We start from the raw sequence: 144,179 nt of genomic DNA, 5'->3' as shown, positions 1-144,179 counted from the left end.
CTCTAGGCTGCCGCGGCTGCGGTCAACCCAGAGCTCTTTAACCCACCCCCCCGCCAGCGGCTCCGGCGGCTGCACGGGGGCCGGATTTAAAGGGTGCTGTGCTGCTGCGGCTGCGGTCAGCTCAGAGCCCTTTAACACACACATACTCCCACTGCCGCGGCTCCGGCGGTCAGGCTGGGGCTGGATTTAAAGGGCTCTGGCCTGCTGCGGCTGCAGGAGCCCAGAGCCCTTTAAATCCTGCCCGAGGCTCCAGTGGCTGGAATTGCAGTGGGGATTTAAAGGGTCCAGAGCTCTGCGGCAGCCGAAGCCCTGGGCTCTTTAATTTGCCCCTGAGCCCCGGGGCTCCCAGCCACCTCTGCAGCTGGGAGCCCCAGGTTGACTTAAAGGCCCTGAAGCTCCAAGCCAGGGCCGGTGCAACCATTTAGGCGAACTAGGCAGTTGCCTAGGGCGCCAAGATTTGAGGGTGCCAAAAAGCGGCACCCCCAAAAATTTTTGTAAATGGTTGCAGCCGCTGCTGCTGGAGAGGCAGTCTGAGCTGCCCATGGCAGCAGCTGCCGGCAGCCCAGGGCGCCCCTGGGCTCAGTGCACTGCCGCGTGGCAGCCCAGCAGCCTGGGGCGCCCCCGGGGTCAGGGCGCAGCCGCGGCAGCCCGGGGCACCCTCTGGGTCAGCGCGCCGCCGCGCGACAGCTCAGCAGACCGGGGCGCCCCCGGGTCAGCGCGCCGCCGTGGCAGCCCAGCAGCCCAGGGCGCCCCCAGGGTCAGGGTGGCAGCCCGGCAGCCCAGGTCGCCCCCAAGGTCAGGGAGCCACTGAGGCAGCCCGGCAGCCCAGGGCGCCCCCGGAGTCAGGGAGCCGCCGTTGCAGCCCAGAGGTTCGGGCTGACCGCGGCTGTGCTGAACCAGGGGAATCCCTGGGCTGCAGGCAGAGGCTCAGAATCCCTCTCCCTCCCAGAGCGGGGGCTCCAGCCTCTGCAATTTTTCTCGTTGCCCGGCGGGGGCGCCGGCGGCTGGGCAGAGCTGCACAGCTCTACTTAGGGCACGTGGCAGGGGCCCTGCGACAGCGGCGCAACACCAGGGCTTCGCTTCTGGAGGAAAGCCTCGACTGCTCCCTGGCTCAGCCTCCACGTCAGCCCCAGCGAGGGGGACGGAGAAGAGAAGAGCCTCAGCAGTGGTCTGGTGGAGCGGAGGAAGAAAGAGGACCCTAGCGCTCATGAATTGGGCAAGGTAAGCAAGTGCCTCCCCACAGGTCGGCCTCAGGTGCCTGTTGTCCTGTCCCCTTGGTCCTTAGCTGGTCCCTGCTCCTGCTCCCCTTGTGCCTGGACGGCTGGAGAGAACAGCAGCCTGCAGAGCTGAGCTGCCCCAGTGCCCCCAGGCACCCACCTGACCCCTCAGCTCCGAGCCTAGTCCTTCTGAGCTGGAAACCCCCTCGACCCCATCCCCCCCACAACCCTGACCCCCAGCTCCGAGCCCAGTCCCTTTGAGCTGGAAACCCCCTGACCCCATCCCCCCAACAGCCCTGACCCCCAGCTCTGAGCCCAGCCCCTGTGAGCTGGGCACCCCTGAACCCAGAGCCCAGCTCCCCACCCAGCCGTGGGCAACAACAGCACCACCCCCAGGCAACGACAGCCCGTTGGTACCAACAATCACAATCACCCAGCAACTGCCCATTATGTAATTGCAATTGTATACATACCATTACAGCTTTTAATGTTTTTAAATAATGTATTTAGTTTATTTTCAAATTATTACAAATTAATTTTTGAATGTATTTCACTAGTTATTTTTTACATTTCCTAATACATGTTACTATAGTATTGCAAATGTTTTATGGAAGGGGCCCCCGATTTTGCTTTGCCCAAGGCCCTCTGAGTCCTCTGGGCGGCCTTGTCTGAGTTTTAAGCCCTGCTGCTGTGTTTTGCCTGCAACAGGCAGGCCTAAGCCTGTGAGTGACCCCCATAGCAGCTGCCTGAAGAAGTGCTTGGGGGAATCATGCAGAAGGAGCGTGATATTTGTTTGAGTTCTCTCCTCATGTGCTCCACTTGGTGCAAGACAGCAGTCTCAGCAGGACTCTGGGCCCAGCACCTTGCCTCAGTTTGTAGATTTGTAGTGCACCCATCACCGGGCTCAGTCTGGCACCGCTACCCCTCACCAGTGCCCAAGAAGCAGTCAAAAAAGTTGGATGGACTGGTTAGGTTAGTTGTCATGCTGTTGCTTGGCCAGTGTAGAGACCACTGAATGCATAGTATTCCTCTATGATAGTCTGTCCTGAGCACAATTGGCATGTTATGAGGTAGTGCCTGTGAGGGACAGGTGTCTGTTTATGTATCCAGCCATCATGTCTTAGGTCTTCTGCGGGGGGAGCTTCTCCATCCTGCTTTCATTGGTGACATCTGTGATGCTCTGGTAGACATCTATGAAGACAATACTCTGACAGGATCATCTGGCAATACATCACGAGTTGATGCAAGGCTCTTACAAAAGCCATTTCTAGTTTCAAGTTTCTTGTTTCTCTTGTTTTGTGGTATGACATATTGTTTGAGATCAACATAACTAGCAAACAACTACAGGCAAAAGAATTTGATATATGTGATGCCATTAATCAACTTGGAGAAACCAAGAAGTTTCTTGTGGGCCACAGAAGTGACGCAGCCTTTGAGAAGATATTGGTAGATGCAGGTGAACTTGCGGAGGAGTTGGATGTACCGGCACTTTTTGAACCAGATCCAATCCGTATTAGAAAGAAGAGGAAGCAGTTCACATATGAAGCAGATGATGAACCTATTTATGATCCGAAAGAAAAATTCAAAGTGAACTTTTACTTTGCAGTCATTGACACAGCAATACATTCGGTTGAAGAAAGATTCACATTGATGCAGCAAATTAGTTCAGTATTTGGCTTCATATATGAAGTTTACAGTTTGCAAAATAAAACACCAAAGCAAATTATGGAACATTGCTTGAATCTGGAGAAAGCTTTGCAACATGGTGAATCCAAGGATATTGATGCCTTTGACTTGTGCAGTAAATTGCAAACTATTGCAAGACGAGTCCAAAGGAGTTCATCACCGCAAGATGTATTGAACTTCATATGGGAAAATAAGCTGACAGATAGTGTCCCTAACACAGTTATTGCTCTTCGCATCCTCTTGACTCTCCCAGTTTCTGTGGCCAGTGGTGAGCAAAGCTTCTCGAAGCTCAAGTTGATAAAAACATATATGCGAACATCAATGTTGCAACAAAGACTTGTTGGGCTAGCTACCTTGTCAATAGAACATGACATTGCTCACAGCATTGACTTGGAGGAACTTGTTTCTAAATTTGCTAAACTTAAAGCGCGGAAACATAAATTCTAAATTATAACATGTTACTCTGTGACCGTGTATTGTGTATAATGTATGTGATTTTGGAGGGGGGGGGGGCGCAAGATGGAATTTTCGCCTAGGGCGCAAAATATCCTTGCACCGGCCCTGCTCCGAGCCATAGCTGGTGCCCCAAGGCCTTTAAGTCTTGAGAGGCCACGCATCTTCCAGTTGAGGCGATGCCCCCCTGAGGACTCAGCAGTACCGGTAAGTCCTGTAAGTTACTTTCACCCCTGCTTAAAGCTGTCTCTTCACCCAGACAGGAAGGGGTGCTTTACTCCAGAGCACAGGACACTGGCCTGCTGGGACTCCATTGACTACTGAATTGCTGCTAAAAAGTCATTGGTATAATGAATGACCTGTGACAAATTTAAGTTCCAGTATTTCATGACTGCTTTATATCACTGTAATTCTGGGATCCCTGGTATCTCAGAATATATCTTGCGTTAGAATTTCATAATTCAGATAATCATTTTACTTTCTATTTTTAGGATCTCATACTATGGTGGTGTGCATGATGAATTAAAAATGTACTACTTTTATTGATGTGCTACATGATGTTTTGCACAACAAGATTGGAGAGGTGTGGTTTGGGACCAGGAAGTGTTGATGTCTGTGGTATTTCTGTGTGTCTCCCACATATTACAATTCCAATATGGCTTTAGTGGCCATAATTTCTAGAACTGGAAACTATTACTCCTACCTTATCTGAATGCTTGAAATCTTTCGGTAGGCGTTAATCTCAAGGACCTGAATCCAGGAAAGCATTTAAACATATGTCTAAGTATGTCTAATTGCCTTGTATATAAATTTAATCAAGCATTAAAGTATTTAAGTGATTAGCTGCTTTGCAGGATTGGGACCCCACTTTAGTGGTTCATGAGATAACAAGCTTTCAGAATTATCTTAAATCTGAAGGAAGAATTGGGGAAAATAGCAAGAGCATAATCCAAGACTTAACTGATTTGTCTTTTGTTTTTAGGGTTGGCTGTCTCATGACCTATCGGGGCTAGAAATACTTTAAGGATTAAGAAACCTTTCTAAGCACTAGTACAGGACCAGTATACAACATACATATTTATCCTTGCTCTAGTCTCTGGGAACCTTTTGTTTCCCCTTAAACTGAGATATGTAACTACCATGTTGGGAGCCAAAATTATAGCAAAAAACCTATATTTCCTACTAAATGGAGAAGAATTACAGAACACCATATTTGTCATTGCCATGAATACACAAAGGAATACACTTTCAAATCCAACAAGAGAATTCTGATTTCAGGAATATTGTCCTTTAAAATTAGGCTATAACTTCTTTCTGTGAACCAATGTAATAAAGAGACTTTCCCATAATTGAGGGATTTACAGAAGTGATGATATACTAAGCCGCTGCATGCCAGAGTCAGATAACAGCTAGAAGAATTTTCCCCTAACTTCATTCCCGGTATATTTGAAAACTCCATTAAAATGTAATACTGGTGTAGTTTTACCCCTTTTTGACCAGAGCAGGTGGCCAGAATTAAGCGTCTAGAAGATTGTTTTGGTGAGGAGGATAAACTGATTTTGGAGTTTAGGTATTTCTTTGACACTGTCCAGTTTATTTACAAAGAATGTAGAAAGTTCTTTCCCTGAACACAGCAATAATCAAACAAGAAAATTTCTTCGCTCAGAGTTCCAACTTCCAAGCCCTTTTCCAGCCAGTACTTAGCCTAAAAGCTCCCTCTGTAGGCTTTTACCTCTGAGCCATGTTCCTTGTGCTTGTTCTGGCTGTGTTCTTGACTTTCTGCCATTTCTCTCTGTCCTTCTGTGGTGTTTCTGCTGCTTCTAACACCCAACAGAAACACAGCTCCATCAGTCTGCAGGCAGAGGGTTTTCACTAACCAATAAGTTCAGATTCCTTAGCAGTCTCTCGTGTGCCTCTTTTTGGACAGTGACAGGTACCTGTGTTTTGGGTGAAGCTATTACCAGCTACCTGGTTCCATAACGGAACTTAAATGTAAATAATTATCTTGTGTAAAAGGCAGCTGTTACATCCACCATCTTTAATGAGGTTTAACCAGTCATAACACTATTCAGGGCAAGATTCATCCTTATATTGTTAAGTATCAGAGGGGTAGCCATGTTAGTCCGGATCTGTAAAAGCAGCAAAGAATCCTGTGGCACCTTATAGACTAAAAGACGTTTTGGAGCATGAGCTTTCGTGGGTGTTCACCCACGAAAGCTCATGCTCCAAGACGTCTTTTAGTCTATAAGGTGCCACAGGATTCTTTGTTGCTTTATCCTTATATTTGTTCAGGTACTGAAGCAGGTGGATTGTGTCTTTATTCCTTGTCTACAGGGACCAGTTATGCACAGGCAAGAGGGCTATCTTAATTTGCCCGCTACTGAGGCACAAAATTGCCCAGGTAATGCCTTCTTCTGCCCCAATAATTTTTTTTCTCTGCTTCAATTGACCAATCGTAGAGACCCTTTACTGTAGGGGTATTCTCCAGGGATACTTATGTGAGGACCTTTTTGTGCCAGCCTTGTTGGCATAAAGTGGCCACTAGGCATACACTTTTTTTCTTTTGAGAAACTGAATGTAAATGACTTTGAGTATCCCCATCCTGAGTATATTCTCCTGACCGCATAAGAAACTGAGAAAATCAGGGGAACTGGAGAAATACCATGCAACTTCCACCCTCTGACCCAAGTTTACCAACACTGGAGTACAATGAATGTCATAATTTTGGCCATGTACTTCACTCTGCTTTTGATCTCACAAGTACTTGCTTGTGGCTTGGGAATTCAGGCTGGGTTGGCTGCAATTCCACTGTGGTCTGCTCTTCTCCCTACTAGAGCTGATTGCTGCCCTGCAGTTCCTGTGTGCCACCAGTAATTGCAGCTTGAGAGAGTCTTGGAAAAAGCACCATGGAGGGAGGATGCCAAAGAGCCCATCCCATCCCCTACAGAACCTGTCAGCAATGATTTTAATTCCCCTGAAAGGAGGAGAGTGTGAGAAGAAAGGCTATCCAAGTAGGACCTTAGGAAATAAGGAAGCAAGGGAAAGATATACCTTCTCCCCCTTCCAGCTGCAGAAAATTGCTTGGTGGGAGGACTGGAAGCAAAGTCTAGAGCCTGTTGTTGGGGTGTAGGGAGCGGAATGGAATGTGACTGAAAAGCTAACACCTGTCTGAATGAGGGTGAAAGCACAAGGGCTTTTTGTTAGAAAATACAGGATTTTATAGTGCTTGGGAAAGAGGGAGCAGGAGACTGCTGGAGAGGATGAGGAAAGGCTATCACAAACAGAGTTAGGAGATGGAAATAGTTGTCTGTCTCTGTCTTGTTTCAGGATGAATTTTCAACCTGAAATGCTCACATATGCGAGTGGGAGTCAGCAAACACTTCTGCTTAGAGTTCTAAAATCAGAAGTCAGACCCAGGGAGCTTGGGACTGATGCATATTTTTAAATTTCAGGTTGATTTTAAAATCTTAATAGATTGATTGAAACAATCTCATGAGACTGGCAATATTCATGATGACTTATCCCACTGATTGAGGCTTAGGACTGAAATATGCCATGACAGGTACCTGATAAAGTTCACAGAAACCAGTCCTTTCCCCAACCCCTTTATTTAATCTTCTCATTTATTTAACAAGAAACCCAAGGAAATTGCATATCTATATTTGATAGGTCCTGAATGTGAGCACAAAGCTTTCTGCGAAGAGAATGGACGAGAGAGAGCTTCTAAAATTACACAATCTCCTTGGTCACAGATCTATATTGGCTACTATCCAATATAATATAATGAGAAGGGTGCTAGCTCGGTCTTAAACTCCTGTTTCCTATGCTTCACAATCTTAAAATAGAGCATCATGAGAGAGGTAGCGAGGACCCCAGCCTATATACCTCCAATCCAGAAGATGTTTTTGTTGAATTTGGTATAAGTAGAAATCTAAAGGAAGGGATTGACTTCAAGTCTGGACAATGTGACGGAATTACAAATGCTTTCCAGTGTCTGACAACTTCGGGCTGTCTGAAATAGCACTAGGCAATTATTGTTTGGAACTCTCCCTCTGACATCTAGACAAAAGGGCTTTGGAATGTGAGCTGAAAGGTCACCACTAATGGGCATGCTACTAAACTGGCCTGGGCACTTTGGTTGGCAGAGCTGGACAAGCCCATGAGAGTTATCTACCCTGGAGACTTCTCCTTCCTGAAAAGGTGACATGAAAGAGGGAGCAGATTACTGAAGTCTGTGGCTGAGACGGTCAATTTCAAGCTGAAAAGTAGATTCCAACTGTCTGCTCAGTTATCGCTCTCATCTTGCCTACTTCCCTGTTTTGGGGTCCTGGCAAAGGTAAAGCGTACTTTGATTCTGGGTGATTTTATTTTTTTAACTCCAACTGTCCCAACCCTCTGAAAGCAGCCACTCTGCAGGCATTAGTTGCCGTTCTCAGTCTTCCCCCTCACTCACTGCAGCAGCTGGCAGGCTCAGTCACTGTCTGGGAAGTGCTAAAACGCTCCCTTTCTGTCCTGGCTGATATGGGCGTCAGCATGATTGGAACTAGATTTGTGTTCAAACCCTGCACCATCTGTCCCCCCTCCCAAATAAGCAGAGTTCAAGCTACCTGTTCTCAGTGGTACCAGATGACAGAACGAGAAGTAATGGTCTCAAGTTGCAGTGGGGGAGGTTTAGGTTGGATATTAGGAAAAACTTTTTCACTAGGAGGGTGGTGAAGCACTGGAATGGGTTACCTAGGGTGGAATCTCCTTCCTTAGAGGTTTTTAAGGTCAGGCCTGACGAAGCTCTGGCTGGGATGATTTAGTTGGGAATTGGTCCTGCTCTGAGCAGGGGATTGGACTAGATGATCTCCTGAGGTCCCTTCCAACCTTGATATTCTATGATTCTACCTACCTGTTTCTGAAGGAGGAAATTTTTCATATTTTTTTTTATTCACCAGCTTTAGAAGTGGGACTGAAAAGAAAGATTCAGGCTATCTGAACAAATGCCACTTGCACAGTCTCCAGATGTGCTGAGGCTATTGCCCTAGCCATTACAGTGGTTTAGAACTCCCTGTCCCAGCCATATCACGTGGTTGGTATCAAAGATGTATAAGTTATGAGGCTTGATTCTGCTCTCATCCCACTCCTACACTGAAGTTTCTCCACTGGCTTAAGTGCTCCTGTACTACTGATTTACATGGTATAAGAGGTCTGAGAATTGAGGCCCATGGTTTGCAAGGGAGACTTCCTACCTAAAATGGATCTGAGTACAGTTCTGAGCATTCCCATATTCCCAAGTGAAACATAATACCTTTTTTAAGTTCTCTCTCTGTGATAGTAACCTAGTGGTGTTTGCTTTGTGTATGTTTTTTACCATGGTAACAAAATGAGCTGTTCAACTCCTAAAGTCCCTAAGGGTGAAAAATGTTCTCTTACTGATTGAGTCATAAAAAATGCTGACTGAATCTCAGTCATGGTCCACTTTGCTTAAGGCAATACGAATCTTAGTAAACATATTTAAAAATCTATTTTAACTCCATTTCCCTCCCTAGTGTAGACTCCCTGTGGTTTGCTTTGGGTGCCAAATCTCCCACTGTAAACACCTCCTTGTGTTTACAGGCAGGTCAGGATGGGCCAGAGGCTGTGACAGAGTGCTGAGCAACAGTAGCTGATCCAGCACTCTTGTCACTGCAACTTTAATTAGAGTATACCTGGTTAAGAAAAGCTGTGCCTAACCGATAGAGTGGGATGAGTTGAGGAGAGCTAAGAGGCTAATTAGCCCATCAGGCAGATGGTAGGAAAGAAACGCAAAGACTCAGAGTCAGAGCCTAGCCTTAGAGAGATCTCCCAGGGGAAAGATCCCTTCCCTTTCCCCTTCCCCTTGTTGGCTAAGGGAGCTAAGGATTGTGTGCTAGTGTAAGCAAGGAGTTGCACAACTCTGTAAAGGTGGTAGGGAAGGACACTGTGAAATAAACCAGAAATTAGCCTCTAAGCTGTTTGTAACTTGTAAAGACAGGAGAAGGACCCTGCCTTGTCACACAGGCATCAAACTAGACTACTAGTGGCTCTTGTCTCTCTTCATCACTTTTCCCACGGTCATCTTCTATTACAGAGACCCACAATGCTTACTGGAGGCCTGGAGAAAAGTGAATTCAAATTGCCTAGCTGGACTTCATGTGGTAGAGCAGAAACCTTCGTACAGTGCCTCACTCTTGTCTAGGTTTACTTGGTCCATTAATGCTGGAAACAGATGATTCAAAGGCAAACTGGGTGGTCCTTTAGGTAACAGGGTAAATAGGCAGTGGGACTGGTGTGAGCTCCCTCTCACTGGGAACAAGTTATAGCTTCTCATGCTCCAGCAAGAACTAGCTAGCACATTCCCTAATTGTGAGACAGCAGCCCGGATGTGTTTTGTCTAAATAAACTGGAGAGAATGAGGTCAGCGTGGATGAGCAATCTGGCCATAAAAATTTTAGAGCTGGGGCAGAGAAAGAAATTCAGTCTGGGAACCCACAACATTCCAAGACTGAAGAATGTGAATAAGGATGCCTCATCCTGGGGCAAGGCCTGTGGGAGGAAGGTTCCCCATTCTCAGTGGTTTTCCTTAGTAGGCATTATCTCTTGCTTGAGCTTCAACAGCTGAAAAATCACACTTACCCCTCCTCTCTATTGGTTAAATATGTGACATCTGTCTGCTTAGTAACATGTGCTTACATCAGAGGAACATTTTTGTTAGGATGGCTTATTCACAGACAAACAAAACCAAACAGACTCCTAGTTTCAGACTGCTAGGTAAACAGCTTTGCCCACAAGCTCCTATTAATTCCCCAGTAAGAGGATACCTGGGTTTTTAATCCACTTCAGCTACTCTCCACTTCTCTGAATCTGTTCATTTTCCACTATACTCCTTTCTGCCATCCCTAAGCTATGCAGAGGAGAAGTTTAGAATTTGCTTTAACACCTTGCATTTGAGGATCTTAAAGCCTCTTACAGTGCAGTGGAGTTGTCAGTGTTCAGCACTTTCCCAAGGCAGGATCCCCAGTTTAATTATCAGCCCTATACATACATGAATGTTTCTTGCGGGCACAAAACAAGGTGCTCAGGCTTCTGTGTTGAATAGATGTGCGTAAGAAAGCTAAATCCAGATCCAAATAACCTTAGGAAAGAGATAAGGAGTTCTGGCTTTAGGCCAAATCAGCAGTACGGTCAATAGAATTTGTCCTTTTCAGGCTTGATCTTTCACTCTTTGAAGTCGCTGGCAAAACTTTCATATAACTTCAGTGTTGCAGGTCTGGGGCTATAGATGAGAGATGCCATGTGTTTCATACCTGGGGGAGAACCCACAAGGAAAACCTAACATTACTCTTACAGCCACCAACCTCTTACTCAGTTCTGGAGCCTGTGGAATAAAGGAAAATCTCTCTCCTTGTAATTTTGGAAGCCATTCTTTGGCTCTTTTGAGTAATTCTGGGTAATATAGCTGACTATACCCTGGCACTGCTTGCCAACACCATTAATTTTTTGTTCCTAAAGACTTGTTGTTATAACTATGATTATAAATAAAAATGAGAAACAAAGTCAATACTTATAAGGAGGTTTGCAGAGAAACTACAAACGCAGTCCAAGAAATACATTAAGATCCAGATCCTGTGAAGTACCATGGACCTCCACCTTCAATGAGACTTGACTTCATTAGCAGATGAGGACTCTCAGCACCTCTGGCAGGACCATGTGTCTGGCAACAATTAAGAAAAATTCTGATTGAGGTTAACGATAAAATTGAAGGGAGGTAACCAAAGAAACTATATTTGGAAACAAGAGTACAATTATGGCAATGGTTAAAGTGACTCCTTTAAAATGAGATGTCTAACAGATAATTTACTATTAGGACTGAAACATCAAATAAGTATTTGATATGTGCTGTTGACTCTCAATACTCAATTACTGAGGTATGCAAATATGTCTTCTAATGCTGTGTTCTGTTTGCTGTGCCTTAGAAATCATATTGGTACTATTTTTAGTTTTATTGCAAAATAAATGCTTTCTGTATGTTTAATACAGGTCATAATGTATTTCGCAGGCTTTATGGAGAAGTTAATTAAAGATGTCAGCACCTGAATGAAATATTTTTTGAAAACCATTAATTTTTCCTTTTGGACTGAAGAAGGATTTTTTAAACTTTCCATTATATTTGACTAATGTTTTTTAATGTTTTAATGTTTTAATAACAAGGCAAATAAAAAGTAATTGGTAGTTTCAGCTCTGACTGCACTTCTTCTGGCTCATCTAAGTCTTAAGATGTATCAATTAATATATAATTTAAAATGAGCTTGCCTTATTTTCAGGTATCGCACAGGGGAAGCGATTTGTAAACTAGGATAAGAGACTTGACTTTAACTCCAAGAAGCATTACTAATAAAATATCCAAAAATAAATGCATACTAAGTTGTAACATTTCTGTAGTAAACTAGATCAAATAGGTAACTGGGTGTGGACAAAATTTAGCCATAATTCTAGACTTTCAATGACTGGGAGACACCCAATGATATCACAGGACCATAATATTAATAACAAATTTAAAATGTTTTTCTTCCCTTTATGTGGAGAAGAAACTGAAAGGGTGTGGTGGGATGGAAGGCGGGAAGAATGATTTCTGTCATCTATAAAGTCACAGTGGTTGCTGCTGAAGGTGCATGAGGAATGATTCATGCACCGGCAGACAAAACAGACCTATTGCCTTCTACCAAACATGACAAATTTGCCATCTGCTAGAAGAATCTTCCTAGCACTTGGGTGATGTGTAGGTTTTAAAGCAGCTTGTCATCATGAGACATTTTCTGTTCTTTGGACACTGCTGTTAGTGAACTGGTGACACCTCCTTATAACTCTTGTTTTCCACAGACTTATTATTTCCTCCTCCTGTGCTTTATTACTGTGTAAGGGGGTACATCAGCCCTTTATGGCTAGTGAGGGAAGCCTGTGGGCCCAGCACTATCCCATTTCAGGGGTTTCTGGAAAAGCTGTATCTGTGGGACGTGGGCTTCATTAGTACAAGAGGGTTTTGAGGTGGTAGGTGAAGATTTGCAGGAAACGTGCAGGCTGACGGTTAGGGCCCTGTAGACTTCAATCAAAATGTAAGATGAGCTGGAACTCCCACCCACTTCCCTCAGAGTGATGGAGTTGCTGGTAACAGCAGTGCCCTGGCAGCCAGGTGCAGTCCCAAGGCACTCTGGCAGAAGGGACTGTATAAATTCTATTACTCCTCCCAGAGAGGTAGAAAGAAGCTGCAGGAAGTGAGAAGCCTCTCCCACAAAAAGGAGGAAACAGCCCCCCCCCCCCAGTCTTGTCTAGTTCCTTTCCCTGTAGGAAAGGAATGAGACAGATCTCTGAGTGAGTATGAGGGGGAGGACCATGCTAACTACAGAACATGAATTGAAAAGAGAGAAATACCAAGGAAAGTCTTTTGGGATTTATTAAAAAAAAAACCTCCTTGGGTATGGTTCTCTTGTTTGGCCTGCAGCATATCCTTTGACTTTTGTTTTTAAAGGAGAAAAAGTGGGTAATGGAACAGTAACTCACTTTATATACCTCTGTAACCAGAGTCCCAGGGTAGCCACACTGAGGTTATTCAGTTAGGGCAAACTACAAAGAATGGGGCGGACAATCTCCAAAGCTGGTGGATATTCCAATAGGTAAATTTACCAAGCCAGCAAAAAACAGCTTCTATAATATCTTACTGGTTACTCAGAAATCAAGAACACAGTTTCCTTAGAGCAAATCAACCGTAGGCCTCCACCTAGATACCTCAGTCAAATATTATGAGGATTACTGAAAATCTTATTTATCATAGAAGAAAGTTCTACCACTCCCAAAGGATTGGACACATTACCTTCCAGGTTAACGAATATTTCAGATCTTGCTCAAATACCATGCTTACAACCAATTCTTATTAACTAAACTAAAATTTATTAAAAAAGGAAAGTGTATTGATTAAAAGATCAGTATACATAAGGACATGAGTACCATTTTGAGGTAAGTTTTATAATAAAGATGGTGAGCTTTGTAGTTGCAAAGAGTTTTCAGAATTGGTCCATTGGACTATAACCTATGTTCATATTCAGAGTGATCCAGGTGGAACTAGAGATCTTGATCTTACAACTCAAGCTTTCCTTGCATGAAGCATCAAGCAGATCTGAGACAAAAAGGGTCAGGATCCAAGATGCCTTTATATAGTTCTATGGCTTTTCTTGACGTCCTTGAGTCCTTAGGCGAACAATATGCAATCATCAAGAATTTGAAGTAGACCTATTTTCTAAGCATCACTGGTAATTAGTTACAAGGATTATCATAAGGCTATTGCCTGTTTCCACCATTCTCAGGTGATTTGCTATACATTTCAAAGAGAGATCAATACAGTGATATCACTATATTTACAGTTCATTTAAATGTTAAGAATTCCTTTTGATCTCTACATTAACAGAATACAGTATATACAGGAACCCTTTGATTACATTGTTAACCTCTAACAACATATATGTAAACACACAAATATTATCCAATAATATGTTCCTACAGGCTGAATTTGGGTTATTTATTCTGTAGGATACTTAACCCTTTCTGGCCATGTGTCACAACCTCACTAAAGATTCACCAGCCTTGTTTTCCCAATTTTCTAGCCTCTCTTCATGGACTTTAACATACAATTGAATTGTTTCTAAGAACATAAGAACGGCTGTACCGGGTCAGACCAAAGGTCCATCTAGCCCAGTATCTGTCTACCAACAGTGGCCAATGCCAGGTGCCCCAGAGGGAGTGAACCTAACAGGCAATGATCAAGTGATCTCTCTCCTGCTATCCATCTCCATCCTCTGATGAACAGAGGCTAGGGACACCATTCTTTACCCTTCCTGGCTAATAGACATTTATGGACTTAGCCACCATGAATTTATCCAGTTCCCTTTTAAACATTGTTATAGTCCCAGCCTTCACAACCTCCTCAGGTCAGGAGTTCCACAAGTTGACTGTGCGCTGTGTGAAGAAGAACTTCCTTTTATTTGTTTTAAACCTGCTACCTATTAATTTCATTTGGTGACCCCTAGTTCTTGTATTATGGGAGTAAGTAAATAACTTTTCCTTATCCACTTTCTCAACATCACTCATGATTTTATATACCTCTATCATATTGCCCCTTAGTCTCCTCTTTTCCAAGCTAAAGAGGCCTAGCCTCTTTAATCTTTCCTCATATGGGACCCTCTCCAAACCCCTAATCATTTTAGTTGCCCTTTTCTGAACCTTTTCTAGTGCTAGAATATCTTTTTTGAGGTGAGGAGACCACATCTGTACACAGTATTCGAGATGTGGGCGTACCATGGATTTATATAAGGGCAATAATATATTCTCAGTCTTATTCTCTATCCCCTTTTTAATGATTCCTAACATCCTGTTTGCTTTTTTGACTGCCTCTGCACACTGCGTGGACATCTTCAGAGGACTATCCACGATGACACCAAGATCTTTTTCCTGACGTGTTGTAGCTAAAATATATTTAAAGGAAAACATTACATTCTGCCTACCTTAGATTTCCATGGGCAAGGCAGAATTATTTCTGGAACTCTCGCTGCTTCCAGTGCAAACTAGTGCTTATAATTAAAGCATTACTGAGCCTGTTGTAGTTTAAAAGGTCTACTCCTCAGGCCAAGACATTCTCCACCTTCTCTTTGGTTGTGATGACAGGTCCATCTACTCTAGTGCACAGGAGTATTTGTTTATAAGTTGCATCCATATTTTCATTTCAAATGGCACTAGTTATGCATTTAACCAAAATAAATACATAATAATGCTGGTAGCTTTAGAGATATTGAGACTTCCAGCTCTATGTAAAAACCCATATGCCCTTATTCATGGGTGAATAAGGATGGTGAATTGTTGAGATGGTGAATGAAATAGCTGGACATTTGAAGAAGAGCACTGGAAGAATGGAGAAATGCTAAATAATCAAAAGATTACTGTATCCTGTTATGGTCCTGCAGGACAGGTAAAGGAACAGTGCTTGACCTGAATGTTTGACATTTGAGTTCCAAATATCACTAGCAACATTTGTGCAAAACACTAAAACAAAATGCATTACACCTATGATCCTGGGAACTGGCACTCTGCTTGAGTGGAAGGCTTTGCATTGCTAAGAGAAATCCTTTCACCCAACTGCACAGTTACTGTTACAATTGCAAAGACCCCCTTGTTGCCTTTGCCCCACGTATCAGGACAATTGCAGGAGAATCCTGATAATGACTGGTTCTCATGTTGCATCCTCTCTTCTGCTATGGTCCTAAACCCTCTTGTGTGTGGCTGCTTGTGGAATCCTGTAGAACAAGACTTGATGTGATAAGGTAGTCTGCATCCCTGCATTGTCCCTCTCCGGTCTGATGCCTCTGCACAGCAGAACTGTATTGGTTCAGATGTATAAAGGACTCTCCACACTGCAGAAGAAGGGGAGGAATTTGCCTCTAAAAGGAAGAGAGAAAGGAAAAGTTTTAAGTATAAATGCTTCTTTAAGGGTCAGTAAAATGTCTAAGTGGGAGGGGGGAAGGAGGGGAATTTGTTAGAGAAACCTAAGAAACAAAACCACCAAACTGTACCTTTATTCAAAGGGTCAATATGTTTCTGCTGGCTCTATTCTGAAGATTACATACGACTTTCATTGATATCCCCTATGAGGATGGTAATATGTTGCTTTGAGCTTGGTAATTTTCCTTTAGTGTAATTTTACACTAAAAGTGTGTAGTCTAGAAAAACAAGAAATGGCAGTGGGTGAGACCAAATCTCACCAGCGGTCTCTGTTAATGCCAATTCAGAGACATGGCTCCAATTATTTTTGTCTTTTGGGGTTCTTGGCCATGCCTTAAGGGACACCACAACTAAAAATAAGCAAAATAATCACAATAATTAACTGACTTCCCAGAGTGCTCCATTGTGACCGCTCTGGACAGCACTCTCAACTCAGATGCACTGGCCAGGTAGACAGGAAAAGCTCCGCGAACTTTTGAATTTAATTTCCTGTTTGGCCAGCGTGGCAAGCTGATCAGCATAGGTGACCATGCAGAGCTCATCAGCACAGGTGTCCATTTAGTCCCAGAATCGCAAATGAGCTCCAGCATGGACCGAATGGGAGGTACTGTATCTGATCGCTGCATGGGGAGACAAATCTGTGCTATCAGAACTACGTTCCAAAAACCAAAATGCTGGAATATTTGAAAAAAATCTCCAAGGGCATGAAGGACAGAGGCTAAAACAGGGACCCGCAGCAGTGCCGTGAAACTTAAGGAGCTCAGGCAAGCCTACCAAAGAACCAGAGAGGCAAACGGCTACTCCAGGTCAGAGCCCCAGACATGCTGCTTCTATGATGAGCTGCATGCCATTCTAGGGGGTGCCCCTATAACTACCCCACCCCTGTGTGTAGACTCCGTGAATGGATTCTCACACAACAGGGATGCAGATTTTGGGGACGAGGAAGATGATGATGAGAAGGAGATTGAAGATAGCGCACAGCAAGCAAGAGGAGAAACCATTTTCCCTGACAGCCAGGAACTGTTTTTCACCCTGGATCTCCTAACCCACTCAAGGTGGGCTCCCGGACCTTGAAAGTGGAGAAGGGACCTCTGGTGAGTATACCTTTGTAAATATAATACATGGTTTAAAAGCAAGCGTGTTTAATGATTAATTTTCCCTGAAGATTTGAGATGCATTGACGGCCAGAACAGCTACTGGAAAAGTCTGTTTACATGTATGGGGATGAAGCGGAAATCCTCCTGGGACAGCTCAGTGATGGATGTACTCCCAGGGTCACCTGGTTGAAATAGAGGGATTTTATTAAGGGGACATTCAGAAGTGGCCGTTCCCTCTGGGCTGTTTGCCTGTGGCTGAACAGAAATCATCCCTGCTGTGCACCACATGGTAGGGGGAGGGATGAAGCAATCATCCCAGAGAATTGGGGGGCAGGGTGGTTAGTTGGGTTTGTTCTGCAAGTTAACTCGAAAACCTCAGCCCCTCCTTTTAAATGGCCAACCCATTTTAAATGGAGGGAAGGGATAGCTCAGTGGTTTGAGCATTGGCCTGCTAAACACAGGGTTGTGAGTTCAGTCCTTGAGGGGGCCATTTAGGAAACTGGGGTAAAAATCTGTGTGGGGATTAGTCCTGCTTTGAGCAGGAGGTTGGACTAGATGACCTTCTGAAGTCCCTTCCAACCCTAATCTTCTATGATTCTAAATGGCCAACCCAATGGGTGTTTGGTATGGGAAATGAGGTCACTGCTATTTGAAACCATCCTCACATGTTATGAAGGTTAAAGAAGCCAAAAGACTGTGGCTTACCATGTCTACCTGCAAGCCAAATTCTGTTGCCTGCCAGCCCTGCATGCATGATCTCTCACACCAAATCAGCAGGCCCTCAATTTAAGAGGCAAAATGCAATCTTGTAAAGAAAGCACACATGCTATGCAATGTTAACAGCTTGGTTCACCATGAAAGAGTGTACCCATTGTTCTCTAAAATGTCTCTTTAAGTACTACTCTCCCTTTTTTTCCTCCCACAGCTGCAAATGTTTCAATGCTCCCCATATCATTTCTGTCCCAGAGGCTAGTGAAGCTTAAAAGGCAAAAAAAACACACCTGCAACAAAATGTTCTCTGAGCCCATGCAGTCCTCCCACACTGAAAGAGCCCAGCAGAATGCCTGGAGGCAGACACTGTCAGAGTGCAGGAAAACACAAAATGAACGTGAGGAGAGATGGCGGGATCAAGATGATCAGTGGCATCAGCATGATGAGAGGAGACAGGAAGCAATAGTTAGGCTACTAAGGATCAAACTGATATTCTCCACTGTATTGTTGAGGTGCAGGAAAGGCAGCAGGAGCACAGACCGCCGCTACAGCCCCTGTGTAACCACCGCCCTCCACTCCAAGTTCCATAGTCTCCTCACCCAGACACCCAACCACTCCCCCCAGAGGACTCCCCAAGCAACAGAAAGCTGGCATTCAATCAGTTTTGAAGTGCAGTGTGGTCTTGTCCTTCCCTCCTCTCCTCCTTCGCCACCCCATCCGGTGCTTCCCTCCTCCCCCACCCCTCCCCGGATACCTTGGCAGTTATCCCCCCATTTGTGTGACAAATTAATAAAGAATCCATGAATTTGAAACAACAATGACTTTATTGCCTGTGCAAGCGGAGATCAAAGGGGGAAGGTGAGGGCGGTTGGCTTACAGGGAAGTAGAGTGAACTAAGGTGGCGGGTTTTCATCAAGGAGAAACAAACAGAACTTTCACACCGTAGTCTGGTCAGTGATGAAACTGGTTTTAAAAGCTTCTCTGATGCGCAGCGCACCCTGCTATGCTCTTCTAACTGCCCTGGTGTTGGCTGCACGTAATCAGTGGCCAGGCAATTTGCCTCAACCTCCCACCCCACCATAAATGTCTCCCCCTTACTCTCACAGATATTGTGGAGCACACAGCAAGTAGTAATATCAATGGGAATATTGGTTTCCCTGAGATCTAACTGAGTCAGTAAACTGCGTCAGCATGCTTTTAAATGCCCAAATGCACATTCTACCATCATTTTGCACTTACTCAGCCTATAGTTGAACAGCTCCTGACTACTGTCCAGGCTGCCTGTGCACGGCTTCATAAGCCATGGCATTAAGTGGTAGGCTGGGTCCCCAAGGATAACTATAGGCATTCCAACATCCCCAACAGTTATTTTCTGGTTTGGAAAGTAAGTCCTTTGCTGTAGCCATTCACACAGATCAGAGTTCCTAAAGATGCGAGCGTCATGTACCTTTCCCGGCCCTCCTACGTTGATGTTGGTGAAACGTCCCTTGTGATCCACCAGTGCTTGCAGCACCATTGAAAAGTACTCCTTGCGGTTTATGTACCGGCTACCTTGGTTGTCTGGTCCCAAGACAGGGATATGCGTTCCATCTATTGCCTCATCACAGTTAGGGAATCTCATTGCAGCAAAGCCATCCGCTAGAACGTGCACATTTCCCAGAGTCACTACCTTTGACAGCAGCAGCTCAGTGATCATGTTGGCTACTTGGATCAGCCTCCACAGTAGATTTGCCCACTCCAAATTGATTCCAGACTGACCAGTAGCTATCTGGCATTGCAAGCTTCCAGAGAGCTATCACCACTAGCTTGTAAATTGTGAGGGCTGCTCTCATCTTGGTATTCTTGCGCTTCAGGGCAGGGGAAAGCAAGTCACAAAGTTCCATGAAAGTTTTGTAGCCACTGGGAATCATCCCAGACCTGTAACACTATGCGGTCCCACCAGTCTGTGCTTGTTTCCCGAGCCCAGGGATGTGTCTAGACTCACACTTTGCCTCTGTCATCCTTTCATTGGCTTAATGCCTTCCTGGTTTGGCTTGGTAACATCATCATGTCAGGAACATGTCTGTTTAATGCATAAGCAGCACAAACACTTCTTACTGTCTCTGTTCTCTGGGGTTGGAAATTCTTAGAACATTATTACAGTTAGTGTTTTAACTCTTTCTTCTACTTAGGCAATTTTCTAAGAGATTCCTTCAGTTCCATCAGGAAGCTGCATTGAAGCTGATGAAAGGAACATGTCTGAACATGCAGGATCTTCAGGTTGGTAACCTTTTTTATTTCATACTTCTTTCTTATAAGGACTGTCTGTCTTCCTTCTGGACTGTTCTTGAATTCTCATGTTTCAGCAAATAGTATAGTTGTTACTCAATGGTACTATCATTTCAGATGCAGTTGTGATAAAAAATAAATAGCTGAAATAGGCAGATCTTCCTTTTACAATTTCACCTTTTAAAGTAGTACTGAGTGTCAGTAAATGCAATGAGTAATATTAAATGAGCAGTATGGTAATTATAATTAAATAACTGCACTGACTTATTTTGTTTAAGAGAATCCATCCTCAACATACAGGATTCTGAAGACTATCCACCTTCAAGATCACCATCATTTTCTACAGTTTCAGAGTTATCTGCCAATGATGGTGTTTCAGTCACATCATGTATGTCACATAGCCACAGTATATATCACCTGTAGCAAAAAGAAAACAAAATCTCCATCATCCAGAAACAACCATAGATAAATTTGTGATAAGAACCAGCAGATTACAAAAAGAGGTAATTGATGAAAAGATTGCCCGGTTTGTTTATGCAACAAACTCTCTTTATGATTGAGCAGCCACTTTTCATCAACATGGTTCAGTTATTAAGACCAGGATACAGTCCATCCAAAAGAGCACATGTCGCAGGCAAATTGCTGGATAAAGTGTATGAAAGAGAAATTGAGCAGTGTGCAAAAGGTCTAGAGGGTGAAATTGTTAACCTGCGTCTTCATGGGTGGAGCAATGTCCACAATGAGCCTGTTGTATATGCTTGTATATGCTATATGACAATAGAAGAAGGAAATGTCTTCCTTATAGAAACAATTGATACATCAGGAAATGCACACACAGCAGAATACTTACAAGAAGTAGCAGTAAAAGCTATAACAAACTGTGAAAAAGAATTCAAATGTCTAGTAGGCAGCTTGGTCACAAACAATGCAACAAGTATATCCAAGATGAGAAGAAATTTAGAAGAGAGTCCCAAGCTAATAACTTACGGTTGCAGTGCTCATGTGATGCACCTCCTAGCCAAAGACTTAAGTGTTACAGAAATAAAGGCTAATGTTGTTGAAATTGCAAAATACTTCCGTAACAACCACTTTTGCAGCAGCCGTTCTAAAAAAAGTGGGAGGAACCAAGCTAACTCTCCTACAAGACATGCGATGGAACTCAGTAGTGGACTGTTTTGAGCACTATGTCAAGAACTAGCCTAATCTGATGACAGTTTGTGAACAAAATCGTGAAAAAATAGATGGCACTGTCAAACCCAAGTTCTTAACATTGGGCATAAGAGAAGTGTTGAACACATGCTGAGTACCCTGAAGCCTATTTCTGTAGCCTTGAACAAAATGCAGGGAAATAGCTGTCTTATTGCTGACGCTGTTAAATTTGGAAGGAACTGAGTGAGATAACAAAACGGATGGGACAAGCACTATCTCCAGCTCATTTTCTTGCAAATATTCTCAATACTTGATACCAGGGTCAAACCTTAACTGCTAAAGAAGAGGAGTTGGCTATGACATGGACATCCAGCAATGATCCCTCCATAATGCCAACTAAAATAAACTTCAGAGCTAAGGGTGAACCATTCAACAAATATGTGTTTGCTGATGATGTTCTAAAGAAAGTCACACCAGTGAACTGGTGGAAGTCACTTAAGCACATGGATTCAGAGACTATTGAAGTGATAATCTCACTTTTAACAGCAGTAGCTTCTTCTGCTGGTGTAGAAAGAATATTTTCTTCCTTTTGGACTAATTCATTCCAAACTGAGAAATTGTTTGGGACTTGAAAAAGCAGGAAAGCTTGTTTTTCCTTTTCCAGATTATGAACAAACATGAAAATGAAGTTGAAGATGACTGAGTTAGCTGCAGAAGCCAATATTTTAAGTTCTCATGTTGACCTGGCTAACATAGTTGATTTAATTTTTTAAAAATATTTCATTTAACTATTTTAGTTAAAAACAATTAACAAAAACAACCCTGATTTTAAAAAAACTTGAATGTTTAACTAAATTCAAAAATTCATATGCCTGTTTTGTTTAAAATATAATATGTTTGCTGTTGAAGAAAAAAAATCCAGAATACACAACATTGTTTTTTTAGTTAAATAAAACAATTTAAATGTCTGTCTGTTGATGTTTCCTCCTAATACAGCATGGCAAGAAAATCCTCCAAATATTAATGATTAACCTGTTGAATTGGAGATAGTTCACCTCCCAATGACTTCATAAATACCTACTTCAGTTACCTTTGGTAAATGAAATAACCAATCATTCATTTTCTGATATAGCTGTAAAACTAATCTGAAAGGTTTTTAAAATAAATCACTTAAAATGTATAATGTGTACCTTCTAAAAATGAAACCTATGTCTATCTCTGAGTTGTGAAGAATATGTATTAAGGTTATAACAACCAACAAGAATGCACTTTTATATAGAAATCCATAAAGAAATTTGATTTAAATCAAATCCACTCTGGTTCAAACAGAAAAAATGAGTCTTAAATCCCTTTGTATATCCCACCCTTAAGTGCTGCAATGCTCAGCATCACAGCACCTAACTTTTAGGTCCGCTCCTGGCCAGCAGAATTCACAACCCTCAGTGATGTGTCAGCCCCCTATACAATGCAGGGGGAGAGTTAGGTGTGTAAGAATGGAATTCATAAAAGGCAGCACAGCTGAGCTGAGAGCCAAATTAGATAGTACAAAAGGGTGTGGCCTATCTGTACTCTAGTTTTAGCACCATGAACCTTCTGGCCATAGGCACCTAAACCAATCAGTCCTTGTTAATGAATGGAGGAGGAAGAGGAGCCACCATTCTCTCTCTTTTAGCTTTTAGCTCAGCAGTTAGGGCACTCACCCAGGATGTGGGAAACCTGCAATCAATTTCCCCCCAACTGATGTGGAGAAGGGATTTGTAGGATCTCCTAGGAGGGCCCTAGCATTGGTATATTCTGGGACAGGTCTCTCCTGTTCCACTGTGTATAAACAATTAAATATTCAGGAAGCCAGAACAAGTGAATATTAGGCTATAGCTCAAGGAGTAGGGTACTTTGCTGGGAGATGGGAGACCAGTTAGGTGCCTAAGATCCCCTTGTGACCCCGGGGTTAACAGTACTCCATATGGCAGCTGAAAGCAAGAGGAAGATTCTATTCAGGCTTTACTACCAAATATCAGTCCATCAATGCATGTTCGTTCTGTCAGAAAAGATGGACATGGTAGATTATTCTAAATAGCAGCTGTAAAATGATGCTTGTCAGATAACAACCCTTTGTGATTACAGCACCACTTTTCATTTTTATATATAATCTATCTGTATCAGGAAAAAAATTCCTAGAGGGATGATTGCATCAGCACTCTGTCTTCTTCAAAGAAATATACAATAAAAGGGAGTTGAACCCAGTGTATATAGCACTGCCTAGCCCCTAGAACGGTGATTCTCAAACTTTTGTACTGGTCACCGCTTTCACATAGCAAGCCTCTGAGTGTGACCCCCACCCAATAAGTTAAAAACACATTTTTATATATTTAACACAATTATAAATGATGGAGGAAAAGTGGGGTTTGGGGTGGAGGCTGACAGCTCTGAATCCCCCATGTAATAACCTCACAACCCCCTGAGAGGTCCGGACCCTCAGTTTGAAACCCTGTGCCCCAGAAGGACAGAAACAAGATAAAACCCAAAGCTGCAAGTGTCATAAACAGATAAGTAAGATTAATAGAACAGAAGTACTTCCTATCTCTTTTGGCTGGAAAGGGTTAACAAGATCAGTGAGCCTGGCTGTCACCTGACCAGAGGACCAATCAGGGGACAGGATACTTTCAAATCTTGAGGGAGGGAAGTTTTTGTGTGTGCTGTTAGAATTGGTTGTTGTTCTCTCTGGGTTCTGAGAGTGACCAGATGTGCAACCAGGTTTCTCTCCAATCTCTCTGATACAGTCTCTTATATGTCCAGAATAGTAAGTACTAGGTAGATAAAGCGAGTTAGACTTATGTTTGTTTTCTTTATTTGCAAATGTGTATTTGGCTGGAAGGAGTTCAAATTTGTATTTTGCTGAAAGGATTTTAATTTGTACTTGTATACTTAGGCTGGGAGGGTATTCCCAGTGTCTATAGCTGAAAGACCCTGTAACATATTCCATCTTAAATTTACAAATATAATTTTTACTGATTTTTCTTTCTTTTCTTGTTTAAGAACCTGATTGTTTTTTTTATTCTGGTGTGAGACCCCAGGAGAGGGGATCTGGATCCACCAGGGAATTGGTGAGGAGAAAGGAGGGAAGGGGGAGAGAGAGGTTATTTTCTCTCTGTGTTAGGATTACTTTCTCTCTCAGGGAGAGTCTGGGAGGGGGAGAGAGAAGGAGGGGGGAAGGTGAATTTTCCTCTCTTTTAAGATTCAAGGAGTTTGAATCACAGTGATCTTCCAGGGTAACCCAGGGAGGGGAAGCCTGGGAGAGGCAACGGTGACGGAAAGGGTTTACTTTCCTTGTGTTAAGATCCAGAGGGACTGGGTCTTGGGGGACCTCGGGCAAGGTTTTGGGGGGACCAGAGTGTACCAGGCACTGGAATTCCTGGTTGGTGGCAGCGCTACAAGTACTAAGCTGGTAATTAAGCTTAGAGGAATTCATACTGGTACCCCATCTTTTGGACGCTAAGGTTCAGAGTGGGGAATTACACCATGACAGCAAGTCAGTAAGTAATTTATATTAATTAAATAGAATATTGGCATTATACAGGCACCCACTTCGAAGCACCTACTGTTCCTCTATGGTGGTTCTTAACCTGGGGTGTGAGATGCTCTTTCTGGGGGTGCAAAAAGTGAGCTCTTTTTAGAAGGTAAATAATCAAAAACACAAATTAAGCACAGACACATAAGTACAACTACTTTGTTTCATCAAACCTATGTATTTATTAACATTATACATTTTTAATGATTACTTTAATATACAAACAAAAATATATCTAGTTTTAAAGAACTGACTTACTTCAACAATTTTTGATAAGGGGTGCGAGAACATATTTTGAGAACCAAAGGGGTGCAGGCTGCAGTAAAGGTTAAGAACCTCTGGTCTAAGAGTTAAGTGCAGCTGGATGATAAGACAACACATGATCAGATACAGGCCTTTTTCACAGGACACTTAAGAGGGAGCGGAAATAGCAAAGATCAGTGCCTGTAGCAGAGTACTGTGCACGGCAACTTTAAAGAATAAAATCTTACTGCAAATTAAAAATAACAAAACAAAACAAAACTTGCACCCCAGGCACCTCGGCTACACTCACACTTTACAGCGCTGCAACTGGGGTGTGAAAAAACACCCCCCTGAGCGCTGCAAGATACAGCACTATAAAGCGTCAGTGTAATCAGGGCAGCAGCCCTGGAAGCGCGGCTCCCAGCGCTGCACGCTACACCTGTAAGGGATGTGGTTTACATGCAGCGCTGGGAGAGCTCTCTCCCAGCGTTGCCGCTCTGACTACACTCACACTTCAAAACGCTGCCGCGGCAGCGCTTTGAAATTCCAAATGTAGCCATACCCTCACAGGCTGAGCCAGCCACGGATAGGACACTAGACTGAGGGCTTGTCTACATCACAAAGTTGCAGCGCTGGTGAGGGGGTTACAGCGCTGCAACTTAGGAGGTGTACACATCTGCAGGGCATCACCAGCGCTGCAACTCCCTGTTTGCAGCGCTGGCCGTACTCCCGTTTTGTCTCGGGTGTAGAGGATCCAGCGCTGGTGATCCAGCGCTGGTAATCAAGTGTAGACACTTACCAGCGCTTTTCTTGACCTCCGTGGAATAAGCAGGTATCCCAGCATACCTGAGGAAGCCTCTGGTAATCAAGCAGGTCTCCTTCCCCGGTTTGCTCTCGCGTTCCCCGAACCCCCGAGCAAGCAGGTCTCCTTCCCTGCGGTTTGCAGGGGGGGTCGGGGAACGCGAGAGCAAACCGCGGCGAAGCTGGTCTCCTTCCCCGGTTTGCTCTCGCGTTCCCCGAACCCTCGTGCAAGCAGGTCTCCTTCCCTGCGGTTTGCAGGGGGGTTCGGGGAACGCGAGAGCAAACCGCGGGGAAGCTGGTCTCCTTCCCTGCGGTTTGCTCTCGCGTTCCCCGAACCCCGAGCAAGCAGGTCTCCTTCCCTGCGGTTTGCAGGGGGGTTCGGGGAACGCGAGAGCAAACCGCGGGGAAGCTGGTCTCCTTCCCCGGTTTGCTCTCGCGTTCCCCGAACCCCCCCTTGAAGCCGCCCAACAGCGCTGCAGTGTGGCCACATCTAGCACCACTTGCAGCGCTGGTTGCTGTAAGTGTGGCCACTCTGCAGCGCTGGCCCTATACAGCTGTACTAATACAGCTGTAACAACCAGCGCTGCAAAATTGTAGATGTAGACATACCCTGAGCAGCAGCAACGTAGCAGGATAAATGCCCCCCACCCCCCGAGGGTGCCAGGCTCCCATGCACCCGTTGAGATTTTGGGCTAGTGTCTCCCTTTCCCACGATCGATCTGCTCAGCCACTGAGCTCCGCCTGACCCCACTGGGCTCTACCCCTCCCCCGTGCGGGGCGCCGCAGGGGCAGCCGCCTCGCTTTGCTAACGGGCACGTGCGGAGGCTTCCTACACGCTGGCTGAAAGCCGGGCCCCTTCTGCTGTTCCCCCAGCGCCGGAGCCGGCTCTGCGCGGCTCGATCCCCTCCCCCACGCGCCGCGCCGGAGCCCCCCGCCCCCACCTGCCTGAGCCAGTCCCGCTCCCGCAGCCAATAGCTGGGATGCTGCAGGAGGAGCAGCCGCGGCTCCCATCCCCCTCCTGGGCGGGGGCGGGGAGGGTCTGCCGGCTGCCCGGGACCCTCCCACCACCCCAAGCTCATAAAGCCCCCGCCCGGCCTGGGGCGGCCCTTTGCCTATTGCCCCGAGCGAAGGAGGAGTCAGGCGGCCCCAGGCAGCCCACTGCTGCGGCGGGTGGAGGCGGAGAGCTTGCGGGGGGGCTGCAGCGCCCCCTTCTCCGCGGAGCCCGGCGCCTCCCGTGGGGCGGGGGGCGGGACCAGCTGCGGCGGGGCAAACGGGAGCCGCTGGCTGCACGTCCCACTGGAGGGGCGAAGATGGCGCTGAACGGCAGCAGGCAGCCCCCCAGCCTGCTCTTCCTGCTGGCTCTGACCCTCCCGCTAGCGCCGCCAAGCCGGGCAGGGGACACCGCGCTGCCCCCCATCCCCGCAGGTGAGGAGCGGGTAGGGCGGGGGGAGGGTGCAGCTCCAGCCGGGCCCCTCTTCCTGCGCTCCTGCAGGGCTCGGGCTCATTCATTCAGGACCGGACCCGCTGCAGGAGACACGGGGAAACTGCCCTCCCGGCTGGGCTGCCCCCGATCCGCCAGGTCGCCTCCAGCTCGCGGTGGATTCTCTGCGCTTGGGGGTGTTGCAGCGAGAGGCGAACTGGAAGTTGGGAGGAATTGGGACGTTGGCTGCCCCTCCTCCCCCCCGCCGATGGTGGTTTGATGATGATTTGTAGCTGTGGTTTGAGGAGACGTTTAAAACTCTCCGATAGTTCTCCCAGCTTGGCGCTGCTAAGCCCCGTTGTTGGGAGGCTCTCCAAGAGCATCGCTAGCTCTGGCTTTGGGCTTGTGAGTTTCAGCGGAATTGGTGGCACGTGTGTTCTGCCTACTGTGCAACCAACGTCCATCTGAAAGATAAACCTCTGGGCTCTTGAGTGACTTGCCTTATGTTGAAACAGGGAACGGTTTTTGTTTTAAGTGGAAATATGTTTAAGCCTCTGAAACAGTTTTGTTAGGAGGAGGTTGGGGAGGAGGAGGGAGTAGCGCTTTCTTCATGGTGCATGAATATCTACTGATCATGAAATTCCTGCTGGGGAGGAACTAGTTAAAGATCTTCAAGTTGTTGACCAGGAAGCAGATAAATAGAGGCTCATAATGTATTTAGCAAATAGTAAGGCAGACCACACAAATATAGACCTACACTGGCTGAAAAGCTAATGTTCAAAGTCCGGATCTTTCCCCCTATTGGGGAAGAGATTTACCCCTCTTCACCCTTCCCTGTTAAGCAATCAGTCCTACTTCCTCTCCCCCATGAAAAGCCTGAGACTCATGACAAGGGACAAGGTGTTGATGGGCTATTTATTTCCTAGCTCCTGGAAGAGCAGATGGTGCCACTCACTGTGACCCAACTTACTTCCCAGTGAAGCTTTGCTACTTAATTTCTACATAAGAGTTTGCTCCTAGCTGAAGGCATTGGAGAGCTGAGTTTCCCCCTCCCTTTCGCTCCAAAGCTTGTTCACCTTCTGCTGGTTGAATCTTGTAATGTTCTAAGAAGCTAGACAGCAGCAAGAAATTCAATCCTTGGGGTGTAAAACAATAACAAAAGAACTTATGCCCAAAACCGGTTGAAAAAGTGGTCAGACACATTTGTCAAAATACTGCTTTTGCTTCCAGGGAGCCACTTGTCATAGTTTTGCTGTAATTTTTAATGCACATCTCTGACTGGATCTTGCATGGGAAAGGTATCCTATCCTGCTAGATGGATTTCACATGGTGATAAAAATAGCCTAGAGAAGGGGTAGGTAACTAGAAATGTGACATAAAAGTAACTTTTGTGATCAGCACTTCAAGAGCAACCATGTTTATTTATTTACGGTTATCTTCAGAGACACACTTCCCTGCTGCACACCCACAGTAGTCAGTTGTCATTCTGCATGTTTTAATCTAATTCAGGGCCAGATCTTGCAAACACGTCTGCAAATAATCATTACACATGGCAGCAGCCCACATTGACTTCAGTGGCTTTACTCACATAAATAGGGATTTTTCTCATAAGTAATTTTTGCTGGGAAAATCCAGTGGTTTAGGGCAACAGCCTGACATTCAGGAGGCCCAAATACAATTCCCTGCTCTGCCAGATTTCCATTGTGATCTTGGGCAAGTCATCTGTGGATCAGTACCCAAAAGACCACAAGGTACCTGGGTGCCTAAACACCAGATTTAGCAATCCTGGCACCCCTGCTGATTTTCAGTGGCACTCACACTGCACAGGTCCTGGCCACCGGTCCAGGGGGCTCTGCATTTTAATTTAATTTTAAATGAAGCTTCTTAAACGTTTTAAAAAAACTTATTTACTTTACATACAACAATAGTTTAGTTACATATTACAGACTTATAGAAAGAGACCTTCTAAAAATGTTAATGTATTACTGGCATGCAAAACCTAAAATTAGAGTGAATAAATGAAGACTCGGCACACCACTTCTGAAAGGTTGCCGACCCCCGGCATAGAGTCTTGACGAGTTCAAAGCGATAAGGTTATTTTATTGTCTGGTTTAATGCTCTCAGTGTGCAGAAGAAAACTTTTTTGGGAGTGACTCTCGTAAATCTGATCCCATTTGATTAGACAGTATCAGGCAAGGTTGTTGGGAGCTTCAGTAATAACTAATGTTACAAAATCTTGTGTTGACGTATTCCAGGCTCTGCAGGCATGTGAACTTGCTCATCTGTAGCTTCCTTATAGGGACAGTGCTGGCCTTGTTAGCTTGTGATTTTGGATTACCTCCCATTGGTGATTTCTTACAAAACTGCTCTGTGAAGTTTATTGCTCTGTGTGTGCGCTCTGATGCTGCTGTTACAGCAGCAAACTGCTTCCATTTCAAGTACATTTCCCATAAAAGCAGCCTTTCAAACTGTAGTATGTGTCTATTTTATTAACTGAGAGAAATAAATGTTTCAGGGTGAGTGTTAGATAGGATCTTAAGATTTAATGAATAGCTGCTGGACCGTTGTACAATGATCAACAGAATACTTAAGTAATCTGGTGTTTGGGGGGTTTACATTAACTAATCCTGGTGATATCTCTGTGAAGTAGGATTGATCTATTAATTTTGAACAATACTAATAGAAAACAGTTATTTGTATTATGGAGGCTGTCAGTTTTCTTAAGTGGATTCTGGCTAACATGAATATTAAGAAAATCTGTATTTCAGTATAATCTGTACTGATGTATAACAGACTGCTGACTTGGAAGCTGCTCCTTGAGATTCTTGATACTAGACACATACCAAGTTTGTTTGTTTGTTAGCTGCAGATGCCAGTTCTAACCCTTAGTGATTTTCCCGAGTTATTCTGTGCACATTTTATTGCCTTCTATTAAGTATGTTTTGCTACTCAGTGAGAAATGGAACTTGACACATCTCTCTTTTGTGTTATATCAGTCTTGAGCTTAATTTCTAGGCTGCTGGTATTTTGTGGAACAGTGTGTAATTTTCAGTGTATAACAGACACAGTCAGCATGTTCAATTTTCAAAACATTAAATTACTTACATTGGAAATCATTCATAACAGGCATGAGGAAAAGTGGCTGCCAAATACTATCTTGCTCTATTTTCAAATCAAACTACATACATAGTCTTGATCAAAAAGGCCAATGTTTCATTAATACAGAATTACAAATGTTCATGAAGAGTACAAAAAGACAGATTGTTAACAGACCAGAATTGAGCAATTTATTGCAACTAAAGTTACAAGAACCACACTAGGGGTTAATTCTGTTAAACAAAACAAAAACTCTTCTTGTCTCTCCACCCTGCCCCCAAAAGTCAGCTGTTTTTTTTTTTTTTACAGCTTTAAAAAAAAAGGTGCATGAAGACCATTTATTGTCCAAATTGAGGACAGAATACTTAGGGAAGTTCAAATCAGTATGTAACTCAGTCCATTCTGTGGATGATGAAGCCACAGTTTTAGATATCAAGACATTTCTTGTTGTGTCAAACTTAGTAAATATCTACCTCTTGTCATCTAATGTAACCCACCCAAGTGAGTTAGGACACCTATAGGGTTCAGCAGGAATTTTATGGATTGCAGTGGAGTCTAAAACAGATTTAGGTTACTATATCTATGTTTAGGTTTAGATTGCTAAATCTGGTGTTTAGGCACCCAGGTACCTTGTGGCCTTTTGGGTACTGATCCACAGATGACTTGCCCAAGATCACAATGGAAATCTGGCAGAGCAGGGAATTGTATTTGGCCTCCTGAATGTCAGGCTGTTGCCCTAAACCACTGGATTTTCCCAGCAAAAATTACTTATGAGAAAAATCCCTATTTATGTGAGTAAAGCCACTGAAGTAGATGTGGGCTGCTGCCGTGTGTAATGATTATTTGCAGACGTGTTTGCAAGATCTGGCCCTGAATTAGATTAAAACATGCAGAACGACAACTGACTACTGTGGGTGTGCAGCAGGGAAGTGTGTCTCTGAAGATAACCGTAAATAAATAAACATGGTTGCTCTTGAAGTGCTGATCACAAAAGTTACTTTTATGTCACATTTCTAATTACTTTTTTAGTCTGAATATTATTGACTTGACTTTGAAAGGCTTCCCTGGCAAAATAATTTTGACACATTTTGCAAGCCTTTCGTAGCATTCAGGATGCATGACATAATGAGGGTGGTGTGTGTTAACATGCCTAGTAAGTGCTTTGATGTATGCTAGTTAGTGCTGGAAATTTCAAAATTATCTTAGTCTATAAATCTAAGACAAAATTTTGCCACCCTTCTTCATGTTGAGTAACAACTTAGTGTGCAGCTAATTCCATTGATTTTCATTGTGCAACTTGCAAGTGTAAGGTGAATAAGTGTGGCAAAAATCTGCCCCAAACACACTAATACCAAAGCAGACTTCAGTGGAGCTACTCACTGAGCAAGTTTCTACTCCACATGAGTAAAAGTGGCAGAATTGGCCTATATATCATCAAGGCCCTGATCCTGCAAGCTACAATGCACAGGTACCTTGGCTGGCTTGCTACTCATTTTAAATCAGTGGGGCTCTGTGCAGGCAGCTTGCAGGATTAGAGTTTAAACTGGCTGCATGTGTCTCATATGAAGTACTTATTTGCAGTAATAACAATATTTGGAATTACACCATTACCGCGATATAACGTCACCCGATATAACACAAATTTGGATATAACACGGTAAAGCAGTGCTCCGGGGGGCGCGGGGCTGCACACTCCAGTGGATCAAAGCAAGTTCACTATAACATGGTTTCTTTCACCTATAACACAGTAAGATTTTTTGGCTCCCAAGGACAGCGTTATATCGAGGTAGAGGTGTATCATGACTAGATCATGTCTTAAGTGTTTTGATTTCTTTTCTCTGCCAAATTTAATTGCTCATTTAAAAACAAAAAAATTACTGGATTGTTGGCATTGAGGGACCATTCAGTTTATGCAGTGAATTGCACTATTGAAGTATGTTAATCAATGTAAATATCATTTATTTCATATGAAACTGTTAATTACTGTTTTAAAGTCTATTTTACCAGTGCTTGAATTGGTTCAAGGTACGGGCATTGTAAGGGTCTCTGTAGCTTTTAATTTAAGATGATTTTTTATTTTAAAATGCAAATATAAAGTGCTCCTCAGAATTATATTTCAGAGAGGGCCATAAACTGAAGATATGAGAGAGGAATAATTCCTTTTCAATTTAAACAGTGACTTTACTTTTCTGCGGCATAAAAATATCTTGTTTGGTGACATTTCTCTCATGGGAGTGTATTGGAACTGTGTAGGAGATATTTAGATAGTAGTTTCATTGGAGGGGGTATATTTAATCATTAAGGGACAGTCTAATAGCCTTGCTCACATTCAGGAGCACCCTATTCAATAAGTAGATGAGTAGTCTGACTATTCATGGAGTAAGATACTACTCAAGATGAGTACAGGTATCATAATCTGGCCCATATTGATAGGACAGAAGTAAAGCATCTAAAAAGCATAATTAATCACAAAACAGGTCACTTTCCACCAGTAAATAACTACCCCACAATTTTCAGTAGTTACTTTACAGTACACTGTTTCAGACACGCAACAATATTTTACGTTTGGCTCTTCTCAAAACATCCTGACTCCTTTACACTTCAATATGGTTATTATAATATATGTATAGACATTTCTTTATATTGTTTTTTTTTGTTAGTTTTAATTTAATATTGTGACTCTAGAACAGGGGTAGGTAACCTATGGCCACGTCCAGACTAGGAATTAAAATCGATTTTAGATACGCAACTTCAGCTACGAGAATAACGTAGCTGAAGTCGAATTTCTAAAATCGAGGTACTCACCAGTCTGGACGGCGCGGCATCGATGTCCGCGGCTCTCCGCTTCGATTCCGGAACTCCGTTCGGATTGATGGAGTTCCGGAATCGATGTAAGCGCGCTCGGGGATCGATACACCGCGTCCAGACTAGACGCGATATATCGATCCCCGAGCAATCGATTTTAACCCGCCGATGCCGCGGGTTAGTCTGGACGAGGGCTATGGCACATGTGCTGAAGGCGGTATGCGAGCTGATTTTCAGCGGCACTCACACTGCCCTGGCCACTGGTCTGGGGGGCTCTTCTTTTTAATTTAATTTTAAATGAAGCTTCTTAAACATTTTAAAAACCTTATTTACTTTACATACAACAGTAGTTTAGTTATATATTATAGACTTATAGAAAGAGACCTTCTAAAAACATTAAAATGTATTACTGGCATGCAAAAACCTTAAATTAGAGTGAATAAATGAAGACTTGGCACACCACTTCTGAAAGGTTGCCGACCCCTGCTGTAGAATCTCTTATACGCTGATAAATGTTCAAAAACCTTATCCTGAAAATATTTGGCCATTTCATCCTATTCTATGCAAACCAAAATTAAAGGTGCACTATGTATTGCTGTATAATTTATTGTAAGTTATGATCTTCTTTGTGATGAAGCACAGAGTAATTTCAGGCTGATTTCTGAAATAGTTTAAAGCAACAACTCTGCTTTGGTTAGGAACCTTAAACTGGAATTTTATATGGGAACCACGAACAAAATCAATGTATTTCTTCTTTTAATCCCCTAGGATATCTATAACACAATTTGAATTTTTTTTGCTGTGGAAGCAACTTGATGAACTTCTAGTGTGGATTTTTCTTGCAAGTGTAATATGGGGTTTGAAAGATCATAGTTTAATGACCTGAAGGATCTTACTGGAAGATGAGAGTTAAATCATGGAAAGTAAAAATATTTATTTGGCTGCAATGCTAATTTCATTCTTTTGATGTCACTGTTGTAATTGCAGCAAAGAGTCCTGTGGCACCTTATAGACTAACAGACGTATTGGAGCATGAGCTTTTGCGGGTGAATACCCACTTTGTCAGATGCATCTGTTCCAATACGTCTGTTAGTCTGTAAGGTGCCACAGGACTCTTTGCTGCTTTTACAGATCCAGATTAACACGGCTACCCCTTTGCTACTTGACTGTTGTAATTAAAATCTCGTATGTCTTCTTATATTTGTAATTCATGTGTGGATTAAAACAGAAAAAGTACCATTAGCCTCTAAACCTGAGATGTAAGACTGAACAAGAGAAAAGTGCTGGACAAACTTAGTTGCTCATTATGGGCTAAGTTCAGCAGACATTGAAGTCAACAGGAATGTTTCTGTTGACTTCCAGATGATATAGGATCAGATTCCACAGGCCTATCCTGCTTCCATGGATTTCAGTGAAAACCAACTTGTGCCCATGTATAGGGAAAATCAGATTCCACTAATGAAAGAAGTTCTAGCAGATGCCATTCAATCAAATGCAAAAACTAACTAGTCTTTGTTCCATAGTGTGTGTTAATTTAGAACTCTTCTTATTACAGCAAGGTGTTGTCTAGTTACTGAGCTGGATTCTGACCTTACACCTGTTTTACAATAATTTTAATAAAGTTAATCCTAATTTATAATAGTGTGAGATCAGAAACAGGCACAAGGATTTACTAAAAAGAATCAGTCACTAGCGTAAAGGTGAATAAGATACAAAGTCTTAGAGGTGGGCTAGGTATCCTACTGCTTTTCTGTGCTGACTTCCATTACAAGAGTACTGGTGAGTGTTAGCTCCAGGAGTGGAATGGGAGCAGTTTCTCACTGATGCTATATGAGGACTTGAAACATCCATTTTCCCTTGATAAGTAATATTAGCTTTCCCTGGCAAGTTGGGGTTGTGAGCTATCCATCTGTGCAGAATAAAGGAGCTCTTCAGAAAGAAACACTTCTGTTATGAAGATGAACTTCTTGCAGCCTAACTGTTTAAATAGTTAAAGCCAGACTTTCTAAAGAGTTCAGGGCTGGAATTTCAGGTGCTCAGCACCTACAATTGGGACCAGATGTTTTAAACTGTTAAGAGCTCAGCAGCTCCCAGTATGAAATTTCTGGCTAGATTTTTCAAAAGAGCTCCAAATTTTACCAATTATTTGGTGCTTAATTGGGGGTGGAACAATTCTGAAAATCTGGCCTGCATTGTGGGTGCTGAGTTCTTTTGAAAATGGGAACTGTAATGACTGTAGGGAAGCAGCATTGTGTGTCCTCAGCTCTGCTACAGCTCCAGTTCCTCTTTTCTCAAGTAAATACTGACCTCAGGATGGGTCATTACTGCAAATCTCAGTCCTTGACTTCCTTGATTAATTAGCTGTAGGGAATTGGAAGAAAGTATTCTGTAAGAATTCTCACTGTTCTGTTTGACTGATCTTGTTTAAACAGATGGCCTCATAAAGAAATAGCCTAAGGACAAGAATTTTTTTATTGATGTAGTAAACAGTCAAAAAGGCAGGAGCTAAATAAACTTGCTCACTTGTGCAGCACGTGTCAATTTCAGATTATCCACTGAAAAGCAGTCCTGTTGACAATTTACAAGAAATTCAGCACAGTTGTTTAGGGAGCAGCTGGTTCCTACATTGTAATGACGTAATGTACCAAATAAACTTTTTGTTTTTAGTTTAGTAATTGAGACCTGTCCAATGCATGCTTGAAACAAACGCTTCATTGAGTAGAATGGGTCTGATCCAAAGCCCAGTTAAGTCAATGGAAAGAATTTGATATCCATCCAAGTCCATGGCTGGTTACACATAGTCTGAGAAGGCATTCAGGTTGGACTCAATTAACACAACAAGCAATAAGATAAAGAAAATGCAAGTGAAGCTTTGAGTCCCATTTTGTGAGTAGGTGTTAGTATACACACTGTGTGTATGAAATTAGTGCTTTACTGTATGGCAAATTCAAAGCACCTTTTAGTAAAGTAAGCATTTTATTTGTATTATCCCAGCTCTGTTTTATTTAAAAAGAACATTCAGGCAGCACTTATAGCCCAGTTACTAAGGCATTTGCAACAATACTAGTTATCAGTCGGTTTCTGCATCTGGAAAGTGACCCATACTTCAGGAACAATATGTTCTAATTTCTGTCTGAAGGACCACAATAGGGAAATGTTCCGAAGAGTTTTTATCCTTACTAACACTCATTTAGATCAGTGGGAGTTACTAAATTTGGGAGGCTTTGCTGGAAGTTGAACCAGTTCCCTCTTCCTCTCCCACCCCACCCCCGAATCAGGAGACCAAAAGGTGTCAATCAGCTGCCTTTGTCCTTGACCAAGATTAGCTCAGCCAAAAGAGTATGAGCCTGGACTTGTCATAAACTTCCTAACTGTCAGGGTGATTAAGCACTGGAATAAATTACCTAGGGAGGTTGTGGAATCTCCATCATTGGAGATTTTTAAGAGCAGCTTTGACAAACACCTGTCAGGGGTAGGCAACTGATGGCACATGTGCCAAAGGTGGCATGTGGGCTGATTTTTCAGTGGCGCTCTCACTGCCCAGGTCCTGGTCACTGGTTGGAGAGCTCTGCATTTTAATTTTATTTTAAATGAAGCTTCTTAAACATTTTAAAAACCTAATTTACTTTTACATACAACAATAGTTTGGTTTTATATTATAGACTTCTAAAAACAAAAATGTATTACTGGTATGCGAAACCTTAAATCAGAGTGAATAAATGAAGTTTCGGCACACCACTTCTGAAAGGTTGCCTACCTCTGGTCTAGATAATACTTAGTCCTGCTATGAGTGCAGGGCACTGGACTAGATGACCTCTCAAGGTCCCTTCCAGTCCTATGATTCTATAACATTTGAGTCCCTGGATGGTGGAAATAGCATCAAAAGATCAGGTCTTGATTTTTTTTATTTTACTTTCTTAATTTTATGTTTTTGTCTCATAGTTGATTACTGGAGACAAAAAGCTTATGGAAAGACTAATAAACATACAAACACTACATATAAGTTTTTAATTTCCTGTAGGATGGGTATGCTCGGTGCTACCTGCAGTGCAATATACACTGCTTATAAAATTGTTGGGAGAACAGTTGCTTATTTACTTTCTTACGTTTAAGAGATACTGTGAGGAGGTTACTTTTGTTTTTTAAAGTGGTAAAAGTACATGACTTGTCTTGATAAGCAAAGAAACATCTGATACTCTAGCCAGTTCTGACTATTTTGCAGTGAGGCACACACTTAATGTACACATCACAAAAGAGTGATTATTGTGAAGTTTGTGATGCAGATAAAGATTTCAAAAGAGCTTAACACTCTCAGGGTATGGCTACACTTGAAGTTTCAAAGTACTGCCGCGGCAGCGCTTTAAAGTGTGAGTGTGGTCGGAGCGCCAGCGCTGGGAGAGTGTTCTCCCAGTGCTGCATGTAAACCACATCCTCTACGGGTGTAGCTTGCAGCGCTGAGAGCCGCGTTCCCAGCGCTGTGGCACTGATTACACTGAGGCTTTACAGCGCTGTATCTTGCAGCGCTCAGGGGGGTGTTTAATACTTATGGCCAGATTTTCAGTACATTTTAGTACATAGGGAACTGTGCTCTTCAAAGGATAGATTTTTTTCAAATGTTAACTGTCTGGCATGTAAGTATGTATTGGTGCATGAAATGCTAGTCAATATGTGCTTCAAAGCTGAGGCAAACTGCTTTAGAATTCAGAACATAATTTGAACTTTAACATTTCAGCTTAGTGCTTTTATTATTTTTAACAACTGTTTAAAATGTTTATGATCTCTTTCCCCCCGCCACCCTCCTCTGCGTATTTTTAAAGACAAAAGAGAGTATCTTATTGCCCTTATATAAATCCATGGTACGCCTACATCTTGAATATTGCATACAGATGTGGCCGCCTCATCTCAAAAAAGATATACTGGCATTAGAAAAGGTTCAGAGAAGGGCAACTAAAATGATTTGGGGTTTGGAGAGGGTCCCATATGAGGAGACATTAAAGAGGCTAGGACTTTTCATCTTGGAAAAGAGGAGACGAAGGGGGGATATGATAGAGGTGTGTAAAATCATGAGTGATGTAGAGAAAGTAAATAAGGGAAAGTTATTAACTTGTTCTCATAATACAAGAACTAGGGGCCACCAAATGAAATTAATGGGCAGCAGGTTTAAAACCAAATAAAAGGAAGTTTTTTTTCACACAGCGCACAGTCAACTTGTGGAACTCCTTACCTGAGGAGGTTGTGAAGGCTAGGATTATAAGTGTTTAAAAGGGAACTGGATAAATTCATGGAGGTTAGGTCCATTAATGGCTATTAGCCAGGATGGATAAGGAAGGGTGTCCCTAGCCTCTGTTTGTCAGAGGGTGGAGATGGGTGGCAGGAGAGAGAGAACTTGATCATTGCCTGTTGGATTCACTCCCTCTGTGGCACCTGGCATTGGCCACTGTCAGTAGACAGGATACTGGGCTAGATGGACCTTTGGTCTGACCCAGTATGGCTGTTCTTATGAGTAACTGTCAACCCTCCAATGCTAATAAAACCACCCAGGGCCCAATCCTGCAAGGTATTGCATGCTAAAGTTAATGGGACTTGAAGATAGTCTGCATTTCTCAGAAGAACTCAGCAACTTGCAGAATCAGCAGAAGGGGACAGCAAGGTCTTGGAAATGTGCATAGTCTGATCTAACTAAGCAGTAATATTCTCTCAGCTCATAGACTCATAGGTCAGAAGGGACCAATATGATCATCTAGTCTGACCTCCTGCACAAGGCAGGCCACAGAACCCTACCCATCCACTTTTATAACAACCCCTAACCCAGGACTGAGTTATTGAAATCCTCAAAATTGGTTTGAAGACCTCAAGCTGCAGAGAATCCACCAGCAAGCGACCCATGCCCCACGCTGCAGGGGAAGGCGAAAAACCTCTAGGGCCCCTGCCAATCTGCCCTGGAGGAAAATTCCTTCTCGACCTCAAATATGGCGATCAGCTAAACCCTGAGCATGTGGGCAAGACTCACCAGCCAGCACCCAAGAAGGTATTCTCTGCAGTAACTCAGTTCCTATCCCATCCAACATCTCCCCGCAGACCATTGAGCAGTCTTATCTGGTGATAATCCAAGATCAGTTGCCCAAATTAAACTATCCTATCATAGCATCCCCTCCATATACTTATCAAGCTTAGTCTTAAAGCCAGAAAAGTCTTTTGCCCCCACTACTTCCCTCGGAAGGCTGTTCCAGAACTTCACTCCCCTAATGGTTAGAAACCTTCGTCTAATTTCAAGTCTAAACTTCCTAATATCCAGTTTGTACCCATTCGTCCTCGTGCCTACATTAGTACTAAACTTAAATAATTCCTCTCCCTCCCTAACGTTAACCCCCCTGATATATTTATATAGAGCAAGCATATCCCCCCGCAGCCTTCTTTTGGCCAGGCTAAACAAGCCAAGCTCTTTGAGTCTCCTTTCATAAGGCAGGTTTTCCATTCCTCGGATCATCCTAGTAGCCCGTCTCTGGACCTGTTCCAGTTTGAATTCATCCTTCTTGAACATGGGACACCAGAACTGCACACAATATTCAAGATGGGGTCTCACCAGCGCCTTATATAACGGTACTAACACCTCCTTATCCTTGCTGGAAATACCTCGCCTGATGCATCCTAAAATCGCATTTGCTTTTTTAACAGCTGTATCACATTGGCGGCTCATAGTCATCCTGCTATCAACCAATACCCCAAGGTCCTTCTCTTCCACTGTCGCTTCCAACTGATGCGTCCCCAACGTATATCTAAAATTCTTATTATTAATCCCTAAGTGCATGACCTTGCACTTTTCACTATTGTATTTCATCCTATTACTATTACTCCAGTTTACAAGGTGGTCCAGATCTTCCTGAATAGTATCCCTGTCCTTCTCCGTGTTAGCAATACCCCCCAGCTTTGTGTCATCCGCAAACTTTATTAGCACATTCCCGCTCTTTGTGCCAAGGTCAGTAATAAAAAGGTTAAATAAGATCAGTCCCAAAACCGATCCTTGAGGGACTCCACTAGTGATCTCCTTCCAGCCTGACAGTTCACCTTTCAATACGACCCACTGGAGTCTCCCCTTTAACCAGTTCCTTATCCACCTTACAACTTTCATATTCATCCTCATCTTTTCCAATTTAACTAACAGTTCCCCATGTGGAACCGTGTCAAACGCCTTACTGAAATCGAGGTAAATTATGTCTACGGCATTTCCTTTTTCTAAGTAATCCGTCACCTTCTCAAAGAAGGAGATCAGATTGGTTTGGCACGATCTACCTTTAGTAAATCCATGTTGCAATTCGTCCCAGTTACCATTGACATCTATGTCCTTAACTACTTTCTCCCTTAAAATTTTTTCCAAGACCTTACATACTACAGACGTCAAGCTAACAGGCCTATAATTACCTGGATCACTTTTATTCCCTTTCTTAAAAATAGGAACTACGTTAGCAATCCTCCAGTCGTACGGCACAACCCCCGAGTTTATCGATTGCTTAAAAATTCTCGCTAACGGGCTCGCAATTTCATGCGCCAGTTCCTTTAATATCCTCGGATGGAGATTGTCCGGGCCCTCCTATTTTGTCCCATTAAGCTGTTCAAGTTTGGCCTCTACCTCAGTTGCGGTAATATCCACCTCACCGCTATCTGTCTCACAGGTTAATTAATTTGAAGTTTTCAAATATGGTTCTTACTTTAGACAAAACAATGTGTTTGCATTTGAGCATGTTCTGGTGTTAACAATCCTGGAAAAAGTCTCAGTCAAATGCTTCCATTCTTCTTCCTGATATATGCTGAATATTTTAACAAATTCTTTTGTTGGTTTGCTACTTTCTTTGACAATGTAAATGTCTCATAATTAAGGCTGATTCCCTCACTCTATATACTGAAATGTGTTTTAAGTATTGTATGTGCATCCAGATCTTAGTACCTGTTGGCTGGCTTGCATAGATCTGTATACATCAACGTAGTCAAACTTTTAACCATATTTATTACAGATTTATAAGTTTATTAGAAAATTAATAGTTCCCCTGAACCACCACCCTTGATGCTGTCCAGATGCTATACTTCTCTTCTTTTTTCCAGTGAATCTGGTCTTTGCAAGTTTTTAAATCATATACAACTTTAAAATCAGCTTTACAGTTGTCATAAATCACTCATTTTCATGTTTATTGGCAGAATTCTGATTGGAGCATTCCAGCTCTTGCATTAACACATTTAATTTTCCTATTGTGAAGGCCAAGACCGATCCTGTGAGCAATAGGCAGTGCAAACTAATGTCACACTAGTGATCTGGAATGGGGAGTACTTTCTAGGGTCTTTCACTTCCCATCCGGGTAGCAATTTGTGGTATTGTGATCAGATTCAGGAAGGAAAGAGTAGGGGAGCCAGTCTCATTGCTACAGGACCTTTATAGTCATGTAGGGCTCTGGTGGAAGAAAAATAGAATTGTTTTAGGACTAGCTGGAGTAAACACATTCAGGGTTAGACCTTTTCTCATGAAGGGCTCTCCTTTTCTTGGAACAGTGACAACATACAATGTTGCTGTGTGTCTAGGAAGACTTGGCTTTTCTTGGATTCCTTTGTACCGGGGTAGGCAACCTATGGCACCTGGCCACCGGTCCTGGGGACTCTGCATGTTAATTTAATTTTAAATGAAGCGTCTTAAAACATTTTAAAAACCTTATTTACTTATATAACTAAACTATTGTTGTATGTAGTTATAGACTTTTATAGAAAGAGACCTTCTAAAAATGTTAAAATGTATTACTGGCACGCAAAACCTTAAATTAGAGTGAATAAATGAAGACTCAGCACATCACTTCTGAAAGGCTGCCGACCCCTGCTTTGTACTGTAATAAAATTAAATTGCCTACTAGTTGCTCCTTTAAAAGTACACATGCGAGTTCTGAGTTATTCTTGCCCAAATGGGCAAGGAGTACTTTGTGTGTGGTTTCAAAAGAGGAAAAAAATTAAGCTGAAAATAAAGTACTATCCAATATGTTTTAAATCAGCTGTATGCTAGCAAGTTAATTACCTTGCCTTATACAGAAAATGTTGTAGAGTTCCTTACATTTTCCAGGATATGCTCCAGAAAAAATACTTGATTTGTAACACAGATTACAAAATATAACTCTCATATACACAGATTGTATCACAAAGAAGCTATTAAGAGTTTTCCTTATCAACCTTTAGTGGTCTCATCATGAAGTTCTGGGTAATTTTGAGTTTTGAATTCTACTCAGTAGTTCCAAAACCCAAGAATCACTTCTCTTTGCCAAATTGGTGTGGATTTTAGTACATTCAGTAGTTTTCCATTACCTTTTTATATTTACTGTTGTGTTTGAGACAGCACATTTATGAGTGCAACAAAAATAAAACTGTCTACTGCAGTGGTTCTCAAACTTTTGTACTGGTGACCCCTTTCACACAGCAAGCCTCTGAGTGTGACTCCCTCCAATAAATTATAAAAAAGTGTGTTTCTATTTAACACCATTATAAATGCTGGAGGCAAAGGCGTTTGGGAGTGGAGGCTGAAAGCTCACAACCTCCCAGGTAATAACCTCATGACCCCCTGAAGGGTCCCAACCCCCAGTTTGAGAACTCCTGGTCTACTGTGTCATGCTTGAAGGAATCTGTCAGGAGAAGGTGCTTGCTGTGCAGATATCTTGGTTATAAGCATAGTTATGGACTTACTAACCAATTATCCATTCCAAACAAAAAAAACAAATAAACCTCTGTTCAAGGCCCAGGAGATGGGGAGAGGTAGGGAAAGTTCACCAGCAGCTTTTTCTAAATTCAAAGTACTAAAAATTCTGGGAGTGCAGGCGCCTGAATTCTGAAGGCAATTTTTATTTATTTATTTATGATACTTTTAGACTGCCACTTGATGTGGATGGCCAACATCTAAAAGTGGCTGGGGTTCCTTTTTTACGGGTTATTGGCGGCTTTTCTTTTCCAACTCGGGTGGATGCAGAAGTTGGAAGGAACGAAAGTAGAATAACAGGACTCTTAAGAATTTCAGCTGTTTCCTGCTTCTGTATCCATGGAAATGAGCATCCAACTAGGGACCGAACAAGGGTTTAGAGAAACTTTTTTTTTTTTTCTCCCTCTGTTTTCATTTTCTATGGAAATTGGATAAGAAAGGCAGCTGCAGGAACTCTTAGCCACTTTAAGCTATTGGTTGTGACTTTAGAGTACTCAGGATATGTCTACATCTACAATTTTGCAGCGCTGGTTGTTACAGCTGTATTAGTACAGCTGTATAGGGCCAGCGCTGCAGAGTGGCCACACTTACAGCAACCAGCGCTGCAAGTGGTGTTAGATGTGGCCACACTGCAGCGCTGTTGGGCGGCTTCAAGGGGGGTTCGGGGAACGCGAGAGCAAACCGGGGAAGGAGACCAGCTTCGCCGCGGTTTGCTCTCGCGTTCCCCGAACCCCCCTGCAAACCGCAGGGAAGGAGACCTGCTTGCACGGGGGTTCGGGGAACGCGAGAGCAAACCGCAGGGAAGGAGACCTGCTTGCACGGGGGTTCGGGGAACGTGAGAGCAAACCGGGGAAGGAGACCAGCTTCGCCGCGGTTTGCTCTCACGTTCCCCGAACCCCCCTGCAAACCGCAGGGAAGGAGACCTGCTTGCTCGGGGGTTCGGGGAACGCGAGAGCAAACCGGGGAAGGAGACCAGCTTCGCCGCGGTTTGCTCTCGCGTTCCCCGAACCCCCCTGCAAACCGCAGGGAAGGAGACCTGCTTGCACGGGGGTTCGGGGAACGCGAGAGCAAACCGCAGGGAAGGAGACCTGCTTGCACGGGGGTTCGGGGAACGTGAGAGCAAACCGGGGAAGGAGACCAGCTTCGCCGCGGTTTGCTCTCACGTTCCCCGAACCCCCCTGCAAACCGTAGGGAAGGAGACCTGCTTGCTCGGGGGTTCGGGGAACGCGAGAGCAAACCGGGGAAGGAGACCAGCTTCGCCGCGGTTTGCTCTCGCGTTCCCCGAACCCCCCTGCAAACCGCAGGGAAGGAGACCTGCTTGCTCGGGGGTTCGGGGAACGCGAGAGCAAACCGCAGGGAAGGAGACCTGCTTGATTACCAAAGGCTTCCTCAGGTATGCTGGGATACCTGCTTATTCCACGGAGGTCAAGAAAAGCGCTGGTAAGTGTCTACACTTGATTACCAGCGCTGGATCCTCTACACCCGAGACAAAACGGGAGTACGGCCAGCGCTGCAAACAGGGAGTTGCAGCGCTGGTGATGCCCTGCAGATGTGTACACCTCCTAAGTTGCAGCGCTGTAACCCCCTCACCAGCGCTGCAACTTTGTGATGTAGACAAGCCCTCAGTACCAGGTTTCAAAATAGTTAAATGAAGGGGGTGGGGAACCTATCTATTCGTCTGTGATCATCCAGTGAGGGAGAGAACGAGCTAGCAACTGCAGTAGAATCTCAGAGTTGTGAACACTTTGAGAATGGAGGTTGTTCATAACTCTGAAATGTTCGTAAATCTGAACAAATGTTATGTTTGTTCTTTCAAAAGTTTACAACTGAACATTGACTTAATGCAGCTTTGAAACTTTACTATGAAGAAGGAAAAATGCTGCTTTTAACGTCTTGATTTAAATGAAACAAGCACAGAAAGTTTCCTTACCTTGTCAAATCCTGCTTTAAATTATCCTTTTTTTTTTTAGTAGTTTACATTTTATACAGTACTGTACTGTATTTGCTTTTTTCTCCTTTTGGTCTCTGCTGCTGCCTGATTCCATACTTCTGGTTCTAAATGAGGTGTGGGGTTGACGGGTCAGTTTGCAACTCTGGTGTTCATAATTCTGAGGTTCTGCTGTAATACTTTATATGCAGGGCTAGTTAAATCTTACTTTCCCATTTCGGGGATCTGAATCTTTACTTGCATCCTCTTTTGATGCATCCTACAGTCTGGGGAGTGATGTATGCCTTATTACTCAGGGAACACTGTAGTGGGTCAGGGCATCTATATGGATGACTGGTCCCTCTGTCCAACTTGCATGGTTTCCATCTTCTGTTTGGTGCCGTGCAGTCAAGCCCACCTGCCCAGATCTCAGCCTGTCTCCCCGACACACTTGAATAAGTCCAGCTGGAGGTATAGTGGGGCTAAGGCAGGCTCCCCATGGTTCCCAGAAACGGACAGCATGCCTGGCTCCTAGGCTTGGGTAGCGAGCGGAGCTCCTGTGGCTGCCCTGAGCACCGGCTCCACAGCTCTCGTGGGCCGGGAATTGCGACCAGTGGGAGCTGCAAGGATGGCACCTACAGGCATGGGCAGTGAACAGAGCTCCCCCGCCCCTCTGCATAAGAGCTGGATATGCCATGCACTTCTGGGAGCTGACTAAGGTAAGTGCTGCTTAGCTGGAGTCCATATCTCAAACTCCCCCACACACCTTAACTCCCTCCCAGACCCCGCTGTTATGCTATACAAAGCACATGGAATCTTTTATAGAGGAAAAAGCAAATATGCTGCATTTATTGAAAAATTAAGAGTTAGCATATGCTTTTCAGTCATGCACGCACACGCACACACAGTCCTGCCAGTTGATGTTTACCAGTCTGTTGTAGCTCAAGTCAGTCTAATGGCCAGTTAGATTGAGCACGGGTGAGGAGCTGGGCTCTTGTCGGTCACGATCCGATGCTCCTGGAGTGTGGCAAGAAACCCAAGGCTCCATGGCAGAGCACCCTGTTGTTATAGTCTTTTTTCCTCTGTTGAAGTCTATGGATTTTGCTGTGTCAGTTTGTGACTGGGTTACTTCTTAATTGGTGTATCTTTTGATGTTAAGTTCCAATACACCTCCTGAGAGGGTCATCCTGGCTTGGTTTAGATTTAATCAGTTGTCCTTAGGGGTGCCAGCCTTCACCTCAGAGTTGTCAATCTGGATGCGCATTGATGGTGTCAGGTTGTCTCTTCATGCCTTTCTTGACCATTTGGCTATAACAATGGTCTTCACACCTTATCTTTTCCTGATGCATGCATTCCTCATTCACACAATCTCTTACTGTTGTCTGTATACCTTTGGAGGTTTCTGTATTTTATATTCAGCAGATACATTGTAAATCAAGCCTTGCTAAATCTTATAACTAAAACAATTCACATTGGGGCTTCAGGTCCTCAACATTCCTCTAATCTCCTTAACATAGATACAATACAAGATCCTGTCTCTTACTTACTAAAACCTTTAAGACAAAGATATATATATATATAAACTAGAGTGCCTAATTTGTAATACCTATAGGAAACCATAGTAGACGTTATAACTTATCCTAAAACAAAAGGGTGACCATAATCAGTCATAAGGATTGTTCTTATCTGTCATTCTTTTCTGCTATTCAAAAAGGGTGGCTGACAGGATAAAATCAAATCATATATTAACTTTCATAGTACAAATATAAAATCCTTCTCCTACACCACACCCTCTTCCACATCCCCCCCGCTCAGCCCTAAGCCCCCTCCCACACTCCAGAACCCTTGGCCCTGCCCCAGAGCCACACCCCCAGCCCTCCTGCACCCCAACTCCCTGCCCGAGCCCGGAGCCCCCCTCCCACACCTTGAACCCCATATTTCTGGCTCACCCCCTCCTGCACCCCTATCCCAGCCTGGTGAAGGTGCGGTGAATGAATAAAAATAAAAACAAAAACCATGTGGGTCAAAGATTGGCAAAAGTCTGGCTAGTCACACATTGTTTGGCAGGGGGCTTGGGCAGAGGACATTGTTACTTAAACGTGACAGAACTGTTCCTGGCTTAGACCTTGTTGGCTAAAGTTCAACCCAAAGCACAGATTCTGAATTATAGGTCTGACTACTGAAAACAAATCTTTATGATGGAAGTGTTGTCAGATCCTTGACTGTAGTGGCCCAAAAGTCAGTTATGCAAGGGAAATTAGATGATGATGTAAAATGTTCATTAGGACTCCTAACAGGTTACAAAGACCTTTGTATGCAACAACCTTAGTTTTCTTGACATGGCTGGCAAAGTGTTTCCTTATTGGTAAAGTTCTAATTTGCATTTAAAAATGAGCACATTTGCCTCTGGAGATACTGTGTCAGCCAAATGCTGAGTGTGTCTCAGCAGCTGTCTCTGTTTTATTTATGTAATTGTCAGAATGTCCTCTATAGTAACACTCTGCTAAATTTAGCACACTCAGCTGGATTGAAGTTCCGGTCTTCATACTTCCTTTTATACTTTGGTATTGCGTTGGGCTGTAGGATTGCATGCTTCCTGTTTACAAATTTCAAATGCTGCTTAAGTCTGTTGTGTAAAGAGGGGTCTGATGCTCCCCTCTGGTGACAGACCAGAGGCAAATAATAGCTTGTATGTCGATGGAGAAATATTGCCAAAGAGTAGGTGGAAAAGCAATGCTCCATGAGGAGTCCCTTTGCCTCCTGCATGGATATTACTGGTCTTCTGCAGCTACCTTGGTTTCGTGCATGTATGGATCTGGGGAGGGCACAGTCATGTTTGTTGTCAGAAATATTATTGTGCGTGTAAATTGTGTGTGGTATTGGAAGCTTCCAGAAACAAGATAAGATCCATTTTAATTTCACCAATTTGTAACACTATGCCATGGGTGTCCTGTTAGTAGCAGTGTTCAAACCCAGACCCTCTACATCTAAAAGCATAAGTTTCTACTGCTAAGCTAAAAGATCCCACTCTGTAAGCACAAAGGCTGTATGAACTCTAGCATCCAGCTATTAGAGCAGGATAGAGCCACACTGGGTGACGCTGAGTTACAAGCACATTATGTAGTTTTATGGAGATGAAATGCCGAGTTTTAACATGAACATTTTTTATCACTGTTTCTTCTTTTTCTCTTCCCCCTCCTGCTTTTTAAGTGAGATGATAGTTTGGTAAAGGTACTGAACTGACAGACTTTAATATAGTAAGTCCTGCTTTTATCCACAGGGCCAAGTCCTGCTTGGTGTCTGTGAGTAGCCCTCTTGAAGTAAAGGAAACTACTCACATGAGTAAGGAGGCTAGGAATTGGCCCAGGAAAATTTTATATCAAGTACAGTGTTGGAAGAATCTTCCCAACATTGCTTCATCAATGCATCCTAACCTTTATTTAGAGGGATCACCTTTGGGAGCCAGATGCTAAGTGCAGAATTCAATCTTTGATCTATGGCAGGGGTAGGCAACCTATGGTACAGGTGCCAAAGGCGGCATGTGAGCTGATTTTCAGTGGCACTCACACTGCCTGGGTCCTGGCCACCGGTCTTGGGGGGCTCTGCATTTTAATTTAATTTTAAATGAAGCTTCTTAAACATTTTAAAAACCTTATTTACTTTACATACAACAATAGTTTAGTTATATATTATAGACTTGGAAAAAGAGACATTCTAAAAACATTAACGTGTATTACTGACATGCAAAACCTTAAATCAGAGTGAATAAATGAAGACTGGGCACACCACTTCTGAAAGGTTGCTGACCCCTGATCTATGGCTTAGTCTTTCATCAGGGCATGAGATATGACAGATTTTGTGATGTGTAGAAATCTGCTAAGAAATGTACTGATGCTATTGCATTATGTGGTCTTTTGTTTGTTAATTTGAGGTTTCAGTTGCATCACATCTTGGAATCAAGACACCTTGATTAAACTTACTTGTTCTGTTTCTGTTTATCACATATAGTAGTTTTATGACTTCAATATGATTTCAATAGAGTTACCTTGGGTTTATTCCAGTATAAGATCAGAATATGGCCCATTGCCTTTAAGGACTTGCTGTATCTGAATGACTAAATTGGTGAATTTAGGTCCCTTTTTAATAAGACTAATTTTACCTCTTATATTTTCATAGCAGATTTCAAGGAATTTTTAATTGAAATTGGCATTAGAAAGTAGATGTTTTGCAGGACTAATATGTTAAAGCCACCAGGCTTCTTTTTTTCTTAAAATTGCTCAGAAATATAACTAATGAGAAGTAGAATTGTCGAAGACGTTGACATTAAAGATGAGTTGATAAGGAATTTAATGCGATGTGTGAATATATTTTTTTAAGTCTTTCTTTTACAGAGAGACCTGATTCTTCTCTCAGGGCAAGTCTATGCTACAGTTTTACATCAGTGCAGCTGCAACACATCTGGGGGCTTTTTCACACTCCTAAGCGAAGTAATGTATATTAACCTAGGCTATAGTTTAGACCTGCCCTCACTTACTTAGGAATAAGTGAGCAGCAGCTCCAAGGAAGTCAGTGGAGCTATACCAGTTCATGAGATTAGAATAAGGCCTATGAAGTTATATGAATTACATGAGTATTTTTTTAGTAACTTGTTGGTTTGAAAGAAGAGAGCTGCTTTTTCAGTTGTGTGCCCATATAACTGTAATCTGATTAAATTTTTACAGTCTCTCCTGATGCAATAGACAGGATGACAGCACATTCTGTCTGCTTTCTTCAGACAGATCCCAATTTTAAAAAACCTGAAACCTCAAAGAGTAACTATTGTGTAAACAGAGTCCAACTGGAAGCACAGTAGCTGCAGTTGCTACTGGGTTTGCAAAAGAACTGTTTAAGAATAACATACACCTAACAATGTGTACCCTTGCGTGATCAATGGATTAGAGCTGTTGAATGAGAGTATGTAACAACTCACTAGCTGTAATATAAAAAATGCATGTTCAAACCAGAACAAATATACCAAAAGACAAAATATTCTTATTGCAGATATTATTTATAGCCTCAATTTGGTATGACACACTTTGAGACACTAAATAATGTAATCAGTTTGTGGTTTCAATTAATATGAATCATCATGTAGGTCCTCTTGAAAATCAGTGTCAACTGTTCCTCAATTTGGCTGCTTACATTTCCCCATTTTATACAGTCCCAGGATGATTATTTACACACCAGCATGGTTGCTCATTTCCTCTGACTTGAATGAGTCTAGAAAAATGTGCTGGACCATTATGGTGCTGTATAATGAATGTTGGGCTAAATGAACACAGTGCAGATTGGACTGCATACCCCAAATGTCTTTGCGCAAAATGCTGATGGCTTTATACAAACTTCCATTATACCAAGAAACAACCCCCCCCCCCTTAATTAGGTATGCTAGATAACTTGTGCTTGTGGGAACATATGTTTGGTTTGAACATGTTGGTTTGAATTTTTTTCTGAGTCATTAAGTTGAATTGTATATTAAAAAAAATCTGATCTAGCCAAGACTTGGCACTTACATCATCTTGTCTAGTACATATATTGAAATCTTTGACCTTAACATTCTGCAGGAAAGGGTGGAAGTAAAATATGTCTGCTGCAAATGAAATTCTGCCAAGTCTTGTAAATCTGTAGCCAGTTCCTTAGGGGTCATAAAGGATTAACTTGGCCATGTAACACAGTCAATATGATCATTTTCCAGTGCATTTTACTTCTTAAGTGCTATATTTTTACATTCATATATAATTTACTCTCATTTCACAGGGGAAAAAACCCTGCCCTTTTCTCTTCAGTTTTGTTTTAGCTGTGGTCCAGGATTTACTTTTATTCATTCTATATTGACTCCTGTATAACTACTTTAGATTGGATGTCCTTTAAAACAAACAGGTTTTTAGTCATATAGAAGTTATTTCACATTTTGTATCTGGCTGTAGATCAGTACCTCTGTGGATACTTTGCAGTGAAGTCCTATTGTGAGATTAATCCATACATTTTAAAACGCGGGGACTGTATTTTTACAAAAGGCTGCTGAAATATTTTTAAGTTGAAATGCTTGAAAAATTAAAAAATACTTGGATAAGCACCCTAAAGCTTGGATGTTTATCTAAACCTCTCTAGTATACAAACTTGGGCTGTAAATCTCAAATAGATTTTTTTTTTTGTCGCACTTCAAGTATTTCCAGTTTCCACTTTGGCTGGAGATATCAGAGCCACCTCTCCTGCACGATTTTGGTACTTTTGATCCGGGAAATGAAGTTGTTCAAGGACCAGAGGAGTAGGAAATAATTCTTTTTCTAACCTCCAGAAATTTTTGTCCACTCAGTTATTAGTTTATCTGTACACCTTCACTTATCTCTATTAAATGCTACTGTTTGCTTAGAATAGCATGCACATTTCTATAGGCTCTTTGATCCAAAAGAATTTCCAAATACTTTAAATTAAAATTGACACCACTTCACCACTGAAATAAAGCTACACAAGGGAGGGAAGACAGCAGCTAGGCAGACAGCTAGGGCAAGGCATTGCACAACAGGAGTCAGAGGTGTAATTTTGATTCCCTATTTCTATGGATCTTAAAGCCAATCCCTGTAGTCTAGTGGGATTGAATTAAAAGGAAACACTTTCTTTCATGAACACTCTAGGTTGAAACTCCACTTTCCTTCCATGTGGTTAGAGAATCATGTTGTTTTCTTGGGCCCTGTCGTTCTGTTCCTAGTTCTCCTTTTGCTATTTTTACTAGCTCTCACCCAGTAATCAAAGGAGTAGGTGAAGGAGCACTGACATAGCCCTCGTCCAGACTAACCCGCGGCATCGGCGGGTTAAAATCGATTGCTCGGGGATCGCTATATCACGTCTAGTCTGGACGCGGTGTATCGATCCCCGAGCGCGCTTACATCGATTCCGGAACTCCATCAATCCGAACGGAGTTCCGGAATCGACACGGAGAGCCGCGGACATCGATGCCGCGCCGTCCAGACTGGTGAGTACCTCGATTTTAGAAATTCGACTTCAGCTACGTTATTCACGTAGCTGAAGTTGCGTATCTAAAATCGATTTTAATTCCTAGTCTGGACGTGGCCATAGTGATAGCTCAATTGGTTTGGTGAAGCTCACTGATCCCAGGGAACAGTAACTAGTGATATGCATCCCACGAGGCAAGTGACAGAAATGGTTAAGCAGTATATTTACTACATCATGGTTGGTTTATTCTATTGTTGCCAAACAAAACAAAATGCCAGCTGGAAGGTGACCAGTAAAATACACAGATGTTGAAGACTTGTGTGTTTAGGGGGTGATCAGCCTGTCCTGGAGCAAGCTGCTTTCATAGTAGGGATGTTAGTTTCTGCCTAGAACAGATGTTGCAGCACTGCTGAAGATAAGACTAAGAGATTTTTCTTGGGAAAGTGAAGCAACATGAACTCAGTCTGGAGGAGATCATTTTGAATTTTTGGATAAGTTGATCTCACAAGCTCTGGGTATGGCTACACTTGAAATTTCAAAGTGCTGCCGCAGCAGCGCTTTGAAGTGTGAATGTAGTCAGAGCGCCAGCGCTGGGAGAGAGCTCTCCCAGCGCTGCACGTAAACCACATCCCTTACGGGTGCTCCCCGCACTCCCAGCTGCGCTCCCAGCACTGCAGCACTGATTACACTGAGGCTTTACAGCGCTGTATCTTGCAGTGCTCAGGGGGGTGTTTTTTCATACCCCTGAGCGCGAAAGTTGCAGCGCTGTAAAGTGCCAGTGTAGCCATGGCCTCTTTAGAAAACAGCTGTGGCTTGAACCAAACTAGAGAACTGAAATACTCACTGGCGGACCGACCAGTCTGGCTAGAAAGTTAAAGTTGGATAGGGTTCCTGCATGATTAGGTACCCATAACTGAATGTGGACCTTTATTGCATAGCCGTGGTACTGAGGCCATGGTACAGAGCACTGGTCAACAGTTGAGTCACGGCAATGCCAAGCTCTTTTGGAGTTTCACAGTTTCATCTGAACCCTTCAAGATAGCAACTTCTCAGACAAAAGCAAAGGCGATGACAAGAAAGTTTGTACTGCCATTTTGCTGGCATGCTACTGAAAGTACAGAGTAGGCAACAAGGTGGCTTACAAACCTCAGACTTGGAATAAGAATGAACAGCTTTTCTCTTTGACACCATGTTTTAAAGGCAAAAAAATTTAATCGGTCACAGGAGTGCAGGCTTCCAGGGGACTCTACTCCCCAGCAGTGTGTTTCTAGAACTGTAAAAATGTTAACCTATAAACGGAGTCTCCAAGCCCGTGTGCCTGCCAACTGCATTTAAAGAATTTGGTTAGCTGGATCTGGTACAAATTTCTGTAGTGCATTGCTGCCGTGTGGTTATCAGACATAGGATTATGACTAGATATGTATTGCGTCATTTTTTTTAAAGAGCCCTTCCTGTCTCATAGTTATATTAGCTTCTTTTTCGTTTAGATTCCATTTGTTTGTGTCTAAGATATATTCTGCTTTTTTCATTGTGGCATATGGAAGAACACAGGGTATCCATCTGAAGTCATTGGTTCCTCATTTGAAGTTATAATTCTGTAATGTGACATCCTCTCCATTTTTTTTCTAAATCAGACACACACAGGGGCACAGGTACTTTAGGAACTCCACAATGTTGCTCGATGTGGACTATGAAAGCTAATATGCATTCAAATCCGATGGTCAGCCTCTTTGTCATAAACTGTGGCTTTGTGATATAAAGTTGTTGATCTTCTCTTTTTTGCTCCCACCAGATAAACTATTAGTTCTTACTGTAGCAACTAAAGAAACAGATGGCTTTCACCGCTTCATGCAAACTGCAAAGCACTTCAACTATACAGTGAAGGTACTGTATGCTCTGTCACTCATACTGAATATTGGACATAGTTTTATAGCCTTAACTCAGAAATGAAATAGTCTTAACACAGAAACAATGTGTCATGATTATGCTGCCGTAAGGTAAAACAGTTATGGAACCTAGCAATGGAGACAACCCATTAGGTCATCTGTTCCGTATTCTTGCAGGATAGGTTTCCCATTATACATTTGCTAGTATTTTGTCTAGTCTGTTTCTAAATGTGCCAGGGAATGAGGTTTCTTCCCCTGACCTTGAGAAATTATTCCACAGATTCATAGATTTCACAGTTGGGAAGACCTTTCTGAAAGTATAAATTTTCTTTCTTAATTTAATTCCATTACTACCACATCTGTAATTACTTCTAGCTATTTTGTTGTTACACCTTTTTATTCTAAGCATGCCACTCCTCCCTCAGTATTTGCACCCTTCAAGTGTTTGTAGATTATCATGTCACATCTTTGTAGTTGCTTAGCAAAGCTATATTTATTTGACTACCTTTTCATCCTTCCTGCAGCAAAAACCCATGGGAGCTGTGCTGACAGAGCTCATGCAACTGAAGATGCCTTCAGGGCCCCATACCTCTTAAATGGGTCCTACTACTGGGGGTGGGTTGGGGAGGGGCATGGAAACCTAATAAATTCCTTAGCTGTGTTACATTTCCCAGGGAATCTCTGTAGAGCTGGTGAGAGGACAATACAAATCTTCCCAATCCTTCCTTATCACTCTTTCACCACTTTTGCTCGCCCAATCCTCTTGCTGGCCTACTCTGTCCTGCTGTTTCCATGCAGAATGAAGGAATCTGTATCCTGAAGCTGTCTCCTGCATGCAAATCTCACAGGAGCATGATCAGCCCCCTCCTCCCCCCGCCCTATTTCTTAAACTTTTCCTTAAGACAAAACCAAGGGATTGAAATGAATCTGTGGTAAAACATTATCCATGCTTATCACACTATTGAAACCGTAAATCAAAAGAGACCAATTAATGACTGTTGGCTCATTGATATCTTTTAGAAATAAGTAGAAATGCTGCAGTCTGTTTACTTCAACCATCAAGTCCTGAAAAAGTACAGGAGGAAAAATCATCTTAATATATTAAAAATCCTAGGAAATTACCTTTGGAGAGTGCCATTTGCTTGTAATTTTGCTGATTGTTCTATAGCACCTATATTGCTGTAATCCTGCTGATATTTAGTAGTTCAAGAAAAATAATAATCTTGTGTTAAACTTTCAAGGCTTACAAAAGATTTACGTTTTTATTGCTGATATGATTCCCTACAATACTTGGTAAGGATGGAATTCTGTTTAGTTAATTTAATTGCCTATCATACACTGAGGAATCCATCCTAAAATTCTAGTGTGAGAAAGTGGCCTGAGGCATTAAAAACAACTAAATGTTTATAGTTTCCATTGTCATGTCTCTTCTATGCTCTTTCATCCCTCTTTCCCTCCAAATACTGTAGCAATGTTTAAAGGTCCATGTTGTGAATGATTGTTTTAATACACAATTTAGAGGAATATTACCATCCACATATCTTTTCTTCCTAAGCGAGACAAATATGAGTAGGGTGACCAGATGTCCCAATTTTATAGGGACAGTCCCGATATTTGGGGCTTTTTCTTATATAGGAACCGATTACCTTCCACCCCCTGTCCTGATATTTCACATTTGCTGTCTGGTCACCCTAGATATGAGATGTAATAGAAAGTAATATTTCGGTTCTTGTTTGGTTAGGAAATCTCTCCTATTTCTGAAACAATGTCATTGTGCTCAGTTCTACTTGAGACATGGAAAACTTACAATGCTTGACATGCTGTCTCACTGCACTTTACAGTGCTATAATATCCACTAGTTAAAGTGTTTGCTTGCTTACCTTTTCTTTGACATCCATTTTTTAACGAGACTATATTAAAAATTGCCCTCTGGGTACAAGCAACAAAATGTACTTTCTCCCTGTTTCCAGGTTCTTGGTAAAGGTGAAGAGTGGAAAGGTGGAAAGTTAATTAACTCTATTGGAGGAGGACAGAAAGTGCGATTGCTGAAAGAAGGAATAGAAAGCTATGCTGATCAAGAGGACTTGGTTGTAATGTTTATTGAATGGTAAGCAAATTCTGCTTGTTGCTTTCATGCCCTACTCTGTATAGGATGCTAAAAGTTCTTGTGGCATGCTAATATTTTCTCCTGCTTTAGTTTTATCTGAGAAAGTTAGCTTCTAGTTTTCCATTCATAAAAATATTGTGCAATTGGAGCAGATGTTGGTTTTGTCAGATTTACAGATGTAAAAATTGTTACGGAGCCATGGCTCTGCTATACTATGAACAATGTTGTTGCATGAACAAGCTGTGAAACGCGTTAACTGACTGGACATTTGGTTATTAGTTTACCTTTTCCCATGAAAAAGCAACTGTCTTGTTGCTATTATAACAGAAAGTGATTGTGAAGATGGAAATGGTGTGTGCGGAAGTGGAAAAAGTTTCAAACTGAAGTGGTGGCTAGTAGACCGCTGGGGCATAATTCTCAGAAACGCTAAAGCCCCTTTATGTTGGTCTGGCAGTTTAAAGAGGTCTTAAATAGGCTGGAAATGCTCCCTGAAAAATCTCCTGTGTGAGAAGTCTCCCCACCTGCGGTAGAGCAGCAGTAAAGGCCCCCTCACCAGGCATGATTCTACTGCCTATGAGGAGAGGACAGCCTCAAGGCAGGGATGTAACATGCTGCAGCACATTGAACTACAGCTGCTTCCCAGGGCCCATAGCAAAGTATAAGTTAGAGCAGCCTCCCTGAGGGCCAGGTAGGTCCCTCTCAGACCAGAATACAAGGAGCACAAAAGTGACTTGAAGCCATCTTTCCCTATATTCCCCCCCTTCCCCACCCCCCCAAAAAATCCCTCCTGTTCCTTCCCTAAGGATAGGATTGGTGTAACTGAGAATCTGGTCCATGGAAGTCTTCAGAAGCTTCCCTGTCAACTTCAATCAGAGCCAGGTCAAACCTTTAAAGCAGTTACTTTGGTGAATGCAATGAGAGTGAATCACAAAGTAGGGAATTGTAGAAATGCTTCAGTTTGCACACTCTGAGAAGCCGTGTGAGCTGAGTAACATCTGCTGCTTTTATTATTGACAGTGATCTGATGCAGACTTTTGTCAGTTTGGAATAAAATTTTTTGCAGACATACTACAATTCTTTTTTCTTTGCATCTTTAAAACCACTCATTCTGTCATTCACACACATTATCATTCTAAACAAGACCACAGTGCAATGGCCTCTTGGGTTTACACCAGGTTAATTTCTTTCGATTTAGTATAACTTCTAAACTTTGAAGGAAATCCAAAATTGCACAGGAGTTTTTGCAATTTAAACGGATATGGAGGGGCTAGGTTAGTAAAGTTCGTGTGTGTGAGTGATCTCCCTGCATTACCTTATTTATTCAAAATTTTCCATGCTTTTCTGTCTACATTATGAGTTAAGGCAGCTGTTCAACTGGATTGTCAACCTTACAGTCATGTTTTATGTCTTGACTTACATTCTCTCATTTTTTCTTTGTGATATGCAAGAAGTAGTTAGAAACAGAAAGCGCAAATCAGTTTATCCACTTTATGAATAACATTTGTAATAGAACTAAGATAGGGGGACTAAATATTTTCACACTCCTACATTTAGTTTGCATTTAGAGTGATATACGATTGGTAGGATAAGCGACCATTCAGATATTAAATTTCTACTTACAAACACTTTCTTTCATATTTAACCTTATTACCAATTTACTGCATTTTGATAAATGGAATGCATCTTGAGAGCAGTTGTTTGTTTTAATTCTTTAAAAGGAGTTAATCTTATTTGGGTTTGATTAAAATGAGTAATTTAGTCTGCCCTACTGGCCAAGTACTAGTGAAACTTATTTTAAAATTTTTAATTTTGAAGATATCTTTACTTAAGGTGTGTGTATGTGTGTTGTGAAATCACTTTCAAATTTTTATACTGATTGTAGAGGGATTTCCCCCCTTTCCCCCCCCCAACATTTTACATTTCTTGAGTTAAATTCTGTCCTTTTGCTTTTGCCCTCTCCCTAAGTGGGTGTAAAAGTCATGAGGTCTTAGTCCTATAATTTGACTATTTGAATAGTAAACTCTCATATTGCTAATTCTCTGAGTCCCAGGTTCAAATCCCACTGTTGCTCATGCAAGATCAGTTAGATATACTGAACTGCTGGTGCAGTCACATCATTTCACAGAGGAACAAGTTCATTTTTCTAGCATAGAAATGGGCTGTGGTGTTAATCTAAACTATGGCTCACCACCTGTGTAGAATTGGGAAGGAATTTTTCCCATGCTGCAAGATACTTTTTCTTTTTTGCTTTCCTTGAAGTAACAGGCAGGCATGGCATGTAATGAATGATAGTCATTGACAAGATTTAGTTACATTAATGTCCAAATGTTGCAGGAAAGTAGGATAGTTTTTGCTTACTCCAACCCTGAGCAATGGACCAGGAGCCAATGCAGACTCAGACAGGGGTATTGGGCATCTAAATTGTGCACATGTTCACTCATCCATTTATTTTTTGCACTTCTCTCCATGAAAGAGGAGCATTAGAAGGATAGTTAATCCCTAATGCTGGCATTTGTTTGGATCAGAAGTGAAGCTGCCTTGTAGGATAAGAGAACCATCTCAGTTGGTGGAAATTGGAGCTCCATAACGGATTGGTGTTGCTGACTAACAGCAGTGGCGGTGTTGTTTAAAGCTCACTGTTAATAAAGTTCAATCACACTGACTAATAAAGCTTCAGCTTGTTTTTTAGAGCCAGAAACACCTGTGTGGGGTTATTCTTTCACTTGCTGAGTCCTGGACAGCGTATCCATTTCACAAATAGCTAGTGCAGGACATTGCACTAGTCTTCTGGGGATGAGGGAGGAATAGTGCCACCTTTGATAAACTTTTTATTGCAGAAGTAAATTTGCGTAGGAAGCAGTGCTTTGGAGACACATCCGGTTCCTGTCCTTAGCTGGAAGATGCTACAGTAGATCCATTTGATCAAAGTGGAAAAGTGCAGCCTGCCTTAAAACTACTGGGCTAAAGCCTTTGACCAACCCCTATTTTTCTTCTCCACATCTGCCTATCCCCTCTGTCTTGCTGTATCCTAGCTCTGAGTCAGGCTTCACCAATTTGAATGGGAAGAGGAGGGAAGGATGTATCTGGGCAAAGCAGATAATTTCTGTAAGGCTGGGGGGAGACTCCAAGGATACTTATTTCTTTAATTAAACCTTGTGCCAAACCTACAGGAGAGCAAACCAGTTTTCATAAACCTGCTTACGGAACACACTTCCTTTCTTTGAGGTGCCTATTTACCAGTTGCTCTGCGTTGTGCTGCAGAGCCCTCCTCCTCCTTTCTGCTTCCAAACTAGGGGTGGCTGGGTTGGTCAGGTCTGCCAAGCCAAATGGATATGATTACATTTTTTTTAAAAGGCTCTTTAGACAATTGGAAAACTGGAATGAGTGTTAAGAAGTTCTGTGAAATGTAAAGATACCTGGATGTGAAGCACTTTATTTTAGCATCATAAATTTAAATCCTTTTAGAAAAGTCTAAAGCAGCACCCTTATTCCTACTGAGCAGTACCTTACTCTAAGTAGGTCCCCTTCACTTCAAAGGACTACGCTTAGAGTAGTTCTCAGTGGATGGATTCTTCTTTAGCTTGTTCCTGCATTTGAGGGAGGGAAAAAGCTTTCAGGCAGAGACTCGGGGTGGTGGGGAGGTGAAGGGGGTTGACCTTCTTTTACAGCGTGGGGCATGGATCACTTGCTGGTTTGAACTAGAGTAAATGGTGGATTCTCTGTAACCTGAAGGCTTTAAATTATGATTTGAGGAATTCATTAATGCAGCCAGAGGTTAGAAGTCTGTTACAGGACTGGGCGGGTGCGGTTCTGTGGTCTGCTTTGTGCAGGAAGTTAGATTAGATGATCCTGATGGTCCCTTCTGGCCTTAGTCTGAGTCATTGATACCTTTTGCAGGGGCATACTCAGCCTCTGCTGCCTGTCCCAACCCATGTAAATTAGAATGACTTTCGGGCTGCTCTGACACTCTGCGTCCCTTGGTTGCTGGGAAGCAAAGAATAGCTGTCGCGCAGTGTGCTCTGGCATGCCTGCTCCCCAGTGTGTATGCTTATGGCTTTTGGAGTTAAGTGCAGCAAGAAATTGCACCTGCTTGAAGAGAAAGGGACACCAAAGATACCACTTTCAGAAAAATGAGTTTCCTTCCAAATTACTCCATTTGTCTTCAGAGTAATTTATGAGGCAAGGATTTTTTTCCCATGACTCCAAAACATGGTGGTATTGCTATTACTGTGTCCTCATCCTAGCAGATAGATTGAGATTGGTCTTTGAAGTCTCTCTTTCTTCCCCTCTTCCCCCATAGGAAATAAAATGGAAAATATGCAGCTATGCCAAGTCTCTCCATTTTGGAATAGGGCTTCTTTTTGGCCAAGGGACTAAACTCTTGACTCTGCTGCTTCTGTTACGGTTCATAACAAGTAGCTTTTGCCAGTGGTTTGTTCTTCCTTTAGAGAGGATGCTTTGAAAACCCATTTCTCATAAATGCCTCTTTCAACACCTGTTTTATTACTTAAACAGTATTTTCCTCTAGAGTAAATCAGGTAAATGCCACTAATTTTCAGGGTACATGCATGCTAAGATTTAATCTAGGGAAAATAGGGACATGGGCAGATATCATGCCCTCCAATGCCAAGGTCCACAGGAAAGTCAAAGTTAGGTGGAGAAGCTAACTGCATTGTGTGATATGGGTTGGGGGCAGCTATAACATTAGCACCAAATCAGGTCTTGAGGACTTCAGCCACTGGTGTAGCTTCATTGTGTCATAAACAGATAGCTAAGGGTTAATGTCTCTTTCACCTGAAGCACCTGACCAGAGGACCAATCAGGAAACCGGATTTTTTCAACTTTGGGTGGAGGGAATTGAGTGTCTTTGTCTTTGTTTTCTGGCTGCCTGCTTTCTCTGAGCTTTGGAGAAGTAGTTTCTTTTTTCTAGTCTTCTGTTTCCAAGTGTAAGGACAAAGAGATCAGATAGTAAGTTATATGGTTTCTTTTCTTTGGTATTTGCATGAATATAAGTGCTGGAGTGCTTTGATTTGTCTTCTTTTTGAATAAGGCTGTTTATTCAATATTCTTTTAAGCAATTAACCCTGTGTTGTATCATCTTAATACAGAGAGCACATTTGTATGTATTTTTCTTTCTTTTTATATAAAGCTTTCTTTTAAGACCTGTTGGAGTTTTTCTTTACTTCAGGGAAATTGAGTCTGTACTCACCAGGGAATTGGTGGGAGGAAGAAATCAAGGGGAGATTTGTGTGTTGGATCGCTATCCTGATTTTGCATTCCCTCTGGGGAAATAGGAAGGTACTTTTTGTTTCCAGGATTGGGAACAGAGAGGGAGATTCACTCTGTTTGGATTCACAGAGCTTGTGTCTGTGTATCTCTCCAGGAGCACCTGGAGGGGGGAAGGGAAAAAGGATTATTTCCCTTGGTTGTGAGACTCAAGGGATTTGGGTCTTGGGGTCCCCAGGGAAGGTTTTTCAGAGGGACAAGAGTGCCCCAAAACACTCTAATTTTTTGGGTGGTGGCAGCAGGTACCAGGTCCAAGCTGGTAGCTAAGCTTGGAGGTTTTCATGCTAACCCCCATATTTTGGACGCTAAGGTCCAAATCTGGGACTAAGGTTATTACATGAGTGGCAGCTGGTGGGAGATAGACAGAAGCCAGTAGAAATATTATATTTTTCTTTTCTCTGCTAAGGGCTTTTTAGCAGAGAGAAGCAGTTGGTTTTAAAAGGGAACCAGAGAGAATTTTTTTTTCTGCTCTCTCTCGCAGTTTGTGGCTTGCATGTTAAGGGTCTTTTGTCATGCAATAGCCCTCCCATTAGGAGGCAAGTACCAGCACTTATAGGCATGCAAATAAAGTGGTTTTTCTGGTTTCCCTTCATTGAACATTAGCTAGAGAGAGAAAAGGAAAATTAGCTAAAGGCACTGTTGCTAGGCAGACTTCAGGAGGCAACAGAGAACCTGCAGTTCAGAAGATAAACACCGGAGGGCACCCCAACACAAGAAAACAGGAACCATGACTTCTAAGGCAAAAATTGACGCCGAAGAGCAATTCAAAGAAGCTGAACACAGGCGACAACTGGAAATAAAACAAAAAGAGATGGAGATGAAAGAAAGAGAAGAACAGATCAAAGAGACAGCCAAAGAGGCAGCCTACCAAAGAGAACAGGCAGCCAAAGAGGCAGCCAAAGAGGCAGCACACAAAAGAAAACTAGAAGAAGAAGAGATGGCCTACCGAAGGAAACAAGCAGAAGATGAGTTGGCCCACAGAAGGAAGCAAGAAGAAGAGGAGGCGGCCCACCGCCGAGACATGGAAAAAACACCAAAAAGAAATGGAAAAACAACAAAAAGAAATGGAAAAACAACAAAAAGAGAATGAAGAGAAGGAAAAACAGAGAAAACATGAACTGGAGATGGCAAAAGCTGGGCTGCCTGTGCCAGCCAACCCTAACAACCCGGCGCCAAATATTGCTCCACAGCACAGGAAATTTCCCACCTACAAGGCAGGTGATGACACCGAGGCCTTCTTGGAAAACTTTGAAAGAGCCTGTCTTGGGTACAGCATCCCCGAAGACCAGTACATGGTAGAATTAAGGCCACACCTCAGTGGACCTTTAGCAGAGGTGGCAGCTGAAATGCCTAAGCAGCAAATGAATGACTATAAACTTTTTCAAACCAAGGCCAGATACAGGATGGGGATAACCCCAGATCATGCCCGTCGGCGCTTCAGAACCCAAAAGTGGAAACCAGAGGTGTCATTTCCCAAACACGCCTACTACATTGCAAAAAACTATGAGGCCTGGCTAACAGGAAACAACATTCAAACCTTGGAAGAACTGAACCTCCTCATACAAATGGAGCAGTTCTTGGATGGTGTTCCTGAAGACATCACACGGTACATACAAGATGGAAACCCCAAGAATATCGCTGAGGCGGGGGAGATTGGAGCCAAATGGATGGAACTGGCAGAAAGCAAGAAAGCTACTGTCAAGGGGAACGATTACCCCAGGGGGCACACAGACCATAAACCCTACAACCGAGGACAGCCAAAGACCCCACATACCACCCAAGTAAAGCCACAGATACCCTACCCTTCCACCTCACCAGTCTCCAGTAACTCACCTCGGCCCAGTGACCCATCAGATGGAAGATGCTTTAACTGTAATGAACTGGGACATATCAAGGCCAAGTGTCCCAAGAACACCATGCGAGTGCAATTCATTACACCACCATCACACCAAAGATCCCCAGGCCCGGATGCCTCTCAAATACCCTTGGAGCGAAGGGAAAATTTGAGAGTGGGCGGAAAGAAGGTTACTGCGTGGAGAGACACGGGGGCACAAGTGTCAGCTATCCACCAATCCTTCGTTGACCCCAAATTCATCAACCCAAAGGCCAAAGTTACAATTTACCCCTTCATGTCACAAGCTGTAGACTTGCCTACAGCTCAACTGCCTGTCCAGTACAAAGGCTGGTCAGGAATGTGGACTTTTGCAGTCTATGACAATTATCCTATCCCCATGCTACTGGGGGAAGACTTGGCCAACCAGGTGAGGCGGGCCAAGAGAGTGGGAATGGTTACACGTAGCCAAACCAGGCAAGCTTCCAGACCCATTCCTGTTCCTGAACCGTCCACAGAGGCCCCGTCTGTGTTACCAGAGACCCAGACAGAGGTAGTGGACCCGGATTCCATGCCTACCACTGAAACAGCCACAGCATCTCCAGTCCCAGGCCCGGAACTGGAACAGCAACCAGCACCAGCAAGTGCAACTACATCTTCAAACTCAACGCCAGAGGGCGCCAGCGAGCCAAAACTGGCAGAAGCAACAGACAGCCATACCCAAAAGGCTCAGCCAGAGCCTGAAATACCCTCAGGTGCACCAGCGGAGAGCGGTTCACCAGCAACGGAAACAACCCCATCACCTACATCGCTTCCAGAGGGACCAAGCCCAAGTCCACAGTCTGAGGAAGAACTGGTGACCCCAGACTCAAGGGAACAGTTCCAGACTGAGCAGGAAGCGGATGACAGCCTTCAGAAAGCTTGGGCGGCGGCACGGAGCACCCCACCGCCTCTCAGCTCTTCTAATCGATCCCGGTTTGTTATAGACCAAGGACTTTTATACAAGGAAATTCTTTCTGGTGGACACCGGGAAGAATGGCAGCCGCAAAAACAGTTGGTGGTTCCAACTAAGTACCGGGGGAAGCTCTTAAGCTTAGCCCATGATCATCCCAGTGGCCATGCTGGGGTGAACAGAACCAAGGACCGGTTGGGGAAGTCGTTCCACTGGGAGGGGATGGGCAAGGACGTTGCCAAGTATGTCCAGTCTTGTGAGGTATGCCAAAGAGTGGGTAAGCCTCAAGACCAGGTCAAGGCCCCTCTCCAGCCACTCCCCATAATTGAGGTCCCATTTCAGCGAGTAGCTGTGGATATTCTGGGCCCTTTCCCAAAAAAGACGCCCAGAGGAAAGCAGTACGTACTGACTTGAGTGGACTTTGCTACCCGATGGCCAGAAGCAGTAGCTCTAGGCAACACCAGGGCTAACACTGTGTGCCTGGCCCTAACAGACATCTTTGCCAGGGTAGGTTGGCCCTCTGACATCCTTACAGATTCAGGGTCTAATTTCCTGGCAGGGACCATGGAAAAACTGTGGGAAACTCATGGGGTGAATCACTTGGTTGCCACCCCGTACCACCATCAAACCAATGGCCTGGTTGAAAGGTTCAATGGAACTTTGGGGGCCATGATACGAAAATTCATCAACGAATTCTCCAATAATTGGGACCTAGTGTTGCAGCAGTTGCTGTTTGCCTACAGGGCTGTACCACATCCCAGTTTAGGGTTTTCACCATTTGAACTTGTGTATGGTCACGAGGTTAAGGGGCCATTACAGTTGGTGAAGCAGCAATGGGAGGGGTTTACGCCTTCTCCAGGAACTAACATTCTGGACTTTGTAAGCAACCTACAAAGCACCCTCCAACACTCTTTAGCCCTTGCTAGAGAGAACCTAAAGGATGCTCAAGAAGAGCAAAAGGCCTGGTATGACAGACATGCCAGAGAACGTTCCTTCAAGGTAGGAGACCAGGTTATGGTCTTGAAGGCGCAACAGGCCCATAAGATGGAAGCATCATGGGAAGGGCCCTTCACGGTCCAAGAGCGCCTGGGAGCTGTAAACTACCTCATAGCATTTCCCAATTCCTCACTAAAGCCTAAAGTGTACCATGTTAATTCTCTCAAGCCTTTCTATTCCAGAGACTTACAGGTTTGTCAGTTTACAGTCCAGGGAGATGATGCTGAGTGGCCTGACGGTGTCTACTACGACGGGAAAAAAGACGGTGGCGTGGAAGAGGTGAACCTCTCAACCACCCTGGAACGTCTGCAGCGGCAACAAATCAAGGAGCTGTGCACTAGCTTCGCCCCATTGTTCTCAGCCACCCCAGGACGGACTGAACGGGCATACCACTCCATTGATACAGGTAATGCTCACCCAATCAGAACCCCACCCTACCGACTGTCTCCTCATGCCCAAGCTGCTATAGAACGGGAGATCCAGAACATGCTACAGATGGGTATAATCCGTTCATCTACCAGTGCATGGGCATCTCCAGTGGTTCTGGTACCCAAACCAGATGGGGAAATACGCTTTTGCGTGGACTACCGTAAGCTAAATGCTGTAACTCGTCCGGACAACTATCCAATGCCACGTACCGATGAGCTATTGGAAAAGTTGGGACGTGCCCAGTTCATCTCTACAGTAGACTTAACCAAGGGGTACTGGCAAGTACCGCTAGATGAACCTGCCAAGGAGAGGTCAGCATTCGTCACCCATGCGGGGGTGTATGAATTCAATGTCCTTCCTTTCGGCCTTCGAAATGCACCCGCCACCTTCCAGAGGCTGGTAGATGGTCTACTAGCTGGACTGGGAGAATTTGCAGTTGCCTACCTCGATGATGTGGCCATTTTTTCAGACTCCTGGCCCGAACACCTACTACACCTGGAAAAGGTCTTTGAGCGCATCAGGCAGGCAGGACTAACTGTTAAGGCCAAAAAGTGTCAAATAGGCCAAAACAGAGTGACTTACCTGGGGCACCAGGTGGGTCGAGGAACCATAAACCCCCTACAGGCCAAGGTAGATGCTATCCAAAATTGGCCTGTCCCACGGTCCAAGAAGCAGGTCCAATCCTTCTTAGGCTTGGCCGGATACTACAGGCGATTTGTACCCCACTACAGCCAAATCGCTGCCCCACTGACCGACCTGACCAAAAAGACCCAGCCAAATGCAGTTAAGTGGACTGATGAGTGTCAAAAGGCCTTTACCCAACTTAAGGCAACGCTCATGTCTGACCCTGTGCTCAGGGCCCCGGATTTTGACAAGCCATTCCTAGTAACCACAGATGCATCTGAGCGTGGTATAGGAGCAGTGCTCATGCAGGAAGCAACAGATCACAACTTCCATCCTGTCGTGTTTCTCAGCAAGAAACTGTCTGAGAGGGAAAGTCACTGGTCAGTCAGTGAAAAGGAATGCTATGCCATTGTGTACGCCCTGGAAAAGCTACGCCCATATGTTTGGGGACGGCGGTTCCAACTACAAACTGACCATGCTGCACTAAAGTGGCTTCATACTGCCAAGGGGAACAACAAAAAACTTCTTCGTTGGAGTTTAGCTCTCCAAGATTTTGATTTTGAAATTCAACACATCACAGGAGCTTCTAACAAAGTTGCTGATGCACTCTCCCGTGAGAGTTTCCCAGAATTCAGTAGTTAAAAAGTGTTCTTAAAATGTAGAAGTCTGTTAGTTATATACTTAGGGGTATATGTAAAGGTGCATGTGTTGTATTAATCTGTTTATTTTCAAGTTCTAGAAGGAAATTGCCACCAGTGAGCTTCCCCACTGTCTGCAATTTGGGGGGCGTGTCATAAACAGATAGCTAAGGGTTAATGTCTCTTTCACCTGAAGCACCTGACCAGAGGACCAATCAGGAAACCGGATTTTTTCAACTTTGGGTGGAGGGAATTGAGTGTCTTTGTCTTTGTTTTCTGGCTGCCTGCTTTCTCTGAGCTTTGGAGAAGTAGTTTCTTTTTTCTAGTCTTCTGTTTCCAAGTGTAAGGACAAAGAGATCAGATAGTAAGTTATATGGTTTCTTTTCTTTGGTATTTGCATGAATATAAGTGCTGGAGTGCTTTGATTTGTCTTCTTTTTGAATAAGGCTGTTTATTCAATATTCTTTTAAGCAATTAACCCTGTGTTGTATCATCTTAATACAGAGAGCACATTTGTATGTATTTTTCTTTCTTTTTATATAAAGCTTTCTTTTAAGACCTGTTGGAGTTTTTCTTTACTTCAGGGAAATTGAGTCTGTACTCACCAGGGAATTGGTGGGAGGAAGAAATCAAGGGGAGATTTGTGTGTTGGATCGCTATCCTGATTTTGCATTCCCTCTGGGGAAATAGGAAGGTACTTTTTGTTTCCAGGATTGGGAACAGAGAGGGAGATTCACTCTGTTTGGATTCACAGAGCTTGTGTCTGTGTATCTCTCCAGGAGCACCTGGAGGGGGGAAGGGAAAAAGGATTATTTCCCTTGGTTGTGAGACTCAAGGGATTTGGGTCTTGGGGTCCCCAGGGAAGGTTTTTCAGAGGGACCAGAGTGCCCCAAAACACTCTAATTTTTTGGGTGGTGGCAGCAGGTACCAGGTCCAAGCTGGTAGCTAAGCTTGGAGGTTTTCATGCTAACCCCCATATTTTGGACGCTAAGGTCCAAATCTGGGACTAAGGTTATGATACATTGGTACAAATCTCTAGTATAAAAGGGGAAGGCAAACAAGTGCAATTAGCCCTACTTCCAAGCAAAATAAGCTGTACCACTTCAAAGAGTATCTTATTTTTTGTTTTGCTGGCTATACTGGGTGTTGGTACAGCTACACCATGGTCACTGACTGCTTTACCTGATTAGCAGGGGCAGCTGTATGTATTTTGCTGCTCCAGGCACAACAGGCACTCAGCTTTTGGCAGCACACCTGCGGGAGGTCTGCTGGTAATGTGCATTCGGTGGCAGGCCTGTGGGAAGTCCGCCGATGCCGTGGCTTCAGTGGTAATTTGGCGGCAGGGACGCCAAAGGCGCGAGACTGGCAGACCTCCTGCAGGCACGTTGCCAAAAGCCGCCTGCCTGCTGCCCTCACGGCGACCATCAGGTTGCTCCCGCCCCGTGGCTTGCCGCTCCAGGCACGTAATTGGAGCGCTGGTGCCTGAAGCCACCCCTGCTGATTAGAGGAGGCCTCAGAGGAATTGAGCCTTGTCAGGTGACAGGGATATGTAATTTAGAAATGCACATTGGCAGGAATAATTTGAACTACACATAAACATTGCTTATTGTAAAATTAACTGTAACCTTTTGGGAAAGAGACTTGGGCATCATTGTTGTCAGCTCAATGAAAACTTCTGCTCAATAAGCAATAGCAGACAAAACAAAATATTAAGATGTGTAAAGAATGGGATAAAAAATATTATAATACTCAATGGTATGTATGGTACGTCTACACTACGGGATTATTCTGATTTTACATAAACCGGTTTTATAAAACAGATTGTATAAAATTGAGTGCACGTGGCCACACTAAGCACATTAATTCGATGGTGTGCGTCCATGGTCCGAGGCTAGCGTCGATTTCCGGAGCGTTGCACTGTGGATAGCTATTCCATAGCTATCCCATAGATCCTGCAGTCTCCTGCGCCCCTTAGAATTCTGGGTTGAGAGCCCAGTGGCTGATGGGGCAAAAATCATTGTCGCGGGTGGTTCTGGGTAAATGTCGTCCGTTATTCCTTCCTCCGGGAAAGCAACGGCAGGCAATCATTTTGCGCCCTTTTTCCCTGGATTGCCCTGGCAGACGCCATAGCACGGCAAACGTGGAGCCCGTTCAGCCTCTTTTTTTTTTTTTTTTTTTATACAGTCATCATATGTGTACTGGATGCCACGGACAGAGGCGATTCTCCAGCGCTACACAGCAGCATTCATTTGCTTTTGCATGATAGCAGAGACAGTTATCAGTCGTTCTGTACAGTCTGCTGCCGGTGTAAATTGGCAATGAGATGATGGTTATCTGTCCTTCTGTGCTGTCTGCTGCTATCATGGGTATCCCTGGCTGAGATCGGCCGGGGGGCACAAAGGCAAAACTGGGAATGACTCCCTGAGTCAATCCCTCCTTTATGGTTTCTAAAAATAGTCCTGCCTAGAATATGGGGCAAGTGTACTAGAGAACCAGTGTATCAGAGAGCACAGCTGCTCCATTTCAGATTCCGCAGAAATGATGAGCTACATGCCATTCACTGGGAGTGCCTCTGCAACAACCCCACCCATTGCTTCCCTGCTCCCCCAACCTACCCCCCCATTTGGGTCATGAAGTTATAAAGAATGCAGGAATAAGAAACAATGACTTGTTAGTGAGATAAAATGAGAGGGAGGCAGCCTCCCGGTGCTATGACAGTCCAGGCAGGACATTAAGCGGTGCGAGGGAGAGAAGCCCAGCATGCCGCTGCTATGATACTCCAGGCAGGACAGAATCTTTTCTTTACACATGAAAGGGAGGGGGCTGATGGAGCTCAGCCCCCAGTTGCGATGATGACTGTTATCAGCTGTTCTGTACCATCTACCGAGAATCATTCCTATTTTCACCCAGGTGCCCCCGGCCAGCCTCACCTGAAGCCAGCCAGGAGCACTCACGGGTTGATAATAAGGACGGTTACCAGTCCTACTGCACCGTCTGCCACCAGGCAGGGGAGAGGAGTGGATACTGCTCTTCACTGCTGCAGCATTGTGTCTACCAGCAGCATTCAGTAGACATAGGGTGACATTGAAAGAAGTCAAGAAACTATTTCTTTCCCTTTTCTTTCACGGGGGGACCGGGGGGAGTAAATGGACGATCTATTCCCTGAACCACGCTGGACAATGTGTTTGAACCTACAGGCATTGGGAGCTCAGCCAAGAATGCAAATACTTTTTGGAGACTGCTGTGGACTGTGGGATAGCTGGAGTACTAAGTACCCCCTCCCTCCCTCCATGAGCATCCATCCGAGTCTCTGGCTTCCCATTACGCTTGTCACGCAGCACTGTGTAGCCTGGAGATTTTTTTTTTCAAACGCTTTGGCATTACATCTTCTGTAACGGAGCTTTGGTAGAACAGATTTGTTTCCCCATACAGCGATCAGATCCAGTATCTCCCGTATGGTCCATGCTGGAGCTCTTTTTGGATTTGGGACTGCATTGCCACCCATGCTGCTCAGAGCTCCATGCTGGGCAAACAGGAAATGAAAATCAAAATTTAGCGGGGCTTTTCCTGTTTACCTGGCCACTGCATCAGAGTTCAGATTGCTGTCCAGAGCGGTCACAGTGGTGCACTGTGAGATACTGCCCGGAGGCCAATACCGTCGATTTGCGGCCACACTAACCCTCATCTGATATGGTAATACCGATTTTAGCGCTACTCCTCTCGTCGGAGAGGAGTACAAAATCGATTTAAAGAGCCCTTTATAGCGATATAAAGGGCCTCGTATTGTGGACGGGTACAGCGTTAAAATCAGTTTAACGCTGCTAAAATGGGTTTAAACGCGTAGTGTAGACCAAGCCTCTGTCTTTTTTGAGCTGGAATACAGTTTAGTTTTGCTCAACCAACCTCCAAAAAGTTTTATAGCAGGAAAATGGTGCTCAGAGTTGAGATTAATATTACTGGAAGTAGAAAGATTTCATTATGGAGATGGAATGAAACACTGGAGCTGTTTAGTTTAGAGGTGATGGAGAAGAAGGGATATGTTTGTATAATACCAAATGATGAGTGAGAGAAGTTAAATGCAGAGTTTCTGTTTACTAGTTTTCATAGTACAAGAACATAATGAAATTGAAAGGTAACAATCTTCAAACTGAGAAGTGTTTCCCCTCTTCCCCACTCGGCCCTCCAATGTACCATAAACTTATGATGCTCACTGCTACTAGATATCACTGAGACCCAGAGCTTAGCAGGATTCAAGGACTGGACGTTCTCATTGGTAAAGAGAACATCCACAATAAGGTTAGACAGTGGCAGTGGGAGAGGGGGATTACAAGCAACAAAAGACTTTCTCTTTCATAGCCATCCAGTAACTGACCGAATTTAGGAAGAAACTTCTCCTATGGGCGAGTAGGTCAAACTGGCCTGTTAAAGGGTTTCTTTCCCCTTCCTCAAACATCTAGTGTGGCCGTGCTAGGAGACAGGCTTCTGGACAAGATGGACTGCTGATTTAATCCAACTGGCAGTTATTTCCTATGCTCCTATTAATTTGGTTTCTTTTTTTGAAGTAAGCGACTAGATTGCATAGTGAAAAACTCATAGATCAAGACTCATAGACCACAGGTCATATAACTGTGCTATGTAACATATATTCATCGTATGAATTCCATATGTAATTGCTTTAAATTCAAACCTCTGTAATTGTCACTAAGGAAGGCAGGCTTCCTAGCCTCCCACTTACTGACTGGAATAGCACCTAAAGTATGCATAAACAAGGGAGCTAGTCATTAGAAGTAGACAGTATTTCATTATATTAGAGTGAAGGTGGTTTAGGATTAAATGAATTAGGATCCACAAATACTTGACAAAAGTATGCTTCATTTGCTGCATTCCTGTTGTAATAATGTTACCTGATACAAGTAATCACAATGATTTATTCTCCATCTTGTTCCTGGAAGTGTGAAGGATGTATAGATTTCCACAGTGAAGAGAAAGCAGGGGGGTTGTTCTATTCTGCATTCTTATAGCTCAATGTCTCGCCCCCCGCCCCCGCTGCCCTCCTCCCAAGAACTGATAATGCCCAATTCTCACAGGCCCCCAGTGAGGTATAGAAAGATGCTGAAAGAACTCCATTTTCTGGTGAGGAGGCTACCAGGCTACCAAATATGTACAAAGAGGTAGGTGTTAGCTGTAGAAACTAAATCCAGGTCTTTAGAGTTTCAGGCAGAGGTCTAACTGACTATTGTGAAGTGCAGCCCCATCAAATCATTCAGCACTTATATCATGGTTCTGCTCTCTGTGAAAAAGACCTAATAGTTTTTGCACATACATAATGTTTATTCATCTGTTGGTATCATATTGCAAGGTGGGCAAACGTGCAACCCCGTTTTACAGTTTTACCGGTGACTTTATTTGAAACACTTTTTCTGAGCAGCTCTTTGATCTCTAGTAGACAAGATCTGTAATGTTGGACAAACTAAGTTTTGTTCCCAGCTGTCTGCAAACATCCTCTGACTTTTTGGCCTGGTCATTTTAAGTCTGTCTCCCTGTTATTATGCTTTCCTAGAGTTATGGAGCGTGAGCAGCTTTAAGTACTTAATGTCTCTTGAAATTTAGGGCCTCAACCTTTTTGTCTGTTGCTCCCACCTGAAATATGAATTCTATTTAACTCTCACTCTCGGAGGTGTATACTGGAGGGCTTTGATGAATAAGGATGTGAAGTTAGAGAACTGTGAAGGCCAGTGGGTAGAAGAGGTGCGACTAGAACTCAGGTCATCTGGACTCCAAGCTTTGTCTGTTATCATCTAAGATAAGGGGCTGTATTTGTGTGGAATTCAATAAGAAGAGGATCCCATTTATCGGATCCTCTGTTTTCCTGAAACCTTTGAAAAGTGCGTAGCTAAGTTAGGGTGTGTGCGTTCATGGGTTTCTCTAAGTTTAAAACTGTTTAAAACATGTGCTACTGCACATGCTTAGTATGTCACCCCATCAAATCAAAACCAGTTGCTTTCTGAAACAAGACCACTCACTGCTTTACAGCAAGGGCCATTTTATGCCAGATTTCAACCCCAATCTATTTCAGTTGTTGAGCCCCTACCCAATAAATAATTTTTTTAAAAAAAAAAGTTGTTTTACAATGGAAAAAGTATTTTCTTATTCTTCTCTTAATTAGAACTCCTTAAACTAAAAAAAAAAAAAAACCAACCAAAAAACCCCCCCTCCAAGTTAGAGGGAAAGCCTTAGAAATTTCAGCCAAAAAAGCAGCAGAGAGTCCTGTGGCACCTTATAGACTAACAGACATTTTGGAGCATGAGCTTTCATGGGTGAATACCCACTTCGTCAGATGCGCATCTGACAAAGTGGGTATTCACCCACGAAAGCTCATGCTCCAAAATGTCTGTTAGTCTATAAGGTGCCACAGGACTCTTTGCTGCTTTTACAGGTCCAGACTAACACGGCTACCCCTCTGATGCCAGCCAAAAAAGTGAAACACAAAATTTTCTGAATATAAGTGATCAGGGAAGGGATACATACATGTAGAGTGGTTAAGATACTGATTGGTCATATTTTGGTAAGAGAGAGGATCTGTAGATGGTGTTAACTTAAAGTATGGCATAATATGCCATGTTTCTGAATGAAACAGTTGCATCAAAATTAAGAGACCACTCTCTGGTTTAACTCTGCACGGTTTTAAGTCTGAATAAGCCAAAACTTTTCCGGTTTGAATTTTCTTCTTTAAAATCAGAGCTGTCTAACAGGTATCTTTCTATTACTGTAGCTATGATGTTATCTTTGCCGGTGGCCCTGAAGAGATACTAAAGAAGTTCCAGCAAGCTAACCATAAAGTAGTATTTGCAGCAGATGGACTAATATGGCCCGATAAAAGATTAGCAGACAAGTATCCCGTTGTCCGGAGTGGAAAAAGATTCCTTAATTCAGGAGGTAGGTATGACTGTTAAAGGTTGATTAAGGTTAGCTGTTCTGTTGTTCTCATAGGGGATGTGTGCATGGGTGCTGGGCAATTCACCTAAAGTGCTAGTTTCCTAAATTCATGTTTGGGCACCTAAATGACCCTTAGAGGAAAATTTTTTGTTAACTCCTGTGACTGAGAGTCACCTTCTTCCTCTCTGCTTCCAGCATAAAGGAGTCTTTCTTCATACTTACCTGGGTGTCAGCCTCCTAACACCACCCGCCTGTTAGCAACTCATGAACTCTCCTCCCAAGTCCCTTTTGAAGTGGTCGCCTCATATGAGCTACTCACAGAACTACCAGGTCCGCTGTTCCCAAAGAAACAGAACTCATCAGCTTGTAAGATTCAGCTCAGAATCAGCACTTCAATAAACTTATTCTTGTTTTCACTATAAATATATTATCAAAGATTCAAGTGATAGTAAAATTTTGGAAACGAATGGTTACATATAAAACAATCATAACATGCTTTCTAGAGTCTAAACTTAACTAACAGGTTAACCATTTGTCTAAATAAGTTTATCTCGCCCAAAGTCCTTTGCGGTGTTTTCAACTGAGGCTCACTGAGATCCCATTGTCATGAGTGTAAACATACTGTCCATTTACTTCCTGTGTGTAGGATGGGCAGGGAGGGGGATGTTGTCATTGCTTTGTTGTTATACCCTCAAAGTTCCTTGTCTTTGCTCATAGACCAGGTAACCACCTGAGGCTTGCTTTTTTAAAATTTTTTTTTCTTGCGTGCTGCTTCTATGTTGACTTTGTGTGTAAGTGAGCATCCATTGTGTTAGCTTATACTACTTAATTCATATACTGTAAGAGGGATATACATTTCTTACCTCCTGGCAGGAGGAAAACCCTTTTTTTCATCTTTGCTGGTAACTAATACCTTGATACAGACTTTAAAAAAAACATGTGGAGGTCTTGTGCTGCCAATACTGAATTTGTAAATGCTATAGATGATCATTTCCTAACTCAAAAAGTGTTATGGCCAACATGGGGGTTGATTTAATATACTTAGATTTCTGAAAGGCATTTCACTTGGTACACTCAACGTTTTGACTAAAAAACTAGAACGATATAAAATTAACGTGGCACACACTAAATGGATTAAAAACTGGTTGACTGTAACTGTAAACAGGGCATCATCATTCTGTGGGTATGTTTACAGTAGTGTCCCAGAGGGATCGGTTCTTGACTCTGTTGTTTAACATTTTTATCAATGACCTGGAAGAAAACATAAAATCATCACTGATAAAGTTTTCGGATGACACAACTTGGGGAAATAATGAGGAGGACAAGTCACTGATTCAGAGTGATCTGGATCATTTGGTAAACTAGGTGCAAGCAAACACTGTGTGTTTTAATATGGCTAAATGTACATGTATACATCTAGGAACAAAGAATATAGGGCATACTTGCAGGGTGAGGGACTCTGTCCTGGGAAGCAGTGACTCTGTAAAGGGTTTGGGTGTCCTGGTGGATAATAAGTTGAACATGAGCTCCCAATGTGATGCCATGGCCAAAAATGCTATTGCAATCCTGGGATGCATAAACAGAGGACTCTTGAATAGGTGTAGAGAAGTTTTGTTTCCTCTTTATTTGGACTGCTGGAATACCATGTCCAGTTCTGGTGGAATTCACAATTCAAGAAGGTTGTTGATAAATTGGAGAGGATGCAGAGAAGAGCCACAAGAATGATTAAAAGATGAGAAAACCTGCCTTATAATGATACATAGATTGAGCTCTTTGAATCTAACATAACAAAGAGAAAGTTTAAGAGGTAACTTGATTCCAGTCTATAAGTATCTGCATGGCGAGCAAATAGTAAATAACAGGATCTTCAATCTAGCAGAGGTGTTGTGACAGGCACTATTAGTAGCACCCTGGTTTCTGAGGTTGCTACAGCACTGGAAAGAACGCGGGCTTAACTGAAGCCAATTAATCAATTTTTGTTGAGGGTTACTAACACTTGGGTGGGAATTTCTGGCCTAATGGGGCAGTTGGCTCAGTGATTGGGAGGATATAAGAGAGAGGAACAGGAAGCAGGGAGAAAGCATAGAGGGTGAGCTGGGGTTGAGCACAGAAGGCTATGTGGAAGCTGTCTCTTGCTGTAAGCCTGCAGTACAATGTTATACGTTGTAAGGCAAGAATAAATATGTGGTGAAAGGGCAACTACCTGGTATGGTCTCCCAGTCATAAAAGACACATGAACTGGCCAGGCAGAGTACACTGGATAGCAACTGAGGACAGGTATACCCAGGACAAGTATAACACAATTCAGTGGTTGGAAGCTGAAGCTAGACAAATTCAGACTGGAAATAAAGTGTAAATTTTTGACAGTGAGGATATCTGTCCATTGAAACAATTTACCAAGATTTGTGGTGGATTTTCCATCACTCACCATTTTTAAATCAGTACTCTAGGAATTATTTTTAGGGGGCCTGTTATACAGGAGGTCAGACTAGATCACAATGGTCCCCATCTGGCCCTGGAATCTATGAATCAATTAATCTATGAATTTTCATAGTATATATAAGTAACTCCTTACATAGTATCGGTATGCATTTTTCACAGTGGTATCAATGACCAGTATGACACTGGCTTTCATTTGAGATCTCTCATGACATTCTGTTGAGAACTTAGGATGCACACACCAGACTCGTGAGATTTCTATAACCCTTTGTCAGTTGGCATTGAGAGCTTCTTGGGTCACAACACTTTCTGTAATAGTATCCTCTGTTTTCTTTTGAAGGAAGGTGCATGAAGATGTGTGCTAATTTGTAAAGTGGGAAGGAGGGTTATGGATTGAGAGAGCTAAAATATTCATTTAGCAAAAACATTGCTTGCATAAACTCCGGCTCTGGAGCTGCCAGGATACAGTTTCTTCTTGATGATTTTTCCCTGATGGCTGCCCTGTTTGTGCTAGAGATTCTATTTATTTAAAAAAACAAACAAACAAAAAACAGCAATCAAATCTTTAGACTTTTTTGTTTTTGCAAAGATGATCTACAAAATGTAAACCAAGTGTAACTGAGGCCTGGTCTACACTTTAAAATTAGATCGACTAATGTCGCTATGGGCTGTGAAAATTTTTCACCCTGAGCCCCATAGTTAAATCAGCCTAAACCCTGGTGGTGGTCTCCCTACCACCTCTCAGAGAAGTACATTAACTACATCAAGGGAAAGAATCTTTCCCTCAATGTAGGAAGCATCTGCCTTATAGCTCAACAGCATCACAGCTGCAACAGCATAGCTTTGCTGCTGCAGCAGCTGTTCTGTAGACACAGCCTTAGAAGGTAATGTCCTTCTAAGTCTACAGGCAGCCTGAAGCAATAGCTCTGAGAGAATTGTGACCTACTGCTATTGATTTCAGTGAAGTGCTAACTCTGAAGCCTAGCTATTGTCACTTAAATGTCTGCATGGTTAACCATGATGTAAGCAGTCAAGAAGGGAATATGTTCACTATAAAAAATCTGTGCAATCTGTTGCGCATGGCATCTCATTTTGGGCTCCTCTTGGACTCATAAGTGGGTGGAGCTTCATGGGCACAGCTTTTGAGAGTTAATGCCATTTTTCCCCATGTAACCTAGCCCCTGCTTTATTTCTTTTTTTTGTCTTTGAAATAAATCTAATGTGTAACAAGTTTCAGCTGAATTTCCTGTACTGTTGTGGCATATTGGATTATACTTTCCTGCCGGCAAGGAGAGACTGACCACACTAAGGCTTAGCTTTCAGCCGTTTTCCACAGCTGGATCACTTTTCTTTGCAACAGTCATAGCCTCAGACCCAGCTCGGAACTTTTCTTCCAGTTATCTAAAACAGATCCCAGAATCCTCCATGTTTTCTTAAAATACCATTATAAGGAAAACTAACTAAACAGGTGAAAGCTATTCAAAATGTGTATTATGAAGACATCTTTGGAGATGTAGTTTTGGCTAGAAATTGATTATTTTCTCTTGTCTCCTCCTGCTAGCAGAGAAAGGTTACTCTGCCATCTGACATGCAATGGAATGATCAGAAAGATAGTTTTCAAGTAGAAATAAATTCTCTTGTGTGATATTGCAGGATTTATTGGTTATGCTCCCTATATAAACCAAATGGTACAGCAATGGAACCTGCAGGATAATGATGATGACCAGCTGTTTTATACCAAAATCTATATTGACCCATTGCAGAGGGTATGTAGTGACTCATTTTTTCCTTAATAGTAGTTCTTACCACTTGAAATAACTTGCTGTTTCAATTATAGTGTCAGAAGGCTGCTACAAACTTGCTAAGAGTGGAAAAAAAAATTCCTGTGATTAGCTGTGAATGCCGTAGTGCAGTGTTTCCCAAACCTGGGACGCGGCTTGTGTAGGGAAAGCCCCTGGCAGGCTGGGCTGGTTTGTTTACCTGCCACGTCCACAGGTCCAGCCGATTGTGGCTCCCACTGGCTGCCGCTTCCAGCAGCCCCTATTGGCCTGGAGCAGCGAACCGTCGCTAGTGGGAGCTGTGATCGGCTGAACCTGCAGACACGGGAGGTAAACAAACCAGCCTGACCCACCAGGGGCTTTCCCTACGCAAGTGGCCATCCCAAGTTTGGGAAACACTACTGTAGTGCAAAGATGGTTGCTATACCACAGGGACTGTCAGCCTAGAGCAGGGGTTCTCAAACTGGGGGTCAGGACCCCTCAGGGGGTTGAGAGTTTATTACATGGGGTGTCGAGCTGTCAGCCTCCACCCAAACCCTGTTTTGCTTCCAGCATTTATAATGGTATTATAAATTAAAAACACTTTAAATATATTTAAGGGGAGATTGCACTCAGAGGCTTCCTATGTGAAAGAGGTCACCAGTACAAAAGTTTGAGAGCCACTGGCCTAGAGGGTCACGAGTAAAGTTCAGGAGGATCATGCTTCAGAGTATTGTTTCAGGCTGTCTGCAGATCCTGGCAGACATCACTGTACTGCTTTAAACTCTCTGAGAGATGTGATCAGCTCCATTAATCTCAGTAAAGGCTGTGTGGACTCTGCAGGTACCTCTTGCTCTCCAACTTTCCACCCAAAGGGGGAATTAATCAGATAACAGCCTGGATTCTCCATGTGGGAAGAATTATGGAATGGTTCCCCCATCCATTTCATATTGCTAAATGGGAGCTCCAATTAAGTCCCAGGAAATGATGAGATAACAGGGTGGTCCTAGTATGGCAAGAGAGGTCCCAGCATGGAAGAGTTTGGGAACCAGAAGGTCATGCTTCAGAAGTAATTTTGAATTTATAACATGGGATAAAGGGAATGTCTTACTGAGAGGTGAAGTCTTTTGAAATGTATATAAAATCAAACAGTAGTTTGTGAAATCAAGTCACAAAATGTGTAAGGAGAGCCCAAATGAAGTACTGTAATTCAAAGCTGAATATAAACCTTTTCTGTTTGAAGTGTATATGCCTAGATCAACATTTTTAATTTGATATAGGCAAATCTGTAATTAGAAATATAACTCATACCCGGAGTTTAAGAGGTAGTTAATCAGAGCTGCAGCACAGAATTCCTATTTGATCCTTGCTAAAAGATGCTTTCACTACAACGAAATACTTCAAAAATATTTTCAGATCACCTTTTAGGCCTGATACTGAATTCTTTGTGCACCCTGAATTCCACTGAAGCTAAGGAGAGTTTGGAGTGTTCAATGAATACAGAAACAAGCCCTAATTATTTTCTAGGGGCAGAGTAGAAACTTCAGTTCTAGTAGAGCTGTGTATATTAGAGCCACTGATACTATATTATATCAAGAAGCTTAGTTTTAACTTTTATATTTGAAGAAATATGCTTTATGTTGTGTGTTTTTAAAAATGTTAATCCTGTTGGGCTATGACTTCTTTAGTCTATTTTTTTAGAGAGAGGACATGGCGGAAGACTTCTCTCTAGCTTATATTGACAAACTGATTCCTTTGGAAAGTCATGACCTCCATTTGCTGAGCTTACATAATTTCAAGCAAACTCGTCTCTGATGTATAGGGCCCTACCAAATTCACAGCCATGATAAATGCGTCCTGGACCATGAAATCTAGCTTCCCTCCCACGAAATCTCATCTTTTGTGTACTATACAATATACTTACTATACAGATTTCATAGGGGAGACCAGCATTTCTCAAACTGGGGGTCCTGACCCAAAGGGAATTGCAGGGGGTCGGAAGGCTATTTTAGGAAGGTTGCGGTGTTGCCACTCTTATTTCTGTGCTGCCTTTACGATTCCTTCCCACCCTCACAACTCCTTTTTGGGTCAGGACTCCTACAATTACAAAACCATGAAACTTCAGATTTAAATATCTGAAGTCATGAAATTTACGATTTTTAAAGCTTATGACTGTGAAATTGACCAAAATGGACTGTGAATTTGATAGGGCCCTACTTATGTATTAGATCAATTTAAACAATTTTCTGATGAATCAGATATTCTGGAGGGAATACATGTGCAAATAACTGTCAGCTGTAAAGCTAAATGAGACTCTGAAAAAGAAGAATATTTAAAGATTAAAAACTTGCAATTAGATCCCCAAAACAGATGAAACATAAAAACCCTGTAACTTTAACTGGTTAATATCTGTCAATACGTTTAAACATGTGCCATGCTAACATTTATAACACCTCAATGTCTTTGCTGTTTTTAATGTTTAGGCGCGTATTAACATTACTTTGGACCACAAGTGCAGAATTTTCCAGACCTTGAATGGAGCTGTTGGTATGTGTATTAGCACATGTATTGATTGGCCTGTACTGCATATGTCTGCCATTAATATCCTCTTTGTTTGCTTTTTAAAGTGAAAATAGTTCTCCCTTATTTTAAATAAATAAATTATACATGTATGAAAGAGATTACTCCATGATGAACACATTAGTAAGATTATCATGTCTCAGATCTGATATGTACAATATCAACTGATTTTTATGTATCACTAGCAAAAAATTTGATTTAAATAGTTTTGATATATCTAAAATTAGGTTTAACTTCATAATCACTGTTAGACAAGACTGACCTTTCCATCCTTCTATAGCTAAATTTAATTAGGGCTTGCAAAGTACATATGGTATGTAAATCATATATTCATTAGAGATCACTCTATTAGCAAGGCATATAATGGAATAGGCTAGCTTTAATTTTGAATTTCCTTACATTGACTGGATTGTCATAATTTTAGTTGGAAATCCTTTTTATGTATGCATGAACTTCCTTCCTTACCTCCACCTTTGACCTTCAACTGTAGAACATCTCAATTGAATTCCTTTGTAAATGGGAAGTTAAAGTTATGCTATTTTATAAGCTCTAAGCAAAGCTTCTTAAAACATGTGAAGGATGTAGAGCATAAAAACCTCTGAAGTTCCCTTTGGACCTTATCCTTCACATCTAATTTACCTATGAAGTGCTTAAAGACTAAGGTAATAAGAGAGTCCATAAGATAAGTAGTGTAAATAAATTAATACTTATATGCCATTTTTCATCCATAGACCTCAAAGCATTTATCAAGGAGATCAGTATCTTATCTCAGTTTTACAGATGGGAAACTGAGGCATAAGGCAGAAAGGCACTTGCCCTCACTCACCCAGCAAAAGAGTGGCAGAGCCAAGAATTGAACATAGGGCACGGGACTAGAGCCAGACTACTTACAATACCAGAATAAATTTAAAGTCTGTTAATTGTGACACAGCACCGATCGCTTGAGCATCCTCCAATTAACTATTTTCATTTGTATTGTTAACATGCTGGTTAATGTGCAGACGAAGTTCTTCTGAAATTTGAAGAAGGAAGAGCAAGAGCTAGGAATTCAGTGTATGAGACGCTGCCTGTCACTCTGCATGGAAATGGCCCCACGAAAGTAAGTGACAGTCACTTTTTCAGCTTTTATCAAGGACTAGTTTTAATAAGACAACAAAAGAAACTGAAGTAAACTTTCAGCTAGCACCAGGAAATCAGGTGCTCACTTCCCGATTAAAGTTAATAAGTGTCACATGGCTAAAGTTTGTGCTGATCACATACTCCTCAGCCTGTTATTTCATTGCCACTATATTGATAACAAGTTACAGCAACTGCTCACTCTTTGCTTAGCAAACTTGATTGCAGCTCTGGATTTCAGAAGCTGATGCTTTCATGGAACTATCATTGCTGAACAGCAAGTGGAGAACTTTTGATTTTATTCATACTCATAGTAGGTGATTTATGCATAGCGGAGCTTTTTGCAAATGAAGTATGTAGAGGCTTTGGGGGGAAGAAGTCTCAGGCAGGGCACAGAAGTGGAGTATAACACCTCAAGGCTGCAACTCCTGCCAACACTACTCATTTTAAAATCCAAGCTACTACTGACTTAACTTTTCCCTCCTAGCATTTCATCTTTTAAAATCTCCTATATTAGGTGCTGTAAACTATGGTTGACTTATAATTCTAAAATACATACTGTACATGGCTGATATTTCTTCCATATGGCTTCCATTTACAAGGATTAATGTTTGCATGTATCCTTCCAGTCTGCAGTACACATAAACTGTACTACTAATTTTTCCATGAATTTTAACCTACAGACCATACCAAAGCTAGTAATTGAAAAGATCAGTTCTAGGGTGTTATAGGCTGCAATGTAATCTAGAACATATTTGAGACCTCATTTTCTAACACTTCTTTGTGGGTTCTGGGAATGGTTTCAGTAGATAAGTTTTTTCCATACTTGGCCTAATATTTACTTGATTCTGTTTGGCACTCATTAGTACCTCTACTTAACTGTCAACACTCAAATACAGTTGTATTCTCATATGTGCAACAAGTGGATTGGGTGAAGCCTAATTCCCAAAATATTCTATGTTAAGTAAAACTTCTTTCCTGCTTATAGTCACACAACAGTTTAACCCACTTCTGTCGTGGTGCAAAAGCATTTGAGGATTTTAGTTTGAAAACCTACAAAAGCAGGGGAAAAAAATCCTACTATGAGTTTCTCTGAACCATTTTGTCATAGTTTGATTGTGCCCTTCTGTGGCAATAGAGCTTAAGCAGAGATATATAAATGTGATGAACAGGTTAGAAAAATATTTAAACGTTCACCAGCTGGGGAATGGCCATGCATTGAAATAATCTCCAAAATTAAAATACTTAATATTTGCAAGAAACTTCTATTTTATACATGCTCTGTTTGAACTCAGTAGGATTTAGTGGATTACTTTTTGATCTAAAAGGTAGAAACAAAATTATAGCAAGAATGTAAAGTGTTCTTTACACATTTTTCCTTAGTGTAGTTATCTTTGTATTGGTGTCATATTTTATTTGGCTTAGCATGCTTACAGATTTATTTTTAGGTATCTAAAAGTCTGGTAACGCTTTATTTTTTGTCTGACTTGGATAAATATTTTCCACTTACTACATACGATAAGGAAGAGGGAAATAAACATATCAGGGCAAATACAGGAAAACTGTAACAATTTGAGTTTATCATGGAGCAGTTTTCACATGGAAATTATGTGCTGCCTACTCACTAAATATAGTAGAGGTGGTTGTAGGGCAAATGAGTAGGCAAATTCTAAAACAGGTTTATGATGGTATGGAAGAAATCCTTTAACCTCTGAGAATGGTAATATGAATTTGGAAGGAACCTTATTTGCTAATGTGGCTGTGGATAAAATATGGCACCCGGGACTGCTTAACCTTAGAATAATTATATAACTGATTTGGAGCCAATTCCAAAGTTGCAACACAACTACCAGAGAACCTGTGAGAGAGCCAGGTACATCAGTTAGATATATTTCACTGTTTGTTTTCTGGGTCCTGGAATAGCTGCCCCAAAAAAAGCTTCAGTCCAATTCATTTGACATTCTGTGCACCTGTATCTTCTAAATTTTATATAATCCCTTCTCAGGAAGTTTTTCCCTTTGCCCATCTCTATTTTCCTATAAATACCAAAGACCATCAGTTACAGGAAGGTTACTAACTTGGTTCTGATAATATTTCTTGGCATGGCATTTTTCAAAGACAAGTGAAATGCAGTATGTGTTTTATTATGCCCACCACAATTGTTCAGCTTCTTGAAGCTGTGACCACAAATTCCAGAGGATGTTCTCTCTGTGTCTTGTTCAAGGGGTCAAAATAGCTTTTAGCGGCTGTTTTTTAAGGAAGAAAAGCATACCTATACAGAAATTATTAAACTATTTTGAGGATTAACACTGATGTGTTCATCTGTGTTAAAATACTGAGATGAGTTGCATTTACATATAGTAAGTGTGAATTGTTCTTTTGCTTACTAGATTCAGCTCAGTTACTTTGGAAATTATATCCCTAATGCTTGGACACGTGAAACTGGATGTGGTGTTTGTGATTTAGATTTACTAGACTTATCCACGGTTACAGTAAGTATATCTCATGTATAACTGAACGCTTTATGATACTTGAATTTCAGTGCCCTTATAGTGATTTTTCAGAGACAAAAAGGCTACAGTATGTAATGTTACATTTCAAGCACACTTGAGGCTGTTTTCGTATGTTAGATATTATACAAAATAATAATGGAAACAGATTCATGAGTTACAAACTTATCAGCACTATTTTAAGTGGCAAATGTCAATATTTTCATATTGGTTATAATTTGGCACCACCCCCAGTCCAGAGACCATTTCCCCCCCTCATCCCTAGTCCCACCCCAGAGCCCTCACCCCTCTGCACTCCAACTCCCTGCCCCAGCCCAGTGAAAGTGAGTGAGGGTGCGGGAGAGTGAGCGATGAATGGAGGGGAGATGGAATGAGTGGGGGCAGAGCCTCAGAGAAGAGGAGGGGCCGGGATGTTCGGTTTTGTGCAATTAGAAGGTTGTCAACTCTACTTGCATAAGTGTATGTTACTGTAGATTGCCCCCCTCAACCAGCTACAAGTCTGTGTGAAGATGGGAGGGACTCTGTGTGTGGAAGTGGGAATGACACCAGTTCTGTGTCACTGTTCCTTCCCCCCACCCCCACTCTATCCTGCCTTCTGGACCCCTGTGAAGGGTGTGGTCTTGAGCCCATGCTGTGGGAGAGGGTAGAGAATGGGAGAGGTCACGGGGAAGGAGTGTGTAGGCCAGGAGTAGGGGTAGTTAACATACATTCTCCCCACCACGCCCAGTGATGTACTCGCTTTTCATAGGTGTTTCCTTCACCACCTATCTCAGCTGCCCCAAGATTCCATGGGGGAGTGTCTGGTAGCAGGGCTCTGCTGGAACACTATAGCCAATGAGCAGAGGAGGGCCCAGGAGGTCACCATGAGTGCAGAGGCCCAAGAACTCTGTGTGGCTGTCCTTGGTCTCTTGGGCATTAATTTGAAGATGAGCCCTTCAGGTCTCTGTGTGGGGTGGGGGTGCAAATCCATCTCACCCACCAAAAAGCAGTACAGTGGTGGGGAATCTCTGTGAAAGAAATCCTCATGGAGATTTCCTTCCCCTTAGTTCTTTGTTTTCCTTTGTATAGCAAGCAAAGGATGCAGTGGTGACTGGGGCACTTGTGTGGTGCTGTGCAAACACATGAGAGAGGAGATCCTTTTCCTTGAAGGGCTTGCAGTTTAATTAAAGGCAAGATGCAACAATTGAGTACGGTGTAGAGAGGGGGGATGGACCATAATAAGAAATAATGAGTCTGTTAAGGGCTTAAAAGGGCTGATGGGCCCATGTCTTCCATTTGCATTGGGGATGGAGAGACTCAGCTACCTACCTTTGGGCCTAGTGCTGATGGTGTGGCTTCTGCTTCTGAATTTCTTCCTGGAGAATGTGGGGGATATCTTGTAGTGCCACACCCCCAGAATAATTCCACAAAATTTGAAAATTATGCAAAATCCATTGTCTTGCTTGGGTGTGCTTTCTATTATTGGTAGCAATTACATATGCCCTGCTTAGTGGTGCATTTTAGTACAGCATATGCCACTTTACTGGTAAATCTTCAACAGTAGTTAACATTTGCTTGTATTCAACGCGATAAGTTACCGTCACACTAGTCTCAGTAGAGCAGTTCCTGTCAGAATGACAGTAGATAGGAAATTTCTATTTTTTTAAGACATGCCTGTGTACCACTTAATCACCTCTTCTTTGAAATGATGCAAATTGGAATACAACTTGAAAATGAAACAGAAGCAATTATATTTGTAAGTCAAGCTGATTTCCCTATGAATGCTATTCAGTCCATATAAACCTGGGTATGAAGAACAACCTAATGTTTGCTTTCAGGAAAACATGCCAACATGTTTCTGGATTTCACATATGGACACTGTATGCAGTGTTGTAGCCATGTCCGCCCCAGGTTATTAGAGAGACAAGGTGGGTGAGGTAATGTCTTTTATTGGACCAACTTCTGTTTGGTGAAGGAGACAAGCTTTCTTTTTATTAAGATCATGATTTTTAGTGTCTAGCAAAGTTACATAATAAAGACTGGATTTATGGCTTATTACAACCATTTGAACTCGCTAACCCCCCCTTTTTGTCCTCATGACTACAGGGGCGTTAACAGGCTACTTCATCTTAAATGGTTCCAAGGGTATGGCTACACTTGCAGCTGTACAGTGCTGGGAGTTACAGCTGTCTTCGTACAGCTGCGTAGGGAAAGCGCTGCAGTGTGGCCACATTTGCAGCGCTGTTGGGAGTGGCTGAACAGACATTCTGGGATATCTCCGAATACCTCTGGAGGCCAATTACAGCGCTTTTGATGGCCACACTGGCGGAGCAGCACTGCATCACCAGCGCTGCAATCATTATACCCCAGGCAGAGCAGGAGTACAGCCAGTGCTGCAGCCAGGGAGATGCAGCGCTGTATGTGCCTTGCAAGTGTGGACAGTGAGTAAGTTGCAGTGCTGTAAACCCACCACCAGTGCTGCAACTCTCCAGTGTAGCCAAGCTCTTAGACTATGCGCTACTTATGCTACACTATTTCTGTATTTAGCTGTGACACTTGGAGTACCTCTCCCAGACCTGAAGAAGAGCTCTGTGTAGCTTGAAAGCTTGTCTCTCTCACCAAACTGAAGTTGGTTCAATAAAAGACATCATCTCACCCACCTTGTCTCTCACACATGGCCGCCGAGAGTGGGTCCCCGCCCCCTTGTCGGGCCTGCTGTCACATATGGACAATGACATGGAAATTTCATCACATCCTGTTATCTTATGCAGACACACTGTAAGTGAATGTGGACTTGCTTAAAGAGAACTAACTTGAAGCTTTTTGTACCCATATTTGGTTTCTGTCTGAAGTCCATTGCAGAGAGTTTAAAAAATGTTTGTCTGGTTTAGAGGTAGAAAAATATTTTTAATAATTAATTTTTGTGTGTAGGAGTACATAACTAAAAGCTTAGATGTCTATCTCAAATAACTTACAAACCTGTCCTAGATAAAGTTTCCTAGTTTTGTTTTAGGATGATCTTTTTATGTAGCATTCCTGTAATTTAATATTACTGTTCTAAACCAAAAGTCCAAAATAATTTATGCATCTAAATGGTTTAAAAGCCTTTGCCTGGCTTTGCAACACTTCTCTTCTATTTTTAATGAATTATTTTATTATTCTTGTTACCATAAATTGCAAATAGAAAAATAAATTGTGCTTAATGCTAGCAAGCAAGTTATGGTCATCTATTTGTATGATTATAAAATTTTTTATTTTAATCAACTACAGTAAAATATATCTACAGTGCATGTCTCCTGTAGCTGACCCATCAATAGTTCCTGGAGTTCCTTAATAGGGAAGTAGAATATGGCTTATTTAGAAGGTTATGCCTTGCCTGTCTTTGGTTGCTTTCCATGCATTAATGAACTCTTATAATATGGATGAGTAAAATATTTTGTGGCATAAATTCAGTTATGTAATTTGTTTTTAAAATCAATCTGTTTTCCTTTAGATAGCTAAAATGTTAACTTTATAGATTTTTGCGTACTATTTCAAAATTTATTTTGTGAAATGCTGTTTTTCTAATGTTTATATGCATTTCTTTCATAGACCAGTAATTTTAAAACCTTGACTTGCAATATTCAGCAGCTACACTGACAATGAAAATAACTTGTAGAGAATTTAGTTAAGTACATAAGAGTGGCTATATTTGGTCAGACCAGTGGTCCATCTAGTAGCAGTTCTGCAATTTCATATTTGAGTTTCTTCTGAACTCTTGGCTGAATATCATCTGGTCCTACTGACTTATTGCCGTTTCATCAATCAGTTCCAAAACAACCTCTACTGTTGCCTCAATCAGAGTTTGTCAATATGTCACCTAAAAAGAATGGAATCTCCCTCACATCTTCTGCAGTGAAGACTGTTGCAGAGAATTCATTTAGCTTCTTAACTGCCTTGTCTTCCATGAGTGCTCCTTTAGCATCTCGATGGTCGAGTGACCCCGCTGATTGTTTGTGATATGTCCTGTTTCTTATGTACTTTCAAAACAGAAAAAAAAATGCGATTAGTGTTTGTGTCTTTTCCTAGTTGTTCCTCAAATTCATTTTTGGCCTGCCTAATTATACTTTGACTCTAGTTTATTCTCCTTTCTATTTTCCTGAGTAGGATATGACTTCCCATTTTTAGCAGATATTGTTTTAAATCTCTAACAGCCTCTTTTACTCTGTTTAGCCATTATAGCATTGAGGTGGGGTGGTCCTCTTATTTTTTTATATATTGGGTGTGTGTAGTTTGACCCTTTCTAATGGTGTTCTAAAGCCACTTCCATGCAGCTTGCAGGCATTTAACTCTTGTGACTGTTCCCTTTAATTTTCATTTACTTAGCCTCATTTTTCTGTAGTTCCCCTTTTTGAAGTTCAGTGCTCCTGTGATGGCTTTGGTATTTTCCTCCCTCCAAGGATGTTAAATTTAGTTATATTACGGTTGTTGTTATTGAGCAGTTCAGCTATATTTACCTCTTTGGACCACTTCAGGAATAAATCAAGAATTTCTTCTCCTCTTGTAAAAGCAGCAAAGAATCCTGTGGCACCTTATAGACTAACAGACATTCTGGAGCATGAGTTATCGTGGGTGAATACCCACTTCGTCAGATGCATGTAGTGGAAATTTCCAGGGGCAGGTATATATATATGCAGGCAAGCTAGAGATAATGAGGTAGTTCAATCAGGGAGGATGAGGCCCTGTTCTAGCAGTTGAGGTGTGAAAACCAAGGAAGGAGAAACTGGTTTTGTAATTGGCAAGCCATTCACAGTCTTTGTTTAATCCTGAGCTGATGGTGTCAAATTTGCAGATGAACTGAAGCTCAGCAGTTTCTCTTTGAAGTCTGGTCCTGAAGTTTTTTTGCTGCAGGATGGCCACCTTAAGGCCTGCTATAGTGTGGCCAGGGAGGTTGAAATGTTCTCCTACAGGTTTTTGTATATTGCCATTCCTAATATCTGATTTGTGTCTATTTATCCTTTTTCGTAGTGACTGTCCAGTTTGGCCGATGTACGTAGCAGAGGGGCATTGCTGGCATATGATAGCGTATATTACATTGGTGGAGGTGCAGGTGAATGAACCGGTGATGGTGTGGCTGATCTGGTTAGGTCCTGTGATGGTGTCACTGATGTAGATATGTGGGCAGAGTTGGCATCGAGGTTTGTTGCATGGATTGGTTCCTGAGCTAGAGTTACTATGGTGCAGTGTGCAGTTACTGGTGAGAATATGTTTCAGGTTGGCAGGTTGCCTGTGGGCAAGGACTGGCCTGCCACCCAAGGCCTGTGAAGGTGTGGGATCATTGTCCAGGATGGGTTGTAGATCCCTGATGATGTGTTGGAGAGGTTTTAGCTGGGGACTGTATGTGATGGCCAGTGGAGTCCTGTTGGTTTCTTTCTTGGGTTTGTCTTGCAGTAGGAGGCTTCTGGGTACATGTCTGGCTCTGTTGATCTGTTTCCTTATTTCCTCATGTGGGTATTGTAGTTTTGAGAATGCTTGGTGGAGATTTTGTAGGTGTTGGTCTCTGTCTGAGGGGTTAGAGCAGATGCGGTTGTACCTCAGTGCTTGGCTGTAGACAATGGATCGTGTGATGTGCCCGGGATGGAAGCTAGAGGCATGAAGGTAGGCATAGCGGTCGGTAGCTTTTCGGTATAGGGTGGTGGTAATGTGACCATCCCTTATTTGCACTGTGGTGTCTAGGAAGTGGACCTCCTATGTAGACTGATCCAGGCTGAGGTTGATGGTGGGGTGGAAGCTGTTGAAATCGTGGTGGAATTTTTCCAGAGATTCCTTCCCATGGGTCTAGATGATGAAGATGTCATCAATGTAGCATAGGTAGAGAAGGGGCGTGAGTGGACAAGAGCTGAGGAAGTGTTGTTCCAGGTCAGCCATAAAAATGTTGGCATATTGTGGGGCCATGCGGGTGCCCATAGCGGTGCCACTGATCTGGAGATATATATTGTCATCAAATTTGAAATAGTTGTGTGTGAGGATAAAGGCACAGAGCTCAGCAGCCAGTTGTGCTGTGGCATCATCAGGGATACTGTTCCTGACAGCTTGTATTCCATCTGTGTGTGGGATGTTCGTGTAGAGAGCCTCTACATCCGTGGTGGCTGGGTTGATGTTTTCTGGAAGGTCACCAATGCTTTGTAGTTTCCTCAGGAAATCAGTGGTTTCACGGAGATAGCTGGGAGTGCTGGTGGCATAGGGTCTGAGTAGAGAGTCCACATATCCAGACAGTCCTTCAGTGAGAGTGCCAATGCCCGAGATGATGGGGCATCCAGGATTTCCGGGTTTGTGGATCTTGGGTAGTAGATAGAATAACCCTGGTCGGGGCTCTAAGGATATGTTGATTTGTTCTGGTGTTAGTGTAGGGAGTGTCCTGAGTAGATGTTGCAGTTTCTTAGTGTATTCCTCAGTGGGATCTGAGGGAAGTGGCCTGTAGAATTTGGTTTTGGAGAGTTGTCTGGCAGCCTCCTTTTGGTAGTCAGACCTGTTCATGATGACAACAGCACCTCCTTTATCAGCCTTTTTGATGATAATGTCTGGGTGGTTTCTGAGGCTGTGGACGGCATTGCGTTCTGCACAGCTTAGGTTATGAGGCAAGCGATGTTGTTTTTCCACAATTTCTGCCTGTGCACGTCGGCAGAAGCATTCAATGTAGAGGTCCAGACTGTCATTTCGACCCTCAGGAGGAGTCCATGTGGAGTTCTTCTTCTTGTGCTGTTGGTGGGAGGGTACCTGTGTATCAGTGTGCTGTTCAGTGTTGTCCTTAAAGTATTCTTTGAGTCGGAGACGGCGAAAGTAGGCTTCCAGATCGCCGCAGAACTGTATCATGTTGGTGGGGGTGACAGGGCAGAAAGAGTCCCCGAGATAGGACAGATTTTTCTTCTGGGCTGAGTGTGTAGTTGGATAGATTGACGATATTGCTGGGTGGGTTGGGGGTACCACGGTTGTGGCCCCATGAGGCAGGTAGGAGTTTAAACAGCTTACAGTCCTTTTTCCTTTGTAGGGAGGTGAAGTGAGTAATGTAGATCTCCTGTCTTATTTTAGTGAAGTCCGTTTGTATGGAAGCTTGGTTATTGATGAGAGTCTCCAGGTTGGAGAGCTCTTTTTTGATGTTTTCCTGTTTGCTGTATAGGATGCTGATCAGGTGGCTCCTCAGTTTTTTTGATAGAGTATGGCATAATCTCTCACTGTGGTCTGTGTAGTATGTACATAGCGGTGGATTTTTTACCTTTAGTCCATTTGGTATGATGTCCATCCGTTTGCATTTGGAAAGGAAGATGATATCTGTCTGTATTTGTGCAAGCTTCTTCATGAGGTTGATGGATTTCCACTCCATACGGCTAAATGCAGTGCCTTGCATGGTGTCAAGTATCAGAGGGGTAGCCGTGTTAGTCTGGATCTGTAAAAGCAGCAAAGAATCCTGTGGCACCTTATAGACTAACAGACGTTTTGGAGCATGAGCTTTCGTGGGTGAATACCCACTTCGTCGGATGCATGTAGTGGAACATCCGACGAAGTGGGTATTCACCCACGAAAGCTCATGCTCCAAAACGTCTGTTAGTCTATAAGGTGCCACAGGATTCTTTACTGCCTTTACAGATCCAGACTAACACGGCTACCCCTCTGATACTTCTCCTCTTGTGGGTTCCATGACTAGCTGTTCCAAGACATTAATGGAATCTAGAAATTTTATTTTTGCATCCCAACCTCAGGTGACATGTTCCCAATCAATGTGGGATAGTTGAAATCCCTCATTTTATTGGATTTTCTGTTTCTGTAGCCTTTCTAATCTGCCTGAGCATTTCACAGTCACCATCACCATCCTGGTCAGGTGGTTAGTAGTGTATTCCTATTGTTATATGCTTATTGTTCAAGCATGGCATTTCTATCGATAGAGATTCAATGGAACTATTTGATTCATTTAAGATTTTTGCTAAATTTGACTTTCTTTCACACATAGTGCCATCTCTCCCTGCCTCTACCAGTGCAACCCATTCTGTCGTTCCTATATATTTTCTACTCTGTATTGCCATGCCCCATTGATTATTTTCGTTCCACCAAGTTTCTGTGATGCCTATTATATCAGTAGCCTCATTTTAATATCAGGCACTCAAGTTCTCTCACCTTAGTATTTAGATTTCATGCATTTGTTTACAAGCACTAATAAAATGTTAATATTTATTTTCTGCCTTTATGTGATATAATTAAATGGGACTCTTTCGTTTGCCTGTTGCTCTTCAGATCTTATCTATACTTCTATCCCTATTCATAAATCCTTCCCAAAAGGAATGTCTGTCCGAACTCCACACCTTCTGACTTTCCCACAGCCCTCAGTTTAGACTCCTGTATGACCTTTTAATTTTACATGTATTTTGTGTCAACATATTATTTCTTTTAGGAACATCCAAGGGTTACAATTGGTGTTTTCATTGAACAACCAACACCTTTCCTACCTAAATTTTTAGACAGACTGTTGACTCTGGATTACCCAAAGGAACTACTTAGTATCTTCATTCATAATAATGTAAGTACTGGGGAACTGTCTGGAGCAGTTCTACTTTTATTCAGGTGCAATTGCTAAACTGTAATTGAGATTTTTTTTTTTGTAATATGGTAAGCAGCAATGGAAAATATGCAGTAATGTTGGTAAATAACAGCAATAGCACTTTTCTCAGAGTTTATTTGATTAAATTCAAGAGGCACTTTCTGGAGCCTTTAATTCAGTTATATTAGGGTTTTTTCCTGCTTTCTGTGGCCAAGACCTCAATGTTATTTTGTTACAATTTGGGTTCCTGATGTTTGTCATAACATTTGTATTACATGAGGCTCCCAGCCTTAAAGTGAAAGATATGAGTTTCCAAAACATACACAGGAGAGAACAGTTGGGCTGACTTCTAGTTTGAGTGCTCCTTACTAATCATCTAAGGCAGTGGTTCTCAACCTGTGGCCACGGTCCGCTTGCAGCCCAGTCAGCACAGAGCTGCGGCCCATGTGACATCTTCAGGGCCATACAGATGGTGTTGGATGCAGCCCACATAACACATTGTGGGCCGCATCATAAATAGGTTGAGAACCACTTATCTAGGGGATCAGTCCTGCAAGATTTAGGCCCTATTGACTTCAGTAGCATTAATCACATGAGTAATTACTGATGTGCACAAGTCTTTGCAGGATGTGATAGCAGGATTGGTCCCTGTATTTTTCTGACTTTACACTGGCATGTAGTCCATTGACATCAGTGGCATAGCGTGTCTCAATTAGGAGTTGGCCCTCAAGCTTTATGAATATTTTTGTGGGGGGACAGTAACAGATATGCAGATTATATACCAGTAATAACTATGGGTTTTTATCATTGTGCAAAACAAGTGCCTCATTGTGCCAATCAGAAGTTAAATAGCCTTTGAAATGATCAAAAGAAGTTGGCTATCCTTGTAAATATAAAGAGGGGGGAAATTGGTGAGGATTTTTTTAACTTATTCTAAAGCCAGCCATGTTATGAGAGTTGGCTTAGAACTATTTCATGCTGTAGAGAACTGTAAGGCATAGCTAAGGAAATTAGCAATCAAGAGAAATAATAATTAGAAAGTAATTTGAGAGAATTATTAAATATTCAGCACTTCTGTGAAAATACACAGAACTGTTGGTTTTACCAACTTGGGTGAAGATGCTCTGCACAACTTCCACCTTGCTTCCTCCCCACAAATGCTCTGTTCTTTCAGTTTCTTCCAAACAGTTTCTTCCAAACAGTTTCTCCACCTCCATCCATTTAAAAGGCCTTATGTCATAACAAACTGCCTAACTTCACAGAAGGATGGACGTGATTCTAGCCAGAGTAAGTTTTGTGACTGTCCTCTGACTGGCCAACCAGGATCATTGGAGAGCAGTGAGAGAAACTATCTCTATAGCATTCTTAACCTGAAAGTGAGAAACTGAACCTAAGATCCAAACACTGATCCCTACATGCATTTTATAAAACTCTAAGCCCCCATCCTGCAGCAACTGGGTATGTGTGGGCAGACCCCTACATCTCTACAGAGCCCACTGAAGTCCATGGGAGTTTGCATGGGCATAAGGGTTCATCTGTGCAAATTTTATTGTGGGCTTGGGGCCATAGTTTGCAAAATATGCAGTTTGCAACTCCTCCAATACTAGAACCATAATAAAAATACAAATTCCATTGTTGCAGCACAGTGGTTTTTCTAAGTTCTTCAACAAAGGAGTTTTAGTACTTGAAAATATTCTGAAGATATCTGCAAAAATTGTAATGACTTCTTCTTTCGTCTTGTGATGGTATTCAAGTGCAAATTGTACTAAGTGTTTTATTATGTGTGTCTTGCAGCACAGCAATTGGTATTTTACATTAACTCTGAATTATTTTAACATGATTACAGGAGGTTTATCATGAAAAGCACATCAAGAAATTTTGGGAGAAAGCCAAGAAGGCTATCAGAAGTATAAAAATTGTTGGACCAGAGGAGAACCTGAGTCAGGCAGAAGCCAGGAACATGGGAATGTAAATTCTGTTTTTCTATGTCCTTTTTTAAAAAAAATTGTATACTAACATTAAGTTAGATTATACATTTTCAATAGAGAATAAATAGACACTAAAACAAAGATTTTCATGGAATAACAAACTCTATTTAGACACAGTGTAATATTGAATGTTTTATGATGTGTCCTCATGTATGCCATTATTTGTTTTTAATATAAAAAGCTGTTCTTCATTTATGTAGGCATTTCTTGTTGGCTTGGATTTAATTTTATTTAAATGATTTATCATTTGGACTCCAGATGAAGGCTTTAAGAATATAGGGAATAATAGATTATGTAGGAGTGGAACAGATGTTGTGGATTATTCATGAAGTATATCTGGCAGGAACATGAACATATTTCTGAGCATATATGATGAGCAATGAAATCTGTCCAAATCTAAATTTGTGTTTTTTAAAAAGAAGCATGCTATGCAAACAAAGTAAATGATACAACATAAAATACTATTTAATCTTTATACTACATTACACTACAAGATGTGTGGATGTTATTTCAAGTTTAAATAGATAAAATACTTTTTTTTCAGAAATTAACTTTTCGGCTACTATTTTCAGGGATGCACATATGCTCAAGACCTAAAACAAAGTTAGTATAGAATGATGTCGAGGAAAAAAATACAGCTTGCGTGCAAAGATGCATCAACTCTATGCATTCTTGTACTCAACATCTTTGATCTTGTTTGTTATAGTAAAATTAAATTAAACTTAGTGTAGAACTAGGAGGAAATCTGGATATGAACACACCATAATTTTCTCTTTCTGCATGTATGGAGTAGGGTGGGGTTCAGAAATTGAACCCAGACCCAGATTTTGCATCTGGCTCCAATTTCATTAATTTGTATTTCATTAGTTCAGATCCATTCTGAACATCCCCCAAGCTTTATAAGTGGGTGTAGTTTGGAACCTGAGCTTTGATCTGTATTGTATGGCTTTGGACTCTCTAGGTAATGGTGAGATTTCAAATTCTCTCTATAGATACCATGTTAAATGACAGATCAAACTGCTCAGTAATCCATTTTATTTCCCTAATACCAAATATATACATTCCTACTCAGTGGGTTTACAGTTACTTTCATTTTGTGCTGTAAAATACATTTTCTTTCATTTTAAATTATTTGTGTTGGGGAGGGCCTTAGTGCTATTATTTTTTTTTCTAGATTGTGTAGAATTACATCACATACTAACGGTTAACAGATTTCTTGGCCTTTTTCCCATTTTTTGTTCTAAATGTATATGCAGCTACTTCCAACTTTACATCTGCTTCCATGTTTTTAATGGCCTCTAAAACTGTATTTCATGGTACTTCTGATGAGAAATTCCAATCGTGATTATTCTCAGGACATTGCAAAACAATACGTAGGGGAGAGGGACTGAATCATACAGGGCGCCTAGCTGTTGTTCGTTTGATATTGAGAATTGTTGATTTAAACTTCCAGTGGATGTTATCTTTATCCATGTTTAAGTTCTTTTGACTTAATGGTCTAAACATCGCTTAAAGGGTTATAGATATTTTCTGTCCCCTAAAGGGCAATCCATATTACCAATGTGTTTCTGGCAATCTTACCTGCTGCTGTGTATTCCTTAGGGTCTTTTATTACCTTGAAGGCATAGTAATAATTAAGAAAAGGACCCTCACTATAAAACCAATTAAAAGTTTCAGAATAGAATAACACAACTCCAAAAGCACAGTTAAACCACAGGTTAAACAATCAAGAGTTTGGAAGTAAGAATCAACCACTAAATTGTTAGATATATAAACACTTCCTGTCTGCTGGCAACCCCCCCCCCCCTTACTAGTGGTGATGACTAATGGACTACATTCCCCTCTTGGGCTTATTGGTGCCTATTAGATATAACTTAAGATACCAGTAGTGTCTTTTATTGCATCTATAGGCCAAATGCATCCCTGGTGCTGTTTGGTTAGGCATGAAGAGTTGCACGCCCAATGTCAGGGCTGACTTTGGCCTTTGTGTATTTACATATTTGTCCTGCATCTTTTTCTGACAGCCACTGTATATTCCTTGCCTTTTCTCTGCATGCCTAGGTAGTTATACTAAGAAATGTTTCAAAAATATTTCATTGCCATTAAACATATGTTTCCCAATGTAAGAGGTTAAATTTGTATATGTAATATATGGCCATATAAAAATGTGTACTGCATCATACAGGGCTCCAAGCTATTGTTAGATCAACTATCTTCCTCTATCCCCATTTAAGTTCTTTTGAATTAATGGTCTAAACATCACTTAGGTTCCAGGGATTACTGGTATTTCCTTAGTTTTGATTTCCTGTAGATTTATTCCTTCATCCATCTTTAGGGTTGACCCTACCCTTATGAGTGAAGAGAGGATCATGAAGTCTACTCTGTGCTGCTCTTTTGAGGTTGGAAGTTTGAAAAAAGAAAGAAATAAGAGTCTGCTTTTTTTCCGCAATTACATACTGCACTTGAAAACTTATGAACTGGTTTATTGTATGTGCAGCTCTAGAGGATCTTCCACCCTCCCCCATTTATATTATTTTACAAGCATGAAAGCGCAGCGCTATCTTCAATAATAAGCTTATATCCTATTATAACACTAAGCTCCAGATCTCAGTTACAGAGCTTAGAGATCTCTGCCTCCTCTCATGAAGCTTACAGTAGCATAATGTAACAGAAAGCAGAACTACATACAAAAGCCCCTAAAACTCTTTGTGATCCAGCAGATTATAAATAATTTAAATGGATGGTAGGAGTGGTGGTTATAAACTAGCCATTCACCAGCAAAGAGCCCCACAGAGCTACCTGTTTGTCAGTGTTGCATAGCATTCTGTCAAATTCCCCTTTGTAAGATAAAAGAGTATAATCACATTGTGATACATCACACTGGATACTTATTTCCACCACAATACAAATATAATTTGGCCCATGTTTCTCCTCTGACATGCCCTTGCTAACAGTCTCTGTCCTGCAGGGGATGTGTACCATAAAGGGAAAGTGTAAATAATCATATATAAGCCAACACAGAAAACTGCATTGTGCTCAAATGATAGCTATTAAAAGTAGGAATTTTAAAGTGAGTAATTCAAATATAAATTGACAGAACACCTTAATTCAACCTAAAATCAATTCTAAGTCAATTTCAGGTTCAACTATATATTCTTCTATCCTCAAGGTCTGTTTCTACTCGCATCTGAAATTAATCTGGTTCCCTGGGACATCTGAAAAATGTATGTTTGCTTTTCTCTGATAAATCAAACTAAACTTTTGGGTTAGATTTGTGACACACATTCCCTATGGGTTATATCTGCTGCTTGCTCTCAGCCCTTCCAATGTGAATGCATTGAAAAGAGCAACTCTTCAGAGATCTGACTTTTTTCAAGTTTTAATTGTATAGCTCAAGCAATGCTCACACAGTCAAAAATCTGAGTGTTTTGGGGCCAAATTCAAGTGATTTAAAGTGGTATTACAGATACTGAGGTATCCAGAAGATGTGTTTATATCAATTGATATTTACACACCTCCTTTTGTAAGTTGCTTTTACTGCTTTGCTTCTTTTGCACTCTTAGACTCACCTCTGAATTTGGCCCATTGTCTTAAACAGATTTCTTGTGTGGAATATGTGTTTGAGCAAATAGAAATAATCCACCAATCAATATTCCACAAAATTCTTGACTACTGAATGACTATTTTCAGTTCCTGGCATCTTAATTTTGGATTTAATTTCTAGTCAGTCTATTTTCTGTTTTAAGTATTTCTTTTCCCTTATCAGTAGTAAACATTGGTTGTGTATACATGCCAGAGTTCCATACAAATGGACCACTCGTACTTCTATATACAAGCTTTTTGAGAAATAAACCCAATGTCCTTAACTTTATCCATAGACTCATGGGCTATATCAAATCCATTATGTAGCATATTACTATCTACTTGTCTTTTATCACTATGAAGAATATCCTGAGAAAGGGTATGCATGAGTCCTACTGGCCATTCTAAGAAATAAAACTTATGACAGAGTCCTGTGACTTTCCTGTTTTTGCTTTTGGCAATCTTTTGGCACAGCACATTCATTAAATGGGGTAGATTTTCATTTTTCTATCTGTCCTTCTAGTGTGCCCATTATTTGACCCCTGGTACAAAATTAAGAATTACGTAACAGTTCCTCCAGGAACGTTACTCTCTTCTCCTTAGTTTAACCAACCTCACTCATTTGGTTTACATTCCTCTCCCTTCCCCCACTGCTTTCCATTGTGCCCATTATCAGAACCAAGGGTGAGAGTTTCATCTAGTTTTATGAGGATCCAGAGCATGGACATCACTGTCATGTGTTCTTAATATTTTTTTAATGACATTTAAGGGGCAGTCCACCATGTGATAGTCTATCTGTAATGTCCTTTTGACTTCCATTTTCATCACTAGGTACAATCAGTTGCAGAAATTTAACATGGAGTTGACATAATCATGGAACACAGTTACTTAGCCAGAAAAGGTGGAAGATGTTGCAATCTGAGTGTTCTGGATCAATGAGTCCAGTAGGACTCCCAAAACCATGGAGATTGGAGGTCAGAACCATGTAGGCTGGTGGCCAGATAACCTCAACATCTGTTGAGGCAAATTTCCTAGTTAAATCTCTAAAATGATTGATTGTTCCCCCCATTACCTCTTATGTCTTATTTGGGATAAGTTTGAGTTGCTTTCCAACTCAACTGTATACTTACCTTTCGGATATTGTGACAACTGGGTGGCAGTTTTAGCTGTCCTTGAAAAGACCTGAAGCTGTGTATGATCGGTGCATTGATGGCAGTGGCTTTTGATATAATTCCAGAATGTAATGTATCAGGAACACAAAATGACATTCTTTTCACCAATTGTAGAAGCAAAATGAGAGTGGAAGGGAGGAAGATGTAAAGTCATCTGAGCACTCCGCCTGTGTATGCACATCTCTTGGAATTTCTGTTCATTTTTTAAAAAACCTTGTCTTCAAGGAACGTGTGATATCTTACTGTCATTTTTTCCCCACTTTCCCAGTTCAACTGTGAAATTGGATGTAGCCATCCGTGCAATTTGGAGACCAGATTTAACCAGCTGTTGTAGATTTTGGTATAACAGAAAACTCTAGAGATTACGATGAATATGTTCAGGCTATAACAAATGTAAGAAGTAATTTGTTTCCATTCCTTATAGGATTATCAATCCCTAGAATCTTGTTATTGGATGATTCCCCACTTTCCCCTCTCCATTTCAGGGAATTTTTACAGGCATTAGTAGCTTTTCAGGATGTAGTAGAGCTACTATAGTAGTTCTGCTCCTCAGGCTTGATTTTGTAAATAAAAGTTAGCCCTTTATTCATTGTGTGGTTAGATATGTTTACCTCTACTGGGACAGAAGTGTTGGTATATACTATTCTGAAGGAGTCAAAAGATTTCACTAAGGATATTCAGAAATTGCTAAGTGTAGTTCTAGATGACACAACTATGGCATGGTCGAAACTATATGCTATTAATATCTTATGGAAAAGTCACCCCATGTATTCAATTAAGCTCCAGCTGAGCAGGAATTACTAAATTATATAATGCATTGGTTAATTCACAATCACCAAATGGCCAGTAGTACTGATGGTTAATGTTTGTCCTTCATAAGTTGCACAGAGAGGTGAATGTTGTCATCTTATATCACTAGGCACCATTTTTAAGGTGTTTCTCAAACTACAGTATTCATAAAGAGAAGTCTGAATATGTCCTAAGGTGTTCTGTCATCTATTCCAGGATTGCCATTCTCTTTCCAAACTGTGAAGGACAGAAAATGATAGACTGCCTCAATTTCGAATACAAATCATGCTTATAGACATTTTAAATGGCTGTTTGCTAGAGAAAATTGAACAGATTATGTCTCTTCCCAACAAGTTACTGTGGGTTAGGACTAGCATATTTCAAGATCACGTGGTCTCAGTGGAAGGTTTTGTTCACAAAAGAACAGTGACTTTTTTTCCTTTTTCTAAGATAAACCAGTGCTTCACAAGCAGAGTTAAACAGTAGTTTAATCCTCTTAGAATCTTTGTCTTCTCCTATTGACCACTTCTCATTGCTGCTTTAAAACAAATTCTTGAACTTGTTTACAAAAAAAAATCTTTTCAACTTTCACGTTTATACTACTAAGATAAATCTAAGCGAATGTACTGAGGCCAGGGAAATGAAGTTCTCCCTGAGGAGTTTAAGCTAAAAAGCATATGATTTAATTTTAGAGGTGTTAAGCACCTCTGAACGGCAAGCAGCCTATATGTCACTGCTATCCCTATCTCCTACTTGATTTAAGGAGTAAGGTCATGTGTTATCGTAGCATATCTGTGTCCTTAAATATGAAGCTATTATCAAAATGTAATATTCTGAAGCAGAAAGACTATCAAAGATTTGTATTTCCTAGCGAAAGCTACTAGGCTGTGATGAAAGTCTAAGAAAAGTAAATATGAATTTCATTATTATGAGCAGGTTTCCTTTCTTAGTATTGAGAAATTTTATAACTCCATGTTATGTATAATCCAAAGCTATAAAATTCTCTAGAAGTTTTGTTGGTGGTGTTTGCAAGTGCATAGGTAAGATCCATGTTTCCTACAAAAATTCCAGAAATGCAGGAAACTCTTAATTAAAAGAGAATCTCTACCCTAATGATCCAGCCTGTCATATTATAGTGAGAATGAAAGGAAGAAATTAAAAAAACGAAAGGATTCAGACTGTCAGGAAATCCAAACTGCTGCCTTAATTTTGAAAGATTCTTTGGGGTTTTTTGTTGGTTAAAAATATTCCTGTAACTTTGTTACAAATGAATTCCCTTCTATTTAAGGTAATATAATATTTCTGAAAGCTTCCAAATAAATGACTAGTACCTTGGGTATATGTTAACTTGGAAGCTCTTCAAATGTCTAGTAGCTTGTCATTTAGATGAATATATTTGAATACAGTAAGAAGGATTCTTAAAACAAGACACACACAGCCAGTTTTGACAGAATACTTTGGCAATTTATTTTGTAAAAATAAAGTTGAAGTCCCACAAATTGCTTGCAAAATTTTATTTGACGAGACTTAATTAGTTTTTCCAAGTATGTCTGCTCAAAAATGAAGCTAAAGCTGCTACTTTGTTTTAAATGATATGCTACTTAAAATAAAATAAAAAAAAATCTAGATGGATTATTTTCAAATGTTGATTAAAAGAAAAATCCCTATGCTATTTAGCTGAGGCTTTATTTTCTAATAACAAAGCCAAATGAATTTTATGGTGGAGTTACAAAGCTTTGGACAGAGAAAATGAATACACTGAAATAAACTCTGCCCAAACTTCAGTACCTAAATCCATATTTAATCACCTAAAGGAAAACTGGAGATTTTCAGAGATGTTGAGCACTTGCAGTTCTCACTGAAGACAACAGAAGCTGGAGATTGCTCAGCACCAGAATAAATAAAAGGGGTCTAATTTTTTAAGCATCCAAATGTGGATTTCAGTACATGATTTTAGGCACCTAAGTTGGAAAAGTTTTATCAAATATTTATTAAATGTGCTTGAGTTTTTCACATAAGCTTATTTTTAACATCACATAGGGATGTACTGATTGTACTAAGTGCTGCTTTCTCTCTTTGCAGGGATCTTTGTCGCCAGAATAAAGCATGTGACTATTACTTCAGCATAGATGCGGATGTTGTGCTGACAAACCCGAAGACTTTAAGACTTCTGATAGAGCAAAACAGGTTCAGTATATCTTTGTTTTACAGACTGAGGATCTTCATTTTTCCTAGTCTGGAAGTACTCTGCAGGATCCTGTTTTACTTGTCCCTTCTATGGTATTGCATTATTGTAAGAGAGGTTTGGCACAATTCCCTCTGGAGCTTATCAGCATTCCACTCTACTTGAGGAAGCATCGGGTGATCATGTTACTGAAAACTGTGCTGCCAATAGACCACTAAGCCATGCCAATGGCAAACATTTTTAACTCTGTAATTAATCTTGGCTGCTTGTTCGTTTTAAAAAAAACAAAAACGGCAACAACAAAAAAACCCTCTTTAAAGTAATGCTGAGTTCTGAGGGGGGGGAATAATCAGACCTAATTATTTGGTTAATGGAAACACTTTCTCACTTGAAAATGTTGAAGTGAAAAGGATAGATGACCTGAGCATGATCACTGGATTGGGCACTGCGGGCCAGTTAGGTGGAGGAATCACTGTGGGGCCTAAGCATCTGCATGCCCAGAGTGAGGATGCTGTGTGTATGTATAGAGGCAGAAACATATGCACCCAGGCACCTTTTACTACAAAAAACATAGATGTCAAGCAAGTTTCGGCACCTACAGGGTTCAGCAGCAACTGGATGGGGGCTTTGTGTATCCTAATGAGGCCTGATTCTGAAATTTAGGAATTTTAGGAAAGTCCCCTTGTGAATCTAGTTCATGTTGACCATGAAGATATACTGATTATCACTCTTTATACTAAGCATGGGAGCTAACCATTTGCAAAATGTTTTGCATAGAAAAATATGCATAAACAGCAATTCCCAATCTGAGCATCCAAGAGTCTAAGTCATTCTGAAGGCCGCTGTGTGGTGTCATTGCTTTCTGTTACATGAAGCGGGATTTCCAAGACTGATTGATCAGAAATTGTACAATTCAGGCATTTAAAAAAAGCCCACTTGTTTCAGTCTTAGTATTTGGAGTTTTAAAAGAGAGAACATTATTGGTTTTGCTCTTATGAGCTGTTTCTCATTGTTAAATAACTTCTCGAAGATACAAGACAAACTAAACTTTGACATCTGATACTAATAGGAATAAAACTTGTTAGCTTTTCACAATTTCCGGAAAAGATCCAATATTGACTACTATTCACAGCTCATATTTGGTTTTTTTTTTCCTACGTTAGGGCAAAATCTTGCTTGCTTTACTCATGAAGTAGAATAGGCAGGATTTGGCCTATTCTGGTAATGCCAGGCTTTTCAGGTGGGTCAGACAAAGAGGCAGAGTATTCATTTCATCAGCATATGTTGGAAACTGTCATATACCTAATGACAAGGACTGAGTTGTAGATAAAGGCATAGCTGGCATGTCATTTTGATTTATATTTCTTTGCTGAAATTGCTTGTTTTTGTAAAAGAGAAGTGTAGAACCCTGTATGCTGCAGACAGCAGTAGCACAAGTTTCACAAAACAGGCCTACGTGGGACAGCACTTATAAAAAGTTCCATTTATTTTGCTACCATTTCTAGCCACCTCACATTTTCCTTCTCACCTCTGTTTTCAATGTCTGCTGCATTATTTTTCCATTTGGAATAATTTCCATAATCAAAGTCCTCGACTTTTTGTTGTTGTTGCCTCTGCTACAAATCCTTAGCTAAGCTTAGTTAAAGGGTGACCATTTATGCTGCTTCTGCTTGCAGAATGAGGACAAGAGTATTTTCCTCTGCCTGAAAACTCCATGATTTATAGGGATCTTGGGCATGGCAGCTTAATTCCTGTCTGTTGCTCTCACCTTTGAGTGGCTAGAGGTTTGGAAACTGGCAGTTAATGGAAAATATTTCCCATCAGCTCAAATGTAGAATGGCTGCTTCTAGATTTGATGATTTGATAGTCCTTCAATTCTGATGCTCTGTCAAAGTGCAGAAGTGAGAGGCGCCATCGATACCCAGCAGACGTTCACATGCAGCCTTACATCTGTTTTAATGCTTGCAGAATCAAAGTTCATGTTTATTTTCTTATTGAATATTTTGTTTTTACAGAAAGATAATTGCTCCGCTTGTAACTCGCCATGGGAAGCTATGGTCCAACTTTTGGGGTGCTTTAAGCCCTGATGGCTATTATGCTCGCTCAGAAGATTATGTGGATATTGTCCAAGGGAACAGAATGTAAGTTACCTTAAGATAATCACTAACACCAGATGTCATTGTACAGTAGTTAGTGACACATTCTTTCCTTGCCCAGCAAATACCTGTATTTTCCATGAAAAGAGCATTTCTGAACAGTTAACGTCGGTTACATTGAATTTCTTCAATAATATGGGATTACTTAATGTCGGTTACATTGAATTTCTTCAATAATATGGGATTACTTTCTGTTTCTGCAACCTGGAATAGAAAGACACAGTGCCTAGCACAATGAGGGCCTAGGTACTATCACAACACACACATATAATAAGTGGTGGTCATCAGTACTGAATATGATTATGCTATGAAAATGAACTGTAATTAATTGCAAAAACTGAAGGAGTTATACTGTTAATTTGCCACTGTGAATTTATGCCAAAAAATAATCTAGTGACACTTCATCAAATATGTAACAAGTAAAGTCTTTTCCCATCTTTTCTGGACAGGCACAATATTTAATCAGCAGCTGAAATTACGATTAATAACCACTTTTGGAACACCAATATTTGTTCCATTATATGCTGTCTGCTTTCCATCCTTAGAACAGCCCAGAAATGTTAGACTAAAGTCCAAGCAGATGAGAAATACTTTGATTTCACATACAGTAACTTCTTTCCCCAAGATGAATGTACTTTTAAACTACTTGAGGCCTGATTCTCATGTGTTCCAATGCCCCTTTACTTGGCCCTGACAATTCAAAAAAGTCTTGTTGGCCTGATACTCCTTTATGGCTATGTACTAATTTTATAGATCTGCCTCTAGAAAACAGAAAACTTAGAATAGTCCATTGTCCTATGAAGAGGCCTATTTGTTGATATTGGCTCAACTGAATTAAACTTGGGGCCTGTTGCATTCACTGGTATCGGTGTAAAGAGGTCAGTTGGTCTATGAGAAGCTACGGTTGGGTGTTTAACATAAAATCTCACTGAGTAGCTTAATGCTATAATATAAAGGAATTTCACTGATAGCCTTGACCTAGTCTGAAAAAGGACGTGTTTATATATTTAAAACCCACTTTAGAGAATTTGGTGGAATTACTTTCTTCATGATAAAAGCTCATGAAATTTGTATTACTGGTAATACTCCCTTCAAGTCCAGCTGTAGTTTTTCAGCTATCTTGAGAACCTTACATCATTGCCTTGAACTTTTGCCTGGTCTTTTCAGTAAATAATGTTCAAAATGTAAAATATGCAACACATTCGAGTTTTCATAGTCTTAAATCTTTTCCCCTGGACTTCTTTCACAGAGGAGTCTGGAATATCCCTTATATGGCTAATGTATACTTAATTAAAGGACAGACTCTCAGATCAGAGATGAGAGAGAGAAACTATTTTGTCCGTGATAAGTTGGATCCTGATATGGCACTCTGCAGGAATGCCAGGGAAATGGTAAGGTGGATGGATGGATGACTTGCTTTTAAGTAGCACATGCAGGGTTTTTTTAACGTGCTTGCTACATGTGTGTATGTAAGTAATCTTGAATTGTGTTCACTTCTTATTAAAAGTACTAGCCAATTTTTTTGTGAGATACTGGCATTTTTTGCAAGTTGTTTTTTTTTTTAAATAATTGAAAAGAATACAATGGAAGCATGTGGCTTTGGTCCAGACCAGTGGACTGGTGCACTGACAGCACATTGCTTTCTATTTAAATACAGTTAAAATTTATAGGTGCTGTAAATTACCTTGCTTGTTGTCGCAAATGTTTAACATGAAGGTAGACTCAGTGGCCGCCTTGTTAATATATCAGCTATCAATGAATATCTCCATTTCTCTTGAAATGTCCTTAATCTACATAATTTGGAACTTAAAACAAGTTAGGTGAACACTTTTTTTGTATTTAAATGAGAATACTTAAAGTTGATTGAAGCTGTCAATATACAAATCTTATTTTAAGCCGTTTTCAGAATGGTGATACTCTTATTAAAGGGTGTTATACTATTTATTGATATTTGTATTATGCTGTCAGTAATATGAAGACTGATTTATATTAGGAGTATAAATATGCAAAACCATATTTGTACTGATATTTACACTAGTTTCAGAACAGAAACAAATAAGAGGTAAACTACAGCTATTTCCAGACATTATAGCATTGGAAAAAAACTTGCTGAATTGAACAAGAAAAAGTTGGCAAGTATAAATTTTTTTATTCCCTCCATAACAAGGCATGATTTCATTTGTTTGTACTCATTCTAGCGAACAGCCCAATCAACATACTCTTATTTTCAACCTTCTAAGCAGCAGTTATTGCAATGTGTGCTTACCATGTGCTCGTGTTAAACTAATCTGACTCTGTGGCTCGTCAGAGAATTGCCTTCTTTTTCTCTTTCTCAGCCTGTGCTATGAGACCATCTGGTACGTGCTTGTTTTTGTATTGCAGCAGATAAGAAGGGGCTGGTGGATACAGCTTTAACATGTACATAGGAGCTTTGCTTGGAGATGCATGCTGCCCGTAAAAGCTATTTTGGAATATCAGCTTTTGACTGAAGGCTGTTATTTACCTAATGTAACTGTGGAAACATAAAACCTAATACATCTCTGACAAAGAGAGAGAGAGACCACGTATCAGTCAACTGATGTGATGCTTCTCCTTCATTTTAGAGTTTACAAAGGGAAAAAGGCTCCCCTTCTTCGGAAACATTCCATATGCTCAGATCCCCAAAGGTGTTGCTTTTTTTTATTCATTAGTTTTCACTATTATGCAGTATCATTCTATCACAGGAAAATCCTTCTCCTCTCTCCACTTACTTGTAAAATGTTGCTATATCTTTCTCTTTAGTCTTAAGTTACATTTTTCAAAAGCAACTGCTGATGTTGGGTGCCCAATCAAGACATCTTCAGGAACCTTGATTTTTCACAGTGAGGGCTCTTAGTGCCCTGAAAATCAAGTTCCTTTTCAGATGTCTGAATTTGGGCACCCAAAAATCAAGACAACCAGTATCGCTACTCATTTTTTGAGGATTTAGGCCATTACAGCTTAATTATTGGCATTATTAGTGCAATAAAATTGGTTAAACGATCCAAAAATCTCTCTGAATACTACTCAAAATCACCAAAAAAGATAAAGTGCAAAGTTTCTCTGGCCTGTCTTATTTGTAAAGTCTTTGTTCAGTTTTGCTATAGCTTGTTTGTGTGCAGTCATTGGGCAAAATGCTGCAGTGCTTATTCCCGTGAATAGTTCTATTGCTAGTCCCACATGTGAGAAGGGCTGCAGAACTGGTCTCAACATGTCCATTACATCAATGTCATGTTTCAGGAAAAGGAAGCAAGCGTGAATAGTGTGTTACAATCACATGGGTGGTGGATGCACTTAAAAAGTTCCTTCTGGTTCTAGAGATACTAGCAGTGTTTCCTCATTTCAAAAATACACAATCGTTCTAAAGCCAGAATAAATTTGTTTACCCCTCCAAGGGCTTGATTGACATTTGTTTCTCCATATTTATGCTGATGTAACTCTATTGAAATTAGAGTTGCACTGAATAAAACTGGAGCAACAACGTGGTGAATCGGGCCCAGAGTATATTGTGTAGGAAAGTGTTGTGATAAGCATTGATTAGCCACTTTTGCCAGACCCTCCTTATTTTCCCTTCTGCAGCTATTTAGTGTGTTGATAAGAGCCAAAAACTGAGCACATGTTTAGCACATTTAACCATGCTGGCAATTTAACATTTTCAGTCCTAAAACTGAGGTCCAGATACAAGCAAACAAGTGGGAATGGCTTGGTGTTATGCACATCTAAAATGGGGAAAACTTTGTAAAATGTTGGGTCTGAAAAACAGTTAAACTAAAAAAACCCAAACCCAATTTCTTTTAAACACAAACATTTTCTGCTGCTAATTCTGATCAAGGGAGCCCCGTTAATATCCTAGCTTTTAGTTATGAAGCAATATAGCAACACATTTAATTTCTGGTGTTTATCTCACTGACTGATTCCTTATTCCTCCTCATAATTCTAACATGCGTTGTGTTTTCAGATATATTTTTATTTCAGGTCAATTCACCGAAAGGATTAACAGTAAACGTTCTGAAGCAGTGCAGAACTTGCATGTTTGATGTTCTGACAGTACTTAAACCTTTTTTCTAATGGTTCATTTATTTCAGATAGAATCCCCAGCCCCAGACTTTGTTGTCAGTTTAATTTGTATGAGAGAGTTCTGTTTGAAAACAGGTATTTCAAGAGGGTTGAACATTTTAATATATGGTCTTTCTAGGCTTATTGAAGGAAAAAAACAAAAAATATTAAATTTGTTTTTCTTTTCCAACTGACTGCACCATTTCAAAATATTTGTTTTCTTAATTTGATTAGAAAACAAATGATACCAAATGTCATTTTTAACATGGCTCATAGTAAAAATACATATTTAGGAATCAGTAATAGAGGCTGTGATCAGAAACAGTCCCGTGAAAGTTTAAAGATTTCTTTAAAGAACAAGCCCAGAGATAGTTAAAACGTGTACGTGTGTGTGTGTGTGTGAGAGAGAGAGAGAATATAAATGATATATACCATATTTTAGCTACGTGTCTGGGGATATATCCTCAAAACACAAACGCGTAGCTATATAAAATTTTAAAAGCCGAATATCATCCTTACTGTTACTCAGTGTTGCTAACATAATTTTTCTTCTTTGTTTGATACAGGGTGTCTTTATGTACATTACCAACAGACATGACTTTGGGAGACTTATTTCAACTGCCAACTACAATACCTCCCACTACAACAATGATCTCTGGCAGATTTTTGAAAATCCTGTGGTATATATCACATTATGCATGAAACTGTTAACAGGTTTTATAATTTTCCATATGGTCATACAATGGTTTCTAACTTTTTATGGTTAATGTATATTGGAAAATATTAAAATATACTAAGAGGCACACACATCATAGTAAATTCAGTGTCAGCATTTCATATAAAATATGACTCATAATCTGGAAAAAGAAATGTGTATCTGAGTCAAAAATGGGCCCATAAATCCCAAAATATTTTCTGAGATAATAGAATCAAGAGTTAATTTACAGACAGAATAACCTATTTAATTGTTTCTAATTATTTGAATGGAAGAAATCAAAGGAAATTGCAGAGTAGTAAACTCATTTTTAATTTCTATATTTTTTGTTGTACATTTTAAAAAATGAAACAAATGAGCTGTTTAATCTGTTCAAATCATTCTTTTTAGGACTGGAAGGAAACCTATATAAATCCCAACTACTCAAAGATCTTCACTGAAAATCTAGTGGAACAGGTTAGTATTAATACTGTTAAAATGAGGGAGGCAAAAACAAATGGCTAGGGCAGCATGGACAGGAAGAAATGGAGCGGGGACTTTGGTGAAAGGGGTAGAGGTGAGGGTAGGGCGGAGCAGAGGCAGGGACCATGGGGAAGAGGCAGAGCAGGGGCTGGAGCAGCATGCAGCTGCGTACTTTGTGTATGGGTAAGGGGATGGCCCTCAGAGCTAGGGATGTTTATGAGGTGAGAGGGGGAGGGCAAAAAGAATCAATATGGACATTTATGCCAAATCAGACTTGAATACATACTGTCAAGTTGGCAGACTTCAGACTAGACCTAACTAAAATGTATCTTATCAGGGAGTCATAAAATCCATACTGATGAGCTGGGGAGTCCAAATAAAACAAACTAAGGAAGATGGAGTTGACTGACATGGCAATTCAAGCATGCAAACTTCCACCGTGTTTTCTCCCTCGTCTTCAAGCTATGCTGACAATAGCTTGACATTGAGAATACCAGCGAGAGCAGCTGGGAATTGAAGACAACTGCTGTTTGTAGAATAGGAATATATATTTTTAAAGGCAATTTGAAGAAACAGAGCTGGATACGGGGTGGGGGAGTGTGTCAGATTTAGTGCTCTCTACCTAACACTGTTAAGTGGAGGGAGTGCGAACATACAATGCAGGACTTTACCATTGAACATGGGACTGGGAGTTGGTGGGTTTAGGGTTAACTTTTGGGTTAAAATTTATCCCGGATAAATTGCTTTGTCCTAGTCCCTACTAAATGAAACTGGACACTGTTTAACACCCCAGCAGATGGAACTAAGAAAAATCCACACATTTTGAGACCTGTCTCCTAAAAGAGCATCTGTTCTGCCAGAGTGCTCCACTGTGAGGCTCTTCCCTGTCTATAAAACGTCCCACAGCTCCTGGTTGGTCGTCCTTGTACATGCTGAGTATTGCCTTACTCTGTGAGTAGTAGTTCCACTGTAATCAACTGGAGTACTATGGGAGCAAGGTAGTGCTTAGTGTGAGTGGCAGAATCCAGTCCTGAGTAATCACCTGACAAAATTGTAAAAAGGAGAATAAGTGTAGTGGGTAGCTGTATAAGGTCAATTATTTTGCCCTGGTCTCCCAGCACAACATTATCTTCCTCTCATGCCTTATTCACATTAGTGTTTCCCTGGCTCTGAGTCTTCTAAAGGGTGGGGGTGGAAGGGAGAAGTTTTATTGCTAAGACCTAAGAGAAATCAAACTAAAGTAACTAAAATTCCCTATCCTACAAACCTTTAGTTGGTCTGGATAATAACTCCCAAAGCAATGCTCACTGCAAATACCATATATTAGGTGGTACTTGATGATGTCAGATGAGATACACCTTAAAATATCCCTGATTGACACATAGTAGGGGTCTACTTCAGACCGCCTAACCAGGCAGAAGAGGTGGATAAGACTTTTTATAAACAACTAACAAAATCATCCAAAGCACAGGACTTAATGGTGATGGAGGACTTCAACTACCCAAACATCTCTTTGGGAAATAACACAGCAGGGCACAGATTATCCAACAAGTTCTTGGAATGTATTGGGGATAGTCTTTTTATTTTAGAAGGTGGAGAAAACCACTAGGGGAGAGAGTGTTCTAGATTTGATTTTGACAAATGTAGAGGAACTGATTGAGAATTTGTAAGTGGAAGGCATCTTGGATGAAAGTGATCATGAAATGATAGTTCATGATTCTAAGGAATGGTAAGAGGTAACACAACACAATAAAAATAATGGATTTCAAGAAGGCAGGCTTTAGCAAATTCAGGGAATTGGTAGGTAAGATTCCATAGGAAGCAAATCTAAAGGGAAAATTAGTTCAAGATCTGGCAGTTTTTCAAAGAGATATTATTAAGGGCACAAGGGCAAACTCTCTCACTGAATAGGAAAGATAGGAAGTATGGCAAGAGACCACTCTGACTTACCCATAAGATCTTCAGTGATCTGAAACTCAAAAAGAGTCCTACAAAAATGTGGAAACTAGGTCAAATTACAAAGGATGAATTTAAAAAAATAACACAAGTATGTGGGGACAAAATTAGAAAGCCCAAGGCAGAAAATGAGACTAAACTAGCTAGAGACTTAAAGGGTCACCAGAAGCATTCTACAAATACATTAGAAGCAGAGGAAGACCAAGGACATGGTAGTTCTGTTACTCAATGAGGGGGAAAACCAATAACAGAAAATGTGGCAATGGCAGACGTCCTAAATTACTTTTTTGTTTCAGTTTTCACCAAAAAGTTTAGTAGCGATTCAACATCTAACATAGTGAATGCCAGTGAAAATGAGGTGGGATCAGAAGCTGAAATAGGGAAAGAACAAATTTAAAAATTACTTAGACAAGTTAAGTGGCTTCAGGTCACCAGGCCCTGATGAAATACATCCTAGAATACTCAGTATCATTGACAAGATATCTGAGCCATTAGCAGTTATCTTCAAAAAGTCATGGAAGATGGGAGAGATTCCAGAGGACTGGAAAAGGGGCAAATATAGCGCCAATCTATAAAAGAGAAATAAGGACAACCCGGGGAATTACAGACCAGTCAGCTTAACTTCAGTACCTGGAAAGATAATAGAACAAATAATTAAGCAATCAATTTGCAAACACCCAGAAGATAATAAGCTGGTAACTTACCGTCAGCATAGATTTGTCAAGAACAAATCCTGTCAAACTAACGTAATAGCTTTCTTTGACAGGGTAACAAGCCTTCTGAATAGAGGGAAGCAGTAGATGTGGTATATTTTGACTTTAGTAAGGCTTTTGATACTGTCTCGCATGACTTTCTCCTAAATAAACTAGGTAAATACAACCTAGATGGAGCTATAAGGTGGGTGCATAACTGGTTGGAAAACTGTTCTCAGGGAGTAGTTGTCTGTGGTTCACAGTCAAGCTGGAAAGGCATATCAAGTGGGGTCCTGCAGGGATCAGTTCTGGGTATGGTTCAGTTCAGTATCTTTATCAGTGATTTAGATAATGGCATAAAGAGTACACTTACAAAGTTTTGATATGATACCAAGGAGCGGGGTGGGGAGGGGGGTTGCAAATGCTTTGGAGGACAGGATTAGAATTCAAAATGATCTGGAGAAATGGTCTGAAATTCAATAAGGGCAAATGCAAATTAGCTCCCCTTAGGAAGGAACAATCAAATCCATACACCTAAAACAGGAAATGACTGCCTAGAAAAGAGTACTGCAGAAAAGGATCTAGGGAGTTATAGTGGATCACGGGCTAAATATGAGTCAACAGTGTAACACTGTTGCTTTTTTGCAAACATTGTGGGATGTATAATCAGGAGTGTTGTAGGCAAGACACAAGAAGTAATTTTCTGCTCTACGCTGTGCTGATTAGGTCTGAACTGGAGTATTGTGTCCAGTTCTGGGTGCTACATTTCAGGAAAGATGTGAGCAAACCAGAGAAAGTCCAGAGAAGTGCAACAAAAATTATTAAAGGTGTAGAAAACGTCACCTATAAGGGAAGATTGAAAAAATTGGATATGTTTAGTCTGGAGAAAAGAAGACTGAGAGTGGGACTTAAGTTTTCAAATATGTAAAAGGTGGTTATAAGGAGGAGGGGAAAAAATTGTTCTCCTCAACCTCTGAGGATAGGACAAGAAGCAATGGGCTTAAACTGCAGCAAGGGCAGTTTAGGTTGAACATTAGGAAAAGCTTCCTTACTGTCAGGGTAGTTAAGCAATGGAATAAATTACCTAGGTAGGTTGTCGAATCTCCATCGTTAGAGATTATGTACTCAAGGGCATGTTCAACAAACACCTGTCAGGGATGGTCTATAATATTTAGTCCTGCCCTGAGTGCAGGAGACTGGACTAGAAGACCCCTTGATGTCCCTTCCAGTCCTTCGATTCTATGAAGATTTTGCCTTCCAAAGATAATTTCTTCAAAGAGCTGCATGTTTTAGATGACAAGAATCCTGGATCTTATAGATGAATTTTTTTCTCCTGTATATCTAAAAATGCTTTATGAATGAAGGTAAGCTTAAAGTAATTGTAACTCACTTTTTTTCCGGCAGGAACACAAGCTGAACACAATAAATAACTCTTTACAATGAAATGAAAAGACAATGAATTATGCTAGTTGTTAATTTTTGCCACCTTCAGTGAAAAAGCAGCTACAGATCAAGAATGTTTTCATTACTTTAATATATCTGAATTCTGACTTAGAGTGGAAATAGTGGCACTGTTTTATTGATGTACCTAGTGACACCTAAAACAGTGAAAAATTACTGCAGTAACAAATGGCTTCTAAAACCATGATGTGAGGGTTTTTTAAGTGTAAAAATGTAATAAAACATGCCAATAAGGAGTATGAAGAACAGCTAGCCAAAAACTCAAAAGGTAATAACAAAATGTTTTAAGTACATCAGACACAGGAAGCCTGCTAAACAACCAGTGGGGCCGCTGGACGATCGAGATACAAAAGGAGCACTTAAAGTCATTGAGGAGAAACTAAATGAATTCTTTGCTTCAGTCTTCATGGCTGAGGATATTAGGGAGATTCCCAAACCTGAGCCGTCCTTTGTAGGTGACAAATCTGAGAAATTGTCACAGATTGAAGTGTCATTAAAGGATGTTTTGGAATTAATTGATAAACTCAACAGTAACATGTCACCAGGACCAGATGGCATTCACCCAAGAATTCTGAAAGAACTAAAATGTGAAATTGCGGAACTATTAATTATGATTTCTAACCTGTCCTTTAAATCAGCTTCTGTACCCAATGACTGGAAGATAGCTAATGTAACGCCAAAATTTAAAAAGGGCTCTAGAGATGATCCCAGCAATTACAGATCGGTAAGTCTAATGTCAGTACCGGGCAAATTAATTGAAACAATAATAAAAAAAATAAAGTTGCCAGACACATAGAACATAACTTGTTAGGTAAAAGTCAACATGGTTTCTGTAAAGGGAAATCATATTTTACTAATCTATTAGAGTTCTTTGAAGGGGTCAACAAGCGTGGACAAGGGGGATCCAGTGGACATAGTGTATTTAGATTTCCAAAAAAGCCTTTGACAAGGTCTCTCACCAAAGGCTCATATGTAAATTAAGTTGTCATGGAATAAGAGGGAAGATCCTTTCATGATTGAGAACTGGTTAGAAGATGGAGAACAAAGAGTAGGAATAAATGGTAAATTTTCAGAATGTAGAGGGGTGTAAGTAGTGGTGTTCCCCAAGGGTCAGTCCTAGGAGCAATCCTATTCAACTTATTCTCTAAATGATCTGGAGAAAGAGGTAAACAGGTGGCAAAGTTTGCAGATGATGCTAAACTGTTCAAGGTAATTAAGAACCAAAGCAGACTGTGAAGAACTTCAAAAAGATCTCACAAAACTAAGTGATTGGGCAACAGAATGGTAGATGAAATTTCATGTGAATATATGTAAAGTAATGCACCTTAGAAAAAATAACCCAACTATACATACAATATGATGGGGGGCTAATTTAGCTACAACTAATCAGGAAGGAGATCTTGGAGTCCTTGTGGATAGTTCTCTAAAGACATCCACGTACTGTGCAACAGCAGTCAAAAAAGCAAACAGGATGTTAGGAATCATTAAAAAAGGGATACAGAATAAGAATATCTTATTGCCCTTATATAAACTCATGGTACGCCTATATCTTGAATACTGCGTACAGATGTGGTCTCATCTCAAAAAAGATATACTGGCATTAGAAGAAGTTCAGAAAAGGGCAACTAAAATTATCAGGGTTTTGGAAGGGGTCCCATATGGGAAGAGATTAAAGAGGCTAGGACTTTTCAGCTTGGAAAAGAGGAGACTAAGGAGAGAAATGATAGAGGTATATAAAATCATGAGTGGTGTGGAGAAAGTGAATAAGGAAAAGTTGTATACTTGTTCCCATAATATAAGAACTAGGGGCCACCAAACGAAAATAATGGGCAGCAGGTTTAAAACAAATAAAAGGAAGTTTTTCACACAGCATACAGTCAACCTGTGGAACTCCTTACCTGAGGAGGTTGTGAATGCTAGGACTATCACAAGGTTTAAAAGAGAACTGGATAAATTCATCGTGGTTAAGTCCATTAATGGCTATCAGCCAGGATGGATAAGGAATGGTGTCCCTTGCCTCTGTTTGTCAGAGGGTGGAGATGGATGGCAGGAAAGAGATCACTTGATCATTACCTGTTAGGTTCACTCCCTCTGGGACACCTGGCATTGGCCACTGTTGGCTGACAGGATACTGGGCTGGATGGACCTTTGGTCTGACCCAGTATGCCTGTTCTTATGTTCTTACGTTCTTTTATAGCCATGCCCTGATGTGTATTGGTTTCCAATATTTTCGGAGACTGCCTGTGATGAACTGGTAGAGGAAATGGAACATTATGGACAATGGTCTGGAGGAAAACATCGTGTAAGTGTCATCTCTTGTAAACAAAACTGATACTTGTTTTTTAGCAAGCCATCATGTACTTTAATGTTTTAAATAAATGCCTCAGTAGAAAGTGTACTAGAAGGCATAGTCTGCAACTACTGAACACTTGACAATAAAAGTATTTTTTTTTTATTATTTTAATTCTATATGTCTGCAGTTTTCAAATAAATTAAAACCTGTGTTTATGTAAGTACTGAAAAACCCCACATCTTGAGACCTTTCTGGTTTTTAGGATAGTCGTATATCTGGAGGTTATGAAAATGTCCCAACTGATGATATTCACATGAAGCAAATCGGGCTGGATGGTGAATGGCTACATTTCATTAGAGAGTTCATTGCACCAGTAACGCTGAAAGTCTTTGCTGGCTATTATACAAAGGTAAACTTTTAAAATTATTATTGGTGAATAGTTGAGCTGAGTGGTTAATTTGCAGGGAATGATTTATTAGATTAATCCCAGAATCATCTTGCTCATGGAATATTTTAGAGTAGGGTACACTTTTTCAGTTTTATTTATTATATATTGTTAAAAATGTGTTACTTCGTGCTTTGATTGAAAGTATTGCAGCCTTGAGCTGTGTTGCTTTGGTTGTGATGGGTCAGATAAATCCTATGTTGTTGTAACTGTTTCAGACTTGAAGCACAAAAATTTGCCAGTGAGTAGTTTTTAAAAATCAACTCCCGTGAATAAGCACATATTTGATTTAGAAATTTACACACTGATGAGAAATCCTTTGGATTACTACACATTTATTTCAGGGTCATGCCATGCTGAATTTTGTTGTAAAATACACTACAGACAGACAGCGTTCCCTCAGACCTCATCATGACTCCTCTACTTTTACCATCAACATTGCTCTCAACAAAGTAGGAGAAGATTTTCAGGTAAGCAATAGTCATTTCACTAAGTATTGCTGCTCTTCAGTTTATCTAAATCATTTCCATGCTTGGCTCCAGATAGACATGGTTAGGACCCTGTGTAAGAGGAAGAGACATGCAGCCCGCATAGCAATGTGTTGGAGGTAAACCATTTGATGCTGCCCTATTAATTGATGTCAATGGAACAACCCATGGAGGATGGTGGTAATCAACTTAATGGTGGTAGAATCTGGCCCTGGATCATATTAATTCATCCACAAGTAGAACAACTTGTTCTGTTTTGCCCACCCGTGCACTGCCCATCACACAGTGTATTCTCCATTCCCATACTAAATTATTTAGATTTTCAAAACTGCTACCTTGGGGAATGATGCTTCGGCTCTAGACCCCGATAAAGGAAAACACTTGATCCTGGGCTAACGTGCTGTCCTAAAGAGAGCAGCTGTCCTGAATCAAAGCCTAGAAAACATGATTAACTAGTATTTCATCTGCAGTAATGTTACTAAATAGCTGATTGGTCGGAAACAAATATACCACTAAGACTGTTCAAAGGAGCTGCTCCGCAGTGTTTACCAAAATAAAAGGGACTGAAATCCCTACTATCATATGTTGTTGCCACATGAACTGCTGCAAAGGAAACATTATTTAAGCAGTATGCCTTATTAGTATGGATAGAGAACTTCTTCTGATGTTTTTATGTATCAGTTTTGAACATTAAAACATTCTGATTGCTGGACAAAAGGAAACGCTCTTGTTTGTAAATGCAATTATAACCCAACCTAAGACATCTGTCTTCTGATTTTTGCAACAGGGAGGTGGATGTAAATTTATTAGGTACAACTGTTCCATTGAGTCACCCAGGAAAGGATGGAGCTTCATGCATCCAGGAAGACTCACTCATTTACACGAAGGACTTCCCATTTTAAATGGAACAAGATACATTGCAGTATCGTTTATTGATCCCTAACTTTATTTTCCTGCTTCTTCAAAACCAGTGGTTGGTTCTTTATGACATAAACTCTTATTTATAGTTTTCCTCTCAGAAGATGGTGATAAAAGAAACTTTAAATTACTTCCTCTAGACAGCAGCTTTACTTTGAGCTAAAAGATTGAAAAAACAACTTCCAAATGTCTGCTCTGAGCCTTAAGTCACAAAGTAAAAATGTTATTTTTGTACTCTGCTGTCATTAAGGGTGGGATGGGGAGAGAAAATAGAAATGCATTTTTAAATCTTTTTTTTCTGTTATGAAAAATTCCTAGATACAAAATTATCTCCAAATCTTTTTTCTTGTGACTTTTATTCAGTAAAATTATGCAGATAAAGTTGTGTGTTGTGCATATTTTGTAACTTCCAATAGAAGAACCACACATAGAATTAGCATCAGGTGAACCCATAGCCTAGCAGAATTGCACACAAATTTTGGCTTTAAGCAGAAGTATATTTTGTGTGCTGATGTGCACTTCAGCAACACCTCAGTAAAACTTCTTAAAATATTTAGTTTATATTAAATATCAACATCTATATCCTCATAAATAAAATATGCATTTCAGAGTTTGAGGAGTAGATCAAATAAGTTAGATTGGAAAAAAAAAGTTTTTTATAAAGAACTACAATATGTGTTTTAAAGAAGAACTTATCCCATTAAGGTTACTTCTCTTTACCAAGTGTTCTTCAATTAAAATGAGCTATTTTTGTAATGTATAGTTGCACCAGGTTGATACTGGAAATTAAATCCTATTTTCAGAACACTGGTAAATTTTAATATCAGGATGTTTTATAAACAATTTTTTCTGTTATTTAAAATTACTTGAATTTTGTATCAGGAAAATGAAATTGGTGAAGTCTCTCTGTTAAGCCTAAGAGGTTTGACTTACCATTTATTTTAAAGGAATCAGTTTTAAATATTGCTACTGTATCTACTGTTTGTAACTTAAAGAAACTTGAAGCAAACTCTAAACCAAGGAACCTAAGGTGCCAGAATGCACAATGTTTTAAAACTTGTGAAAAATAAAAGGTAATTTAAAATTAATGTAACAGTTTTTGTTTGTCTTAATGAAGATAGCAATATATCCCAAGCTGTTATCTTTAAAATGTAATGTATTTAACAATTTTAAAGGGAACTATTGTGTATCATGGTGAGCATGATCAAATTTATGTTGGCAAAAGGTGTGGCGTTCTTTTGTTTTTTTTGGTTTTTTTAAATATTCTGAGTAGTCACCGCTAGCTACTTGTTGCTTTTGAATAATGTGTCTCCTTCACTGGCGTCTCAATCATTATCAAGGTGGGCAAAGTTTTAGGAGCTCCAGCAGCAGTGTGTGTGTTTGCTGCCTGTTGTAATAATCCTTTTTGGCAAGCAGGGTATAGTGATCTAAGCAGCAAACTTTCCCCCACTATCCTGACTGATGCTGTGGTGAAGAGAATTCACCACCAGTACTATATGTCGGTCAGAGTGGTTTTAAGACCAGTTTGTTTTTTTCTGAGTTGTCGTTTCCCATATTTAATTACTTTTCTCCATTTCAAGCAGATGCATACAGATAGCACATTGAGTTTCCTGACATGAATAAATTCCAATTTTGCAAATACCTTTGCCTGAGTGAGCTGTTTTGACTGGGTGTAGACTGCACTTAAGCAAATGATAAAATTCAGAAAATCTTCAGGACTCTACAGCATGAAAGCTGCCTTTGTAAACCACCCTTTTTCTGTGTTTGCCTATGGTCTGTTAGGATGGCATGGAAAACAGACTGGGTCAGTTTAATATAGGTCAGTGTAATAAAGCTTTCTTTATAAAGAGATACTTGAAAACAGGACAAGGGATGAGATTTTTGGAGATCATTCTGCATAATTTTTGCTTCTACATTCTAGATTTTGTTCTTCACTGATTTACTCTGTTTTGATTCTTATTTGTTTGAAGACTTGGATGATTAAACTTCCAGATTTTCATTCATTTACTCTTTCAGCTGTGAGCTCTTTCAATGAGCTAGACACCTTTACCTCATTCAGACTCGCATTACTAGAGTCCTTACCTTATTAATCAACCATAGGGGTTACTAAATCTCTTTCAGGCTGATAGGAATGTTACAACGTTGAGATGGAGCACTCATCCACTTCTCTGCATTGACCAAATATTGGAAGAATAGGAAAATTCCAATGGGTATTAATATCTAAAATGCACAAATATTTGGTCTTAACAATGATTTTAGATATATTTTGTTAGCTTTAATGTATTATTAGTAAACTAGCTCATCTGAATTGAATTTTCACTAAATACTGTAAAGCAAACCTTGAGAGAGATGTCTGAGGGTGCATCTTCACTACCGGCTGTATCGGCGGGTAGCAATCGATTTTCTCAGGGATTGATATATCGCGTCTCATCTAGACGCGATATATCGATCCCCGAATGAGCTCCTGTTGACTCTGGAACTCCACCAATGCGAACGGCGGTAGCGGAGTCGACAGGGAGAGCCGCGGACGTCGATCCCGCGCTGTGAGGATGGTAAGTAACTCAATCTAAGATACTTCGACTTCAGCTACACTATTCACATAGCTGAAGTTGCGTATCTTAGATCGATTCCCCCCCCTCCCCCACTGTAGACCAGCCCTGACCTTCCTAATACCAGACTACAGAGCTGAGACACAAGATGAGTAACATGGAGAAAATGCAGCCTAACCTCTGGCAGTATTCATGAGACACTAGGAGTACAAGGACATAAAGGTGGACTCTTTAACTGCAGTAGGTGAGACATTTGCAGATTATCTGATTGGTGTTGCTTATGTTCAAACCTAGTTCTTCACTAATAAACCAGACATGAATTCTAGATTCAGTGGTAGGAGTGATGGGAGAGAGGTCATTTTTGTTAGAGTAATTACAGCTTGCCAAGCCTGAGTGTGTGTAATCCACATCACTGGTGTGGGGGCCACTGTGACCCTTCAGCACTACTTGTGGACCAAGTACTGGATAACACTCAGTATATCAATTGACTTTTGTAACAAAACAAAAAACATATGTAGCCCTCATTAAAGCCACCATGCCACAAGCTATTGTAGCATAGGCTTGTCACTTACTTCATTTTCTTCTGTTGCTGCCATGAGTTGACAGGAATAAGAGCTAAGCACAAAGGGAAATGATGGATTTTCAATAATGTGGAAACGCTGACCTCATCTCAAGTGTGAATTTTTAGCTCCCCCCTGTTTTGTGTTATGGATGGAAGATATGTTAATCAAAAGCAGGGCATCCACATGTAAGCCTTCATTTTGCAGGTCTTATAGAAATAAAGAGGCAAAGAAATGAAAAGGATGCAGAAGTTTGGGAAGGATTCTGCCAAACCCCCTGCAAAACCACATTCAGCTGGGAATTTTTCATCTGTGCAAGTAAAATTTGTATGAATTCTTTTCAGTCACAGCAACATACTTATTTTATTTTTATCTTTATCTCTGATATGCTCCAGCCTGTATCCAGAGGCTGAGAGAGCAGTGGGTGGAGCACTGGGTTGTGTATTTCTGGGATGAAAGGAGTAGGCTGCTTGTTAGTCTTATAAATGGCATGAATGGATTCACTCCTCTCTGGTGCCCTGTGAATGGTTAAGATATCAGCTGAATGACTTGAAGGTTTTTCTGTTGATGTAGCAGAGCTCCAGACTGCAGCATTAGTAATCCCACTAGTTCTGAAATAATCATTTTCAGGCTGTCAGCAGTTGTCCTTAACTGAGGCAAAGGATATCTTGAGTCTGAGACTAGATGGTGTAAATTATTGTAGCTCCTCTGACTTTAATGGAAGTATAACCATTTACCTCAGGTTCCTGGCCCGTTGTCTTTGACTGCATCTCTTCTGTTGACTCATCCATTTATTAGCCTTAAGAAGCCCATGTGGTCAGATGTTCGGCTGTGTGTGTATGTTCTCCATGTGTGCTGTCCCAGCTCTATGCAGACAGCTGGCATGGCAGACCTCGAGTGAGCAGCCCAAGAAATCCACAGACTCTGTTTTCAGCAAAAGTACCTGGTCAGGTTTATTGCTGATGAGGCATGGTGCTAATGCCCTGGCTCAGTGGTTACAGGTACACAAACACATGTATGCCCCTGACAATAGACTGGCTCAGTGAACGGCTGGACTTTCCATTCTCCACTTGGCCAGAGAAAGACATTGCCTCTGAGATACATCTGTATACACAGATACAAACAAGTTACCTATTACTCCTCTGACATGGCTAACCACCACCCATTACCTTGTCCCTGTTGGTTTGATCAAAACATCTCTAACCATCATGTTGTCATCCTGACCTATCTTTAGGATGGGTCAGTGTGTTTGTTACTTTTGAAGAATGTGCTGGTATTGGGGTCTTCTGGCACCGTCCTAGAATGTGTTTACATGTATGCTTTTGTGCCTAGTACCTATTAAGAACGTGTTTCTGCAATATCAGCCCTGTTCTTGCCAGATTCTGTGAGCACGGCCTCCCTCTTGCTCACAACTTAACCTTGCTTTATGACAGCAAGTTTTGACCACTACTTTAGCCCAGGCCTCTGCTACATGGTCTTATGTTTCAGGTTTTCTTCTTACTACAGCCCAAAGTATTTTTTTTCTTCCTGGTGGAGCTCTGCTGGGACTCCAGCCAAAACTGAAAGCGAGGGGGATTCCATACTACAGAATCTTCACTGTATCATAAAGCTGAGAGTTAGAGTGCAGATATAGTGCCATTGGACTGTATCCTGGCTTCCTGGAAACTCACTTTATCTTATGCAGCAAGTCTTGCTCTGTAATATTAAATTTTAATCAATCTTACCTGTTGCGAGGCAAATCTGATATGGCCAGAGCAGGGAAGAGTCCTGAAGCAGGGAGATTCCTTTCCTCTCAGAGGAGAAGTGACTAATTTAGTACAGTTAACATATAGCTTTAAAAGCAGAGGATCATGGGTTGCTCTGTGTGCATTTAACTGCACACACACACACACACACACACACACACACACACACACACACACACACACACACACACACACACACACACACACACACACACACACACACACACACACACCAGAAAGAGCCATGAGCATGTGTACGTATTTATGAAAGAGATCAGGGAGTCGAGACAGGAGTGTCAGTGTTCAGGAAACCTCAGAGTTGCTTCCCTCAAAGTAAAGGGGACAGAGAATAGGCCTAAATGTAATTCATGAATATTCTGAGACACTGGACTGCTCCGATGGCCACCTCTCACTCAAACTCGAGGCAGATGGTGTGGGGGTAGTCCTCCTGAGATGATGCCCAGGTCTGTAAACATGATGGGAAAGAGAAGGTTGTCCTATTTATCTCATGTTTTTTTGACAATTTGTTCTTGATGAGACTTCAAATGTTTGTTTTTGTTCCGTAAAGAATGGTATGTTGACCCTGTTTACAATGATACTCTAAGGATGGTTTTATGCAAGAAACTTGTGTTGCATAAAACGTGCAGACAAAGCATATTTAGCTGAAGCTTAGTTCATTGTATTAGTAGGTGATGGCAACACCCCAAAGACCGCTACAGCCCAGGATTTCAATCTGCAGTTTTTGCAATCTGTAGGCTACATCCTCTGGTGGTGTAAATTGGTGTAACTCCATTGAAATCACCGGCTGACATTCTGGCCCTATATTAACACCACTACTGATGCTCAAGAGCAATGTGGTGCCTGTTATGATGCCGATTTATTTAAAACAAAAAACAAGCAAGCCTTACATAGTCCGAAATATATAGTCTTATTCCCTATATATCTGCTGCCTTCATGCATCCACTGTCTTAGAATTCCTCTGATTATTTTTAGACTATTTACTGTCCTAGAGTAGGGCATAAACATATGATGTCACTCAAGAGCAAGTTTATACAGAAACTGTTTATTTGGCCTGAAACCAGCATTCCTGCTATTTCAAAGACCTTTATCCAGCTGTGAGTAGGAGCTGGTCAAATACGAATGACTTTGGGGCAGCTTGTTCCCTGATCCTGAACAGGATGTGCATGTGAGATGGAAGTGAGATTGAGGAAATACAAGTAGACTACTCCTCCATGCTCTCTGTGCAGTGCTGTTTGCAGAACTGTGGGTTAGTATAGCATTACAGAATATCTAGGCAGACAAACTGCAGTCTTTGTGCTCCCCTAAAGGCAAACCCTGCTCCTGGATCCTGTCTTTGCACAGCAGCTGGCTGCAACTTGAAGAGCCACTTAGCAGCAGCTATGCTGCTCCTGTGTGCCAGTGAGTTGAGGTATTGCCTCCCAAAAGCATAATGTCCTCCCAGAGTTCTAGCTGGAGTGGTGCACCCCAACATAGATCAGTAGCTTAAGGGAATGATACTGTAGTTCCTTTAGGAGACAGACACCCCTCAGCAGTAAGCATGCAGAAAGGCTGTAAGAATCGTTATGTAAAGCACTTGGTCTCAACTAGTGATACATGCACCAGTACTACTTAGCTTTGGCTTTTCAAAGGACTTATCGGTAAGTAAATAGCACGTTGCCTAAATCCCAGTCTAAGATCTTAGGGGCTGATGCCCTAAATTTCATCCTCTTAAATTAATGATAGGCTTGTGGGACAGCCCATGTTTGTTTACGCTGTGATTCACAGCAGAGGCTGAGCAGTTCTCAATGTCATTGTTGTGATTTATTTTGGAACAGTCTTGTGGTTCTGAACATGTGTAAATGAATGGGAGGCAAGAAACACTGGTTTGTACATCCAAGGTCATAGTCTAATTCACATATAGCTAAAATTTAAATATACTAAAGTTAAGTATAGAACAAACTCATTTTTCAAACAGTCTCCTGACACTTGTGCACTCTGACACCAATAGTTTTAATCTGAGGTAGCCTATTCTGTATAAAAATATCACTATTTCCTCCTCAAAACCATTGCTTTGCTGAAAAGAATTAGATAAATTCATGGAGGATAGGTCCATCAATGGCTACTAGCCAGGAGGGGCAGGGATGGTGTTCCTAGTCTCTGTCTGCCAGAAACTGGGAATGGGTGACCGAGAATAGATCATTTGATGATTACCTGATCTGTTCATTCCCTCTGGGGCATCTGACATTGGCCACTGTCGGAAGACAGGATACTAGGCTAGGTGGACCTTTGGTCTGACCCAGTCCAACTGTTATGTTCTTAAAGAATAAACCATGCCATTACTGCAGAATAGAAAGCTTACACAGCACCACTGCACTAAGAAAAAGACAAAGACACTTAGTGCCCATACACTTACACAGACTGTGCACTTAGCAAAACCTATTGATTAATCAAATGCCTTAATGAACATAAAAGCATTATCAGTGTGTGACTGATTACATGTGTTCATGTAGGCTTATGTAAAATGTGTGCATCGGCTATTTTAATTAAATGTTTTACAATATACAGCTAGAATACAAATTAGAACAATATTAATAACAGACATCATGTGACATCCCTACCTAACCCCTGCATGTTTGCATGTCACACTACCGAATGCCGCTATTCCTTTCACCTGTCATCTGTTTATCAGATGTCCACTTTCCAATGGAGATATAACCATATTGTGCCACTCCAGGCTTATACTCTTACCCAAAGAGTCTTGTAACTGGACAAGAAAGTGAAGAGCAAGGGAGACAAATGCAAGACATCTGTTATTTATTATGAGATTTATTTTAAATGCAAAATCTAGTTCCCTCCTCTGTGGCCATGAAGAGCCTCTTGGCAACAGAACTGTATTTCCAGTTGATAAAGAATAGGACTGGGAGACTGCACAGGTAGCATGCATGCCTACAGGGACTGGAGTTCAGCTTCTCATAAGCTTTGTTTGCTACAGTATAGAAGGTTGGAGGGGACAGGGTAGAACTGGAAGATTCTTTGCTTTTCTTATCCTACCCCCCTTGTAAAGAGCCACATACACGCCTGTAGACACAATATCAGCCATTGGACTAGTGTAGCCTCATCAAAATAGCTTCATGGATGCTCTGCAGTTTGCAGTGAAGATTCCCCCCCCCCCCCCACTGCCACTTTCTGAACATCTGATCAGTGGCCACCTGGCTATGTGCCCTTCATGCGTGCTTTCTCTTGTGAATAAGCAAATGCCTTATTTTAAGGCCACCTTTATTTTCCCCATTCTGTACTGGAACCTATTTTTGGTCATTCTTAAAATTAAGACTAAACCAAGTCAACATACAAGCAGAATAAGTTGGCATGACTTAACTATCTTTAAAAAGCAGTGGTAGGCACTGGGAATTTTTCTGTAGACGAGCTGGATAACTGTCTTAAAATCTTTTTGTTCCCAAGTGATCCATATGGTTGGACAAGATCCTATTCAGGCTTAAAAGGAAGGACTATGATCTTTATGTAATCCAAGGAACTTCCGTCCCCAGGTAGAATAAAAGAGAAGTTGGTAATGCAGATACATGTGACTGAAGTCCCCTTGTGGCCAAAATGGAGTCCACTTGGCTGGGTGGCTGCATCCAAGCAAAGGTGAATGAAGCAGGGGACTTGCCTTCCAGCCCAGGGGCACCTGTTCCAAACCTTCCAGAGTGTAAACACACTGGAACAGTATAACAAATGTAGGAAAGGGAAATATTTATTCACAGATGGATGAATGGAGAAGATAGAGGGAGTGATCAAACAGGGTTACATTCAACAGGAGACCCAGTGGTATCACAGTATAAAAGGGGAGGATAGCTCAGATGCTTGAGCACTGGCCTGCTAAACCCAGGGTTGTGAGTTCAGTCCTTGGGGGGCCATTTAGGGAACCAGGGTAAAAATCTGGGAATTAGTCCTGCTTTGAGCAGGGGCTGGACTAGATGACCTCCTGAGGTCCCTTCCAACCCTGATATTCTATGATAGCTGCCAAGCACAGCATCTAGCATCAGAGTTCAGGAATCATAGGCAGAGTTCCAGTCTGGGAGTGAGTCCTGGCCTTTGGCACCAGGGAACTTTCCCCAACAAGCCCTTCTGGTGCCTAGGGTGACCAGAGTCCCAATTTTATAGGGACAGTCCTGATATTTGGGGCTTTTTCTTATATAGGCTCCTATTAACCCCACCCAATTTTTCACACATGCTGGTGTTTCAGCACTGTCTGGTGCCACCGCCTTCTGCCGCACTCTGGAAACCCACACAGAACGACAACCTCCCTGCTCAACTAGCTACAACCACTCTCCTTATTCCCAATGTGGAGTCATAAGCCCCAGTGCTCACAGCCCTGCACAGTTCTGAGGATGGCGATACTGGGTTCAGCTCCAGTTTGTTCTTTCCAGGTGATTCCTTCCTGGCATGGTGCTCTTGCTGGGCCCCATTCTGGGGCATCCCCGGTCAGCCACTCTGTCCCTCCTGGACTTTGGTCTCTGCTGCTTTGCTCAATAAGGGCCTGCTCACTATAGAGCCTCTTCTCTGGAGCTACAGAGACACATTCACCCACCTCTATCACTCTCGACCCCCTCCCTTTCTGGAACAATCAGCATTTCACTTTCCTGGAACAACCAGCACTGTCTCTATCTCAGGACAAGATTTTAAAGGGGCTTTGCTCTCTGAACTCCAGTGGGGTTATGTACAGCTGATGCGGGCTTGAGTCTAACTCATTGTTTAATATTGTATGTAAAATACAGGGCTAAAGACAGAAACGTGTTTCAAAATTCAGATACACACAGATGCTCTTGGCATTTTGTCTTGGCAAATACATTTAGTTGCTTTTGGCAATAGGTGTCCTTAATTGTTTTCAGTCTAAAAGGAAGAGAAGCACATTGTAGAAATACTTTTGACAATCTGATTGTTTAGCACTGTTGAAACGCTGAGAATCAAATTCTAATTTTATTAAAACTATGGTTTGGAATATAGCAATTTTATTGCAGAGCAGTGGTAACCTCTGTGCCATTAAAGCGTTGACACGTTGCACAGGCCTAAATGGAACACTGAACTACTAAAAACAGAAGAGGTGCAGTACCAGAGTCATCAAATAACCACAGCATAAATGCCTAGTTTGGTTTTGACCAAGTTTATCTTTCCAGAAAAATATTAAAAATTGAATGGCCAGGACTCCTAATTTTTTTTGTTTTTGGTTAGAAGTGTGCACTTCCAGGAAAGCTCAGTCTTTGGGTGAGCATATATATTATCATTCACAAATATGGGGGCCAAATCCCATAGTCTTTTAGCTTTTCTCCTATAAAAGAAAAGCTCACTGAGTTGATGTACTGCTTATAGGTCTAATTACTAATATGCACATACAACTGTATGGTAAACAAGTTAACCTAGTTTTAAAAACATGTTGGCACATACTAGGACAGCTGTTTTGAGCAGATTAAAGTATTTGCTAAGTAAGGGTCTGCTTCTTCTCCCACTGAAATTAATACGTTTGTCCATTAATTTCAATTGCTGTAGGATCAATCCCTAGATCCTATGAACTGCTCAGTGGATTGTGGTTCCCAAGTGCTTAGAAAAAGTCTATCTTAATGCTGTGCACTGTCCATTTCCACAGGGAGTGCATTTATTTGCTTTAGGGTTAATGATGCCACTTTATAGAACTCCTAAGATTTTACAAGAAAGTTTAGAATTGTAAAAGAAAATCTAGGATGCCGTGTTGTTGTTCTTGCTTTACAGTTTAGGAAAGTTAGAACTTTTCAGAGTTAGAAATTCAGGATTTTCTCTAACTTTACATTAGCTATAAGTTTGTCTGTTAAAACACTGACCACCCCTTATCTAGTCATAAAGTGGTGTTTGTGCTGCATTGAGGAAATCTGCTACACAGATTTCCAGATGCACCATTTGGTCTCCAATATTATTTGTCCTGGTCTGAGTCCAAAGAAAACAGTAAAGCAGTCAAATAATACATAAACTGTCCTATTGAATATCTTCTTTCTCTGGTGTGGCTGTTCACATTATTAAATTTGCATAAATCGACAGAAAAATCAATTTCCACTAACACCAGAAGGCTTATTTATATGTCTCAGTATAACAATTTCTTTTGAAGGACTTCCTTACAAATTGAATGAAGATTTAGTGAAATTCCTATAGATTTGAAAGGATTTCTAGCAATACCAAATAAGACAAATCATTTGCTTGGACACAGTGGATAAAATTTGAGCTAGAAGAAAGTTTGGGCATTTTGTGTGAAATGGCAGAAATATTGGAATTTGTAGCAATATTTGGTTTTAAGATTAACACTCTGGAAACTGAAGTTTAAAGGGAGCATGAGCTACGAAAATGTACATATATGTAAACTTCCCATAACATTCAGAATTCTCTCTTAACATTGCTGTGCAATAACTATAACTATCACATTTTGTACAAAACATATTTTTAAATGTGTTCCTTTCATCACTGAGGGCTTGGTCCTGCTCCTATTCAAGTCCAATGAAAAAACTCCCATGAAAGTGGGATCAATCGCTAACTGACCAGCTACTAAGTCCCAACAACTTCCATAGTAATTGGACACTCAACAGCATGCAGAATCAGCCCACATAGGAAAGCCAGAGGTCTTTGTCAGAGTCAATAGAGAAAAACAGCCTATGTACAGAACAGAAAGTGGTTTGATCAAGGTCTGTTGGACGATGGATTTGTTCATATCAGCTATGAACTGAACATGATGATACTTCTGTACTTTTCAGAAACCTGATAACTCAAAATGTGATCTGAAAATTAGACAATTATTTTTCCATGAAGTTTTTAAAAAAGTTTTGCATGAGATTATTTTGGTTTATTTTTCAAAAACCAGGGATAAGAACATTTTTAATTTAAACAAATTGTTTTGGTTTTCAAAATCTGAAAACTGAGAATTTTTAGTAAAACTTAATCTTTAAATTTCTGGGTTTTCAATATTGACAATCCCTCCACCCCAAAGTTGTGTTTTTGTTGCTATTGAAAAAATGTTTAGATTAACTCCAACCCCCATGCCCTGCAATCTGTTCTATTGGTAACGTATTCACCCCTTTAAGTCTAACGTGGAAAACTACACAGTTCTATGGTGTGCTGGAAGAAATATCTTTAGGAGAGGGAATGTGGGTATTGAGAGCAGGGCTGGCTCCAGGCACCAGCTCAGCAAGCAGGTGCTTGGGGTGGCCAAGGGAGAGGGGTGGCATGTCAGGCTTTTCAGCAGCAATTTGGCGGAGGGTCCTTTGGTCCCTCTCAGAGGGAAGGACTTGCTGCCGAAGACTGAAGCGGCAGTAAAGCTGCAGATCACACGTTTTTTTGCTGCTTGGAGTGGCAAAAACCTTGGAGCCGGCCCTGGCTGAGAAGCTGCTATCCCTGTTGAGAACCCAAATTGCACCTGGGAAATTGAAATTGCCTTTCCCCTCAGTACTGTTTTTGTTTCTAACCAGTCTTCCACCCACTAGACTGTAAGAGCAGAGTAGGTTGGGAGTTTTATATCTCAGAGCAGCTGGAACTGTAGTTCAGGGTTCCTGTAAGGCTTTCTGGGTAGGGCACAGTATATAAGAAACTCTCTAACCTTGTAAAAGAAAGTTGGAGTGAGCTAGAAGAGCTAAGCCCTCCCCCCCCCCCCCCCCCCGTTGTCTGTTTGGGTTTTTATCATTATTTTATTGGCTCATTTTTTATACACTGAAATAGCAATAATGAAGTACAGTAGTGACAGCCTTGTCAAACCAGTTGCTAATCTCTGGTGAACAAAGAAATACAGGTCTTCAGAGATTAACAAAACCTCTTTCTGCCTACAATGCTTTGGTCTGAGAAACCTGATTTCCAACAAATATTTCTTCCATCACTTGCACAGGATCCTTTGACTATGTCTTTGATGATGGTATGTAAGATGACTGATACAAACTACCTGGAAATTTTAGCTTTTTCCTAGCTTTTATTTGCCTTCACTTTGGTAATCCTACTTCCAGGACTTTAGTCTGTTATACTTACATCCTGCTGCTGCTAATTCCTGTGTGTGCATTCCATGGAATCTACAAGTGGAATATTAAGACCCTCCCTCTCTCCAATACCACTCTGCCGATGAATGGCATTTTTAGTTGAAGAAACTGTTACTGTTTGCAAATTTAAGTACATTGTGACGCAGTGAGTTCAGAAGGACACATGAAATCCAAGCAGAGTTCTCTGAATTATGTCACTGGTGCTTAGTATTCTTTTTTTAAAAAAAATTCAGGGCAGGATGCCATCAAAAGTCTCTCATGTTAAAGTTGAACCAAGAATCAGCTCATTAAAGTTGGGGTATAATTTGAGACTACATTTTGGGATATTTTCATGGCATCCTCTTTGGCTGCTGATCTGCTCTGGTTATTCATCCTGTTAGCTCAGATGCAAGCTACATATATGTATTCAGCAAACATGCCACGACGACAAAGTCTTAATTTTATTCATTTAGTGGTTAGTTAAAATTACTAACAAGCAGTGATACAAAGATCTGTTAAATACAAAATAAACCATGGTAATTCCAGTTTATCCACAATGAAAGCAATACTTTATATGGAAAACAAAACAGTAGTCTTAGGTGTTGTCATGCCTGTAAATTACTAAGCTTCTGTACAGCATCTGACTTCTATTACCTCTTGGAAATGACATTTCTTAACTGAATTCTAGAGTAAGGATTAAAAACTTTGTAACTCCCTTTCTAAATTGGTTGCGGGGGTTGACGTATTTAGCCTAGTTTACTGAGCAAGTGAAGACTGAGGCAGTATAAGTAAACAGGCATTGCTATATACACTTTTCATCGGACAAGGAACAAGTAGAATTAAAAATAATGCTTTGATTCTATACTTCTGCCATCCTGTGGTCAAACTAGAAATTTATAAACTGGCACGTTCAATTTGAAGGGATGTGCTAGTGTTGCAAATAGGCTAATGGAGCATATTTTCTCTCTAAATATTTCACTCTACAAATAATAGATCCTGATTATTCAGGATTCATTTTCAAGTGTGTGTGGGTGTGTGCACGTGTGTTTATAGCACTTTTTATAACACTTTATGTATAGTGTTTTATAGCACTTTTGTAGCTCTTGCATATATGGACACCTCTCTCGAGGTAGTAGTTCCAGTTAATACAACAATATTTCTATAGATATTCAAAGTAGCTTGCCAGCATAATTTCTCACAATGAAGAAGGTATCCTCACCAGTTTACAAACTGGGAAAGGTCAGTATCACCTGACAGCAGTGCACAAAAGAGGAGACTTGTCCTACAGTCTTTTGCTTGAACCACTGGACAAGTGGTTCTTGAACTGAGCTCATCAGACCAATAGTGATCCCTAGATTCCCTTCCTAGTGGTCTGTAGAATTAAACACATTGACAACCAAGTAGTGTGGGATTAAAGGGTTTGAGAGTGGGATAATTTATACAACACCTACACAGGCTTAGAATGACCAGACAGCAAGTGTGAGAAATCGGGACGGGGGTGGGGGATAATAGGAGCCTATATAAGAAAAAGACCCAAAAATCGGGAATGTCTCTATAAAATCGGGACATCTGGTCACCCTACACAGGCTGCTCCTGGAAAGAGAGAAAAATTAGGGAAATATTGTGAGCCTTTTCCCTGACTTGTCCTGCATCTTTTTAAGGCTCTCCCCCCTGAAATTACAGGCTCCAGCACTTCTTCCTATCACCTTAATCTACAGTAACCAACAGCAGCACTGAAACACCACCCACACCTTCCCTGCATCTCTGGTTCTCACAGTGGGACACTCCTCCCACCTCCTCTCCTGGCTCAGATTTCAGAAGTTTATTCCTAGAATATACCCTTGGGTAGTTATGCAGCTGTTTGGTATGTTAATGAAACAATTTAAGGCCAGACATGTTTAAGCAGAGGAATTAGTAATACCCTGAGAATCAATTAGTATATGGGGCACTGTGAGTTGAAAGTTGCCTTGCTGAGTCTTTGCGTTATTTACAATCCAAAATGTATTGCTGTACAGATGCTTAGCTAGATGAGTTTAATAATCTCAGTTAAAAAGGATATATAGTCTTCAAGGCCACCCACAATTTCTTACATTTGCCCTCTTTTGTCCTGCAGGGAGAGTTGTATGTTGATCTTGTTTGATTTTAGCTGTTCTGGGTAGCTAAGTGAATTCTTTCCAGAGGCTGAGTGTTACTGCACACATATGACTAGAAGCATTATCACCTCTTGTCCTCCTACTCAGTGAGAAATTTGAGGATTCTCTGGATGTCCACTGTGAAAGAGTAGCTGGTTATCTAGCTTCTTAGGAAGCCTTTTTTTCCTCCTAACGCGTCTCTTGCCAATGTCTTGTTACATCTGGGCAGTCCCCAAACATGTCTATAGCCTGCTTTCCATTTCTGCACAGCGAGCAAAGATCTGTAGAGTTAAGGAATGTATGCGATGGAGTCTCTACTATTTTATATTGTGATTATTGTTAGGCAGGTATTCCTTGTGACTTTCTCATATTTTGCTATATCTTTTGCTAGGTTCTCCTACTTATTTATTTTTATTTTGCCACTAATTGTCAGACTTTATTACAGTGTTGTGAAGTCCTTAGTGTGCGAGAAGTTAGTCTGGGCTTTTTTTCACTACTGTGCTACATTAGTGCAGTTTCGGCTACGCTGATGCAGAGCATCTGATGAAGATACACAACATAATTACTCCACCTCAACAAGAGGCCAGCATAGTGTGGTGTTGACAGCGCTTTAAATCAATGCAACTTACGTTGCTCAAGGGTGTGGCTTTTTCACATCCCTGAGTGACACAAGTTGCATGGACTGAAGCGGTAGTATAGGCAAGCCCCTTGTTTTTCCTGTGACTTCTCTTGGGATAAGTGGGGGCCTATCGGTCCTCGATTTTTACTTCACATCGTGACAAGACTATCTGTCTATGTAGAACCCTAATGTGTTTTTTGCTTATCAAAACTAAAAAAGGTTTTCCTCTAAATTACATAGCCTATGAATTCCACCCACTGTATCTCGGGCTAATTGAAAAACACACAAAATTACATTTTAGCCTATGGATTTGGGGGAAAAACCCACTCTGGGTCTTGTTCCAGGTGATCAAATCAGCCACTCAACTAAGTGCTCCTTCAAGCAGATGATCAGCACTTCTGCTGGTGTGCAGCACAGGCCCTGGAGCCTTTCCATGCCTCCACTGCAATAATGTTTGGCACAATCTGTTCGCCTACCCTTGCGTTCCTGATCTCATGGCTATAGAGCTTTGCTACTAGGGAACTTACTGGTGGGTTCTGCACCCTGGGGACTAGCCTTAAAGGAGGATCTAACCACAGAGAGGGATACTACTGAAAAGTTAGTTGCATAGTGCTACTGAATCTCCACTGAGTGGGAAAGTGGATGATGTGCTTTATCCAGCCCTTCTATCCCTCCATCAACATGCTTGGTCACCACCTCCGCCCATATCCACATGCTGCCTGTGAACTCGTGTAAGATTTATTGGTTTTTCAGTAATTGTTTAACATGTCCTGATTCTCAGGTGGTCTAAGGCTCGTTTACACCACTGCAAAGAGAGTAAATTCCCACACAAAGTGGAGTTAAATGACATAGAGGCACTAGCCAGTTATTGGCAGCGTTGATGGGGGTGGAGAAGTATAAAAAACACCCAAGAGCACACAACAGGTGGCAGTTTTTCTAAGAGGAGATGCACCATTGGTGTCTCCTGCTCTGACATGTGGGCTGGATCTTGGTACTTTGTCAACACTACACTATAATTATACAGTACTCCAGGATAGTACTTAGACCAAGGATAACTTGGTGCTTCCCTCTAAGAGCTTATAGTCTTGAAGGTCAGTTTGATGAGACTCTTCACATGAGTAAAATTATTCTGGTGTGTAAGCATTTGCAGGATCCACCCCTAAAAATGCAGACATCACAAATAGAACACACAATGGTTCCAGCAGCAATTTAGGATAGGAAGGGAAGGACAACAATAGTAGTATGGTCTCCATGGGGGGAAATCTTTCATTCAAGATCTTCTTGCAGAAGAAAATGGTCTCAACTTATAAGTACTTAACAAATATTGAATTTAGAAATTGTCAAGGAATGTAGGCATCTTCCTTTAGTGAAGTTATGCTTCTAATTTTTGCTTAGTGACAGATTCTTCCTGACAATATATGTAAACTTTACTATGAATATTTCTGTTTGAAAGATAATTTTTTTGACATCTATGTAAACATTTCCAAGAAACCTTGGAACAATATTTGTTAGAATCTTCTGTTTCTGGCAGGCTTCCACTAAAGATCTCATAATAACTAAGTAATTTATCCACAGTTTACCTCTCTTTTCCCCTACGATCTCTCACAATGTTTCCATTTCTAATACGAAGGTCACTGAAAGTACTGGATTTACAGGTTCACTAGTGTTTTAATTGTATTATCCCAGTTGATAGAAGTCTCTGTAGTGGTAAATATTACAGAAAATGATGCTAGTATTTTCCTGATGATTGTGGTTGGTTGTAAAATATTTAAGTATTGGATTTGGCTGACTTTGGATTTAAAACATTAGGCCACAGCTGTAGCTATTCAAAACCATAATTCACTCATTTGTCCTGCCCTGTGAACCCTGAAGTACTTCATTCCCCAACTCTTGAATCACTTTATATAAAATACTTGAAAAGTCATGGCAGCAGGGATTTGAATTTAGGCCTCCACCTCCTTGCTGAGTGGCTTAACCAACAGGCTATTGGGTTTCACTTTTGTATAAAATACTTGACTAATCCTTGGATGTGCATGTATGGGTGGAGGCAATGACTCTTGCTTGGTGGTTGGGGACTCACTTGGGAGGTCAGAGGATCAGGATCAGATTCTGGGAAAAGGATGGATATGTATTATCCAGCCTCTCCCTCAGTATGCTATGTCCCTGGTTCTGCAGCCAACTAGATCCACATACTGAATATGAACTCGTGTGTTTCTCTATTCTAGTAATTATCTAACGTCCTGTTTCTCCTGTGCCCTAAGATCCCTTCACACCACTCAGGCAGTGCATAGCAGCTGTAAAGTGGGAGAAAATTCCCATTCAGAGCAGGGTTCAATGACATGGAAGCAGAAAATACTAGTGATCACACAAGTCAGGAGTTGGTGCAGAAGAACAGCAGCAATTTTTCTAAGCAAAGATTCACACTGATGTCTTCTTCTCTGGTAGATACGATGGATTTCAGTGCTTCCCCATGTGCCCAGCCAGCTGCTCCCATTTCCTCTTTGCCCTCTTGTGACCCTAACAGCCCTCAATGTCATCTGGGAAAGGGTTCACAGTTGTATAACAGCAACTCTTAACAGACGTAGCATACTGCTTTCATAGTACTTCTTCATAAAGGGTATCATGTGAAGTCTTAAATGAAAGCCAGTGTCACACTAGTTATGAATACTGTTGTCAGATGGACAATGATTAAGGAGTTGTGTGTATGTATTGACAATATTTTTACAGTCTGTCACCAACCAAAGAGACAAGTTTCTTCCAGACAGGAGGTGAGTTGTGTATCTCTGTCAAATGTAAATTAAGCACACAGGAAAAAACAAGCCATGAGGGTTAATGAGAGTTGTGCCATTGACTGTAATGGGCCAGGATTTCGCCCTCTGTTGGAGCTCAAAAATCCTTTTTCAGTTGTTCCAGTGGAACATTGTTGTTGAGGAAGATTGTTATCAGGGAAGAGAGTCACTCTTGCAGTTAGAATGGGCCATTCCCTGTCCTTTGGATTTTGAGGTTGATGCTGAGCCAGTTCAGAGAATAGAGCAATGAGATAATTTGATGATGGTGAGCTGTGATACGGCATAGATGAGCTGCTGTGTTTTTTTGAGTGGCATTCTTCCTATTACCAACTGGATTACAAAGAAATTCCTAATGTAGCCTGAAAAAAATGTACATAGGATAAGTCTAACTTCTATTGTTTGCTTGCTAGCTAAGTTTCTGCTTCTTCTAAAGCAGAGGTGGTAAAACTACAGCCCATGGGCCACATCCAGCCCCTGGGACTGTCCTGCCTGGCCCTCGAGCTCCTGGCCCGAGAGGCTTGGCTCTGGCCCCTCCCCCGCAGCCTCAGGTTTGGGCGATGGGGCTGTGAGCTCCTGGAGCAGCACAGCTGCAGAGCCTGGCCTGACTCTGTGCTGCATAGTTGTCCAGGCACAAAGGACCCCACACCCCCATCCCCTGCCCACAACCATCACCCCGAACTCGCCTGCCCTTTATCCAACCCTCCCTGCTCCCAGCCCCTTACTGCGCTGCCTGGAGCACTGGTGGTTGGCGGCACTACAGCTGCGCCGCCCATCCTTCCTGCCTGGCCACTGGACTGCCTGCTGGAGCCACTGCTGCTGTGCTTGCTGCCTGGGAGCTGCTGGAGCCTGGAGGTGGAGAAGAAGAGGATTGTTTGCTGCTGGGAGAGTGCGCAGAGCCTCTGCAGACCACCATGGAGGGGGCCTCTTAGACTGAGTAACTTTCTAACTGTGCTCTTGTGATGGGGGTCTTGACTGTGTTTTGTGGGGACACTGGGGGTGTGGCATGGAGCCTGCCCCCTGGTCCATCTATGTGCCCCCCCTCCCGCCACCACTGGCCACTCACCATCTGCCTCAGCTCCTGCCTCTGGGACTCAGCTGCTTGCCTCACTTGCAACGCCCTTTTGCCACCATTTGGGCCTGGAGCAGCAGCCAGCCCAAACAAAGACTCTCTGCAAGTGCATGTGGGCACATGTGGCTCCCCCCACTTGGACTGACATCCCTTCTTCCCTGCAGCAGTCCCCCAGCTTTCCCCCTTACTACCTGCCTCTTCCGGCCCTTTGCTCCCCCCTTCTGCGCCAGCCCCTCAGCAGCTTCAGGCTTTAGTTTGGTTGCCTGCCCCGCCCTTTTCCCTCTACACTTTTGCTTGTTTGCCCCAGCCCTTTCAGTTAGCACCTTGGTTTCCCTGTCCTAGCTCCAGCCCCACCCCCCGCCCCGAGGTCCCCTTGCCCTGATTAGCCCCTTGCTCCTTGCGCCCATGTGCTTGTGCCCCTCCCGTTTTAGTTGACTCCTGTCTCATTGCACCCCCTTGTTATTCTAGACACCCTCCCCTAGTGCAGCAAGGGGAGCCGGACTTCCATCTTGTGTTGGTGACTGACTCCCCCTGTAAAACGGCGAAGCCCTCCATGATAGGGGCTACCCCCTCTGCTGCATCCCTGCCACCAGCCACAGCGTCCTGCCCCACTGCTCCCTCCCCCAGCTCTGTGGATGTCCCTCTCCCACCCCCAAGGGTGTATGCCCAGGTAGTGGCAGCTCCCCCACCTGCTGCTATGTCATCTCTCCCGGCCACCACCTCTGCTACCATCTCTGGCAGCCAAGGCCCCTTCCCTACCTTGACCAGGAAGCACAGCACGTGGAGACCTTTGTGCGGGCATTGGCCAGGGTGATCATGGGACCCATGGCCATAGTGGTGGCCTCCACTAGGCAGGTTGGCCTCCCTTGGATTTGCCCTCCCTCCCCTGCTGCTTTTGGCTGGTGGACTCTTTCTCCTGCTTCACCCTCTCCCTTTCCCTTTGCTGCCTGCCCTGCCCGCCCCCTTCTATCCGCTCTGATGTGGAGGCCCCTTGAAAGACCAGGAAGGAGGCCACTGACACTGAGCCTTCTGCCTTGCCCCCAGGGGAATTCCATCCGCCGGAGCCAGCTGAGGATGATGTGGCAGCAATGGAGGGTAGCACTGCCCCTTCTCCAGAGTCCGTCCTCGGGCCTCTGATAGAGCTGTTCCTGCCCCCTTGCCACCTGAGGCCTCTGTGAGCCCCAAGGCAAGTATCACTTCGGGCACCAGTGAAAAGGTCCCCGGGGTCGTGGGTGGTGATCTTCCCTCCGTTTTTGAGGAGATCGAGGTCCTGGGTCTCACCCCAGTAACCCAGGGGGAGGACGACCCTTTGCTGGTGGACCTCGATCTGGGTGACCGCAGGCCTGTCCCCCTTTCCCCATGCTCCCTTCCCCTACCTGTTGCTTCCGCTCCCACCTCCGAGGACCCCCTGGACTCTTTCCACCAACCCGGCTGTGGATGGCACCCCTCTACTGGCTGCTGAGCCAATTGAGGCGACGGCCAGTGCCAGGTGGCCGGGACCAGAGTTACCAGGGGTATCCTTTGCTGATGCGGGGTGGTTGACCTCCTTCCCAGGTGGGGGCCCCACTGCTGCCTGTCCATCTGAAAATGCTGTGGCTGAAACACCCACCATGGAGCCCAAACCCGGCATCACCAAGGGCTCCCTTCCCATTCCACAGAGCCCTGAGTCCAGATGAGCGGTGCCACGCCCCATAGCTCAGCTGCCGGGGCCCACGATCCCACTTCTGTGCCTCTCCCCGACCCTGTCCTGACCCCTGCCCTGCCGCCAACCCCACTCCCCTTCCCTCCACCTCCTGTGCTGCTATTACTGGCCCTAGGGTCGTCTCCTTCCCTTTCCAGGGCATGACTCCCAGAGAGCAGCCTTTGTGTTCCCCTGTCCCAAACCCCTAAGCGCTGCTATTTTCCTTCTGCTGCCCCCCACTGAGCCGGGGTCTGATGCGGGCTACATGGCGCCGGCATATTGGGCACCATGCCAGGGGTCCATCCCCTGCCTGCCTGTCTTGGTAGGCCACGGGGCTTCGAGAGGGGCCCCAGCAGAGGAAGACCAGGGGCCAGCAACTCCACCCCCCAATAGGCTGCGAGATGAGCTGTGAGAGTTTCTCCACGATGCCTCTGGGTCCCGGAACAAGATGCAGCTTGGATCGCCATCTGGTGACCATGACAGCCTCTCAGTGCGGAGAGGCCATGGTGCCCTGTTGGCATTTTAATAACAGCTTGCTGGAGGATGTGGGCTCTGTGGCGTCCTTCTGGGAGTTCTGGCTGGCCTGGTGAGGGCAGCGGCATGCCTTTCCCTCAGTGTGGCAGTGGTGGGATGTGGGGAAGGTGTGTGCCCGGCTCTTCTGTCGTGACTACTTCCAGGGTGCCAGCTGGTGGAAAGATGTGGCTATAGAGCAGTTGGAATGGAAGGTCTTTGGATAGGTGTCTGGCTGCTAGCCCCGAGGATCCATCTCTCTGTGGAGTGAGCCAGGAGAAGTGGGAGGAGCTCTGATCCCTTGTGGACCATCAGGCCCGGGGAGCTCTCTCTTCTATGCCCTGGAGAAAAAAAGAGGAGGGGTTGAAACACGTCACCTGCCTTCTGGCAAAGAACAGCACCCCCCTAATGGATCCGGAGGAGATGAGTGGGAGGGCCAGGGCCTTCTACACAAGTCTTTTCTCTCCGGATCCGACTGATCCTGATGCTTGTGGAGTGCTCTGGGATGGACTCCCGAAGGTCAGCGTGGGTGACCGGGACCGGCTAGATCTGCCTCTCATTCTGGCTAAGCTCTCATAAGCCCTCCACCGCCTGCCCAAAAACAAATCCCCGGGCATGGATGGGCTAACTGTGGAGTTCTACCATGCGTTCTGGAATGTCCTCGGCCTGGACCTTGTCACCGTCTGAGTTGAGTCCTTGGAGAGTGGGGTCCTCCCCCTGTCATGCAGGCGACCCATGCTCACCTTGCTTCCAAAGATGGGAGGATCCCCGCAACCTTCAGAATTGGCATTCCATTTCAGTCCTCAGCACAGACTATAAGGTCATAGCGAAGGCCATTTTGCTGTGGCTGGGATCTAGGCTGGTGGATGTGGTCCACCCCAACCAGACCTACACCATCCTGGGCCAGACCATCTTCGATAATCTGTACTTGGTCCAGGATCTCTTGAAGCTCAGGTGTAGGGATGGTCTGTCTTTCGCCCTTCTGTCCCTGGATCAGGAGAATGCGTTCAACAGAGTGGATCACAGGTACTTTCTGGGCACTCTGCTTGTGTTCAGCTTCGGGCCCCAGTTTGTGTATTTTCTCCAGGTGCTGTTTGCCTCCACGGCATGTCTGGTCAGGCTCAACTGGACCCTGACCATATCGGTCAGCTTCGGGTGCAGAGTGTGTCAGGAGTGTCTGCTGTCAGGCCAGCTGTACGCTTCGGTGATCAAGCCCTTCCTCTATCTTCTCCACTGGAGGTTGATGAGGTTGGTGCTCTGGGAGCTGGAGTTGCGGTTGATTCTGTTGGCTTATGTTGATGATGTACTCCTCATGGTCCAGAACCTGGGCGACCTGGTGCGGGTGGAGGCCTGCAAAGCTGTGTACTTGGTGGCCTCCTCAGCCCGGATCAACTGGGTCAAGAGCTCTGGCCTGATGGTCGGGCCGGGTGGCAGGCGAGCTCCCTTCCATCTGCACTTCAGGCCATTGGGTGGGGTGCGGGTCCATTGCTCTATCTTGGCATTTATTTTTCTGCCACGCATCCTTCTCCACTGGAGAACTGGCATGATTTGGAGGGCAGGTGGTTGAGCAGCTGCGGAGGTGGGGAGGACTGCTCCGGTGCTTCTTCCTTTGGAAGCTAGTTTCCACAATCAGGTCTGTGGCAGCCACCGGGGCGGGGGGGGGGGCAGATTTCCTTGCGGATCCCCATCTGATAGAACAAGGAGTAATGGTTTCAAGTTGCAGTGGGGGAGGTTTAGGTTGGATATTAGGAAAAACGTTTTCACTAGGAGGGTGGTGAAGCACTGGAATAGGTTACCTAGAGAGGTGGTGGAATCTCCTTCCTTAGAGGTTTTTAAGGTCAGGCTTGACAAAGCCCTGGCTGGGATGATTTAGTTGGGAATTGGTCCTGCTTTGAGCAGGGGGTTGGACTAGATGACCTCCTGAGGTCCCTTCCAACCTTGATATCCTGTGATTCTCTGATCTTCGTGTTATCATAAACAGATAAGCAAGAGTTAATAGAACAGAAGTATTTCATATCTCTTTTGCCTGTAAAGGGTTAACAAGATCAGTGAGCCAGGCTGTCACCTGACCAGAGGACCAATCAGGGGACAGGATACTTTCAAATCTTGAGGGAGGGAAGTTTTTGTGTGTGCTGTTAGTGTTTGGTTGTTGTTCACTCTGGGGGCTCAGAGGAACCAGACATGCAACCAGGTTTCTCTCCAATCTCTCCAATACAGGCTCTTATAAGTTCAGAATAGTGAGTACTAGGTAGATAAAGTGAGTTATGCTTATGGTTGTTTTCTTTATTTGCAAATGTGTATTTGGCTGGAAGGGGTTCAAATTTGTATTTTGCTAAAAGGATTTTAATTTGTACTTGTATACTTAGACTGGGAGGGTATTCCCAGTGTCTATAGCTGAAAGACCCTGTAACATATTCCATCTTAAATTTACAAAGATAATTTTTACTGTTTTTCCCTCTTTAATTAAAAGCTTTTCTTGTTTAAAAACCTGATTGTTTTTTTATTCTGGTGAGACCTCAGGGGACTGGGTCTGGATTCACCAGGGAATTGATAGGGAGAAAGGAGGGAAGAGGGGGAGAGAGGTTATTTTCTCTCTGTGTTAGGATTACTTTCTCTCTCAAGAAGAGTCTGGGAGGGGAAAAGAGAAGGAGGGGGGAAGGTGGATTTTCCTCTCTGTTTCAAGATTCAAGGAGTTTGAATCACAGTGATCTTCCAGGGTAACCCAGGGAGGGGAAGCCTGAGAGAAGCAACGGTGAGGGAAAGGGTTTACTTTCCTTGTGTTAAGATCCAGAGGGTCTGGGTCTTAGGGGTCCCTGGGCAAGGTTTTGGGGGGACCAGAGTGTACCAGGCACTGGAATTCCTGGTTGGTGGCAGCACTACAAGTACTAAGCTGGTAATTGAGCTTAGAGGAATTCATGCTGGTACCCCATCTTTTGGATGCTAAGGTTCAGAGTGGGGGATTATACCATGGCACGTGTGCAGGTGGCGAAGTTCCCCCTCACTGCACCAAAGGTTGGTCCTGACAGAAGCTACCAGGTTCGGAGACCTTCTGGACTACAACAGGGAGTGGAGGGGCGGGAACCTCAGTAGGCACATGGATCTCTTCATCAGGCCCCTGCCTTCAGGAACTTCAAGACCATTCCTTTGTACCCTGAGCCGGCTGCACGATTTGCAGCCGTTTCTCTTCTGAACTGTACCACAGGACCACCTCTACACGTTCATGCTCTACACTCTTCATTTTCCCACCCTCATGTCCTGCCCCGATATTAAGTGGCAGGAACTTTTACCAGCTGCAAAGGGTGGAAGACCCCAGTGGGCCAGCCTATATTCCATCCTGGTTCCACGGCCCACCGGGGACATTAGTTGATGGCTCCTTCATGGAGCTGTGAGCACAGGCATGTACCTGGCACAGTTCACCCCTTTTCCCAACGCTTGTCCTTTTTGCAGTGTGAGGGAGACCCTGGCGCATGTCTATCTGCAGTGCACCAGGTTGTGGCCCCTCTTCTGGCTCCTCCAGAACCTCTTGTTGAGGTTCTGGCTGCACTTTTCCCTGCACCTTTTTCTATATGCTCACCCCAGCGGTGGCCCCACGAAGTCGCGGAACCACCTCTTCAACCTCCTCCTAGCCATGGCCAAATTGGTCATTTATAACACCAGGGAGAAGAGGTTGGCTGGGGGGAGAGGCGGGGGGAGGCTGCGACTGTGGGGCCTGCTTTCGTTTCTTCATCCATTCATGCATCTGGGCAGAGTTCCTTTTGGCGGCGTCCACTGGCTCCTTGGATGCTTTTGAGGAGCAGTGAGTGCTGTCCGGGGTTCTCTGCTCAGTGTCCCCTTCCAGTTCCCTAGTTATGACCCTTTGACCCCCACACCTGTACTGTTTTTTTCCTTCATTGTCCCACAACTTTAGTTGAAGTCTGGGCTCAGTAGCTCCTCCCCAGGCTGGGGGAGGGGCTTTAGTTGTGGGCAGGCTTCTGCCCGCCCACTTCCCAGTACCCAATAGGACCACTCTCTTATATCCTTCTGGTCTTATTCTGTCACAGAGGGTATAATCCAGTTTTGCATTGGTCAGGATTTCATCAAGGGCAGGGGCAAAAGAGAGCTTGTAGAACCAAAATAAGATGTGACCCATTTTGTTTTCATGTTCTGCTAACCCCTGACACTACCTAGTTATTTCACTGACGAGGAAAGAAAGGGAATGGGAATGTCTACTGCACCACTGTTAGAGAATCAGTGTCTCGTATCATTCTTTCAACTCCATTGGTCCCGAATGACAAGACTAGAAGGCAACAATGAAAATGTCATGTTTCAGTTTTTAGTAATTGCCCACATTTATAGCATTAGACACAATAGATGTTCCTTGGCTCCAAGTGAATGAAACCTCTAAATCAAGAGCTGTACATCTGCTAATGAAACAGCTGCTTACTCCAGCCTTGTAGTTAAGTCCCTGCAGTACGTCTTTGCTCAGAATTCCAATGCATGCACATATGCAAAATATCTATCAACCAAGAAAGGATGCTCTTAAATATAAATCAATGCACACATTTTAAATGCTCTTTTAATTGTAATTTGGATATAGGCACTTCAGATATGGCTTTTTAACTGAGGAGCTGAGCTGAAGCTGCAAAGCTTCAGAACTAGCAAATTGACTTCCAGCGGGGTCACAAAAGGGCAGAAAATGTGCTCTGTGCCATTAAGCATCTTGACAGACAGTGAAAAGCACTTTCAGTGGCAGTATTAGCTATACTCTGTGTGGGGGGGGAAGGGGACAATGGGTTTCTACTGAGTCTTTAACTTCTGTGCG

General features: G+C 42.1%; 1 protein-coding gene across 4 annotated transcripts; it reads left to right on the top strand.

Annotated features, from left to right (window-relative positions):
• Nucleotides 1-26,827: 26,827 nt before the first annotated feature.
• PLOD2 (procollagen-lysine,2-oxoglutarate 5-dioxygenase 2) lies at nucleotides 26,828-119,350 on the top strand. Of its 4 annotated transcripts, none has more exons than XM_050965903.1 (20): nucleotides 26,828-27,164; nucleotides 53,491-53,582; nucleotides 55,555-55,691; nucleotides 73,220-73,383; nucleotides 77,476-77,588; nucleotides 80,063-80,126; nucleotides 81,161-81,258; nucleotides 83,666-83,767; nucleotides 92,187-92,312; nucleotides 94,180-94,301; nucleotides 101,947-102,051; nucleotides 104,065-104,190; nucleotides 105,455-105,596; nucleotides 106,809-106,871; nucleotides 108,846-108,959; nucleotides 109,385-109,450; nucleotides 115,763-115,867; nucleotides 116,121-116,267; nucleotides 116,648-116,773; nucleotides 116,846-116,947. In XM_050965903.1, exons 1-20 carry the CDS (start codon nucleotides 27,050-27,052, stop codon nucleotides 116,912-116,914), a joined length of 2,196 nt encoding a protein of 731 aa, XP_050821860.1. In that variant the 5' UTR covers nucleotides 26,828-27,049; the 3' UTR covers nucleotides 116,915-116,947. The 4 variants fall into 4 exon arrangements, with proteins under 4 accessions (XP_050821860.1, XP_050821861.1, XP_050821858.1 ...); XM_050965901.1 differs by lacking the exon at nucleotides 116,846-116,947 and adding an exon at nucleotides 117,579-119,350 and having other exon boundaries at nucleotides 26,835-27,164; XM_050965902.1 differs by lacking the exons at nucleotides 106,809-106,871; nucleotides 116,846-116,947 and adding an exon at nucleotides 117,579-119,350 and having other exon boundaries at nucleotides 26,847-27,164.
• The last annotated feature ends 24,829 nt before the right edge of the window (nucleotides 119,351-144,179 follow it).

Source organism: Gopherus flavomarginatus, chromosome 8 (assembly GCF_025201925.1).
Source record: "Gopherus flavomarginatus isolate rGopFla2 chromosome 8, rGopFla2.mat.asm, whole genome shotgun sequence".
Taxonomy (NCBI): domain Eukaryota; kingdom Metazoa; phylum Chordata; order Testudines; family Testudinidae; genus Gopherus; species Gopherus flavomarginatus.
The sequence above is the reverse complement of the archived record's forward strand: the minus strand, read 5'-3'. Positions and strand labels throughout refer to the sequence as shown.

What these genes read in the sequence shown, in the direction of transcription:
- PLOD2 (XM_050965901.1), top strand. Translation starts at nt 27,050, where the DNA reads ATGGCGCTGAACGGCAGCAGGCAGCCCCCCAGCCTGCTCTTCCTGCTG. An exon ending in GTTGTAATGTTTATTGAATG is followed by an intron (nt 55,692 to 73,219) that starts GTAAGCAAATTC and finishes CTATTACTGTAG; the next exon opens with CTATGATGTTATCTTTGCCG. An exon ending in AAGTAGGAGAAGATTTTCAG is followed by an intron (nt 116,774 to 117,578) that starts GTAAGCAATAGT and finishes TTTTTGCAACAG; the next exon opens with GGAGGTGGATGTAAATTTAT.